The 142,511-nt window shown below is 38.5% G+C and overlaps 1 protein-coding gene, 1 non-coding gene and 1 pseudogene across 4 annotated transcripts; 1 reads left to right on the plus strand and 2 right to left on the minus strand.

Annotated features, from left to right (window-relative positions):
• Positions 1-26,978: 26,978 nt before the first annotated feature.
• On the minus strand, positions 26,979-85,028 carry CLINT1 (clathrin interactor 1). 3 transcript variants are annotated; one of them, XM_032403626.1, is made up of 12 exons: positions 84,813-85,028; positions 55,089-55,193; positions 54,453-54,549; positions 52,918-53,026; positions 51,806-51,970; positions 48,799-48,976; positions 44,839-45,085; positions 42,781-42,850; positions 35,341-35,415; positions 31,714-32,006; positions 29,906-30,110; positions 26,979-28,727 (listed from the first exon to the last, which is right to left on the minus strand). In XM_032403626.1, the coding sequence occupies exons 1-12, from the start codon at positions 84,851-84,853 to the stop codon at positions 28,381-28,383; spliced, it is 1,932 nt and encodes a 643-aa protein (XP_032259517.1). In that variant the 5' UTR covers positions 84,854-85,028; the 3' UTR covers positions 26,979-28,380. The 3 variants fall into 3 exon arrangements, with proteins under 3 accessions (XP_032259517.1, XP_032259518.1, XP_032259516.1); XM_032403627.1 differs by lacking the exon at positions 84,813-85,028 and having other exon boundaries at positions 29,906-30,056; positions 55,089-56,033; XM_032403625.1 differs by lacking the exon at positions 84,813-85,028 and having other exon boundaries at positions 55,089-56,033.
• Positions 48,269-48,375, plus strand: LOC116632551. Its single transcript, XR_004299466.1, has one exon. It is a non-coding gene; the product is annotated as a U6 spliceosomal RNA (small nuclear RNA).
• Positions 85,029-129,489: 44,461 nt separating the features above from the next.
• Positions 129,490-142,511, minus strand: part of LOC116631982 — a 40,968-nt pseudogene continuing 27,946 nt past the window's right edge.

The raw sequence follows: 142,511 nt of genomic DNA on the forward strand, positions 1-142,511 counted from the left end.
GTCGGTCCCTTGCTCTCTGTGCATGGTGCATATCAAGTCAGAAAGCCGAGAAACCATTCACATTAAAGTCTAGATGCATGAGAATCCTTGCTCTGAGTTGTTAGTGGGTCAGGAGGGGCTCCATCTCTCCTCGTGGTAAAATTATCCAGCAGTACCTTTAGAGATTGTCAAGGCATGAACTATGAGCTGCCTTTAATCTTCAGAAGCTGTGTACAGAAGTCTAGGTATACCACTTACCCCTTGAGAGAAAAATAGAACCCTAACTTGATGCTGAGGGGTTTTGTATTTCTATTTGCACTACCCCCATAGCCACTGACATGGGCAAATTCATGAAATGGAATTGATTCTGTACATTTTCTCTTAATTTTTGCCTTTAGGAAAAATTAAAATTCTTCAAAGACAGCTAGCTGTCACTGGTGCTGCCCCAAAGCTTTCCCATTTGTATGTATTTTTTATGAATGAAATGGTCGCTACAGGAAGGCCAAGGTTCACCTAAGAGGATCATGGTATAAATATAATGGTTTAGCAACTGTTTTAATTTTTCTTTTCCTGTGCCAGATACAGACTACAGTCAACCCCTTTTCAGTAGCTTCTGTTCATCAGCCTATGTCTTCCTGGGCAGTAACTCCCAGATGCTTTTCTTAGTGATTATAAAGCAAGAAAATCTTATCTGGGCCTATGTTGCAAAGGTGGGTGGTCTACTTTCTGGCAAATTGAGTTGATGGATTTTAGATAAGCCTTTGGGGTTCCTGTCACAGGTTCCTGGGCTCTGAGGAAGGGTTGCACCTCTTTTACTCTGAGTGTTTTGAGTATTTTTCAAGTGTTTGTAAGTTCTCTTACACTCCTCTAATAAAAATGAAAGCTATCTGTCAAGGAATGGCTTTGGATGGTTCAGAGATCTGGGGGAAAAGAAGTAAGTACACCTGAGACATTCAGTTGGTCTTTTATTTATTTAGAATGAAAAGTATTTTGGTAAGCTCCCAGACTTAGTACTGCTTTAAAAACACTCTGAAAAGATGGCAACTGTCCCTCAGGAAAGCCATAAAAGCTACTCCCAATACATCGCAATTGCTTTTGATTTTTAGTCCTTTGGAGCAAATGTCTGATGTTATGTCTGATGTTATGTTTTTAGAGCTGTGGGGGGAAACGTCTAAACAGTTTTAGGGGGTAGTATTGAAATTATTATCTGGCTGAATTACGTGTGAGCTAGATTCTAGGGCAGCTGTCCAGGTCTTTTTCTGTTGTCCTGACAGTAACGCAGGTAGTGAGCCGTGTCTTGAAAAGTGATCTGCTTATTTCCTACTGACATCTAAAGACATTAGCCTTCTGTTTGGCAACCCTGGGGGTACCCCTCTGCACCGTGACTTATTAATGTTTTTTTAGACAAGGCTAACCTGGACGACTCTCTGTATTTCTAGTTTCAGTATTCATATACCAGCTGCTAAAAGAAAAACCATAACTTATAATCTTTTCTTGAAATTACTCCTAATTGTGAAGTTCACCTAAATTCTTCATGTTTCGGGAGGATTGCTGCTAGTAACGTCAGTTTGCAGTGTTCTACTTTAGGTGTGTGTCACATGGGAGTCTGGAATCTGTAATAAATATGATTGTATTAATGTACTGACTGCTTTGTCTCTGCTGATTTTGAGGGGTGATGGAGGGGAGGAGGCGTGGGAGTCTATGACCAAGTGAAGACACACCTAGAAAGTTAATGCGTTTCAAGCCTTCTGCCATCTCATTGTTGTAACCTTGTACCTTTTCTTTACCAAAGCACACATATCTACATCAACTCTCTTTGTGTGGCTTTGTTCTTCCATGTTTATTAGAAGCTCATGCTTAGAAAAGGAACTTGGCCCACATTGTGAATTATCTCTTCTAAACTCCAAGCAATGGTAATTGCCCTGTGAATTTATTCTACCTAATAGCTCACTGGCATTAACCTCCTCTCTTCGTGATCTGCTAAGATCACCCTTCACTCTGCTCCCTCTGAGGGTTTGACCACATGACTAATTGATCCTCACATGGCTCCAGAAATATTTGAATTTGTCACCAGCTTCCCTCTGTGCATGTACAAGGAAGTTGAACTGCCCCAAGATTTGCCACATGGATTACTTGATCTCCTCTATGTGCTTCCAGAACTGAGTGACCTGGGTAAGGTAGACAAAAATCACACTGATACTTAGAGAGGGAAAACTCAAGTTAACCGTCAAGACCCAGTTCCCCACTTTCATTTTTTTTTTAAATTTTTTATTGTTATGTTAATCCCCATACATTACATCATTAGTTTTAGATATAGTGTTCCATGCTTCATTGTTTGTGCATAACACCCAGTGCTCCATGCAGAACGTGCCCTCCTCAATACCCATCACCAGGCTAACCCATCCTCCCACCCCCCTCCCCTCTAGAACCCTCAGTTTGTTTTTCAGAGTCCATCGTCTCTCATGGTTCTTCTCCCCCTCCGATTTCCCCCCCTTCATTCTTCCCCTCCTGCTACATTCTTCTTCTTCTTTTTTTCTTTCTTAACATATATTGCATTATTTGTTTCAGAGGTACAGATCTGAGATTCAACAGTCTTGCACAATTCACAGCGCTTACCAGAACACATACCCTCCCCAGTGTCCATCACCCAGTCACCCCATCCCTCCCACCCCACCCCCCCAGTTCCCCACTTTCAAAGAATATATTAAGCTGGGCTTAGCCGACATACAAGAAATGTCTAATCACTACAGTGGAGGGAAGGGAGGCAAGACCCACATGCTCTAATTCTTCCCCCTTGCTTGTTTTGTATCTCAAAGACTTCTGATTAAATGAGAATGTCCTCATTAATCAAAAAAAGGCAGGACCATCAGCTAGCTTGACATTTAAAATGTACAGTGACAGTTAAATATTGGCAGGGGGATGGAAGCCAGTGGAATGAGAGATATCTATTCTCTTTCCCTAAGCTTCCGGGATTCCAGTGGCAAGTTTATTGCCCCACCACATTCTTTCCTGAATAGAAGTGGAGCGCTCCTCAGTCTGCTCAGCTGCCACTAGGTGGCAGTGGGTTAAAGAGAACTGCTAAACCGGAGGCCCCAGAAGGACTTGAGTCTCCTGGATCTCCAGTCATGGCTACAATTCATTGTTAAAAGCCCACCAGTCTGAACCGAGATAATCAAGGAGAAACAAGCTATAATCAACCCAAGTGGCAATATAAACGTTTCTTCCCAATATTGGATTTGCCTAATTTGAAGCCTAGGAAACCTGACTGATGGCAATCAGCCAGTGGATGTGCTTGAAGAAGAATGGTCAACAGCGAGCTTGCCCAGCATCCCGTGTTTCAGGGGGCTGTCACCGGTCTCAGGTCATGGGGTTCCTTGTTTCTTCGCATCTGGTCAGCTCCACCCAGCCTCTTCCCAGCTGCTGGCTAAGGAGTACCCCGGGCAAACGGTCTCAATGCCCCTGTTTCTTAGCAGTTTTCTCACTTTTGGAAACAAGTCAGTTTCACCCAATGTTGATGCCCGGGAGCCTGCTTGTAAGAAAGGTTTCATCTGTCTTAAGGTTCCATGATCAGAATGGAGTCTCCACTCTGAGACCAAGCAAATATGCTCCTGAGTCAAAGGAAAACTTAGAGTAGACACAGAAAAGTCTATTGTTTTAGGCTGGACTCTGGGGGCAGAAGGGGTGGGTGGGCAGTGGTAGTAAGTCTCCTATAGCACTTAACGTCAAGGCCCTCAAAAGACCTTGTCCCCTCTACCTCAAGAAATAATTTCTCAGAAGCCTATAGTAAAGAGGAATACAGAATGTGAAATAATAAATAGGTAAAGTCTCCAAATGAGTAACTAAAGATAAGATTATAATTAAAAACTATCTCATGGCTTTTTGGACCATGGCAACTTGCACCACGTTTCACTCAAATCATGCTATGTGAAGGGGCAGAGGACAGATCAGGCAATAAGAAATACTGTCATTTTTGAGCATTTCAGCCCTGTGCCAAGCATATTATATGTATTACCTTATTTAAATGCAACCACCAAGAGAAAGATTTTATCCCTCTTACATATGTGAGGCAACTAAAACAAAGTAACTTGGGACGCCTAGGTGGCTCAATTGGTTAAGCATCTGCCTTCAGCTCAGGTCATGATCTTGAGGTCCTGGGATCACCCTGCTTTGGGCTTCCCTGCTCAGTGGGGAGTCTGCCTCACCCTTTTCCCTGCTTGTGCTCTCTCTCAAATAAAATCTTAAACACACACACACACACACACACACACACAGAAAGTAACTTGCCAGCATCTCTTTGCTAATCAATGGCAAATTTGGGATACTCTCTAGGTCTATCTGACTCTTGAGTTTATTTTAGCCAGCTGTAACTTAAAAATACCAAATTTCTCAGGCATTGACCAGGAAACTGACAAAGCTGAGTCATCCCCTCCAATTAATCAGAAACCAGAGGGTTGAGTTAAAACATGGTTTGGTGATCTGCTTCAAGTTTCTCTAGTCCCTTCTGATTCATACTGTTATTTAGGTGGAAGTGAACATACACACAGGGCTTCATGGCTTCCAAAGAGGATGAGGGTGGTGGGCACCCCCCGGGCAGCAGGCCCACTGTGGCTCTGGGAATAGTGGCTGCCAAGTGAGCACCAGGAGGTATTTCATCCACCAGTAAGTTTGGCCCTGGAAGGGGTATCGATCCAATAGCCTTGTTAAAAAGCAGATGAGATGGGGTGACGTAGTGGTCTTTCCCAGCTCTTCAATATGCATTAGAAAGTCTGCTGTCCCTTTCCTTCCAGTGTTCTCCAACACTTGGAAAGAATGCGTTCTCTTGGCCTTGACTATATATTCATCTTATTAAGGAAACTCTTGTCAAGGCTAAACTATGGCTGTGCTAAAGCTACAGAAAAATAAAGATTACTTGAAGGCTTACAGTCTTTCTCCTGAGACCTAAAAGGGGGCACAGGCAGAAATGTTTGGCAAGCTCTCTGTCCACCTTGTAGAATTTCCTTTCAACTTGATAATTTGTTAATTTCTAGAATACAGCAATCCTGGGAGGAGCTTGCTATCATAGCCTCTTGCACTAATTACTTCGGAGCCTCAATTTCCTGATCTCTAAAGTAGGGATTATCCTATATCAACCCTACCTCACAAGGTGGGTGTCAGAAAGTGCTTGGTCCAGACAGCAAGCACTTAATGTCATTTATACTGTGATGAGCTTGCTGTGAGATGCTTAGCATTCTTTACTTCTCTGTGCTTGCATTCTGTGTCCTGAGACCTGGCCTGGCAAACAGATGGACAGAGCAGAATGCTGTTGTCATCCTTTTTTCTAGCACAGAGGTGTTTGAAAGATTGTTCTCTGGCTTCTTGAGTTCTCTGTGCTTTCTTATTTGGCTTTCCCTGGGTTAAAACTTCAGAATATCATCAACTTCTCCACTGCTGGGAGAGCAGTGTGCTCCCCCAGGAATGACTTTAGGCTCCACGGGACATTCATTAGTTGGGGTTACGAGAGGACCACAGGGCACTGGAATGGTAATTTCCTACATGGGACCCCAGTGACCCAGAGCGAGCTAGCTCAGCTGGTCTGAGCATGTGGCTAATGAGGGAAGGGTCATGGTTTCACTCCTGTGTGGGCCAATTAGTGTCACGTGGAAAAGCACGCTCCTGGGGCATCAGGCAGCAGCCTTACATGTGTGTGGCACTGGTCTCCAGGATGGCTCAGTGTGGCCATCATCACTGTCAGAAACTCAACCCAAAGCCTACACCTTCTTTCTTTTTATTACATAGCCCATTGTTTCCAAAACATGGGTCATTTGCAGAGCACTCTCACAATTTTTGCTTTATCCTGCAGACTACCGCTTATTTATTTGGTATTTTTCTATAAATTGACCCCCTTCTAGCTTACACTTAAAAGGAAGCTGTGCATCATTCTACCATCAATGGCAAGTTGGAAAATTTGCCCTAAATCGAAAGCACACATTAAAAGAAACTTACAACCATTGAAATTAAAATGTTTGTCTTCATACTATCTGCGACACCTCCTGAGCCACAAGTGATCCGTGTACTGCGTGTTAGGAAATGTTGCATCATGTAAGCTTCATGTGTTTTATAATACACACACTGTTCCATAATAAAATGGTCACATCAGCAAAAACAGTATTATGAAGCAACTGCTTCAGTGGGAAGAGTTGGGATCAGTGAATGGGGAGTTTCACACTTGAAGCGATGAAATTATTCTTGCAGGAATTTCAACACCAAAGGTCTTTCTAAATGCCGTAAATGTATAGCTATAAAACCTCAACTCTGAACAAATCCGGAGTTTAATTTACATCTAGCTTTTGCTCAGAAGTCATGGTTTTTGTTCGCACTCTCTACTCATACTATCATTAACATTGTGCTTCTTACACGTCCTTATCATTATCAGCTGTTTTATGATAAACAAAGCACAAATATGCAAAGCAGATGTGTTGAGCGCACAACATCTTTGTTCCCCTCCAGTCATGAGCCAGTTCACGCTAATCTGCCTAGTTGGCCAGTTCCTTATAGAGATCAAATTATAACCAATAGTGGTGTTGGTAATAAAAATGTATTCCCTAATTAATTGAGCATGTTACATCCAATCCAGTTATGAAAATGTGCACTGGAGGACAAATACACATAAAAAGATACACACACGCCTCTTCAAGGTTGAGAGAAGGCCCAGCCACTTCCATTATTGGAGGCTCCCAATACACTAAAAAAAATGAAGAAAGGTCAAAGCCAAGTTGCAAACTTCGTGGTATATTTTAAAAATTCAAGTTGAATGATAGCTTTCCATCCTCTTTGTGTACCTGTGAGTAGGTGTGTAGCCTCATTTAGAAAGAGCCCCAAGTCTGTATGTGAGGCCTTTGTGAATGTGAAGTCCAGAAGGTCCTCCCTTCCTGCCCTCGTTAGGTTCAAATATACCATAAGGCAGAGCATAACATTTTAGCAACGTAGAAACACAGAGTCATCCAGGGTGTATTTCCTTCTCCTGTCTCCTCCTTTACCTTGTGGACTCTTGCTAAAACCACTCCTGTTATTTTGGTGCTGCTTGGGTTTCACATGTTTACAGTTTTCTCATCATCCTTGGAAAGCCACTGATTGGTAGCAGGAGGGCCAGGCCATTTTATAAGTGCCAGAACACTTACTTAGATCAGAAAATCAGAATATTAAGAAGCAGGGATGCAGTTATAGTTTTCTTCCACTGCACGTAGACCTGATGAGTGCTTTCACCACAAGAACTGCTTAATGGCCGCACACTCGTGCACGTGTGAACACACACCCACACACAGTACAGAGCAAGGAAAGGACTCCATGCCGTTAACATCTACTAAGTTCTCAGTGCACGATTCTTGCTGAAACAGTATAACTGTGTAATGGGGAGTGTTGTGTATGTATTTATGTAAAATAGTATAAAATAGTATTTACTTAAGGATATCTGTTGGGATTCTGTTTGTATGACCTTGTTCTAAGATTGATGCATACTTGTGATCTTTGCCTCTCAGGGCAGAAAGCAATTAGTTCATTTGGTATTCTGTGTGAGAAATCTTAGGCCTGTGTACGGCCTCTTCCCTACCCTTGCCAGGCCCAATTATGCCTCAGCTGAGTCCTCTTCCCCCCCCCTTCTCCCCGGTCCCCAGAGTTCATCTGAGCACATCTGTTGCTCCATGAAAAGTGTTTTGGCAGAAACTTCCCTCCCCTGTGCTGGGAGTATCTGTCCTCACTGGCTTGGAACTGTTTTTGCTTATTTTATTAAAAAAAAAAAAAAATATATATATATATATATAATATACACACACATGTATATACACATAGACACATTTATATATCCTTATATATTAATATATATGTGTCATTTTATTTTCTTTTTTAAAGATTTTATTTATTTATTTGACAGAGAGAGACACAGCAAGAGAGGGAACACAAGCAGGGGGAGTGGGAGAGGGAGAAGCAGGCTTCCCGCCGAGCAGGGAGCCTGATGTGGGGCTCGATCCCAGGACCCTGGGATCATGACCTGAGCTGAAGGCAGACACTTAATGGACTGAGCCACCCAGGCGCCCCTATATGTGTCATTTTAATAGAGAGACCAACATTATGTATGACATCAAACCAAAAGTAGTATCGATTCCAATTCCAAAATGGTTAGGAGAAACTGCTTTAAACCCTCACATGCCAGAGGAGGAGCCTGGAAGGATTCAGAATGTTTCCTTCCAGCTCTCCCTTCCACTTCGGTCCTTCCTACATATAACACTCAGTGATCATAACTTAAATCTACATTCTCTTACACTGAGTGGGTATTCAAAATTTAATACTAACTCTTCATATTGAAAAATATTGGCCAGGACCTGGTAGACCTATTTCAGGTACAGAGATCTTCTTACCAGAACGTAACATGCCTAGGAAGCCATCCCACACCGGACTGCCCAAACGGTATGCCATGGCCTCTTGAGTGATGTAATTGATGCCTCGGTTCTCGGGCAGCTAGAACCTCTGGACCAGTCACCTCCAGCTGGAAGCATCGGCAGCTTCATCAGGGTCCCTGGAGGGTGGCTGAGTGGAACAAGGTGGGAAGGTGTAGCCCGTAGTCATGTGAACATTGAACCTGGTGAGCCTGATGATATCCAGATTGTTACGCTCCATGTCAAGGGGCCAAACACAGACGCTAAGAAGTTGCCTCACAGCTCAGCAGCCAGCGGTGACACATGCCATTGCCCATTGTGGGCAAAGGCACCGTCTGCCTGCTCCCGGAGGGGTTTGTGTTCCAGGTGCCCCAGATGCCAACACCAGCTACGTAACTTGCAGGGCCCAGTGGAAAGTGAAAATGCAGGGCTACTTGGCCAAAAATCATTTCAAGATGCCAACAACAGAGCCTGAAACCAAGAATGGGGTCCTTTGGAGGGTGGGGTCCCGTATGGCTGTCTAGGTCGCACACCCATGAAGCTGGCCCTGCAAGAAGCAGAGCTCCAGGCCAAAGTACAGCCAGTCGCAATTTCCACCGGGGGGGGGGGGGGGGGGGGGGGGGGCAGTGAGGTTCTTGGTGGGTACAGCACTGAATCTGTCTTCACACATATTGGATTCTTCCCTCCGTGACTGGCGTGCCCTTTCAGAGGTGTCCAAGTCGGCTGTGCTTGGTAACTATGTGTGAGTGGTCTATGAATTAAAGCATTTTTATTATTTTGAAATAATTTGGTTTGAAAAAGTTCCCAAAGATTTGAAATCCAGTCACACAATCTCAAGGAATTTCAATAGGACCATTGTCAGTGAAAGAAAAAGTACTGTTAGATTCTTTAAGTATGACTCAAATATTATTAAATTTGAAATGGCTTCAAAAAATGTTTTACTTTGTGGGTATTACTAACCTGTATGAACAAAGTTTATTGTTAGTGATGACTATCAAGAATTTGAAGAGACTATGATTAAAGAGTCTTGACTATTACAAAAGTCTTCATCAGGAATTGCTATTTGAAGCATAAAATCTGCTGTAAAAAGCTATATTCATAAAAAGCAAATGCTAATTTCTCATTAAAAATTAAAGACATTATTTTTTGGGAAGTTTATACAAGTTCAGTATTTAATATCTTCCTTATATTTTGAATTTTATTTTCTTATAATTATATAATATAAAGAGAAAGAATGATGAAGGCTTTTGCCAAGCCCCATACAGATGCCCTAAGTCCCCTTCAGTTTACCCTAGTGTGTACCTTAAAATATTGTCATTTTCTCTGTGTGTTAGGAAGTAAAAAATGTTGGAAGCAGCAATATAGCCAGCAGCTCTCTCAAGGGGTCAGAAGCAGCTCATCTGCTTTCAGCTACTAGTGATGGCAGAGGCTATTGGACTGCAACTTGGCAAATCAAGGCATGACTGAAACAGAATTCAACCATGGCGACAATTCATAGTATTTTATAGAACTGTTGAAATGATTATATGAGTACTACATGTAAAGTGCTTAGAACAATGCCTGGAACACGGGAAATGCTCAATTATTGACAATTACTATTACCTGGCACCGAGGATAACTAGTAAGTTGACAAATTCTGTTGAATCGTGTCCACAATGCCTCAGCTCTGTTCTCGACCTCACTTTCCATTTCTCCTGTTCCGTCCCACCATAGTTCAGTGCGTATCACTGCTCAACTGGACAGTTATATTAGCCTCTTAATTTGTCTTTCAGCTTTCAGTGTCTTCATTTTTGACCCATCTGGTTCAGTCAAGATGCTTTAGGTGGCAAGTAACAGAATATCCAACTGAAACTTATTCTTTCATATAGTAGGACATCCAAAGTTTCCAGAGTTGGTTCAGCTACTCAACAGTATCAGAGCTCTCAGGTTTAGGGAGTCTGTGTGTGTGTGTGTGTGCGCGCACGCGCACGCGCATACTGTTTTGTTTGTTTTGCCTTCCCCCCCCTCATGGTCTCAATATGGCCACTATAGCACCAAGTATTACCTTCATTAATGATGATATACAAAAGCATGGAGGGAAAGTGTGTACTTGTGTGTCTCTTTTTATCAGGAAGGAAAATTCTTCCAAAAATCCTCTTAGAGTTCCTCAGAACACATCCACCATAAACTAATCCACAGGCAAAGGGCAGTGGAATTACAATAATAAATTTAGACTTTTCATCATTTATCCCTGGGCCTACATTCCCTAAGCATAGTACTAGTCCTGTAGCCAAACAGAACTGGGATTGTGATAGCCAGGAAAGAACAAAGGGTCTTGAGTAAACAACCAACAGTTTCAGCCAGTCCTTCCTACACACTACTGGTAGATTCATCAAGCATTTCTTGCTTGAACAAGACTTCTCAGCCTGCTGGGTGAAGTCCCTGTCTCTTCACCTGGAAGTAAGTGTTTGGGCCCTAATTTAGCAGAGGAGTTCAGATTTCACCAGCAAAATCCTCTTGCAGTATCCTATACTTTTCCTTCATAGCCTGTTATCACCTTTTGTAATTTACATGAATTTAGAGAAGTGCATGACTAGTATCTCTAGTCCCTAAATTCCATTAGGACTGTGTCTGTTTGGCTCACCATACTCAACACTTAACACAGTTCTTGGATGCAGTGGGTATCATAAATATTTGTTGAGTGAATGGATGTCTATACTTGTCAAAGGGATCAAGCAGCAATTTCAACAGTTAGATATTTAATCTGGCAAAAGCAGGTTTCTATGTAGCTATCAAAAGAGCTTGAAAGAATTTGGTACCTCAACACCACCAACATTTTGTTAAAGGACTAATTGCCATGCCCTATGTGCACGTGGGACCATTAGTAATTCTGTAGCTATGCAAATTAAAACAGTGATGTATGATTTATAGCTTTAATAACATTCTGAAGGCTCTTAAATTTTAATCACTTGCAACATCCTTTTTAATATTCAATTACTTTATTAACTAATTAGGTCACTTGCTGAAAAAGCACATAAGGCTGGTGCTATTTTAATATCAGCTGAGCCTCACAAAATACCTTTGAAATGGTGCAAATGGTTTATTTATTTTAAACAGATCATTAAGATGCTATAATTAATAAACCAATTATGAAAAAAAGGCCCGATAATGATAGATGCACAAGTACAATAGCAGTGTCCGATGGATTAGTCATTTTCATACACATATATCAAGGGGCAAAACTTAAATGAAAACCCACTATAAAAAGTGCTTTCCTAAATAATTAATTTGCGCAATGACTGATAACCCTATCACGGCAAACCTAACTTGAGGCTTGTTCATTACGCAAACCTGTAATGTGTACTTTCGTTTCATCTAATGACACTCAGGATGGAAAATCCACGGCACGCTAAACTTGGTGTTCCTTGATTACTTACAAGGCCTTAATTTGCAGATGGAGCTGGGCACTTCATGACTTATCCGTGCATTGGAGTGAGCCAAGCCTCCCAGAGGAGAATCAGAAGGAGACCTATGTAGGGTCGGGAGAATCCCTGCTTATTGATTTCTCAGCACCGCGTTGAGGTCTTCAAAGCAAACAATGTGAACAAAGAAAGCTGAGGCCAAGCCTGTGGGGATTTTTCACCCACTATTCTCAAAGGAGACTGTGCATCGTAGCACTAAGCCTGCATTGCTGAAACACAGATATGTTAGGAGTGTGGCTGGGGGTGCAGTTCTCAGGCTCAGAGTAGAATTTTATTTCTAGGATCAGGGAGAAGCAAGAAGAACCAAAACATTTTGCTGGGCTGGGAAAGAACACTGTCAAATCCTAGAGGCCAGGTAATTTTTTGGGGGGGGCTACCAACAACTTAGTCATAAAAACATAATAACCACCATTTACTAAGTGCTTACTGTCTACTGACTAGACATGTACTGAACGCCTGTATCGTCTTCCTGGATACTTCCGGGAATTTGTTTAGTGGACATTTATTTCCTGAGCACCTTCTGGGACCAGGCACCTTCTAGGCACCGGAGACACTGGGACAAAGGGGACAGACAAGTTTCCTGTTCTTAGGGTGTTTACATTCTATTGGGGAAGTGAGACCAAAGCCATACATCCCCAGGAAACAAGGTAGAAACAACTTCAGACAAGGTAGAGTGCCATGGGAGTATCAAGCCGGAGAGCGGGAGGCTGGACGGAGGGTGACTGAGGGTCAGGGAAAGCCTCTCGGAGGAAAGCAACATTTGCAAAGGCACAGGAGGGTCTGGAGCAACTGAAGAGTTTGTTCTTCTGGCAATGTCCCCAGTTGTTTTCTGCTTAGCGTCCTTTTCAAGCTAGTGCAGGTGGATGGGGAAGGCAATTAGGGGAGGGGGCGGCAGGCTGGAGGTGAGAGTGGCCGGTAGGAGAGACTGAAGGAGAGCGGGCGATGGCCCGATTCTGTTGCCATCAGTATCCTGATCACTCTTTTCCAAGGGCAGGCACTCGTGCGCAGTCAGCCTCCAGCAGGAACTCGCGCGCATCTCGTCGTTAGTGTGTGTGCTGGGAGGCGAAAAGCTGCAGAGAGAGCGGTTTCTCATCCCTTACTTCTCCCTGCCACTGTCATGCTCCGAAAGTGGTTACAGCTCTGCTTTATGTTATCACCAGTCTGTTCTAGCACCTTCGTGATGTGTTGATGGGACTCTAAAATATTCATAGATTTCCACATTGTCCCATGGACGTTCAGTTCTTTGGGAAGAGCAACCTCGCCCAAACAATGAATCTGATGTGGGTGCTGCTCAAATATGTGGGGAGAAATATCCTTCCGCCTGGGTCCCTAAGGGAAAACATCAGAAAAGGCCCCCATAATCTCTGTCAACTGTGGACTAAACAACATTCCAGCAAGGTGTGCCCTTCCCTTATCTAGTGGGCCACTGGGACTTTTTATTACACCCACAGGGACTGATATATAGCCAATTCCCAGCACAAGCTGAATGATCTCTGAGCGGTATGTTAAAAACCTTCTTTTTGAAGGACACAAGAAAAGGTTAATTATAAGCAGACCACTATATAACGAAGACCTGCTTTGGTCGATGAAGTTCTTTCCCCTCTTCACCGACCCAAAATAGACCCTACCCATGAATGTAAGCAAAAAGAGTGTACTAGTGATACTTTAGTATTGAAGAGAAGAGCTGTGAGTTTTGCAGTGAACCTGGACAAGAAGAAGCTAGTTCTGTGCATCTTTCATGTCCTAGAAGCAGACTAGGGGACCTTTTCAAAGTGTTCACAAAAGTCTCCATTTCTCATTCTTGTGGCTTTCCGTGTGGTTCAACATAAACTATTCTTACCCACTTTTTGTTCCATTTAATCACTAGCATTGTAACAGCATTATAATCTGTAAATTCTCTTTGCAACTATTTCTGCCACACTGAGTATTAAATAAATCTCTTCTAAGAAAATGAATTACTATAAACCATTTTTACAGAAAAATAAATTCTGAGTTATAAATGCATAGTAAGAAAATTTGGGAACATAGTCCATTTGTGGCCTGGGATGTCTTTCCTTTTTTTAAATTTGGAACTCAAATAAGATGGTTGAGTTTTGAGATTTCCAAAGGTCTGTAAAAAGACAGCATATGATTCCTCACGTATGAGGGAGACCTCTTGGACACCGTTCTTTTCTTCAAGAGTGGAGTCTTCAGAGTCTTCTGCCTTCCCTCCGGAACAGAGTGAGAGAGAGCAACAGACCGCAAACCCACCAAAAGTGCACCACCTGGGTCTATCGACTTTTTCTCATATATGGTAGTAACCGAACTTTTTAACTAAACATCTGATTCATAAAATGGTGTTTACTGTCCAACCCCCAAATGTACATACTTATAAAATAGATATCTGTCCTGTCAGTGTGCTTATTAATCATTAGTAAAATTTATTTTTCTATATTTTAGATAAATTAAATACAAATAGATATCTCATCCTTGTCATGCCACGATGGATCCTCTGGCATTCTCCCAGGGCCTGTGTGAACCTACCTTTGATGATCACCACTCTGAGCAGTTGAGGTAACTTAAGATAGACATGGTTTCTTGCAGAAATATGTCCCATGTTGATGGGGAACAGATCTACTGTTAGGAGCATCTTAAGAGCGTTTTGGACATTTCTTACATATGAATCTAGATGGAAAATGCATTAAACAAAAGCTTCTGGCTTTTACCTTTCCCTGGAGCTTCTCTGGGGATCACTGGTCAAAACAATTAAAGAGAAGTGCCATCATGTCACATACCAGTGTTTCCCCAAGTTCTGCCCTGCTCATATCACCATCACATTTTTGCCTCATCAGTACCATGGTATCGTTATTTTAGAAATACTTTGCTTCAAATTTTCTCATTTGCACTTAAATTAATATATTCAAAAATATCCTTTATATCACGACCATAAATGGAATGCCAACCTCATAAAGTGAAAGAAATAAAAAAAAATTAAGTGTGTAATTATTTTAAAAAACCACAATGAGACACCACTTCACACCTGTTAGAATGGCTGTCATCAGACAGACAAGAGATGAGCTTGAGGGGTCTTGAAGTGACAGTGACCACAACCGTGACTCTAGCAGGAGGAGGAGATGGACAAGGGGAAGGCCAGGTGAGGTCGATCTTCATCTGAAATTGTCATAGAAGGGTAAAGGAGAAAGCCTTCATCTTCTGAGTTACATAAGATAACAAAATGTTAAATGCAAAACCAGAGGATGTTCGTGTTCAGTCACCACTGTCCAAACTCAGAAGGGATCTCCCTTTGCAGGGGGTAAATAAAAACGAATTGCTTGTAAGTAAAAACAAAACAAAACAGAAGACAAGAGATAAGGGTTGGTGAGGAGTTGGTGTAAAGAGAAACCTTGGGCACTGGTGGTGGGAATATAAACTGGTGCAGTCACTGTGGAAAACAGTGTGGAGATTCCTCAAAAAATTAAAAATAGAAAGTATATGATCCCACAATTCCACTTGTGAGTATACATCCAAAAGAAATGAAAACAAGATATTGAAAAGATATCTGCACTCCCAGGTTCATTGCATCATTATTCACAATGGCCAAGATATGGAAACAACCCACATGTCTGTCAATGGATGAACGGATAAAGAAGATGTGGTGTACGGATAACCTGTGGAATAATATCCAGCCATGAAAAAGACATTTGTGACAACATGAATGGACCTTGAGAGCATTATGCTAAGTGAAATAAGGCAGACAGAGGAAGACAAATACAGCATGGTATCACCTATATGTGGAATTACAAAAAAAGTTACACAAAAACAAAGAGTAGAAAAGTGGCTGCCAGATGGTGGGGGTGAGGGAAAAGGGAAAGGTTAGTAAAAGAATACAAACTTCCAGCTATAAGATGAATACAGAGTGAGGATCTAATGTAAAACATGGTGACTATAGTTGATAACACTGAATTGTATAAGTGAAAGTTGCCAGGAGAGTAGAACGTAAATGGTCTTGCAAAAAAAAAAAAAGAAAGAAAGAAAAGATAAATATGTGTGGGGATGGGTGTGTTATTGAACTAGACGGGGGATCTTTCACAATGTATATGAATATATCAAATCACCACGATGTACACTTTAAATATCTTACAATTTTATTTGTCAAATATACCTCAATAAAACTGATATTTTAAAAAAGCCTTTAAAAATGTCCTCCCCTACACACAAAAAAAGTTCTTCCATCTGCTCCCCAAAATGACCAAACCAACCCAAACAAGCAAAAAAACCAAAGCACCACACATTGGGAAATATTGCCTTAAGTTATTTAAAAACTAATACAGTACTTGCTAGATCTTCCTGTCACTGTTTTTGCTGTCTTGACACCTGTAATCAAGCAACAGATTATATCTTCAGCTCCGCCATGTGCCTTCCTTTTCCATTTGGAGGCCATATGATTGGCGGGCTGTCGCCCTCTCTGCCAGGGCTCCTGGGCTTGGGCCTCGCTCTGCCACTGATTCTGATGGCTGCATTGTGCAGAGCAGGGCTCCAGTCCCCCCACCTTCCAGGGATCTGAATCCCTGAGAAGTCAGCTTTACTCTCAGTTCTGCCAAACGCCAGTGGTTCGCTTCCCACAACATACATTTCTGTTTTGTATTAAGAAAAATGACCTAATCTGGTGTTAGTGGCAATAAATATTTGAGAATTTACTTTTATATTCCTGGAAATATTGAGTCCCAGTTTTTGTCCTGGCTCTCTCCGCAAAGTTATAGGACCTCAGTTTCTCCTTTTTGGAATAGGAAGCTAACACACTAATTATTTCCCTTCCTCCCTCCCTCCCTCTCCCCTCCCCCTCCCTCCCTCCCTCTCCCCTCCCCCTCCCTCCCTCCCTCTCCCCTCCCCCTCCCTCCCTCCCTTCCTTCCGAAGAACACCGTGTGCTGCCAGACCAAAGAGGGCCGGATCTGTGCGGCGCCCAGACAGGCCGACTCCTGGCGGCGCGGCCCTCCGGCGCACTCGGCCGCTGTGCCCCCGCGCACGGTGGTCGGCCGGGTCCGCGGGGCCTGTAGCCCCCCGAGTGTGCTGTGGGGATTCCTGCACAATTCTGGGGAGCGTGTGGGGAGCGCCGTGGCAGCGCCGCTGGAAGGGGCCGCCCTCCACGCCGTCAGCAGGTCGGTCGGCAGCAGGGAGTTAGAGGGACCCGATGCAATTGCGGGGGCCGCCGGGACCTCGAGCCCGTTCCTTCCCCCGCGCCGAGCCCCGGTTTGCTCCTACACGGTGGATTGCTGTGTCATTTCAGTAGCGGCTGAAAATCATGTAGGCGCTGCTGTGGCCCCTTCTTCATTTTCATCTGGCCCCGAGCAGATGATGGGGGGCCCGAGTCTGCGGTTTCCTCCAGCGGTTCAGTTCCATCAGCGTCTCACAATGTGACCTTGGCGCGCGTCCCAGTGTTTACATCCTCAGTGCCACACGGTTATACTGCACGCAGATCTATTTTATTGTATGTTGTGCATAACGCTGTGTGTTTATACATATATATTGTTGCGTAGGTTTCTGTACATAACACCTTGTGCAATTTAGAAGATTTTCAAGAGCAATTCTGACCTTACCCAGTATCTGCCATCTTCCTGCTTCTACAATCAAACCCCCAGGGAAGCTGTAACTTCACTGTAATATCAGCTCACAGGCCATCATGAGAATACACCGGGAGCATGGATGCAAACCTCTCAGCCTAGTGCCGGGTGAGGTGCCGATAATGAAAGTTAACATAACTATGATCATTAGGTTCCTATTGTTTTCCATCCAGGGAGGGAACTATCAGCTATAAGCACCTAGTCTATGGTTATTATGAATATAATCATCCAAGGAAAGAGACAGAGGGAGATCACTCTCCCAGCGTTGCTCACTCTTCTAGAGAAGAATGGGTATGTCCGCGGCCAGACCCTGGGTGCGGGTGAAGGCCTCCAGGGTCCTGGGGCTGGGACTGGCCTGGACCAGAGTCAGGGGAGGAGAAACAGGCACATGGGAGAGGAGCCAGGCATGAAAGTCTGAAAAGGTGGCCTGTGGGTAGACCGCCCCGGATGTCTGCACTTGATTGGACTGGGAATGGGGAGCCATCCGTGGTGTAAGAGCCGAGGAGACACGAACAAGACACTGGAAGTAAAGGAGGGGCTAGAAACAGAAACCAAGGAGGAGGCTGTTACATTTGTGAGAAGTCATTCTGAGCTTAAGAGTGGTGGCCAGGGAATGGAAAAGATACTAGCTGATTTAGAGCAATGTTAATCGTGTGTATTTTTGGAGCAGATCTCAGATACTTTTTTGCTCTTTTTTGCTATAAAGAGTTATTTATTCCATCTTCTTAAAGGTTTTTACCTTTTCAAGTATAAAATATGGAATTCTGAGGCTACAACTTATGGATTTGAATAAAGACTGAACATTATTGAAGGATTTTATGAACCACAGCATTGATGGCTGAGTCCTGAGAATGCTACTGTTATGGGAAGCCCATGGAAAAATCCCCAGTGTGGGGTCTGGGACCCACCTACACATGTTTTAGAACAATAAAAATATAACATACAACCTTGCAGAGAAAAATACCAGCACCCCAGTCCCAACTGAAAGGAACTGAACCTATCATCTGCTCCAAATAGCTTTGAAATGTGGTGCGGTAAAGGGAAAGAAGAAGAACTGAATAATAAAAGGAAGTTGTCTTGCAAATAAGTCATGAGGGGTGAATAAATAATATTATTTACATCTCCTGAGTTTAAGCCATTTATTGGCTGGCATCTAAGATAGGCACGTCTATGTATGTACAGGACGCACCACGAGGTTTTAAAGGAATTTTTTTTTCTTAAAAAAGAAAAATTTATTTCTTCATCATACTTGGACCGAAAATGATACAGTATTGTATCTGCCTGAGTATGGCACTGGGATTCCTTCAAATGTCTCCCCACCTGCTCGGGGGTAGAGACTATTACTGCATATCCAGAAATGACTTCCTACTGGATTGTGGTAGAGAATATTGTCCTATTTACATGAACAGTACAAACTGTCCTTCCCTACCAAACCACTTTCCTGTCACTGAGGAACCCATCATGTGAAGTTGGGGATGTTTGGCTTTGCACTTGTAATATGAGCATATTAGATGAGTGGTAGTTGTGGTAACTTTTATATAGGTTTTGGGGGAAATGGATCTTACATCCCCATGAATAAGGTGATCATCTCTGGGTAGGAATTCAAGATGATGCTTTGTTTGATAAAGGAGCCACTCCCACAACTGAGAGATGACACGGGTTTACATATGTATTTGATGCTATGGGGTTTTTCAAAAACAATCATAATTCTCAGCTTTTAATAGAACATCAGTCTGTGGTGTTGTAGGGAGTGGGTGGGCCTTAATTCCCCCCTGCCCCTTATTAAAAAACTTATTCCCCATGGTGTGCATTTTCGTTTAGTTTCCAGGCATGAAATTAGAAAATAAATAAATAAATAAACTCTGAGGTTGTATTGGGTTTTTCCTCAAAGCGACCAAGGAGGAGAAAATGAAATCTGATCAAAGGCCCTATGTCAAGGAAAAAACTGAAATCCAAAATGAGCCAAATGACACTTCTCAAAAATTAAACATAGGATTACCTCACGATCCAGCAATGCCACTTCCAGATATATGCCCCAAAGAATTGAAAGCAGGGATTTGAATTCATAACAGCATTATACATAATGACCAAAAGGCAGAAACAATGTAGGCGTCCAACAGATGAGTGGATAAACCAAATGTGGTATGGACATACAATGGAATATTTTTCAGCCTTAAAAGGAATGAAATTCTGATGTATTCTATGATATGAATGAACCTTGAAACATACTAACTGGAAAAAGCCAGACACAAAAGGACAAATACCGTGTGATTGCACTTTATGAGGTATTGAGAGTAATCAAACTCATGGACAGAAGAAGAATTGTTGCAGCCAGGGGCTGAGGGGAGTGGGGGTTGGGGGGTTAGTGCTTCCTGGGTCCCAGAGGTTCAGATGGGGAAGATGAAAAGTTCTAGAAATAGGTGGTGGTGATGGTTGCACAACAATGTGAAGGTACCTAATACCACTGAACAATACACTTAAAAATGGTTAAAATGGTAAATTTTATGTTATTTACCACAATTGTACACATAAATTTACATTATACACATAAAATAGGTATATTTTACCACAACTTAAAGAGATCATCAAAATGAAATAGAAAAGCTAGTTGAACTTACAAGAAACGTCCAGCTTTCCTCCTTGCCCTTAATATTCCCCCAAAACATATTATCTGAGCACTTGGATGAGACTAGAGTGATGGGTACATTTTAGCTAAGTAAATGTAAGCTCTTCTAGGTATAATCTTTGTTTAACCAGGATAATAATCTCAAGCAAGGCTTCTATGAATATGGCCCTCAAGAAGTCTCAGCCAATAAACGGGGCAGGGGTCGTCCTAATCACACAACTATTAGGTGGGGTCTCACTGAGACCAGTTATCAAGGTCTGAATTGCTGCCTGCACAAGGGGTGAGGGCTTCCCTTAGGAGGACCCGGCAGTTCCCAGGTTACCTGCAGACACATAGAAGTTTTGTTCTAAATATTTTCCAATTCACCGGAAGCCCATCTCGTACCAATTTGATCCTGATATTTCCTGCCTTTCTGATCCGGAGATGACTTCTTTGTTTTAAAGTGTCTTGGCAAATGTGTGGTTTAGTGGAACAAAATGGAAGGGATTTTTGAAACACAGACGTCATAAGCCTCAAATCAGGCAATCAGGAGCAAGAAGTCGTACATCAGAAACGTGGCCACCAGTTTGGGAAGGGTGTTAGCGCAAGCATAGAGCTACAAAGACACGATTGTTAACCTCCCAAACTCGATTCAATGTGACAGTGACACTTCACAGCACATTGCATCCAATCTCATTTGAAGCTGACAAAGATTGTTTCTGCTTTACATCTATTGGTTTATTAATGGTCTACAGCCTCTTAAGCAGATGCATATTCATTAGGTAGCCAGCTGTTAGGAGGTTCCCAGATGTCGAATGTAACTCTGTCTTGGAACACTTTTTTTTTTCCTTATCATGAAACAAAGTAATTGAGGACTTATTAAAGAACCAGTTAATTACTAAAGCGGTACCTTATGGCACCCTTTTTATCATTCAAATCTGAGAACTCTTGGGACATCTAAAAAATTTGGTGAAGAGACAGCATTTAAGAGCCAACCTTTATTATATATTTATATAGAGAGACAGATACTGTTATGTGTGGAGACTTACACACACACACTTCCATGTTGGAGGGATTAAAAAGTACGTGAAAAGTTCTTAACGACTGAAAAATTTTCAGCTACAGTATCTTTTCCTTGGTTCATTATAGGCATTAGGTCCAAAAGACAACACTGATAAAGCTAGTATATTAACTAAGATTAAAGGTACTTTAACATTTCTTTTACTTAATCTTATCACTTTCCTGTAAAAGATGACTTGAAAAATGGTTTTTCAACCATTCAATCATCTCAACTTTGTGCACCTTATGTCTCACACTTCATTTGATATTTTCCATTAAAGTTAGTATTATTTCTATATAAAAAATAATTCAACTATCGGCAATCAAACTAGTTTCCAAATTGCCACACATTTCTAAATGCCTTAAAAAAATGTCACGTTTCTAAATGCCCTTTAAAACATATTAAAAACAAATAAATAAAAACTTACTCTAAAGATGTCAATTCAAATATTCCCTTAAGAACACCTTAAATCTAGAAATCCCATTTCTACTTTCATTTGGTAGCTGGGCATCTCAATTCTATTTCTCAAATGCAAGAATCACAGGAGCAAATAAAAAATTGCCAGGAGCACACAATCTTTAAAAAACATTGCTGTGCACTTTTTGAAATGGATTCCTTAAACAAGCAATCCAAGGCCATCCACCTTTCCTGCAGCTTGCCCTTAACATATCGTCTGATCCCTCGAGGGACCTTTGTGTTATACCACTCCAAACCTGCTGGAATTTTCTGCGCCTGATTTGGCTAATGTCTTATGCTAAGTTATATCACCATTTCTACAAAACAAACAAAAGGTTTACTCTTCAGAGGAGATCAGTTTTTATTTGCTCTGTGGCTCATCTCCTGCTGGTGACCTTTAGAAAATGCAAATAGATTTCATAAACATTCAGTGCTTACTTAAAAAAACGTATTATTTAACAACCATTTCCTGGCTGTCTACCCTGGTGGAGCTTTACATGGCACCTGGGACAACATAGTCAGAGATCCTGACAATCTGAATGGCAGGTACAATCTTTAAATTAAGAGGTCTGATATATTAATAGAGGAGTAAAAATAAGGATAGTGGAATAAAACTGGATTTGGATTCCAAAGACGTGTCCTAGGAGACCTGGCTTCACTAACTACTCTGCTTTCCTGGGGCCAGTTTCCTCAACAACACGGGGCTAATGACCATCTTACCTTCTTAGCTTAGGGTGATTGTGAAAATCAGGGAGGAAATGAGTGTGACTCCACTCTGTAAACTATAATATGCAAATGCATGTCATTACTACTTGAAATAGTCAATTCGTATTTATAAATGGCCCCTTTGTATCGTTCACATATATATCAACCATTGATGTATTTCAGGTTGGACAGTAAACATCAAACTATTGCCATACAGTTTTCCACTCGGGTTTTTCAAAGTGAGCCCTGTGACAACCATGGATATGAAAGCACATGGGGCCTTCAGAATATACCATCTTTGATGGGCATGATCCCCTCTGAGGAACTCTTGAGGAGCGTGACGTAATTACTTACCTCAGCATCCTAAACATCGACGATTCCCATGTCCTTGCCTATATCCTCAAGTTTTCTTTCACGTCGACCTCCAGCCACGCCCACTAGGCTTCTGATGGTTCTTTTTCCTCTCGGAGTCTTCACACGTGCGGTTCAAGCTCTGCTGATCTCTGTGTAAAAGCTCCCTTCTCAGAGAGGCCTTCCTGAGCCACCCTCCCTAAGTTAGGCCTATTTTTGAGTAAGAGCCACTAGAGGGTCTCACAGGACGCTCACACGTGCACACGCTTCTGTGATGACCTGATGGCAGGTTTCCGTAGCGGAGAACTTGAGGCAGGGCCGGCAGCAGGCGCCTGGGGGGTATGAGCCGGGGCGCCGGGGGCGCTCAGTCAGTTGAGCGTCTGACTTTTGGTTTCGGCCCAGGTCCCGATCTCAGGGACCCAGTCTACTGCCTAATATTTTAGAAAACAGTTTAATAAAACCGGTTTATGACTCACCAGACACAAAAGATCACATTTTCAACACTTCATTAACGGAAGTTGATTCTGTGCCCATTTTATACTAATCTCCAAAATGAAGCTCTTCCAAGAGGGAGTTCTGCCTAGGATTTCCTTCCTCTTTGTGTGACAAAAACTCTGCCAAACCTACTGAAGGCTGACTTTGCTGATCAGTTACTGAAAACTGACAGTCTCCATTTTGGGGACCCTGCATAACAATCTTTTCAAAGCTACTTTTGACTAGTTCTGGACATCCCTGTTCTGTATCGATCAGAGGGAGGTCATTGTTCTCTAGGTTATGAGAGTGAAGGGAGTTGATGTATACAAGGCGAAGGTAACCAGTACAGAGCTGCTCTTACCATTGCATGAATGGATGAAAACCTCGCTAGATGCCTTCAGTTTGGGGGATCAGATTTATCTAGGTTCATAAGGAACACTGTCACTGTCGATGCGCTATTTGTTATAGTCTTATGCTTGTGTGAAATATTTGGCAGAGAACACAGTATACAAAGTTGCCAGGTCCCCTTGCAAACAAGCCAGAGGTCTTCAGGTTTGACCCATCTTACTCCCTCTTCTCAAAGGACAGAAAGGGAAACGTGAAAGGTTTACAACTCACCAAGCACTCAACACCCAGTCGCTCAGTCTAAGCTTTTCTAAAAAACCCAAAATGTGTAAGAAACTTACTTCTTCATATTATAAAGACTAGGAAATATGCACTGTGTATAAGAAGAAATAATCTTGAAAACTGAGCAGATGTCACAAAGTTCTAGTATTCAGTATCCAGAGAGCAATTTCATGTGACAGTCATTCTGCCTGTGACTGAAGTGAAAAGCAAAACTGAATTCTTTGTACCTCAAGCAGATCACCTTAGAATAAATCAAGCAAATGGATAGTTACTATGAAATAATCTTACCTATTAATTCTCAATAGATAGCAATGTGGTCTGAGGACCACTGGGGAGCCCTGAGCAAGTTCCCACCCTTTCCAACCTCATATCCCTGAGGCCAGACTTCTTTCATGTATTTCCACCAAAACAACTTAGCACAGTGGACTGAATGCAGAAGCAGATAAGAGAATTCAGCTGTATTCTATTAAGCCAGGTAATAAAAAGATTTTCAAAAATGTAAAAAAAAAAAAAAAAGCCACTCTTCTCACAAATTTTTATTTTGGGAGTTTTTTATAAAATTATAATTTGACAGGGCTCCCTGGGTGGCTCAGTCTTAGGTTAAGCATCTCTTGATTTCAACTCAGGTCATGATCTCAGGGTCATGGCACCCAGCCCTGCATAGGCGTGCTGCCCTTGGGGCCTGCTCCAGATTCTCTCTCAGTCTCCCTCAACGCGCCCCCCTCACCACCCCTGCTCATACTCTCTTAAAAAAAATTATAATTTGACGGGTAATGGGGTTACTGTAAAATCAATATTTTTAAAGTTGCTCAGTTTTTATTTCAAATACAGTAAATATCGATATGACCCACATAAACATAAAACTTCTTTGGGGCTATCAATTTTTAAGGTGTAAAGGGGGTTCTGAGACCAAACTGCTACATATACCAACTCCAAGCACTCATAATAAAATGGCAGAGTGGGTTTGGAGCACTTAAAGAACACAGCTCCAAGATGTATAGTTAAAAAAAATCAAATGGAAAAAAAAAATGCAGGGTTTTACAGTCCAGGACTCAGTTATTTTAAGTAATGACATTTATTTTAAAGAGTAACAAATAAAACCCATGTTTGCCCATCAGGACTTTCAAATCCCTCCAAAATCCCTGGGAAGCTAAGCATCTGAACTGGCTGGATGCTGATTCCTCACCCGTTGGGCTAAGCAAGTGCAGTGTGAAGGGGGGCCGGGGCCTACTTACTATGCCTGCGAGGAACAATGCATTAGCAAGGCTGCCGTTATTAAGCAGACACACACATACACACACCCACACACAAAAGAAGACACGCAAGAATTAAAGTCATAATGAGTAAAAGTAAAAAACCAACGAACACTCTTTCATGGATAGATTTTTTTTTTTTCTCCAGTCTTTATATCTGATTGCTTATCTGGATATAAGAATAGGAAGATCTTAGTCAACAAAACTCTAGAAGTCAATAGAAAAATTGAGATCTCTACTGCTTCTAAAAGCTGGGAACATTCTAATGAGGGTTATTTGTGTGGCAAATCCCATACCACTTCATAGTTTTCTGCCTCATATCTGCACTAATGTGGTTAAGTAGAAGTGAGTCAATACATTCACAAAATAGCTCATTTACAATTTCCTTGTGTTACAAGAAATTGAAATTAAACTCCGGCAGATAGAAAATCCTCAGAAATCAACTTAGTATCAGTCTCTAAGGCTTTCTTAACTACACACTGCTTTTGAGAATACAACCGGAATGTGAGCTGTTGGGTTTGTTGCATAAATGGCGTGCATGTGACGTGTTGAGCAGTGACTGATGCTGAGTCTTGATATGTAAGCACGTTTACAAAAAATAAAAATGGGAGGCAGAGAAATAGTGTGCTATGTCCATGCCAGTAGATCTGACACATCATTATGTATCCACTACTTCCAGATTTTAAGTTCATTTTAGAAAAGATGTATTCGGGCCCAGAGAAGTCAGGTAAATTGATCAGTGTCACATAGTGTGCATGGTTGAAATGGGCGTAGATCTGCTTCCAAGTCCATGCTCTTTCCACTATGCAATGCTGTCTCCCAGGAAAGTTGAAACAAAAAGCCAATTTACTTCATAAACATACTTACTGGTTGTGCTCTGTGCTTAGGACAGTTAGCTTTATTTTACTAATGTGCTTCATAAATATTTGAGAAAGTAACTATAGGTCTCAACTTATTGACTACCCCAAACCCAACATAATGGCTATCATTCAATTTATTATAAACAAAAAAGGGAAACACCCAAAGTCCCATGTGAGAACATTTGTGGTTCCTGAAGATTTTATCAGAGAGGTTAAAAAAAAAAATACAGTAGGCAGAAGCCGGTGAAAAGGTGAAGGGGTACAGGACCGGCAGAAGGGAGCCCAGCAGACTATTTAGAGTATTTCTTGCCAACTCCAAAATATTTGGGGGTATTTAGACCTTTCTTTGAAGTATCACTTAGTAACCCTTTCAGAAATAAATCATTACATTGGATGGATTCCTTAATGAGGCAATTCTTTCCTTTCAGGGGCTCTGAAACAAAAATACTGACAAGATAGCAAACTGTATGTTGAGGTGCCATCATACATGAGCTGGGGCTGGCTCCCTTCTGCCTTCAGAGACATAATATAGGAAGGAGGCATAGTATGGAAAATGCTTTACAGATAAATCTTATTAGAAAAGAATTTTTAAACACCAAAGTTTAGAAAGAAAATATTTATTTCCTCTGAGAATCGTATGTATTTGAAAAGGTGATGCTATACCTCTCAGTTTAATGAAAAAATTCACTTAAGATTATGCGTTTCAAGTATCAGTGAAGATATTCTCCATGCTGCCACCGGAGCCTGGCTTGATTGCTCTGAAGTAACAACACTTGAAAGCTCCTATTCTTTGAAACTAATTTAAACACATTGAATTGTTGAAAGATTAAAAACCACAGTCAGCTAATTACACTCTCTCTCATCTCTTATTCAGCAAATGAATCACTTTTCATTACCACTTAGCTGAAGTACATGAATTTCTGCCTAATTAGAAATGTTGTAGATGGAACATTAGCAAGAATGGAGCGGGTCAGGATATCTTTGCTGCTTCATTTTTAATTCCTAATAGTAGAGTCTGAGAGGAAAGAATAGAGAAGTCATTAAATAATTTTAAATTATTTATAAAAATTACTTTGCCCAAATTATAATTATTTTTTCCCCAAACGATCTCAAATGTCTAACAGAATGAAAGAAAAAGCAGTTCAACATTGATTTTAATGAACATTTTAATGTTATGTATAACAGAACATTATGAATACAATGGAAACAAAGTTTTGTCAATTTAATAAAAAAAATTTCAACACAAAGTGGGGAAGTAATAATTTGATACCTATATTATAGTATTTATTTTTAAAAATATTCCCAGCTTGAGGGTGAAACAATTAATTTTGCATTCCAAACTCTAGAATCATGATTTTCATGTGAGCTTAATGCAGAATTACAGCAGGAAAACGAAAACATTTTAATTAATTTCCTTTATTTGCCATTAAATCAATAAAATCTTTGACTGCTACAGGTCTCCTTTAATAATATATATTTAACTCCTCTCTATTGGAACCATATTGCTAATGCCATATTATATACACTCAAAACCAAAACAAAACGAATACTGTATAAAATCTAAAAGCCAACATTGTTGAGTTCTAACATTTATATTTAACTTAAAATTTTAATGAATTTTTACCTTTTCAATTTTTTGAAAAGACACCAAAAAAATAAAAATAAATATTTTTCTCTTTTGACTGTTCCTGACTGGTAAGTGGTAGCCACAGGGATAAACACGGAAGGAAGCCTTGCCAAGTTAACCACTGCAAATTGTAAATAATGACTGCTAAAAACAAACAAAAATACTGGAGGGTTTTTTTTTTCTTTTAAAGGAAACCATAGAGCAGTCCTGAAAAAAAATATTTTTCCTAGTTCTGCAAAGGATAATTATAGCAGAAGATATGGGAAAAGTACCATAGCTATCACCAATTGCTTGAAGAGGTTTCGTTACAATAAAAATTTGGATAGTATAATAGTAATAGCAGTGTTGCTGGAACATTAGCAAAAGTATATACATTCCAGTTACCTTTGATTTAGCCATAATCACATATGTATGCCTTTTTTGGACAAAAATATATATTTTTATAAAAAACTGATCATCCAACTTTAATGATTTCATTTATGGACTCAAGAGTGGTAGTAAAAGGAACAGACCCAATTATGACAAGGCGATTCAGGGACAGAAAAATCAAGTTCCTCAGGAAAAGAAAAGTATAAAATTAGAGATTCAAACACATTTATTCAGCCCTATTCCAGTCTTCCCACAAATCATGATGTTAAAATGGGCTCTTCAATTTATAAAGGCTTTCAAGGTCTCACTACCCCACTTGTGGTCTATTCTCACTGGGAAAAATGATTTTGACTGCCTCATCTGAAGTGCCCTTGCCTGGCCATCTGAAATACTAGATACTTCACTTTTATAAAACAGCCTTTTTGGTTCTTTATGTAGGTTTATTTTAATTAATTGATAAAAGGGGAGTTGATTAGCATTTTCCATCCCAACATCACCTATCTTCAACATTAAAAATCCTTCATTCAATCTGCTCCTTTACAATCTCTCATTTGCTAAAGTTGGCGAAATTTGCAAAGGCATCTTGCTTGGGTTGCACAGTTCCAGAAGTCATGGCTAAGTTAGGCATGCCCATTCCCATTGTGCCTGTGAGGCCCATCCCAGCAGTGGACATCCCCATGTTCATGTTCATGCCCATCATGCTCTGGTTCATCATTGGAGTATTTCCAAGAGGGGCCATTCCCATGGTGCCAGTCATCACACTGGGCATGCTCATAGGCATGGGTCCCCCCATCAAAGGGTTAGTTTGGGGCCGGACAGGAATTATATTTGATGGAGAACTGAGGTTCACAGCTCCAAAACTTTGGGTCATCACATTCATAGGCTGTTGCATACCTACCAGAAGAGACAAACAACTTTACATTAGATTCAACAAGCAGAATAATAATACAATCTTTCTGACCATCAACACTTGTAAGCCCTAATAAAATTCTTTACAGTGGTTTTACAAGAAAAGTCGATTAACTCGCATTATTTGCTCTAGAAAAATACTCTGTGGTTGTTAACTCTGGTTTCCCAAAGATGTAGAAACAGTTAAGAGTGGGCTGGGGGAAAACATGAGGCACTTTACTTCATTTTTTTTTAAGATTTTATTTATTCATTTGAGAGAGACTGAGAGAGTGAGCGAGAGCATGAGCAGGGGAGGGGTCAGAGGGAGAGGGAGAAGCAGACTCCCTGCTGTGCATGGTGACCAACGTGGGGCTCCATCCCAGGACCCCGGGATCATGACCTGAGCCGAAGTCAGATGCTTAACTGACTGAGCCACCCAGGCACTCATTTTTTTTTTTCATGAGGCACTTCAAAATCATTCTGATGAACTTTATTGTTGAATTCAACCTAACGAGTTGTCAGGAGCTACTATGTATCAAAAGCCTTGAAAAACTTTATACCCTTTGATTCAATCTATTTTTAGAACATTACATTAAGGAAAAAAATCGCAAGTACAAATATTTATATAAAATCATGGAGTTATTTATAATAGCAAAGAGCTGGAAACAACGGATATAACCAACAATAAACTGTACACTGATATAATGGATAACTATAAATATCTAAAAAATCATTTTTTCCCTAAGAATATTAAATACAGGAAAAATGCTAATTTAATGCAGAATGACAACTGCAAGAAACAAAACAATATAAACAGAATAATGTCAAGTATTAAAAACATGGTTAGAAAAGACAGAAAGAAATATTAATGGTGATTATCCCTGGATTATGGAGTTAAGATGATCCTTGTTTCCTGGTCATATTTACCTAGATATAAAACATTTTCTACAACAAATATTTTCATTTTAATGATTAGATTCCCCAAACTCACCAAAATACAATGTTATCACGCCAAGAGCAGAATGAATACAAAGTAACCCAACAGGAAAAAACTCCTAAGCAATCACACGGTTGCCTTCAGTACGGTCGCATCATGTGTTCTTACTTCATGGCTTGAACTAGTCCTGGCATCAGGGTAAAGATTACAAGTGACCAAAGAAGCAAGATGTCTTGCGGCAACTTACTCTGCTGTTGAATCATTGTATTGAGCGATGGCTGCTGGGGTTTGGAAGGCTGCATTCCAGGTAGTAAGTTGTCTAGGCTGATGTTTACACTGGGGTCAGACCAAGTAGAGGGCAGGGTTTTGCTGACTGGTTTCTGGACCATATCTGCATTCTGATTATAGAGAGGATTAGGCTTCTGCAGCACTGTGCTAACATTTTGCAAAGGCTGGAAAATAGAAAAATGCTCTAAAAATTAAGCATTTGCTCTATAAAGGTTATCAAATGGCAATTTAATCACAATAACTCCAGATATACACTAGACTTAGTAACAAACTCCTGAAACCAAAAAGAACCACAAAAGTTCTAGGCTAAGTTCTTTAAGCTGAATCACTAGCTTCCCCAAAAGGTTCCTCTGAATCCCAAATCATGTTTGGGGTTAAAAAAAAAAAACAACCCAACATATTTATATGACCAATTACCCTCCCATCACCCAAAGTCTAGAAGCCACCATCCCACGGCAACTACCAACTGCAGGTTAGGATAGCTTTAAGGAAATATACAAGCGGAAATTTATTATTACAAGATGGGTTGTATTCGGGATATGATTTCTCATGTTATAAAAAGCAAAACTATCAAAGCAACAAATTATACTGCACAAATTCTGACATTTTCCTGCTCTATGTACACTTCTATTGCCTAAAGTGAGCAGCAACATTAGTGGAACTTGATATATGTGGACCAATTCAGGAGATAGGAGAAATTCAGGAGAAAGAAGCAGGGATGCCTCATAGTTACTAAGGATAACTATGAAAAGGACAGAAAAAAGGAAAAGGAATAGAAACAGGAAAAGTAATTAAAAATGTACCAATGTAAATAATTACAACATAGCTGCAATTAAGACTGCAAATAAGTAGACTGGCTTTATGTTTAGACCACATGAAAGAAACTCAAAAGAATAAAGTGGTTTGGGCTTGTTTAGTGGTGCACAGTTCAATTTAATGGTACTGGTGTGCCTTTCATGTCCTTTTTCTTAATGTTAGGTCCAACTTCTGTTATATAGAACATCACCTTTCTGCTTCTTTCTTCTCTTCCTCCATCCTAATACCCAAAAGAGGAGAATCTACATATTAAAATGAGTAATTAGCATCATAAAAAATATTCTGAATTGCTTGAATCGAAAACAGCAAGTTCCTGGTACAACTCAGACAGATATACTCTAACTCTGTGCTTGTGTGAAATTTTTTTTTTTTTAGCTTGTGTGAATTCTTAGTATTAGGTAATTTAGATTTAACTGTAAAAAAGTGAACTCAAAAACTCCCATTTAGTTGTTTTTCTTTATGAAAATGAGAGTTGACAAAAGAGCCTATATAAAAATTACATAATGTAGAACAGGCCTAAAATAGGGAAGAGTATTCATCATTTTAGAGAATGATTTTCTATATTGGTAACGACTCCTTGCAACCAATGACATTTTTTTGAGGATCAGAGATTTTACTAAGTGAATATAGGCCAGGGTGAAGCAATTATCTCTATTCCTTATTAAAAATAGATTTTTTAAACTACTAAATACCAAATTGTTTATGAATTCAATAAATTTTTAGCAAGTGCCTCCTCTGTGCAAGGCATCATGCTTGGCTTTGCATGGACTACAAGATGGGTGAGAAGGCCTTGCTCTCTAGAACCCACCAGGGGAAAGAGTCTAAGATAAATGCAATGTGCAAAAACTATGTATGGCTTTTTTTTTCCGTCTCACGATAGTCTACCATTACATTAGTTACAGAATCTCAAAGACTAGGAATCGAAGTTTCCAAGGGAGGCAGACAACTTACCTGTGATCTTGACATAGGCAACCCCAGGCCTACAGTATTAGTGCTCATCATAGAGAAATTCATACTCTGGGAAGATGTCATGGTTGCCTGGGACGAGCCCATAAGATCAAATAGGTCCGAAGAATTTGAGGCAGCTGGAGGTGGGCCTAACGCTGGCTGTGAGCCACTGCCAAGTTCTACAGACGGCTGTGAGGCCCCGCCAAAGAGCTCACCGCCGGAGGCACCGGGGCCTGACGGCGCTTGGTTGAAGGCACTCCAGTCACCAAAGTCTCCATTCCCACTTGTTGCTGTAACTAAGAAGGAACAGTGAGGGTAAGAAACTTCCTGAAATGTGCAGAACAAAATAACAATGTATGAAATGAAACAAAGTAGAGCTGATCTGTGTCCATCCAGATTAACATCTGCAGGTACCATCTCCATCTGGACATTATTTTTCTCATGAATATTCCACAAATGTTAACAAGGTGGCAAAGGAAAAAAAATTCACATATAAAGTAAAATCCACCTCTTGGCAGGTCTGAGGTGATACACAGAAATTACAATCAAAACTTTCCTTCATCCTAAGTTTGCATATCATCAAATATACTGCCAGCTAAACAAATATGAATTAGCCTAAGACCCTGAAGAGCAAGAAAACTTAACTGGTTAAACTTTTTGTTGGGAGATCGAGAATCCTCAAGTGAGGAGACACTCAATAAAATCAGAAAATTCAATTCATTTCACCCATTCATTATTTGGAAAGGTTTAAAGAGAAATCAAACTATGATTTATATGGTCTCATGTAAATAAAATCCCAAATTCATGAGATAAAATTCATAAAGAAAACAGAAAAGCATGGAAAAGAAAAATTCAGTAAAATTAAGAGTAGGCTTAGTAAATTTCTGAAGAAGTTCTTACCCTTTTGGCCATGCTTTCATTGACAACACAAGGGCTGTAGATAGCCATGGTATATATAACCTTAGTATAGTGCTTGCTTCAAATTGGACTGTTCAATTTTTTTATTTAAATAAAAAGCGGGGTATAGAAGGGAACTCAATGCTAATATTAAAAAAAGGGGGGGAACTCTTATCATTACATTCAAAGATAATTATAACAAGTTAAAGATTTAATGCATTATATAAAAATTGATAATAGGTTAATTAATGGACTATAGTGTTTAAGAGCATGGTTTTTGTACCTTACTAGATGAGTGACCCTGGGAAAACTACATAACCCTCTCTGTGTCTCACTTTTTAAAAAATCTAAGTTGTGAAGGTTAAATATTTTTTTGTGTGAGGATTAATTTAATATGTAAGTGCATTTAGGGTTTATTCTTGTTACTATGGATTAATTGTGAAAACGCAGGGAAGGACCAAACACACCACATTCTCTTTCCTTTAGGTAGGCCATAAAACAATGTAGGTCAAGCTTCTAAAATTCTGTATACATACTATTTGGAACACAATAAATATAAAGGCAATTGATAATAAAAAAATTATTTAAATAGATTATGCATGACTCTAAGTAAATAAACCTTTCTCTGAGAAAGGGACAAATAGATAAATATGAATTAATGAAAGTTGAAAAAGCAAAGGTGAAGAAAGAGCTACACATAAACTGTCATCTGAAAGAGAACAGTACATATTTCCAAGTTAATTAACACCATCTCTTTGTACTCCATGTTCACTTACAACTTGGAAATACATTTTGTCTAGCCTAAAAGGTAACCAACCACTCCAATACTATGTCTCATTATGCTAAATATTTAAAGGAACAATAACATTAAGTCTTTAAAATTATATTTCTCTATTACCATATTAAAACGTGAGCCTCTTCAAAAGAAAATAATTCACTTAGAAAACCCACGCTCTACCAACAATTTAATACAAGAACTGGGCTAATATTTATTACCTCAGGGTTTTACTAAAATACGTCTTTTATCTTTACAAAAAAGACTGATTTAAGAGTTTTACAATTAGTTCTATATATTAAACAATTTAAACTAATTTAAGAAAGACCTGAAGGATAAAGGTAAACTTTATGCTGATTTCCTATATGCTTGATCTATAAAACAGAGTAAGAATGGAAACTGGGGCAATATGTGTTGCCCCATCTGAAAACTTTATCTGAGATGATTAATCATAGGAGGAAGAGATTTCTAGTGGGGCATATATTGTTCAGAAATGATTAATCATAGTTGCAACAGTTTCAGCCCCTTGCGTAATGGTGATCAGGTTATATTAATCACACGCAAACAGATGAAGAGATGTATCACTTAGCAACATTAAGATATTCGAATTATTTGCATAGTAGGCAACTTTATATACATAAAAACTCAGAATTACACAGGCAGTCTGTAAAATTAGGGCAATGTTTATCTGCCACTTGATCTGCCTAAAGTAAGGTATTAACCCTTAGAAGACATAACCACACTTCTAAGATGAAGCTAATCACTCCACAATTTTGGTTTCTGAGAAATACTCAGAATTTATACAAGCAGGTTATCAAAATAACCCCACATAATTAAAGCCTATGTATCTTTCTTCCTAAATCCTCACAAAACTAAATCAGACATTACTAAATATAAATTTTAATTCAATTAGTCTAATGGCAATAATTCTACTTGAAATGAGTAAGACTAATTCAGCTAAATTACACCTTTTCTCCCTGCCTCACCTCATGTTTGAAATTTGTAACTAAATTTTCATATTATCTCTCAAACTTCAGAGTGACAAGATTTATACCAAAAAATACTACAGCCAACTCCTTTACAACTTAAAGGACACTTAATAACAAACTTAGTCCCTATTCTATACACTTCTATAGACATTACTTTATATCCTTATAAAGAACATGTCAAATGGTGTTCCTGATTTTAGAAAGTTGGAGGTCACCAGCTTTCCCAAAGTTAAACAGCTACCATACTAGATGGCAGAGGCAGTAAGGTAAAAATATTCATAAAGAAAGGGAAAAAAAGACAAATGCTTCACCTCAATCCTTGATGTTTAAACCTATATTGTTAGTTCCAAGTACATAACATAAAGATTTGGTATCTGTAATATACTACAAAATGATCACCATAATAAATCGAGGGCATTTTAAAATTTCTAATCTAACATGGAGGCAAGTTTTGCCTGAAGTTCAACTGCTCACTATTTAAGGATGTGTCAAAATGAAGTTCAGTAATCTTTTATAGAAATGCTCTTAATATATATCTAAATTACAAAGAAATGAGTTTTATTAAGATAGTCTGCCCAATCCCAATGTCCTTGGGATCATATCATATAAGCTAAACATAAACCATAATATTCTTCCTGCTAAATTGAAGTTATACTTATTCATACTACCCACCATGCTGTTCCCCCTTCCCCCCCCCAAAAAAGCTAAACAAGAGTCACTTATAAAAAGGGCAATTTTATTTAGGTGTGCCTGCCTGAGTAGTTTGCAACTAAATTAATTTATTTGGCATATTTAAGACACCGACCCAATAAAATACCTTTGTGAATAAATTCTTTAGGATTTAGGAATTATAAATACTACAAGGAGTAAAACACCAAAAAGAAGCTTATTTGGTAGAGAAGGGAATTGTCTGGTCTTGATAACCTTTACACTGCCCCTAGATTTCTGGCCAATCAAATTGTATCATACCTTGGGAAGGGAAATTGCCTGATGCAGCAGCTGAGCCAAAGTCAGCAAATCCTCCAAATAAATCAGCTGATCCTCCTAGAAATTAAGCATGAAGAAAAGTTAAACCATTAAAGCCACAGAACAACAGATAGCAATTTCAGGAAGCCATTTTAGCACCACACTTAAAAATTACCTAATATCAGAGACTCCAGACCCATCATAGAAGCTAGTTTGTTGATCTAGGTTTTCACGTCCCATGTTCCTTTTAAGCTACCACAAACTCTTACATTCCTCAGTGCTTTATCTTGTAAGTAATTGACACTACACTTGTGGTTAAGTTATCCCTCACACTGCCTGAACACAGTGTGGACCTGTGGTTTTTATCCAGTCGATTATGCTCTTTATAAGAATCTTCGGTGGATGCTAAAACCTGGGTAAAATGTTGCTAGGGAGTAAGATATTCACATAATCACCAAACATCACCCCACAGATTACTTAGTAAATACAAAGGAATGAAGCTACTTTTACAATGGAGAAACTGAATGGATATCAACCTGAACAACTGATCAAATTTAATGCCACTAATAATCAGACAAAACAGTATTCGTGGGCCCTTTAATGGCAAGGGACTGAAAAGGAAATCATCACCCGTGTTAAGAATTCCAGCCAAAAATATTTAACCTGAATGTAATCATGAGGAATGAATCAGACAAATTACAAATTGAGGGACATTTTGCAAAACAACTCTCAAGACTCTTCAGAAAATGTCAACATCATAAAAGACAAAGAAGACTGGAACTGCTACAGATGAAAGGAGCCTAAAGAAACATGACAAGTAAATGAAATGCATGATCCTTGATTGGATTCTGGATTTTTTTAAAAAGTGCTATTCTGAAATGACATAATTGAGACATCAGTATTAGACAATACTGTTTAAATGTTAAATATACCAGGTATGATAATTATATTGTGATTATAAAGGAGAATGTCCCTGTTTTAAGAAGATATATGCTTAAGTATTTTGGGGGCAAAATGTCCTGGTATTTCCAATTTTCTCTCAAATGGTACACAATAAACAAATGGTACACAGTAAACGAACAACAAAAACGATCTAGAGAGAGAGAGATGAAGAAAATGTGGCAAATTTTCTGGGGTGCCTGGGTGGCTGTCGTTAAGCGTCTGCCTTCGGCTCAGGTCATGATCACAGGGTCCTGGGATCGAGCCCCACATCGGGCTCCCTGCTCTGTGGGAAGCCTGCTTCTCCCTCTCCCACTACCTCTGCTTGTGTTCCCCTCTCTCGCTATGTCTCTGTCAAATAAATAAATAAAATCTTTAAAAAAAAATTTATAAAAAAAAATGTGGCAAATTTTCTATAGGTTTGAAGTTTTTTTTAAATAAAAGGGAAAAATTTTTGAGGTTGATTTGCATAAACATCAGTTTTAATAGCTACATAGGGAAAAAATGAATGCAATGATTTTGGTGGACTATTTGTTTTCTATTGTCTACTCCATGAACAGGCAGATACTTCCATTTTTAATACATGAAAAAATAACAGGTTTTTGCTACTTCTAGATTGGTGTTTTTAAAGGGGTGAGATCCAGAGGCTGCAAATCAATCTGTGTGTGCGTAACAGCACATTCTCATACAAATTTTTATTTGTAAACACTACATGGATAAGAATTACCTACAATTTGAACAATATTATACTTTAAATTTTAATATTCCATTTCTGTCCAATTCAGTTATCAACAAAATAGCAATAGCCAAAGGATCTAAAACCTTAAATAGCTGTCCTTATTTTTCTTTGTCCTTAAAGATTTCACCTCTTAAGAGTCACAACCTTAGAAGTTTAGAGCAGCAGTTCAATTATGGTGCTTTTAGTGTTATGCGAACATTATATAGGTTACATCACAGCTGCTTAGCCTGCAGTGCTTAGAAACTAGCCAGGTGGGACTGGAACATCTGGGTTGCACTCAAATACCACCAGGGACAGATTCCAACATCTGGTGCCATTTCTGAATTGTCTTATCGCTGCAAGACATTCTGCCCCATCTGCTACACTCAACTGGGTTAATTAAACTAGAACCATCTTCCCTTCTTAATAAATGGCCAGCAGTAATAAAAGGAACAAATCAGTTTCTGATACATGTGTACTTGGTATTTCTTTTTAATGCACATTTACTGTAGTCAACTATCAGCAAGCATAACAAATTTCTCATTTCTTTACCTCATTACAGATGCACATATTCACATCTATCCTCACTCACCATGAACTAACTCCCACCAAGGCCAAGGTTCTCAATTCCTACCAACACTACAGTTCATCTGGCTACTTTCACTTTATCCAAAGAATAACATCACAGTGATTTATTTTTCTCTTCTTTAAAGATACAAAATCATGAAAAAATGTGGTGAGGGGCATAAGAGATCAATGAGCTATATTTTTAAACTATATAAAAAAGCACATACATTAATAAAAACTAGGAGGGACATGAATGTTGCAAACAGTTGCTGCTTTATATTCATAAATTTGTCTTCTGTATTGTTCCTTCATGTTAAAAATATTGATCAAAGTATACTGTTAGGTAACAGAATGACAGTTAATCATTTGCTAGAACACTAAGGGATTTGAAAATTGGGGATTATTTTAATTTGCTTCATCCAGCAGTGAATAGACATCAATATGTAATTTATTATGCTAAACAAGTTAGGGATTTTCAAATCTTATCCAGTCTGGGCTACAAAGAAAGTGCATGATGTAGAAAAAGGCACTTGAATACTACAGGATCATAACTTCAAACAGGATAAGATATTTTACTTTTGTCATATCCTGATTTAGTATTTCAGATAATTACCTACTTTGTTACTCCATTGCTTTACCTTCTCACATCTGAACTGAAGTTATATTGTATTCATAACTTATCTACAGCAAATATTATACCTCTCCACCCATACTATAGGGAGTTTGATTTCAACATAACCAATTTAAGAATACTGCAAGTAAAGAATGGAAACACACATAATATTTTATAAATAGAAGCCACCTTTTCTTGAAAAGGACTTAAGTTTTCTCTAATCTTTTGAGGTGCCACAGATTATGCTTCTCCTTGGGTTTTACACAATATGATCTTTGAAAACGGTCTCAAACTATCTCAGTAATTTAAAATCTCTTTATTTCTTTTAGGAAAAGTTTCTCTCTCCTAGGAGGAGAGACATATGTGTGATGTTACTCATACCAATGCCTTAAATTCAACAGAAATTTTCTATACTGAAGCATTTTCCCAGATAACTTCAATCTAAGGGAATTTAAATAAAAGAGTGTACCAAAAATTGCTGCATGTGGAAGATTGCTAAATTTCACAAGAGCTATCCTTCAAGATTCCCACATGAGAACTGTCATTATAAATGAACCATTTCCATCTGCCTTTTCAGGATAGCAAGGAGGTTATTTACAATCACCAGCTGGGAACATGTATTTTCCAAAGCAATACTGTGAACAGGAAAAATATAGCTGAACTGACAGTGCTTAAACTTCAAATGAAAATTTTCTTCAACAAAGAATTTAATCTAGATTACCTTATAAAAAACTTGTGCAATAATTCTAGTAAATATAAAAGAACTGACAATGCAAAAAAAATAAACGTATGACAAAGATTAATATATAATACATATATACGTGAAGTTTATATATAAAACACTAAGGATAAAAACCCCCACTAAAAGAAATGGACAAAGGAACATGAAAAGATAAGTTACAATTGGCCTATAAGAACAGCAAAAGTATTCAAACTCAGGCATCAAACGAATGCAAAATAAAATGAAATACTATTTTCTCCTTACCAAACTGGATGGTTTTGAAAGATGCTACTCCACTACTGTAATAGAGAAAAATTCGGGAAAAACAAAACAAAACCTAATACCCAAAAAATAAGAGACTATTTGGTTAAATAAATTACAGCATATCCATACAATGTTAAGATATAAAGCAATTACAAGTCTGTAAAAGAATACCAACGATCATAGGGAAACGGTCATGAGAACTTGGGTGAAAAGCAGTTCACAGAAAAATAAAAGCCTTATCAAAAGCCTGAAAAAGATCTGCCATGTAATAAATGCTTAATATATTGACTGAATATATAGAAAGTGTACTTAAAAAAAGAGTATTCACTCAAATTATTATGCATCCAAGTCATGGTGAATCACTTGTTTTCTGTCAAATTTCTAAAATGAGCATGCATGACTTTAATTAGTGAAGAGAATATGTTAAAAAATTTTATTTTTAGTAAACTTGGCTTAAATTAGAGACAACCCCATGGAAATTCTAACATATAAGTCAGTATACTGAATATGTAAGAATGTGGTTCATATTCATGGTAAATATCCTCAACTAATTTTTGTGATTACTGGGTACAAGGCAACAGGTTCAAATACAAATGTAATCAACATTTTGGATTTGACATACCTTAATCTTTAAAACAATTTTTAAACTAAAAAAAAAAAAAAGAATTCAAAACATATTGCAAGTCATGTAATGGCCCTCTATTTGTACTGACTAAAGTGTATTTTCTCTTCAACCTCATTTATTGTACTAGAGATGACTTATGGAATAGTATGTCAGTCAAGACCTAAATTCCTTAATTAGAAAGGGACAAAGGAGACAATGTGGCCTTTTACAAAGGTGAGATACAGTAAAAAAATGAAATGGGATGTTTTTGGCATTCTAGTTTTAACTGGCCTATTTTCTAAATACTGTAAAATTAATTCATTTTTAAGAATATTTACTTAGAAATGTACTATATGTAAAAGCCACCAAAATATCCTTATAGTGCAGATTTTAAAAGAACATCACCATAGTGGTGATGGATTCTTGATGAATGGGTTTCACATGTATATTTTAAAACTGGGTAGATATTCTCCAATGATTTTGCCACACATACTTTTGAAGATGTTAACAAAAGGATGTTGTAACATATTAAAAAAAAAAAAGAAAATCTGAGCATATTCTCAGAGGAGGTATTTATCTGGTGAGAGGTACAGAGGCCGCCTTATCTGCTTAGGTTTACAGTTCATGCCCATATTACTTGCATGATGGTGATATTTTAAGTATAGGCACATCTGGTAAATGACACCCAAACGGTATGCCAAATAGCAATGCTTAATATGGTAAATTCTTAGACTTTTTCATGTGTAGATGCTGGAGATTTAATATCCAATAGTTTTTCCACTGCTCAAGTCAATTTAAAATACCTTACTAAAGTATTTAAATAGAGATTTGGGGTAACAAATTTATGTCATGACTGGAGGGGATTTTACACAAACTGGGTAAGCATACTGTTTCAAACATAAGAGAACTTTAAAAAATAATTCTGATGTAGACCCATATTCAGTTTGTTTTTAGAGAATATTATGATAAAACAAACATTAAGGCAAGAAACTTCTCAGATTTCATTCAGACTTTGTCTCAATTACTGTATTAATATTAATTGCTATTTCTATTTAATTAGTCAATCTAACTGTCTGCACTGAAGAAAAAGCACTCAACAGTTTCTTGCCAAGCGAAGGAAGCATGTTGGTTATTTAATAATTCTCTCTGTTCAAAGCAATCTTGGTATCACTGAAGAAAAAAGTTACATCACTCATCTGACCTTCCTAGTTAATTCTTCTCTGATTGCTCCATTAAAACTTTTCCACAGATGCATGAAAGGGGCTCCTTAATATTTCATGCCAGGAAGTCCAAAATAGTTGAAATTCTGTGACACTATGTCTGTATTATATGACTACACACTAACTGTTAATACTACAGTTAAGATTTTATTTTTATTTATTTATTTTTTAAAGATTTATTTGACAGAGAGAGAGAGCACAACCAGGGGGAGCAGCAGTAGAGGGAGAGGGAGAAGCGGGCTCCCTGCTCCGCAGGGATTGATGTGGGGCTTAATCCCAGGACCCATAGAGCATGACCTGAGCCGAAGGCAGACGCTTAACCACCGACTGGGCCACCCAGATGCCTCTACAGCTAAGATTTTATTTTATTTATTTTTATTTTTTTATTTTTAAAAGATTTTATTTATTTATTTGACAGAGAGAGACAATGAGAGAGGGAACACAAGCAGGGGGAGTGGGAGAGGGAGAAGCAGGCTTCCCACGGAGCAGGGAGCCTGATGCGGGGCTCGATCCCTGGACCCTGGGATCATGACCTGAGCCGAAGGCAGACGCTTAACGACTGAGCCACCCAAGCGCCCCTACAGCTAAGATTTTAAACATACAAAAAGACACCAACATAAATTGTTAAACTAATGTAGTTGTTTGTAACCTTGGGCATGACAGTTCAACAGAGTTTACAGAATAATTTTAGGAACAGTTAAGAGTTATAGAAAAAAGGGAACAGGAACTGAAGAAGCTCAGAAACTGGTTGAACCAGATGCCCCATGAAGTTCAATCCCAGTCCAAGAATTTTATGATAGTGGGCAAGGAGAAGAAGAAAATAACAGAAGACTTTCTATTAATTACATGTACTAAACTATCAATGAAAATCACAGGCTTCCATTTAAGCACTAATATAAATTTTAAAACAATTCACTTTTGAAAAATCACTATACACATTGAGGAACAATAGATTTACTTTGTACATTACTCATACACCACTCTTACCATCTACGTTTTAATGTGAAATAAACTTTAAACAGGTTGGGAAAGATCATCTTTAAATAGAAGTTGTATTTCTTAAGCTGTTTTGACTTGTAGCACAGGACTTTATTAGAACTCCATAATCATCAAATGCAACCTAAAATGCCAATTTTCTTGAAAACAATATATAGGGAATTACTCAAATCAAATCTGGCATATACTGAAAATCTAACTGAAGAAGTAATTAATCCTATCTCTATGAAAATCTTGGTAAAGAGACTACTGTTTTGCTATGGCCTCCTTAAAATATGTCAGGTAGGTGGTTACGTACTTTCATATGTGACTCTTTGATTAAAGATTACTTCTTCCACCTGACCTTCCCATGAGGGCAAGAACTTTGTTTCACTAAGCATTATACCTCAAGCACGCAGACCAGTGTCTGGTTCAATAAATACTTGTTAAATAACTGAGTAAAAAGCTTAAATGAATTCTACTATAGCTGATGTTGAGAGCCAGAATTGAGATTTAAGGAAAGACAGTAAAATGGGCAGAGCAGTACATTTTGTTTATAGAGAAAGCAAGGGACCCCATTCAGCACTAAGAAATTAAGGAGAGACAGAGATACTACTGAATTATTGGTCAAATATTTAAGCACTCCTCTTTACTTTAGGCAATTAAACAATTTTTCCCAAATAATGCTCAAGGGTCACTAATTTCACATTAAAAATAAATCCAATGCAAAAAAATTTTTCATTCTATCCTTTATTTGGCATTTTGAAAAATTACTCTGAAATCAAGGTTACTGAAAAGAAAAAAGCCAATGTGGAAGCTTACCTGTCGATTGGCTGGTGCCATCAAACAGATCAACAAGGTCACCAGATGACTTGCTGCTAGGCACTGAAGTCTGAAAACACACACAGAACCTTAAATAAGCTTAGAAAACAAATTTCTACTGTTTTCTTAAACCTGCTCTAGTCATCTCTGATTCTCAACTTAGACACAAATACCCGTAACATCTTAATAAGGGTACATTTAGTTTTCTGAAAAAAGAGAAGTGACCTTGAAGTCTTATGCAGAGATTGTTATTTTTAAGTAATTCTATCCCTAGCACTGTAAAAACCCTAACATCATCTACACTGTTTTCCCTAACTCATTTCTTTTCCTACTGCATTTCACTCTGGAAAACATACCTTCCAGTTCCCACTCAAATCTTAATGCTATATATCAGAATCATTTGAGAAGAACTAAAAAATACTCATGCCCCAGCCCATCACAACACTGAGTCACACCTGCCCGGGGTGGGATCTTGGCCTCTACAGGCTGACAAAGCTCCCTTGAGAATTCCAAAGCATAAGAAGGTCTGAGATCCATTGGATTAGAGACCAAGATCCTAACCAGCTCTAAAACTCTATGATTTTATGATTCTAGGATTCTTTGATTACTATTTGTATACCACACAAGTCATTCTATGTTGTATGACATAACTTCACATCTAATCGCTTCACATTTAGTTCCCAAACTAAAATGTGGGCTGGAGTTTATGATTTTTCTCTCCCCTATAGTCCTAAGTACCTTGATGCAAATGTCCTATATGTTCAATACATATATGATAATTAGAACGAATTGCTAGGCAACAGGGAAACACTGTAAGTTCCTAGGCATGTTAATTTGAGCCCTGAAGATTAAAATACTATATGCTGGTTCAAAAAGGCTTTGTGATTGAAAGAGATCCAAGCAGTTGAGTAACTTTCCAAAAACTCTGGCCTTCTAGACATTATTTTTGTAGTTTTAAAAAAAAAAAATCACAAAGCTTACACTATCAATGTAAAATATTTATGGCAGAGTGACATGTATTTAGGCTGTATTTCAAACTGCTATTTAAAATCTTTTAACATACAAAAATTTTAACTTATTGTTAAAAAAAGTTACACAGTTTGGATGATTTTCCTTGTGCAACCTGACACGAATTCTCCTTTTAACAGCCATATGTATTCAGGTTTTAATTATGACTATCTACCAGATCCTGCACAGCCGTCAGTAAGCTAACTATATGTATAGCAGGGGAAATCTAAGACCACAAAGAACTAACAAAGCCATTTCCCCTCTTTAACTACAATTAAAGTTGAGTTTTAATTGAGGTTTTCATCAAAACTAACAAGATGGGTGCAATTATACACAGAAGATATTTGGCAAAACTTGACAGAGAACCTGTTCTTGCCACTAAGTATGACTAGCTTTATTTTTAGAGTTAACTACAATCTGCAGGATACATTAGAAAAATGTTTTCCCTAGCTTTTTGCTACTTCTGATGCAAAGACACAAGCTGGGTAAACACTAGTAGGGGAGACTGACAAAACACTAGCTTGTGGCCAGGTATCTAGTAGGTGGATTTCATTTCTGTGGGTGAATAAAAAACAAATGAAGAAGGCAGTGCTGCTACCGATCAGCAGTGAGGCAAATAAGCCTCCCTTCATAGGCAACATCTCTATATAAAAATGAGACTATTTCCCCTATATATCTAGTTGGTCCTCTTCTGTCATTTCTTACAACTTCTAAATAATCTTGTTTTCCTTAGTGAATCTCATTGTGTTTGACAACCAGTGATGGTGTGCAGAAAGAAACAAATGCACTACATTCTGATTCGCCACTGTTCCTAAACGAACCCAAAGTGTCATTTCTACTTTCATAGAAAGTGCATACACAATCATGCAGCAATTGGACAGGTTTCCTCCCCCAAAGAGATTTCTTATTATTAATGACTCTGAGTAATACAGGTCAGACGATCTATAATTAATATGATTGCCTAGGAATGCCCAAGCCTACTGCAGTAATTCTAGAAGTAATCTGTAAGAATAAAACTGTGTATAGTGTGTAAACTCATGCCTTTCCCACCTTAAGTGAAGACTGAGGTGTATGAGTTGAAGCATTCTGATCTGGACTTGCTTTGTCCCCTGTGTAATGTGCTGCTGCTCCAAGATCAATGGTTTTAGAAGGATTTGCTGTGCGCTTGTGTCTGGTTGTGGTGGTCTCTGTGGCCTGTGTGATATGGATATGCTTTGTCGTCACAGTCTCCTCTTCATCTTTGAATTCACCTTTGGGAGATCTGCCTCTTCTTGCTTTCTTTTCCTCATCACTGTCGCTAAAAGATATTAAAAATGAAGCAAAACAATAAGACTAGGGGTTATTTTAAAATGGAGCCCTCAGTGATTTGAGCTAAAGAATTTCAAATGCAGTAACTCCAAAATTCCATACTCCAACTATTTGACAGGGATCAACAGAATGTTATCTAAGCTATCTGAATAATGATATGTATGTGTTGGGGAGGGGAAATGGGAACCTGCTCAATTCCCTAGGTAAGTCTAAAACACTGCTACAAAAACATATTCACATAAATGTGTACAAATAAAAAAAGTCTGAAGTAATTCAAGTGTTTATGTATTATAGATTTAAAGCTTAATTAAAAAATAAAATATCAGAATCAACTGATGAGATCCCGTGAGCTCAAACATCTGCATTTGATGACCATTTTCTTGAAATGGACTGTGTGCAAACTATAGTCCCATTTAAATAACAATTCTGTCACTGACTCATATACTCATACAAATACATAATAAAATATTACAATTTCAGTGGACACTGAAATTTCAACACTATCCTAACTAAATTCAAATGACTAAATGCTCACCTGTAAATGCAAAAAAATATGAAGTATTGCACTTTACAACAACAGTGCTCTATTTTACTATAGTATAAGGAGATCAAACTTATACCTTACTAATTGCTTTACAGGAAAAAGCATATTTAAAATAATTCCTTTTTCAGCATACTCAAAATTTTTTCCCTTTTTTAACAGGGCAAAAGAAAAACATACATAATAATAATAAAACTGGATTTTTCATATGCCATGAATTTAAAACATCAGCACTAATTTGTTCTTCAGTAATAAAGCATTGAGGTTTTTTTCTGGTGCAAGCAGGACAGAGAGAAATTACCTGAAATATGCTCCATTGCTTGTATTACTTAATTTTAGAGTAGATGGTTTAATTTATAAATATTCTGCAATAAAACAATTAAAATTCTCCTTAAAACTATACTAATTTATCCCAGACAAATCTACAGCAATTTCTACTTAAATATAAATCAATTTGGAACCTCTATTAATCAAGGATCAAGAAGAGCGTCTCACATAGAGCAAAAGGGTTAAATGTATTTTTATCTATAAGCATTTTAGGGAATCTACAAGTTCCGATTAAGTGTTCAGAAGCCCTTGTCTCTTACCAATTTCTCAGCAACAGATGACCTAAAGATTCCCACCATCAGCCCTATAAGTAAAACTAAAATTTCTTACCTTTCTGATGTCCAATTTGATTTCAGTGCAAGGTAATTTCTTTATACGCTGAGAATATAAAACTGACTAGCATACAACAAAATGGAAGCTTCATATCTGATCAGTGTTCAAGAATTCCTGAATCTAACAATGAACTAATAATAAGTCTGACAGTTTGGTAAGATGCCAGAGGTCACATGCAACTTTGTCTAAAAGTCTACTCTTTTTTCACAAATACTCAAAGACGTAAATTCCCTGGTGTGTTCTTCAGTTACTATGATGAATAATACACACTATATTTTTACTCTTTTATTTATTTATTTTTTTTTTTAAAGATTTTATTTATTTATTTGACAGAGAAAGACACAGCGAGAGAGGGAACACAAACAGGGGGAGTGGGAGAGGGAGAAGCAGGCTTCCCGCCGAGCAGGGAGCCTGATGTGGGACTCGTTCCAGGGACTCCAGGATCATGACCTGAGCTGAAGGCAGTCGCTTAACCAACTGAGCCACCCAGGTGCCCCTATTTTTACTCTTTTAAACCCAAATACTCTATATAAAAGATTTAGGAACTCTAGCAGAACCTGTTGTAGAGGTAACATTAAAAAAAAAAACCAAAAAAAACAGAAAAACAAGGGAGAAATGGGAAAAAAAAAAAGACAAAGCAAAGAAAGAAAAACTGAGGGTGGTAGGGCAAAGGAACAACACAAGAATGTATATAGATCTCTAACCAGCCTACCTAACTGATCTCCAAATCTCTTCAGGAAATAGCAACAGATTATATGGCCACTATGTTTTCTAAACCAAACTAAAAACATAAATACACAGGCCACGAGAACAATAATGAAAGAAAAAATAGAATATTCACAGAATATTTGAGTAGGCACAGTTTCCCAGTTTAGTGTTTATTATTATAACATACATACTTTTTAGTATAAAAGAGCTAAAAATGTAGTAAAATATCTATTTTACAACTACATTTTTAGCTCTTTTATACTAAAGAATGAAAAGTAAATTCTGGTTCTTCAAAGATCATATTCCAGAAAGTCTTGAAAAAGACAGGCATTTGAGAAATTTAATAAATACAGAAACATACCGAAGACACTAAACAAGTATTTTAAAATTGTTTCAAAATTATATTTTTATTTTTACTTCTTTTTAGTGACCCCTAAATCTGAACTATTAAGACTTTTTAAGGAAAAAAAAAAAGAGAGAGATGGTACTTATTACAAGAACTCACTTGAAGGAACAGCTCCATCACTATTACTTTAGGAAAGTTCCACATAGCCTGATTAGGCATCAGGTTTTACTTCTAAAAGTAAGGGTAAAATCCTTGATCTAGCCTATCTAAGAGAAATACTCTGAGGCACAAATGACAAAGAACTTGTAAAACTTGCCTTGCAAATGAAGTGCCATATATATGTATGTGTGTGTGTGTATATATATATATATATATATACACATATAAATACCCTTTTAACTTTTTATAGTTTATAGCTATATTGGTAGATAAGAACAAAAAGTGAATGCTGAGAAGTTCTAAGTATTGTTCTACATAAAACAAAACGCAATGCCCTAACATTAGAAAATACAATTTATGAAAACATAGATCTACACTTGAAAACATTTTAGCTTAAAAATTCATTTGGATTATTTTTTCCTGTTAACACTGGCATGAAATCATAATAAAATGTCATAGAAAGAGTTAAATTTCAAACCCTTTAACTTTTGTTTAAACTTATTTAATTAAGTTTATTATTAATAAAGTTCATTATCCCTCAGCAATAACTCAGATGGCTGGGTGATCTGATGCCCAAATGCAAAATGAGCCATGAAAGTTCTTACTGGAAAAAAAATTTTTTTTCAATAAATAGCCTGAATAAAAACATATAGAAAATGTGATCAACTTTAGAAATAAATGGACATAGACAACATGGAAAGTGTATCAATACTAATTACAAATAATGTTTGACCTAGCATCTTAAAAACAGCTGCAGAGTGCTCACATCAGCAGCAAATGCACTAAAGCTGGAACAATACAGAGAAGATTAGCATGGTCCCTGTGCAGGGATGACATGCAAATTCATGAATCATTCCATATTTTTATACAGGGCATTTTTAGGGCAGTGCAACTATCCTGTATGGTTCTATAATGGCGGATATTATGCATTTCTCAACTGCACAACACAGTGAACCCTAATGCAAACAACAGATTTTAGTGAAGAACAGCATATCAATATTGGCTTTCAATTGTTAATAAATGTACTACACTAATGCAAGATGTTAGTAACAGGAGAAATTGTGTGTGTGTGTGTGTGTCTGTGTATGTGCGCACACGCCCATGCACAAATTGGGGAGTTAACAGGGCAACTCTGTTACTTTATGTACGATTTTTCTGTGAACCTAAAACTGCTCTATTAAAGAAAATCTATTAAGAAAAAAGAAAAGCTGAACTTCAGATAAACAAAAGCCCAGCTGCATAAATTTAGCACCCTTTCCAAGACACCCAGGAGACAAAGTGTTAATACCTGCATCTTTCTGGAGAGTCTTCTCTATCTTTCCTCCGGAACTTGCTGATGGTGTCATCAATTGTGCTTCCAATTTTATCACTCAGTTCACCTAATTTATCACTGAATGGAAAAGCACTCTTGTTTTTATCCCACTCTTCATCCCATTTTGATTTGGGTTCAGGATCATATCTTTCACCTATATAAAGCATTAAAAAGAAAAGCAACTCTAAGGACATTAAATTCAAAAGGTGTCTACAGTCCTTATTTCTGAAGCTTTTCCTCATAATAAAATAGTTTTCAAAGGAAAACAGAAAGCTCCCACAGTGCTGAATCAACACAATTACAGCAAGGCACAGCATGTAGTGCCAGTCATTAAGTGGCAGGAATGCAGATTCAAAAGCTTTTGTTTATGAAAACTTACACAACCTTAATGCACAGTACAGCATATAAGGAAGTTCTTAAAAGAGTAGAGGAAAACACAAAAACCAACACAGGCTATATAAGCCAAAGAGAAATGGAAATCTTTTTGTTTTTACAAAAGTCACATAATGTATTATATTTCATTCCTATCTCTTAATGGTTCTTCAATTATTAGAGAAGTATTGGGATAGCAATAGTCTCTTTAAAAACACCTACTAAAGGAGACAGCACTCTGAATGCTACATGTCCCGATATGCTGTAAATATGCTGAAAATAACTGTCATTCTTTAAGTGTCAAACTAGAAAAATAACTCAATGGATTTCACGGCATGGGAAAGCATCCTTTAATTATTATAAAAAGAGAAGAATATTCTTATCACCCGACACACCAAACTACACAGACTAGAATCATGAAATATGCTCAAGCAGTTCAGAATAGTGATGATCTACTCAAACACCAAGTCTAAACATATGCTGGGATGGCAAAACCTAGGGAGACTCTGTGTGAATCTGAGAATGAAAAGAATAGATCATGGCAGTAAACAAAACCCCCAAAATGTCAAAATTTGTTTTAGACCTTGACCTTGGCGGCCTAAAGGAGAGAGAGGCATTCTAAGCACTAAACAGAACCTCTCCATTTCCACATCCAAACTCAATCAAAAAGACAAGAGTAGAAGGTACAGAGAGAAATCAGATGAGATTAAAAAGAAGAAAACAATGAAAACTAAGGCAGGCTGGAGAGAAAAGGGAAAGTGCAATGAGAAATAACAAAATAATCAAAAGGTGGCTGAGCCTGTGTGATGAACTTTTGTGAACAAGTTCTGCTGGCTAACAAGCCCTCTGGAGATCGGATAAAACCATTTTGCAGAACTGCCTGCTAAAACTGCAAAGCCAAAATTTTTGTAAGAGGATTTTAAAATATGTCCACTAGATCTGAAAGTGACCATCAACTTAAAGAGAATATGACAAAATTTTAACCAGATGGTTTTATAAAGATGAGTGGTTTTCCAATAATATGAATGTACATTTCAATGAAAATGTGATAAACTAGACTTTGAAAAGACAAATTTATAGGAAAAATGAAAGCAGATGAAAACAAAACTGATTAGTGTGATGGATATCCTACTAAATGAGTGTCAAAGATACTGGATTACTGGCAAGACACCATCTAAGGTCAAAATGAAAAGACATAAAATAGCTAAAGTTGATTAGTTAAACCTTTGAACAATATATATAACATCACAAATAATTTAAAAGAATGTGATGCAAATACATAAGATGTTCAACTCTCCCTCTAAGGCAGATGTAATTAGTTCACAGTGACTGAGTCTGAGAACTTACTCATTTTATAAATTTATCTAATTACATATTGTGCTGGTAAAAAGAGGGTTACAAGCAAGTAGAATGAGGAAATGAGTTGCAAATAGCAATTTCTCCTCAAAACACATTAAACTGCTCTACTTTGAAAAAGCTAAAGAATAAAATAACTACTTAGGCAAATAATCCAAAAACTTGTTACTCCCCTAAACAAATAAAAACTCCAAAACATATTTACATGATTTAAGAGAAATATTTTTGCCCAATTCAAGAATTGACTTTTTGTGATGCTTAGTCATAAAAGAAAGGAATTTTCCTGTTAAAAACATCTTTTAATAATTAAGTACAGTATTTTTTCTTTGAGAGCAAAGAAGCAAAGGAGCAAAGATATTATTTTGTAGATAATCACAAGATAAGAAATAGAAAATTTTTACGCGGTTCCAGTGCAGGAGTTCTGAGATCCCAGTGTAATCTAAATATAAAAAAACTCAGATATGGGTGTGGGGAGCTGGGAAGTCCCAATCTGTGGCTAAGTATACACAGCACTAGCCTGTCTATGGATACACAAAATGACCAGGGGATGGTCAGAGCTTACAGAAGACAGAATGAGTCCAAAGGGACATGCTGTTAACAGCGAGTTCTTATTTTCTGTGCCTGTTCCAAGTACCTAGTGATCTATTTTGGGGAAACTATATTAGTACATTAAAAATAAACATAGCGATCAATGTTCTAGCTGCTCTTAAATGTGTTAGGAACAATAAAGTGATAGGCCTAGGTGAAAAACTGATGATACTCTCACCTTTTTCTATGTCAAATTAAAGTATTGCTTAATTAAGGGAAGAGAGGCAGAACTAACTTGTAGGAAGCTTAACTATTTTTGGCTCAAAATAGAGCTAATTTGTTTCAAATGGGGAAGATGAAGCTCTTCAAACTTTATATTTTTATGCTCTAAATGGTGAGGTAGAGAAATCCTTTTTTCTTTTTAAAAATGGTAATTCCAAGAGGGAAGGGTATATATCTGTTTAATTCTCTGTGTCAATTTAAAGTTTAGAGTCATTTAATTAACGACCAATGGTTAAAATCATATTCTTGAACCCACAAAAGTAAAAAATAGAAAAGAAGATTCCTAATATCCATATAATAGGAGCCAAAATGAGTACTTCATATCCTTTAGTATTCTATTTCGGGGAGGGGGGAGGTATTTTGGTCTTTCGTATTTCAGTGATTCTTAAAATACACCCAGGAAGCTAAATGAATGCTTAGGTGTCAGTTTGTCTTTGATACTCACTATATCTGAATCCTCCAACACTGTCTGAGGAAACCCCAACATATTTGTCTTTGTTCTTCTTTGCTTTCTTTCGCTCCTCACGAAGCCTGTCGTCATCCTGGGCAAATTCAACCAATTCTTTCACCTTCTGGCGAATGTTTATACCTTGATCCTTGCCATGCTCATCTGTGAGGATGGTAAGGGAGAAACAAAACCTTAAATACTCAATTAATAAGTATCAAACCCTTTAACACAAAAAACAGACATGAAAATTTCAACATTAAAAAACCAACTTCAATAATTAAAATTAACAAAAAGAGGCAAATAGTGCTATTGAATTTTGTCATTTTCTCATCAGCAAATTCTAAGTCTTGGGATGCAATTCTGGCTTGTAAGATGAATTAACAAGGACTACAGATATTGGTGCTATGCAAGATCAATGAAGGATCTCCTAAAAAGCATTACTAATGATGACCATAGGAAAAAGACTTATATCCATAAATGTTTTCTTTTCCTACATTATTTTAACAACAACAACAAAAGATCCACTTTAACATTTTAATGACTAAAATATACTCAAATGCTTTGGTTTCCCCAATACAAGTTTGGAAATACTAATTACCAGAATTTAGTGTAGCTGAAAAACTGAATTTTTAAAGTGCTTTCAACTGGGGTACACTACAAAATGAAATGTGGTTTATTCTGTATCCTCGTTCACATTCAAAACACACTCTGGCCTTGCTGCCTTTGCACAGTAAATATTATTTGGTGGGAGGAAAAAAAAAAACCCAGCTTCAAACAGATGTGTGTGTTTTGGAGCTCTAACCTTTTCTTCCCATATGATTAAAGCTATTCCTTTATGGACACCACAGGGGACCAGTCTCCAGTGCATATTTTAATATAAACCCGAACACTCATGTTGTGTTGGTTCTGTTGTTATTAGCCAGTCTTTTCTGCAAGTTCTTGTCTTCACTAATTAATACTCTAGGGCCCCACGTCTTGGATTCTGCACTCGTCACACAACCAGCAATAGTCACATTCTAATTAGAGTGGAGAAGCTTCTAAGCTGGTTCAGGTGACTGACAACTCCAACTACTGTTTTAATTTGCTTATAAGGTTTTTCTATTGCTCACCTACAAAGTGGTAATTTTCCAGGGATCGCAAATCATAAATGTGTTCTCTGGCACTTGTAACAACACGCTCTGATCCATTCCTTATGAGGTAAGCTAGAAGCAGCAATGACTGTAAAAATACAAAGCACCAATGATTTAACAAAATAAATTCTGGTAGAGCTTTGGTAAATGGCTTAAAAAATAATTCCAACATTAGCAAATAATCTTTCTGGGGGTAAGTGAGAGGCAGGGAGAGTTTCTTTCCTGACACTGGACTTTAAATACATGGTCTAAAACTTGTATTATCAATTTGAAATTCCTCTTCTAACCACAGTAAATAATTATAAGCTGTCCACTGGACACCATGTGTCAAAGGATTAAAAAAAATAGCTCTCTAATGTTAAGAAATACCTGAATGTATGATACAAATGAACACTAAGCTTTTAGAAAGTGGCTCAATTTTTACTTTTCATCTGGGCAATACAGAACTGTGAAGTGAATTGTTCAAAATATCAGTTTAAAGAGAACAATTATTTGGTAATTTTATGATCCCATAGCATTTTCCCCAGATCAAATTAAATCTGGAAGTTAATGATGTAACTTTTGTTTCAAAAACTGGCTGCCAACAAATAAAGAGAAAAAAATTTTATGGGGTTTCTTTTTGGGATGAAAATATTCTGGTATTAGGTAGTAGTAACTGCTGCGCAACTTTGTGGATACACTAAAAACCACTGAATTATGCATTGTGACCTTAACTTTGCTTGGAATAAACCTCACATAAAGAAGTATCAACTATTTCATCACAAATATACAAGCTAAGGGAATGACCGTGAATGTTTTCAGAAACAAGTAACATCAAAAACATGGAACTAAATAAAGCACTGCTCTTCAATCCTGAAAGCCAAAATATTGCTTTCAAAGTTTCAAATATAAATATTATATGCCATTTTGAAAACACAGAGAAACTTATTCTGAGTAGCAAGAAAATATGGTGGGTTTGGAAAACATGATGATCTTTAGAATTCCACATTATACGATGAAATCAGAACTAAATGAAAGGAATCCAATAAAAAGTACCCATTTGGAAATTTAAAATGTTAGAATTTTAATATGTTTTAGGATTTCTAATTATATTTTAAACTAACATATTTCTGGTGCAGAATACTGTGTTAATATTATTATAAATTAGGCAAATTTTTATATAGAGATGAGAAACCATATTAGACTGTGGTTTTCATCTTAATTGCTCATCCACTTATATACATCCATCTGTAGATTCATTACTTTTGATACGCACAAATATATTTCCAGTAGGAAAAAGTTTAATAAAATGAAAATATTTCCAAATATTATTAATTTTAAACATTTTACTTTCAGAACAGTTGTTTATGGTGACTAGAAAACAACACACGTAGCAAAGCTACTTCTTTTACCTGTTTAAGAATATTCTGTTCTAGGATTTAATGTCCTTCATAATCACTTATGTATGTATACCTTAAAATTTCAAGCATTTGTTTTCAACATGTCAAATAATAAAAACAAACTGATGTCCATACCTTGTAAACTCTTCTCCAATTTTTTTTGTTGTCTTTTAACATTCGTGACCAAAGCATGTTCATAAGTTCTGGAAATTGTTCATACATAAATGTAGCCCTGAAAAAGAATTTTCCTCAAGACTTTGCAATATATTAATTTTGACAGTAGATGGCAGGCTTGTTCTAAGTTACTGTGTTTTCCCAAAGCTTAAAAAATTTAATAAGCAATTTAATTTAAAAAATTTAGATATGCTTCCATAAAAATATTTTTCTCATAGTTTGTAAAATATGTAGCACACGTATAAACCCCACTAATATCTTTTACAAACCCTTTACTTACCAGGATAGTGGTCAAGATGCTCATCAAAAAAAAAAAATATTCCTAACTTTATTTCAAGTTATTTTATATACATTTATCAAAATTTTATGAAAAGCTACAGTAAGTCTCTAAACCTCATTGAAAAATTTTGTTTTACTTTTTTGAGCTCATTTTTAAGGGGAAATGGACTCTGCATAAAACTTCCTCCATTAGTATCTGAATGATTATGCAAAATTTATATCTGGCAGCTAAACTGTTTAAAACTGAAAGCAAATTTCATATTTCTATGTAAAGATAGTTGGATTCTTTCTGCACTGCTGAGTCAAATTATCACTTACTTGGCAATCTCTCCCATGAGTTGCCCAGAAGGTCCCCAAGGATCGTCATTCGTTGCTTCTCGAACCTTAGACTCGATCTCTGAATAATTCATAACCACATTGGTGCTGCAGAGAAAAAAATGCACGCACATACACACAAAGATTAGCATCAAAACTGAGAAACACATGAAAACTTAATAATGACACTACTGGGTGTCCTAATGAGATACCTCTACATGGTGGGAAAGAAAACATCTTTTGTGCATAAGCTACTTCGAGGACATTATATAACACATTTAAGTTATATTTAAGAAAATCTGACTATTCCATTAGCCTTCCAGAATACAGATAAGAGATTACATTAGAGCTGGCATAAGTCCAGCAAAAAATGGCTTTGGGTCAAATTAAAAAGGAAATTGAACATGCTAGAGTCTATTATAAAACTAAGTTGTCAGTTTTCTGACCAGATCTGGTTTATATGCACTCTTGTTTCCTTACAGAATTTCTGTAAATTAATTAGCAAAATTATATAAGAGCAGAACCTTATTTATATTGCATTAAAAAAAAAGCAATGACAAACCAAAGATAACACTAAAAATATTTAGAATTGCTATGAATATTTAACTGTAATCCCTTGGTCTTTTTTCACTTGTATGTTTTCTATGTCACTAGCCACCATAAGCCTCACTTTTGATGGCTACATAATATTCCATCAGGAAATTGTATGACAACTTATTTAACTTTCACTTAAGACTTCAGCAGTGTCAAGAACACGGGTTCTAGGAGTCAGAAAGATCTGACTCCAATTACTTTGTGACTTTTGGCAAAATTATTATAATTGTCTTAATTTCAGTTTCCTCAAGTGCAAAATAGGAGTAAGTAAGAAGAACACTACCTCAAAGGGTAGCATCTCAAATGGTATCTATTAGCACAGTGTCTGACACACAGAAATTGCTCAATACAGGTTAGCTGCTATTATTATCATCACAGATAATAATCACCTAGTAAGAGGATTTAAAAATATTAAGTAATATTTTTATAAGAAAGAATTAACTTTGGGTGCCTGGGTGGCTCAGTTGGTTAAGCAACTGCCTTCGGCTCAGGTCATGATCCTGGAGTCCCAGGATCGAGTCCCGCATCGGGCTCCCTGCTCAGCAGGGAGTCTGCTTCTCCCTCTGACCCTCCACCCTCTCATGCTCTCTCTCTATCATTCTCTTTCTCTCAATAAATAAATAAAAATCTTTAAAAAAAAAAAAAAAGAAAGAATTAACTTTGAAAAGAGTACCTTAAAATTAAGATACAAGATGGCAGAAAGTTCAGTTATTAAAACAGAATTTCCATACTCAAATGGATTTAAGAATTCAGACATTCTGAGAAATAAAATACTGTGAAACTGTGACTTGTAGTAGTATCCATTTGACATCTAAAGCTCCAATTATTATTGAGCACTTGTTCTTTTTTTTTTTTTTTTTTTTAAAGATTTTATTTATTTGAGACAGAGAGAATGAGAGAGAGAGAGAGAGCACATGAGAGGGGGGAGGGTCAGAGGGAGAAGCAGACTCCCTGCCGAGCAGGGAGCCCGATGCGGGACTCGATCCAGGGACTCCAGGATCATGACCTGAGCCGAAGGCAGTCGCTTAACCAACTGAGCCACCCAGGCGCCCTATTGAGCACTTGTTCTAATAGATGCCTATGGATACGGTCATTCAAATCTTCCACTTAAAATTAAGCCTTAGAAACAGTCGGGATTTGTTAATTACTACTTCCATATACCCCACTCTTGCTGTATGGTTTTTCAGTTATCAAAAGGTTCTGTTTTTTCAAGTAAGGAAGATTTGACTATAAGTGATATTCAAACTGTTTCCCAAATATAAAGAAATATAAATTTTAAATTCATTGTGAACATTTCTCTTTCTTTACCTTTTTTAAAGAAAGAGACTAATAAATGGTTTTGGGTCAAATTTGAAAGGAGCCATTACACATATAAATATGACTTGCCAAATCACAGAATAAATCTAGCTTCTAGATTTACATTCAGAAGACTGTTCTACTAAGGAAGAAAAGTGAAATCCTATTACCTTCTTTCAAATTTTGGAGAAAGCTGCCCCTAAAATATCAACTAGTTTGAGAACATAAATAGAAATCGTTTCCCTATGACATAATTTCCACTGCCTTCTTTAAAAATTAAGGCTATTAATGAATGAATTTCATAAAAACCCAGTAATGATTCTATTGACAATAATTTTATGTATAAATACAAAGGAGTAACATTTTTTTCTAATTTCTTCAACAATGGAAACAAAATAAAATCAAGGCAGCCAATGACAGATTTGCAATTTAAGATGCCACAAAATGATGGATTTCAAAATGCTTTTGTTTATCCTAGTGGCTGAAGAATGCGTGGCTTAGGCAGTTATAAGTGTCAACATGCAGCTGTGGGAATGAACAATAGCAATTAGGATTATAATTCACCCAAGCATTTCATTACCAAGAATGCACTTAAAATCTGTTTGCATTGTTTAATTTGCTAGAGAACAAGATGAAAGGAGTTAATCTCTAGTCCATGCACATGAAATATTTTTACTAGAGCCTTCATAAATGCTGTAGCTTTCAGAACACTACTTTCCTTGTTCAAGCTACAAAAGCCCATGGGTCAAATGAGAAAGGTCCTGTTTCTCTAACCCTTCACAAGATTCTTAGCTGAAGGCCTGTGTGTTTGAGTGCTGTGTGTTTACAGGGAGAGGTGGCAGAGAGCCAATGATTTAAGAATCGCCTGATTTCCTTGGTTGAAAAACAATGGGAACTATGTAAAATGACAACTTAGCATTAGAACACCTACAATGTAGTTACAAAGTATATCCACAAAAAGATATGGCAATGATAATAACAAAAAGTAACAAAGTCACACAACTTCCATGAAGAAAACCAGGCTCTATTTTAAAGCCATTTTCTAGTGAAACTGCTGCTTTCAGAAACTGCAAAGAACTCTAAGATGAGATCTGATGGCCATAGAGAATTCCAAAACAAAGTATTTTTAAGCTGCACCTAATTCAGAAACAAATGTAAACTAAAACAAAACAAAACATGACACTGTATAGTTTGGCCTTATTCCAGCTCACTTAAAAATAACTATTTCTAAAAAGGTAAAAATGGCATTTTGATCCTTCCTTTCCCATGTCTTCCACTGCCCTTAATCCACACCCTACCCATAATTCCAGTGACCTTTTTAAAAAAGGAAAATAACCCCTTCCCTCCCCCCAAAAAAGAAATTATGTCCAGATGTGAAAGGAAAAATAGCTAGTTTAATTCCTAAAACTTTTTTGAGTGACAAAAATGTTTTAAAAATGGATACTTCAGACACTAGAGGAGGCTCTCCCAACAGTTTTTTAACACACACACAAAACTCAAAGGTCTAGGATGTGTTCTGCAAACAAAATCATAGGAAATTACCAGGAAATAACCAAAGACTGAAGAATATAAGAAACTGCTCATGTTCTGAAGATTTTACCTTAAAGCAATACTGAACCACTGCTTTTTACTAGGATAAAATCCACAATTAAAATCCTTATTGTTTGTATTGGTAAGACTTCTATAGTGCTTTTCCATTTGCTCCTCACAACACCCCAATAGGTCGGACAGGACTAAGGGAGTCCCCAGTGAGAGTACTTAACCCTGAACAACCCAGCACCACTCATTCACTGGATCTTTAATGCCAAATGCTGAAAGTTACTGCCCGCAAATTCTGCACCCATGCTTCTATGGCTGTGTCCACATAGCCAATGTTCAATTATTCAAGGGTTGATTATTCACTTTGTAAATTATTAGTGTTCATTTTGGCTCTCCTCTTTATTCCTCATTTTCTCTTTATTTCACCACTCACTACCGATAAAATACCAAGGTTATTTTATTTAGTAAGTTTGGGTCGTTTTAGAGACAAGACTGGTTGAAAGTAAAAGCTAAAATGGGGCTTTTACTTATAGATGGTCAATGCTGCTTCTAATCTGCATTAATGATTGACAAGAAAAAAATTTGAATAATCCTTATTGATAATTTTTTCCTGTCAAAAAGTTCAAGAATATGCTTTCCTTTTTTTTTTTTTAAAAGATTTTATTTATTTATTTGACAGAGAGAGACAGCGAGAGAGGGAACACAAGCAGGAGGAGTGGGAGAGGAAGAAGCAGGCTTCCTGCTGAGCAGAGAGCCCGATGCGGGGCTCAATCCCAAAACCCTGGGATCATGACCTGAACGGAAGGCAGAATCCTGTGTTAACAGGATTGATCTGTGTTAACAGCTGAGCCACCTAGGCGCCCCGAACATGCTTTGTTAAAACAAAACCATACACCAAGAGAAAAGGTAAAGCTTAGGTATAATTCAGTTCTACCTGTTAACAAAGGAATAAGGAAACTGAAACAGACTGATGTAGTAAGAAGTATTTTTCCCAGCTTGCCTTAATTTTACTTCCTTTTTTTAAAAAAAAAGTTATATTTTTAATGTTTTCTTCTTTTCGTTTTAAACTTATTATAAAGACTTCATTCACTCTGAGATCAGGAAAATATTTAGCAGTATTTTCTTTTAGATCTTTAAATCTGTGTTTTATTGGTTGCATGCATATTTACATCCACACTTACAGACACAGAGTCCAAGTAACAGGAAAACAGGCAACAAGAGACAGAGACACAGCTTTCAAAGTAATGGTTTTAAATAGTATTTTTTTCTTTATACTTTCCTGTATTTTCTGAATTTCCTCCTATGAATTTTATACTGTAACCAAGGGAAAAGTATTAAATGCCATTAAAAATAGAAAGTACTATATCATCAGTACATGTAACATCATTAGCAACATTTTAACTCTTTTTAGGCAAATAAGCATCATGGTAGACCATGTTAAGTATTATTTGTACTTCCAAAGTCTTGTTTTATCAGGCTAGTAAGTGCAGCGAACTAGTAACTAAAGTATATGTATATACACTACAGTATGTATACCAAGTGCTATGATGTGTAAAACTACAGGGAACAATTTAAGTACCTAGTATTAAAATTAACATGTTTTTAAGAAACTCTTTTAGGAAGGAATGATTCCTGAACTTACACTTAAAAGTTACCTCTTTTTCTCAATGCCACAAAGATTTCAGAAGATACTTTTACGATACAGGGAAACTATTACATGCTCCCTGTAAAGTTTCAATCTTTTAATAACTTAAAAATAATAAAACATCCATAAAATGAACACCAAAAAAAAAGTTTTCTCAGGTAACAAGTTCCTTTTTTTTATGCTTGTTCCCCACCCCCACCCCCTTTTTTTAAAAGCTTCTGGCCAAAACATCAGGACAATAGTTTTAAGAATACTTGCTCTACCATGAGAGACTATGGATTCTGAAAAACAAACTGAGGGTTCTAGAGGGGAGGGGGGTGGGGGGAATGGGTTAGCCTGGTGATGGGTATTAAAGAGGGCACAGTCTGCATGGAACACTGGGTGTTATACGCAACACTACATCAAAAACTAATGATGTAATGTATGGTGATTAACATAACATAATAAAAAAAAAGAATACTTGCTCTAAAAGTTTGATAACAGACCATGTGATATTCATTTTTCATCAGGGGATGGCCTTTACCACATTACCCTTATTTGCAAGCTGAACATTTTATAGGTTCAATACTCATATTTTAAAATCAAGTAACATGTTATTACAGTCCTGTGAACAGAATCAAATTTGTGATCAAGAACCAAGAAGTCTAGTACTCCTAAATTCAACAAATCCATAACTTTCATTGTTAGCAAAAATCTGAGGTTGCATAGAAATGGTGTAGGGAGGTGGAAAAGTCTTTCTTGATCTGAAAATAAAACACAAAGCAATGAAAAATGTCTTAACACAAGCAATGGTTCAGTAGAATTCATGTTGCTTAACCAAATATTATCATATCTGATTATATAGTATTTTAGATACAAAATAGCTAAAGTGCTAACACAAGGAATAAACTACAGTGCTCCCTCCACACCAGAAGAAAACTAATAAAATAAATATTGGAAAGTACAGAAGAAAAAATATAACAAACCTAGTGCTGGCCAGTTTCTCTCTAGTGCTGCCAAGCTGTCGTTACCAGCAGCAGCCCCTTCTACCAAATAGAAAAAAATGAGTGAACTGAGAGGAAAAATATATTTAATAGCAACTCCCTGGTAGAGAAGTTAAATAAACTCACTCAGTATCACATAATTAGTAAACAATGGATGTTCAAACTCTGTTAGGTTTTCTAATTCCAAAGCCCATGTTCTATTATGCCTCAATGTCCTAACAATTTGAGAATTAGTAATATCATATAACCTAAAAGAAAAAGCTTGCTAGTTAATATATTAAGATGACATCTGGGCATCTGAGTGACTCAGTTGGTTGAGAGTCCAACTCTTTTTTTTTTTTAAGATTTTATTTATTTGCGAGAGAGAGAATGAGAGACAGAGAGCATGAGAGGGAGGAGGATCAGAGGGAGAAGCAGACTCCCTGCTGAGCAGGAAGCCTGATGTGGGACTCGATCCTGGGACTCCAGGATCATGACCTGAGCCGAAGGCAGTAGCTTAACCAACTGAGCCACCCAGGCGCCCGAGAGTCCAACTCTTGATTTCAGCTCAGGTCATGATCTCAGGGTGGTGGAATGGAGCCCTACATCAGGCTCCATGCTGAAGAACTAAATGCTGAATTAATCTTTAAAGAAATGTATTCTCAGTCATGGAAGTTACATTTTCTTTGGTTTTACTAAGTCTTAAATACAAAGTAACCAACTGGAAAGGAGGAAACCAATGTGCCCCAACCCAAACACAAATACTCTTAAAAGCAAGGTAAAAAAAAAAAAAAGTTTGAATAGGGAAAAACTGAAATTGAAGACATCAAAAATCTGAGGCTCTCCTATCCATCCTTCTGCAGTAACAAGATTTCAGGAGAGTAACCTGGTTACTTAAAAAACATATGCCCTATTTCAATCCACTTACATCATAAATATGTGGGATGCTCATGTGCATATTACTTATGACTTCATCTATTTAAAATACACAGAGGACTATGCTGGATTATGCACCTTCTGTTTTCCTCTTTACTTTTCAAGAGGGAACATTAAAATACTAAATGCTGAAACATAAAACTCTGCTTTTTAAAATAACCATGAAGAATTTGCACTGAAATACTACACCTCATCCTTTAGCCAGCATAGTAAAAAAAATTAACACCAAATAAATATTAAAGAACAGTTTACTGACAGGTTTTAATGAGTAGAGGAGTCCCATAGTTCTTTTTAAAGCTTCAACTTTTTAAAGTTCTTTTTAAGGTAATTCTGGATACTCAAAGATCAAGTTAGATACTATAACTGGACACCTAAAACATTTTAAAAACATAGTACAGACAGAAAAACTGCTTAAATCCAAACTCAAGCTGCCTGCCTAAGACATGAAAACCACAGAAAATGTATTAATGTTCAAAAACACCATTTCAAGTGTTTCTTCCTCACATGATATGACAATAGAAAAGTACCTCTAGCTGATGTAATTCTAACTGAAATTCTAATTGTTTTAAGTTGTAAGAAAATTAAGGGCTATACATACTCTTTTCTAAGCCAAATGCTATTCTTCCATCATTCTACTACCAAATTCTTTGATCCATTCTGACTGATGTTGGCCTTCAATTTCAGTAATAGTTCAGTTCAGTACTATCATGGAGATGGGGAACTGGGAGTACAAAATTTAATGTTTTAAATTGATGTTTTCCTATTACTGAACATTGTTGATTGATATGGCTCAATATTCTTGTAATCTTAACTCAAATTTTTAGACTGTTTGTACTATTTACAGATAAAGCAGAAAGATAAATCCTATAAAAATATATTTTCAGTTTTTTGTGTGGGGACAATGGGGAGCAAATTAAACACTAAACATACTCTGCAGGTAGAAAAGACTAAGAACAAACATGAAACATGAAACTTTGTGAACGATTAACTGAAGACCTTTGTTTACCATCAAAAGTACGTGTTTGTACAGATTCCTGACAGTCTTCCAGATTTGATCAAGAGTCTGAAGTATTCTGTACATTCCCTATACTTCCCCAACACAAGGTAACCAATAGATTCATCAAGAGTTCTTCCTTAGGTAGGAAGCTTATGCATGGCAGAATACTTTTTATAATTTTTTTTATTGTTTCCATATAGATTTGTCATCAATCCAAGGTACTATCAAACCCAATGTGTTCCTCTCTAAATACACTTTGTAATGCTACTATTTTCTGTCTGTTAATCATCATTTTCTTAGGCCCTGCCACATTCACTACCAGTACTGGAGGCTGGCTTTCTTGACTGGTTTTTCACAAAGAAATTAAGTTACAACAGCCCCAGAGCTGTAGCATAACAAAACCGAGCTGCCCTGTGGATGCCAGTGACTGGCTTAGCTAAGTGACTTGTTCCCACAGATGTAAATCAGATTTGGATCATAACAAAATTATACATCATTTCCTGTTAACAAGTCTAAATCTATTTTAAAAAGTCAAAACTCAACAGAGAAATCAAGAATCTGCTACATTTTAAGGGTGCCTGGGTGGCTCGGTCAATTGGGCATCTGACTCTTGGTTTTGGCTCAGGTCACAGTCTTGGGGTCCTGGGATTGAGTCCCCCGTCAGCTCTGTGCTCAGTTCAAGTCTGCTGGAGATTCTCTCTGTCCTCTTCCCCCCTGCCCCCAACCGTCGCTCTCATGCACTAAAATAAATCTTAAAAAAAAAAAAAAAGAAAAAAAAGAATCCACTACATTTTAGAAAGGAGAGCAGTTACACAGTAGGAAATGTAATGCAAAAAATATTAAAGAAATTTTATCAGTAACTGACATTAGGTGACTTATGACATATTTGCTCTTCTAATCTGTAAATATACCCATTACAGATCATTAGTACTCCAAATGAGATCTTTATCTAAAGATTTCAAGCTTAAAAACTAGCATTCCAAATCCATACAATTTCAAATTGTACATTAAGTAAATACTTGGTCCCTTGCTCACGGAAGTTTACCTAACATTCCAGGAGAATTTCCAGTATTGATTCAGTATCAGTTTACATAAGCCAAAACTACCACTTAATCTAAAGTTTCTGAGATTTTAACAATTGATATGTTCATCACTTAAGTGTAAAGCTGTCCTAAAATGAAACTAGCAGAACTAATGTCTTATGAACTTTTCCCCAAAAAACACCACAGAAAATCATTATTTTATGGTTTACGTAGAATTCAAGGTCAGGAAAGGTTACATAAAATGAGTAAGTCTTAAAGAGGTCAATACTCACATGGCAAACTATGTACCAGATTAGAATGTATACATAAATTAATCACTTGAAGATAAAAACTTACGGAAGCAGTGACTAAAATACCTTTTTATGTTAAAAAGTCATTAATTGTTTATAGTTCAACATAAAGTCTTTTGGGAAATACTAGAAGCCACACATAATTATTCCAATGTCTCAAAGAATTCAGGAACTGATCCAAAACAAAAAATACTTAAACCAGGATGGTAGCTGGATTTCTGCCCCTCAATGTCTGTCATTTAATTCTCTTTTCCAACAGTTACCGACCTCTTGATCACTATTAAGTGTGACTTAAACTGGCAATTTTTCAAGGAAATAGTTTAGTAATTTATGTAACAGATGTGCAAGAAAAACTACATGAATGAGATAAGCCAAGAAAAACATCCTGATGTCCACAACTGAATTATGACCTGTGGGAGGAAGAAACTATAAAACTATTTCCCTTTCCTTACAACTTCAGTGGTTAGCAATACCAAATAAAATAACCCGTTTGATAGCAACCCATTTTCAAACATTAAAATGGGCCCTGATTCCAGGAACTGTTCCAAAACACAAGGCCACCCTAAAGGAAAATACTGCATATTTATGTATTCTCATAATCTGCTTCATCTTTTATGGTTATTTTGTAGAAAAGCAAAATAATATGTACATTAACTGACCAATAATTTATTAGAAGTTAATAGGGCCTGAATTCTGTCTCGGATCCCTGGACAAACCAACCACTTTGTGTCTCAAGGTTCCTCATCTCAGAGATAGTTCCTAGGTACAAAAGAGATGAAATGAAATGGTAAGTGTACCTACCATTCAGCACACGTGGTTATTTTTCTGCCAGTATGTATTATTTTTAGTTTGAAGATATTCTTTAAATGGCCCCTTAGAGTAAACTAGCATAAGTCTATTACTTACCCACATCTCATTCACTGTTGCAGAACTTTATAGTCATGGTAACTAGCAGCCTATCTGACCCACAGTGCAGCATTGAAAGGAAGATTTTAAGGACATAAGTATATAGCAAGGCAAAAACAATTCTATTATTAATAAGTGGCCAAAGACCTGGAAATGAGTATGACTAAGAGACAAGACAAGTATCTATTAATACAAGCCCCAGCACAGAACTGCTTATTTTACACTCAAGAGAATTTATATTTTGAAGTTCACTCTCCTTATTAATCTTGGCATACCACCAACTGTGAGCTATGGTTTTATTTTACATAAAGCAGCAATTTCTCCTTTAGTGGTAATCTGACATCAGCTGATAAAATAAAGTCTCTAACTTTCTGGGGGTTCACTAAACTCTTTCATATCTACTACTGGAGTTGCATATCCCAAAGTAAATTATACCAAAAACAAAGACTTTTAAGCTATTATAATAAGAGAAATTATCTAGCATGAGGTTTTATGTCTACAATTCAGTAATATCAGAAATTGCAGAATTCTGAGCTTTCAAAATGCCAAAAATAAGGTTGTATAATTCGCTCCATGAGGTGGCTGGCTGAACAAAGCATTTAAGGGCCACAATACCTGGTTTCTATATCCTGTTTCTTCTGCAAGAACACAAATCATTAAACTAGGAAATGTCTGGATGTTCATGGGTCTTGATGACTTATACAGAAGCCCTTCTACTCTCCCTCTAGCACAGGTGCTGCTGCTACCATGAGTTGGGCAGCAGATGACAGGCTTACAAAAAAGCTGTCCCAACCGTTTGCTAGTCAGTCCCATGATGTTCAAGAGTTATTTTCCAGAGAGGCACTCTGGTGGCAGTAAGATTTGGGGAGGGGATGTTCTATGGCTGGCAGAAGAAAAGAAGGCTTTAAGTGGTTCAGGAAAGCAGGATAAAAAGTTGCTTCCAAAATGTGGCAGCAATGGTGCTTGGAACAATATAGCAATGGAACAGGCAGAGGCTGCCATACTAGAAAATACTTTTCCTTTCACTGCCGTAGAAAGAGAGCTCTCACAACACTAAACTGATGGAACACGAACCATATCAACTATATAAGAACAAATATGCATGTGGAAAAAACCTAGAAGAAAAAAACCCCATGAAAAACAGTGTGTGAAGGGACACATTTGTTTAAAATTTACATAGTGAAAAAATTATAATCTCTTTTAAGGAAAAGAAAAACAGCATTTGTATATAAAACCTCTCTTCACTTGCTAGGGCAGTGTCCCATGGCTGAGCTGATTTAATTCTGCTGAGGATCAGTTTCCACTCCTCTGGCTCAGCAGCCTGTATGTTATATCAGTGCCCTGTCTGCACAGATAAAAGCTTTGTGAAGACAGCTTTGGATGGAGGACCAGAAGGTAAGGGTGTCATGTTGCTGTCTTTTGGCTAGCTGCAGAACAGGGCTGGAGACTATTCCCTAAGAATGCCAGCCCCAACCCAAATCTATTTTCTAATTCCAGCTGATTTTTTTTTTTTTTATTTAAAGTCTATCTCTGTAACTTTTAAGATTTCCATTTTTATTTTCTTCTAAAATAGTACTCTAGTATCTTGTAAAACATGGTAAGGTTTGGGAGATATTATGTAAAACAAAGGCAATTTTATTACTACAGCACTTCTCAGAGACTATATTCTAAACTGCACTGAGAGTCTCCAAAAGGGGACTCTATTAAACATTTCTAAAACTTTGGGTATAACATACCTTCTCCCTGGAACATTTTCTAAGTATCCCAAAAAACCCACTTTGGCATGCACTATTTTTAAAAACTGCCTTTTATGTTAGACTTCCAAAATCATCTATACCTTTCCTCTTACCACTCATTTTTAGTATCTGTTATTTCTTATTTTTTCTTAATGGATAGCTTTTCCTTTAACCTTTTATTTTTATGTTCTTAAATTCTTATCTGATGGCTGACTTTCAGCCTTTTATCTTGCTTTACATATCACTTATTTTTATCATATTAAAAAAACCTCTTGACTGATCTTTACTGTTGATTTCAGTTTCTTATCTTTGTTTAAGTCTCATCAGTTTTACTTTTTGTGCCCTTTTTTACCACTGGGTTTTAAAAAACTTTTAAACTTTATTCCAATCCCTTCAAAGTTCTCCATTTTTAGCTTTAAGTGTTAATTTCTTAATACTCTTTTAATAACCCTGTATTAAACATCTTTCCTTTTTTCCTGCATGTTTGGCTTATTTTATAATATTTTATAATGCACTGTTGAACGAACACAAACAGGGCAAAGAGCTAAAGAAAAGAGAGGGACCGTCTCCTCTCACAGCCCCTTACCCTCACACTGATTGCTGCTTTTCTGGGCCCCCTGATGCAGGAGTAACATTTTTCACAAGGACTGATAAAATACATATATGAGGTACTCAAAAAGAAATTAGCTTTATCAAGTCCCATGGGGGAAAAATTATTCTTCTTAGGATTAGAACTGCTTTTTAACAATAAAATATTAGTTTCCATGTATTTGAGAAGGAGCAACATGAAGGCAGCTTCATTATTTCTCATCCTGAAAAATGATCTGGGGGCACATCATAAAGCTGGGTAGGCTCCATGCAGTTGTTGGGATGTTTGGAGTCATCTTTGGGAGGCTTTTCCCTCAATGCTTACTTCCCATTAATTTCCAAGACCTGCTTGACCTGCATTAAAAATACAGGCAATCAGGGGGCACTACAGGGCTCAGTCGGTTAAGCATCTGCCTTCGGCTCAGGTCATGATCTTGGGGTTCTGGGATCGAGCCTTACGTCAGGCTCCCTGCTCAGCAGGGGAATCTGCTTCTCCCTCTCCCCCACACTGCTTGTGTGCATGCTGTTTCTCTCTCTCTCAAATAAAAAAAAAAAAAAAAAAAAAAAAAATACAGGCATTCATCTCTAGCCTAGACTTTGACAAGAGCCATTTCACAATCTCCCCATTTTGGGTATATTTTCTCTTTATTCATCCTTCAAACCGTGACCAGATTCAGTTTCCTAATATTCAGTGTTGGTCATGTTGGTCCACCACTAATTCATTACCACCTTCCCCCAAAATTTTCCTTTTCATGTATCAGTGGACAGTACCATCCACAGTTACGGCTTCAACATTATAATTGATTACTTCCCTCCCCTCTTCCCATCCAGCAGCAAATCCATTCCCTGGCCTTTTCTCCTGTAGGTTGTAAGTATCTCTAATATGTCCATCTACTTCTCCCTACCTACACTGCCACTACCTGAGACCAAGGCCACGACCACTTCTCACCCAGATTACTGCCAACAATCTTCTAACTAATGTCTCTGCTTCTCCTCTATCTCCCCCCAGGCTAGGGCCAAAGCGAACTCTTCCTGAAATACCAATCCTATCTGAGCCCCCATTTAAAATCCTACAAAGTCTTCCTTATTACCTTCAAGATGAAGTCCAAATTCCTTAACGTGACCAAAAAAGGTCCCTCGTGTGAGGTATCAGTTTACTTTCTTAGTTCCATCACTGTCATTCTTAGCTCTAGGCCTTTGTACAAGCTGTTCCCTCTGTCTGAAGTCCTCTGCCTACCCATCTCTGCCCCTGGCCTCACTTCACCTCACCATCAGGTTTTAGTTTAAATGTCACTTCCTCCAAGAAATCTTCCTTTAACTCTGGGGATCTACCTATATGCACTTTATAGCACCCTGTTCTTTATCTTGACCTAAAACTAAAATTAGTGTACTGTAAGAGACATGTTTGTTTTCTTATCTTTCTCCCACTCTGGACTGAAAACATCCAGAGGACACAAACTGTCTTTCTCACTTAAAGATCCCCAGTGCCTGTAAAAGGCTTGGTGATAGCAGATGTTCAATAAATACTGAGTAATTGAACAAATAGCTTAAATAGCTTCTTTCCTCTGACTAAAAAAGTCCTGGTGATCAGGACCTGCTTGATCTGGCCTCAAACTACCTGTCTAGCTTTTCCTCCCATTACTTCTGTTTCATTTCCTTTATGGAATAATTATACTGTATTACCAACTGAAATTTAAACATGCCCTTTCTTACCTCAGTAACTGTTCCCTGCTGAAATCATCTTTCAGTTGAATTCGAACCTAGTTTTTAACAAAGATACAAAAATGAAGCTTACCTGATTCCTTCTAACCCATAACCTCCCCTTCCTCTGATGAAATAAACATTACATTTATAACTCTTATGAATGATAGTGCCCTGTACAATAGCTACGTATGAACTTAATCTTAATTCCCCCTTAAAACATTGTTAAAATTTTTAGAAACAAGTACAGTTGATCCTTATTTGAGGATTCTGTATTTGAGTTTGCTCACTAAAATGTTTTTGTTAACACTAAAATCAATATTCACAGCACTTTCATGGTCATTTGTGAACACGAGCAGAGCAGTGAAAAATTTGAGTCATCTGTTGTGCACATTTCCAGGTGAGGTCAAAAAGGTTATGCTCTGCCTTGTTTTAGTTCTCATACTGTAAACAAGTATCCTTTTCCCGGTCTATGCAATGACATGATTTTTCACATCTTTGTGCTTTTTGTTGGTGATTTCACTGTTTAAATGATCTTCAAGCCTGGTGCTAAGGTGCTGTCTATAGAGTTCCTAAACGTAAGAAGGCTGTAATGTGCCTTACAGAGAAAATACCTGTGTCAGGTAAGCTTTGTTCAGGCATGAGGTATAGCGTGCTTGGCCCTGAGCTCAGCGTCACTAAATCAACAATATATGTAATAAATGTGTTCATATAGAAATAGACACAAAACATGGTTATGCATTGATTGGATGATGAAAATGTGAACAGAGGCGCACAGGAGCCTAACCCAGGAACAATGGTTCAGTATTTGCTAATTCAGTGTTTGTGGTGACTCTGTAGAACCTGTGCACCTCAAATAACAAGAAATGACGGTACCGTATATTATGCATTTTTATTTCCCTCTCAGTATCTAACCATGAATGCCTCACGTAAAATGGGTATTTAATAACTGACCAGTGAATATATAAATGGAATCCATAATCTCTTGGTAACAGAGAGGGGGATGTAAGACAAACTGAGATTAAGATATAAATAGAGGGGGCTAAAATAAATATCGCCTGACCAACAAATATACAGAGAATGACATGGGAAATATTACCTTCATGAAATTTTTTAAAAAAGGCTATTATGGCAGGGGGCGGGGGGTAAACCTGGCTGGCTCAGTCAGTAGAACATGTGACTCTTGATCTCAGATTCTTGAGTTCAAGCCCCACATTGGGCATGGAGCCTACTTAAAATAAAAGGGGAAAAAAGGCTCTCCTGTTTCAATCTGAGGTCTTTTGAAGGCACGGCCAGAAAGACTTGTTAATTTGCTATATCCCCTAAAATTAGCTTACTGACCCCTAACAAAAACTTAAAAAGTTAAGACACACGTTGGCACAAGAATTCTATGTCCACAGAAACATATGAAGAGTTAAAACACCGAAATCTAAGGTTAAAAAATACTTCAAAAACTTTAAACCCCCTACCCGTGCTCAGTGTCAACTATGGATTAGGGAGCCATCAAAGGTTTCCCCTCTACAGATGCTGTTAATTCTTATACAAGCAGCCCTGCTTGCATGGCACCTTGTTAACCGAAACTTGTACATACTAGTACCATGCCTTCACTTTGCACAATCTGTTACCGCAGAAGAGCTGTGCAGACGACTCTGCACAGCAGTAATTCTCGTGTATTCTTTCCCAAGTAGGCAAACAGAACAAACTGAGCATATTTTATTGCCCACTTCACATTTTATTCCATAAGATGGCCTTATTTATTGGGTTTTAAACACTTAACTTACCTAACTCTATGGGCCAGGCAATGTTCTAAGCCCTTTACAAACAATTCATCTAATCAACTTTATGAGGCAAGTACTACTATTATTCCCATTTTACAGATGAGGAAACTGAGGCACAAAGAGGTTAAATATCTTGCTCAAGGCCATACAACTATTAAGAGGTATGCTTAGGATTTCAACTTAGGTAGTCTGAATCCAGAGATAAAGGTTCAGGGCTTTTGCTCCTAACCACTTATGTTATAATCACAATTTTAACCACTGCCCCTTTCTACTTGTCCCCTCTCTGATCCATTATCCAACTGAGCACCAAGAATAGCTACATCAGTGGAATCATTTCACTCCCTTGCTTACTGAAATTCCTCACCAGCTTCTTATTACACTTACAATAAATCCAAACTCCATGCAGTGGCCAAACATTCCCTGAGACTACCTTCTTCCATGTTCTTTCCATACTGTTCTCTGACTTTCTCACCAGCTCTTTCACCACTTTGCTTATTCCATAATTATCTTCTCTCTGGAAACCTCTTTCCTCTACTCTCTTTAAAAATCTTTTAAGTCTTAACATAAATACCATGTCCTCAGAAAGGCTTTTTTCTCCCATTCTATTTAAAATAGTCCCATTCATCATTCTCTACTTCAGCCCCTTTTCTTCGTAACACACTTAAAAATATGATTATTTTATTTACCTCTCCCCACCAAAACTTATTTACAACTACACTTCAAGTATCTGAAAGAGTTCTAAACGATCAATAAATATTAATGAAATGAATAAACCAGGTCATCCTGTGGGTTTCTGCAATCCTTAGTACAACATTTCATTCTCTGTCATATGGGTATCTGACATGAGAAGCATACCTATAAGTTTAGCCTCATCAGAGATTATATAAGCATTAAGAATATACTTTAATTCATTCACTAAAAGACGATTATCATCATATATCCTAAAAAGCTCCATCTGAAAAATGTTATCAGTCTAAAAGGAATGTGAATGTGTTATTTTCAAATTACTCCTTATAAATCCCAACATGACCAAAGGGATATTATCTGTGTCAAAATCAAACAGCAGTGTTGTATCTCCATCAAATTTCTCAAACTCTTCTACTCTTAATGTGCAACTTACTTATATTTGTTTTATTTAAAATTGTGTAATTTTGCTACTTTTTAATACCCACATATGATTATTTTTTTAACTGTTGGAAAAATGCCACTCTCAACATATAGCCAATTTTTTCCCAATTTAAGTCAAAAGGATTTCATATTCCAAATGAATTATGTAGTTGGTTTGCAAATAAAGTAAGCATAAGTCTACACTTAAGATATACATCCAAAGATTATCTACAGAAAATTAATCCTCAATACTTATTTCTACAAATGTCCCAGAGATATTTTACACTTGTTTGCTAAATGAAGTGCCAGCATCCAGCGTTCTAATTAGAATAGCGCTGCCATAATTGAGACTTAAATTACTCAGTAATCAGTTGCTAGCATAAACAATTCAAAAACCAAACAAGAGTTATATTATGACAGAAGTATATGAGTTACAGGTAGGTGGCTGTAACAGGAAATACCACTGGAAGAATACCTTCTATGGAAGCATTTTATTGACATAATTAGGTTATCTACAATACATACACTTGTAAAGCACGATTTGATTTTTGGTTTTTTATACTAAACTGATTTGTGGAAAGCAAATTACATTGTTGGAAGTGGGAAAAGCAAGGAGAGAAGAGCAATGCAGCATCCTTCACATAGCTTATTCTCTTAAAGTTTAAAAATACAAAAAACCCCCCGTAATTATCCAAAAGAAAACCACCACACTTCAAAAAAGCTCTTTGTCCCATGTGCCAACTCTTTGTACTTACTGTAGGTGTTTCTACATACTAAGAAATTCTAACAACATCTTAATTATGACAAACATCTTTATCTAATCTACCCTATCATCTTTATTTTAAAAATCTGCCTCACCACTAAAAGTAACCAAAACCAGGGGTCCTTGGAGAAATGGCTGACTCCAGGGCTGAAGTAGTGAAAGTACAAGATAAGCCTGAAACATCCAGAAAGTGAGAAAGTGCTCAAAAAACAAAAACAAACAATACACACATCAAAAAGACATAGGCCTGCTTTACAAGGCTCCCAATGGCCAAATCTGTGACAATTTGAGTACTGAAATAAATAAGGGCAGTATGGATTACAATCCATTGAATTAAATGAAAATCCACAAAGGAGGGATATAGGGAAGGAGGGGGAATAATGAAAGCTCTTTTGTACAGTAAACTGATAAATACGTACAAGGATGGAATGTGGGGGAAGGTAATAGAAGGGGGAAGAGTCACCAATTGTAATCATCATTCTAAAGACCAGTTAAAGCAAGAAGCACCAGTAGATGCTAAATCTAGGGGGGAGTTTGATGAGAAGAGATCTTAGAATAGCTCCCCCAGACTGCTTATTTCTTATTACAATGGGAAAAACAGTTAACTACATGGTGGAGAAACCAGACAACACCTTGACTTAGTGCTCAAAATTAACAGCATACAGACCTTGTGTTCCTCCTGAAAAGGACATGTTATTACTTAATGTAATATCCCAGCTCAGAATACATACCTGAGAAAACATCAGCTAACCTTAAATTGAGGAATAACCTTAGCACAGAAATAAAATAACTGGCCTATAATCTTCAAAAATGCCGAAGTTATGAAAGACAAAGAAAGGTTAAGGAACACTTCATTAAAGGAGACTAAAGAGTCATTACAATTAAATACATGATCCTGGACAGAAGCCTGCACTGGAATGAGATGACTAACACAACTGGAATACGGACTACAGAGAGATAAAATTATTGTTTCAATGTTAAATTTCCTGAATCTGATACCCATATTATGGTCATATAGGAGAATAATCTCTGTTCTTAGGAAATGTACACTGAAGTTTTGAGGCAAAGGTGGTATGTAACCTACTTTTAAACATACCAGAAAAGTATGTGAGAGTGTGTGTGTATGTAGACAAAGTGGAAGAGGAAGAAAAGAGAATGTAAAGCAAATACGGCAAAATCTTAAAAATTGGTCAATCAGGATAAAGGATATACAGGTGTTTCCCTTACTATTCTTAGAATTTTAATTTCAGAATAAAAAGTTATTTAAAAATTTGCCTAACTGCACAATATTGTGAATGTTATTAAATGCCACTGAATTCAGCACTTTAAAATGGTTAATGTTATATGATTCTTACCTCAATATATATATTGTTTAATTTATCTCTCTAGGTAACATACATAACTTGGAACAAAGTTAAACTTCATGAAAATGGTTGGGTTTATTACCTTTTCATTTTGAGCTATCATTTTCTTGATTCTACAATTTGGAGAACAATTTATTTCAGTCCTGACCGAGGCAATGACTAGCTTTTTCAAGTGCAATCATTCTTCCATTAAAGCACTGAAGAGTTTAGATGCAGAGTGAACATTATGCTTTCAGATACAGAATGCGTAAGTTAAATGTTAAAGTTTATCAGAGTTAAAACACATAATGAAACAGGTTAACCTGATTTTTATAATTAATGTCATTTTATATTTAACTTATAGTAAAAGGAAAAATTAGTAATATAAAGTATGCATATTTTATCCTTTTGGTACACCACATCTCCTTTTCCAAACCATGTTAGCATGTCAAGCAGTCTTAAGTACTTATACGAGTGAAAAATCCTAACGGTTAAACATTTTACTCAACTAATAAACAGGCCAAAAACACCCTCAATGAAGCTCTTTGGACTGTTCTAGTTCCAAAGTTTCCATGTAACACTGTAACCTATTACCATATTTAATGACAATAAAAGCTAGCAAAATGTTATATTTAGATACAATAGTGATAGACTATTCATGACTCTAAATAACTAGGACACCCATTCCCACTTGCTAGAAAAACTTTTCGTAAAATATTTAGCATAAAATATTTATTTGAAAGTTGTTTTGGAAATACCAGTCATTACAAATTCAACTGTATATCCTGTGGTACACATCATCAATTCAAGTACAAGTTCTTCAAGTGCAATTTCTAATAAATTTTAAAAGCCTAAGCTCCCAAGGTAATAAATTTTAAGTCTAGGCATTCAAAGTGCTGTTTTTTTTTTTTTTTTAAGTATGGAATATTATTCCTATTCAACAACCAAAACCACTCCTACTCTGTACTTAAAGCAGCTTTAGACAACCTTTCGCTACTGATGGCAGTTGTTTAAGGCTTCTTGCACAGGATAGTTAGTAAATCAAATTTTTGTTTCATAAAGAAAGGACAGTGTGATGTTTTTCTTGTCAGGAGGTATCATATGCTAAACTGGTTTCACAAAAAGATCAAATATCCATGGTATTAAAAAAATAAGTATAGTGTTAATTTTATTTGCACTACAGATCCCAATTCTAGTTTGTACAGGTATGGATAAAATAGCCACTAAAATAATTTTAATAGTAAAAATTTTACTGTTAAGGGGGTTTAAAAGTTTATTTAAAAATTTCTGCCAACTTTTAAATTTCTATTAATTAGAACTAATCTAAGGAATAAAAGTCTTTGTTCATCTCTATCTTTTAATTTTGGGTTACTGCTTCTTAAAGCTGTCTCACAATGACGAAACTAAATAAACAAAACAAAAGCAATGAAGAAGAATTTATTGAGAACATGGTGATAACATTTCCATAATATATTAACTCATTTAATTCTCTTAACAGTCCTGGAAGGTAGACTTTATCCCATTTTATACAGCAAAAGTGGACAAAATCTTAATTTATCAAGTCTCCCTTCTAATTACCCCTTCCACCTCTCATTTAAAGATTTTATTTGAGAGAGGGAAAGAGAGAATCTCAAGCAGACTCCCCACTGAGCGTGGAGCTCAAAGGAGAGGCGTTCTCAGGTGCCCTACCACCCTCATTTAAAAATAAAATTGAAATCCAAAGAAATTTGCTCAGCTTGAGCATTCTCATGACCAGTACCTTTTTAAATATGTGGTACCCTATTTAAAATACCCTATTAAGGTAATTTTATTAAATGTATTACCTGACTCCTTCAGGAAAAAATCTAAAAGGAAGTTCTGAAATTAGTTAACCTTAGAAAAATAGTTTCATACTCTTCTAAGAGAAGAATAAACTGATGAAAAATTCTGCACTGGGACATGTGAAAATTACATCTTTATAGACACAAATGCTTGATATTGTACAGTGTGATTACAAGACTGATTCTTTTCATATCTGATTAAGTTCAGAAACATTACTAAATATCAAACACTAACCAAAGTATGTAACTAAAAATCCTATCAACAAAGCTAAAACGAGAAATTCTGCACCTACTTCAATAGTGATAAGTTTGTAAAACTACCTCTATATGAAGTCGAATATTTGATATTTTGTTTAAAGTTTTTCATTTTTCACCCTTGATTGATTAAACTTAGATTTATCCAAATGTATTTCCAAATCCTAAAAACTAGACTCAACTTTTCTGACATATAAGAAATTACTTCCAGAACCCCACCACCAAAATTTTCAAACCTCTATAATTATTTCCCCTCAAAGCTATAAAAAAACCCAAATATCTATACTTCAAGTTATTTAATTTGTACTATTTGATTGGAGTAGGAAGGACACTTCCTTTTGCAATGGAACATCTTCTCAGACAGTATTCACTGATGTCATCCTATGCTTGGAACCATCTGGGAGCAGGTTCTTATCAGTGAGTCTATATTGTTATTTGACCGGTTTCAGATTTTGCACTTCATGTTTGATACCTTATTCAGCCTCATCTTCCTTTCAGGCAAATATACTTAAAAAAAATATATATATATCTCAGGATGTATCTCTTTCATGAAGTTTTTGCTATCTTGTTCTTTTTATTCTCTAAATTCCAACAGTATTTATACATCCTGTATCCCAAATTCAGATATCATACCATCTTGTATTATTCTCTATTTCTTTTTCATATGCTTTTCATGTACATCTGCTTGATAGATCATATGCTGCCACTGGAACCATAAGGTCTCTCTCTCATCTTATAGTACTCCACAGGGCTCTTGGCAGATATTTAATGACCACTCAGTGAAGGACCTTTATAAAGGATGGCCAAATTAATAAGGGTATCAGTAATGTATTTTCAGTTACTGCATAACATTTAAATACAACCTATGCCAAAAACATAGTACTTGGATAAGTATATAATGGACTACGGAATATATTCCTAAACGCTCAATCTAAAGAAAAATTGTGAAAAGGTAGGCATAAATCACAGATTAATACAACATAGTACTACAGACACAGCAAAGACCACAATCTAAAGATCAAAGGATTATGTGAAACTTATTAAAGTTGTGGAAGCTGGTTAGAAGACTACTAATTCTGAAGTGCATAATATAGTTCATAAATGTTAACACTTTCTAGGATTAAGTAGTGAGCACCTTCACTACAATAGCTAAGATTTTCTTTTGCACCTACACTAACATCTGTTTGCTTCCCTTCTGTTGAGGGGCATCCAACTTACAGACATTATTCAAAGGATTCCAAGAGTCCAGAAAGTTTTTCTTTTATGACAGGTACATGGGAAAAAACTCACTGAATTTGGTTCAGAAACTTAAGAATTATATATTTCTTTCAAAGTAATTTTTAATTAGTATAAGGTATACACTGGTAACTCACCCTTATTATAGTAAAATAAAGCATTTTTTAAAAATAATGTCTTGTAAAAGTTAGCAAAAACTGTTAAATATATGTCCTGAAAACAGACATCTAGATTTAAATCTAGACTCTATTTTCTAGATGTGTTTCTTTGGGCAAGCGCCTGGACTTCTCTGTGGCCCATTTCCTCAGCAATAAATTGAAGATGATAATAATGTTGTTACAATTGTTCTTGGCATATGGCAAATGTTAAATAACTATCAGCTTTTATTAAAAATATCTGGACTTAGAAGATTTCCTCAGTAATATTTACTGGCTTATTAAATTTAATATATTCAAAAATATTTATTGAGCACCTACTCTATGTCATACACTGTTCTAAGAGTTAGTAATACAGCAGTCCCTCCCTTTAAGGAGTTTAATCCCAGAGGTAGCAGAAGAATACATGTAAATAAAGGAAGTAGAGGGGAAAAGAGATGTAGGTGAATGCATGCTATTTTATATAGGAAGGAAACAGTGGTGGAAGATGAGGTCATAGAGGGCAGCAGAGAGGCAGATCAAGTTCAGGCTGGGAGCCAGTGAGATGAGAAGTGACTGAGGAGAGCTCTGAGCCAGATCTGATTTAGTATTTTTAAAGAATCACTAGGGCTATGTGGAAAGCAGGGTATAGGGTTAAAATTTTTATTTGGCTTCACAGGAAGTGAGCCACACTTCAAAAGCCCATTCAATACCGAACTTATAAATATAAGCCAAACACATTAAACTAAGTATTATTTAACCATTGTGGTTTAATTACAAATAAAAACAGTTTTAATCATACAACCTTAAGATGAATATGAGAAAAATCAATAGAAAAAAACCCTCAGCATATTTATTTGCACTGTTCTTTAATGATTTGCTAAAAATACATGAAAACAAATAGCAAGACAAACAAGAAATTGAATTTTCAGTGCATGTATTTTTTCTATTTAAAAAATTTAAGGCTATCTAGATGAGAATTTTTTTTTTAAAGATTTTTATTCATTTGAGAGAGAGAGTGCACACGCATGAGCCAGGGGAGGGTAGAGGGAGAGGGAGAAGCAGACTCCCCACTGAGCAGGGAGGCCAACGAAGCTTGATCCCAGGACCCTGAGATCATTACCTGAGCTGAAGGCAGACACATAACCGGAATAAGCCACCCAGGCGCACCTAGATGAGAATTTTTGAGTGAAACATTTCAAAAGCATACATACACATTTACCATATAGTGGTGAATTTATGTGGAAGTTAAAATTATTTACATTTGAATTACGTAGAACCTATTCTCCTAAGAATTTAGAAACTAAACAAAATTCACATGTCAAAAGACATTCTAATTGGCAAACTGTACTTTCCTTAAGTACAAATCATGCCTCTTGTTGCACATTAACAAAATTACTCATATCTAATAGTTCATTAGCTAAATCTATCCATGAGTTATAAATAGCTATAAATTGGTTCAACATGGGAATACATTATGTTCTTTTACCTGTATTTAATTTTCAGGCTAAAGAGCTCTGGTAAGCCAAAAAAATTTCTTGCCAACTTGGGAGAATGGGTTGAATAATTGGAAAGCCCTTTCTGCGATGTGCTTTCCTTGTATATATTGCTCATCTATTGTCAGAGATCACAAATTTGATATATTTTAGAGGTTTCTTTTTCTTGATACTGTTCGGTTTCTTTAAGAATAAACCATCAACTTCAATTTCCCTTCAAAAAATAAATCATTTTACATTTTAGGAGGAAAGTTTACATTAGCCCTATCTTTAAAACCTTGAGAAAATACAAAACAAACTGAAGAAAAACTAGCAGATGGAAATTACAATATGTCTTCCCAAAGACTCTCTTCCCCAACATGTCTTTTTAAAGAATTACTTCTGTAATATGCTTCACAATATTAAAATAAAAGCATTTATAACTTGGTGCAAACAACACATGGCACATGTAGTACAGATACTTATATGAGTTTTCCTTTATGTAGGTTAAGCTGTCTGTTCAGATGAAGAGCTTTATGAAAGAGTGCCCACTGAAAATAATGATTCATGGATTAAGACACAGTTCTTACATACTTGTAAATAATGTAGTCTGATAACAATATTTTCTTTATCTTTTAAACACTATATTCTTTTGATTTTTTCTGTTATAAATTATTTTCTGTATTAAAGACTACATAATAACAATAGGCATTTCAAGAGTTTATTTTATGTCAGATAATACGCTAAGTGTTTCACATTAATTTAATCCTCACAAGAACCCTGTAAAATAAATATCATCTCCACTTCCTAGGTAGAAAAATGTAGAGATACTGTTCCAATGCCCAAGACCACTGCTTCTTAGTAGTGTACCCAGGATTTTAATCCAGTTCTGATCTCTAAACCAAACTGCTTCACAGATCCATTAAATATCACCTGGAGGTATAGTAGGATAATGTGTTTTGCTAGCAAATTACTATAAAAACGGATGGACAAACACACATAAGTAGACGAAACAAGGAAAGCTTATGAAATGACACCTTAAAAAAGCATAAAAGAATAAACAGTTAAATATGTTGTCCCAGAATATTAAGTAATGTGTTAGTAATATTTAGTAGCTGAGACTAAAAGGAGTTAACTCATTGTATATAAGAGCTATTACAAATGCTAAAAAAAAAGGTACTTTTTAATAGCTAGATATATCTTAATATGAAAGATAAAACAGTAAAATTTCTTTAAGATTAAGATGTTATTTAAGCTGCCTATACTCTTTCTTTCTTCTTAAAAGAAATATTAAGTAAACATTAGAAATAAGTAAGAAAATAATACAAGAGCATAGAAAAAGTTTCAACTGTGGAGCCATACTGTAAGAACTAGGAGTACTAGTAAGTAGTATTTAAAATTTTAAAAAAGCCAAGTACTTTTAGTGGATATATCAGTAAACAGATGAAAACCTACTTGTAAACTAACACCAGGGCACAGAAAGACGTAAGAGGCAACTAAGTGATTTTTAAAAGCATTCTGACACTAGTACTAAATAGGCTAATTTAAACTACAGAAATGCTGGCAGAAGATAAATAAAACTCTTCTTTGTTTGGAATTAAATTCTTAATATCTTCTTATAACAACTTACTAGAAGAGAAGGAGGATAATTAATTATTTCAGCAATAACAATTATCTGTAACTGGTTCCCAAAAAGTTGATATGGGAAGACTAAAAAGCTGACAATCATGTTTGCTTTCAAATTCTAAGAAGCACGTGGAACAGAGATTTATTGGTAGGATAGGGAAAATAAGAGGGAAACCATCTGCAGACTAAAAGGCAAAACTGATGGTAAGTTCAAATTGTAGCATATTTGTAATGTCAAGTTTCTTGAAGGCAGGTATACTTTTCAAATTCAGAAAATACAGTACTACACCAAAAAAATAATAAATGTATTATCTGTTGAAGTAACAGAATGAACTATTTTCTATAAAAGCCAAAAGTTCTCCCTCTGGGGTCAAGACTAGAACAGTAGTTTCTGTAGCTCTATTACATGAGCTAAACATGTAGGAGCTAAAAATGCATGTAACACCAACAAAAATTAACTTATGGGGGAAAATGCAAGCTATGCTTTAAGAAAATAACCTAAAATGGACTATCTACAGCAGTTACCTTTCTATAGGAGTTAGCCAGCACTATTTGAATCACTATCATAAAAAGAGTAAGGACCACTAATGAAATAAGATTTACCATTAATATTACTCCCTGAGATCAAAGAGAAGGATTAGCTGGGCTTGAATAATAAGCAGCAGTTGCGATCTACTACTATCATGTCACTTTCACTACATTTCCAAAATTTGGAGGAAAAAAAAGACCAGAACTACAGCAACTTTCAATTTATACCATGTATGGGATGACAAAATATAAAAGAACCCAATTTTATTACAAGAAGACAGGTCACACAATAGTGGTCAAGCTAGTCCTAGTTGGTAAGAGTGGTGCCACTTATCCTTTCCTGCCACCGCTGTCTTTTATGCAACTTGAGCACAAGTGGGAGGAAACTGGTCCTCTAAGCTCTGGCTGGCCTATGACTTTATCTGCTTTTCCTCAGTGTTCTGCAAAACAAGCCATTTAATACTACCAGGAGGTGCAACAACTGTGGAAAATATCTCCTCACTCTCCGGGTCTTCAAACTCTCAAAAGCCAATATTTGAAATACATCATTATACTTCAGAATTGCCACCATACTTGATCTAACTGTACCTCCAGGGAACACATTCTGAAAAAGTACATTTTTCTTTCTGAAGTAAACCTCATTGGGTAGGGATATATGCTAAAAAAAGTCCTAGTTCTCCTAAGTCATAGGCTGCACTTATTTACTGCATAAAGCATTTAAATATAACATTTATTGATTACCACTTAAAAAAAAATTCCCTTTTCAGCCGAAACTGTCTCTGGAGGACAATGACGTTCCAAAATTTATCTGCTATTGTGAAATACTAGTTCCATTTCTTTCCCGCTGATGGAAATTCATGTCTCCAAAGAGCCAGTGAAGTTGGAAACAGTCTTTCTCTACCCCAGCCCCTCATTTTACAGATAAGTAATCTATAATCTGGACATTTATATGATTCTCTCTAAAATTAGACATATGGCTAGCTTAAAAGGCAGTATCAGAATCTGAACCCAGGTCTCCAAAACCCCTAACTAGCGCACTTAATCCAAATTCTCTGAGGAATCCTTAATCACTTTGTCATTTCTTCAAGTTCCCTCAATACCTTATCCCCCTAATAATCAAAGTGTCCATTCTATGGATCTGTTTTTCCTCCATTACGGCATTTTAAGGTGAAGAGTCTAACTGAACACAGTGATACAGGTACTGGTTCTTATATTTTGAGGGAAGAATTTCTTCTCTCCTGCCAGTGAAAGATGAAAATTAAATCCTGAGTATTCATCAGTAAAATAACCTCACATCTTAATATCATGTGTCAGACACCCACAAAAGCTTTAAAAATCCTTGGTGGCAACATTCTTACATGTTCTTGAATAACTTGGTTCAAGTCTGCATTCTAAAGTGGGTAGTAAAAAGGAAGACAGAAGTTCTTTTTCAACAACGGTTGTTCCATCATGACTTGATAACTACTTCCGTGGCAAATTTAACCTGAACACTTGAAGATTAGAAACATAGGTGATAAAGGCAAACAATATGAACTGTACAAGAGCAGGAACATTGTCTTGATTTCCATCTCCTGAAAAATGTATACAGCCGCTGCAAATTTGTATCACAAACTTAGTCCTCTAAGATAACAAGATGTTTCTTAGTGGTTTTCTCCTGCTGTTCTCTGACTTAGAAATAGTTTTGTAGAGACTTTTAGACTTTTAAAAACTATTTAAGCTGGTATCTAAGTCTTTGTATCATATATTAACAAAAACAACCAATGATCCAGTAGGGCATGCATGACACCCACGGAAAAAAAAATAAAAAAATAAAAAACAACTAATGAACCTGGATCTGGAAAAGAATGATGATTTTATCTTCAAAAAGCAAAGGCCGTATAAATAGCAAAATAAGCCCAAAATAAATGTCTGAGGGCTTAATCATCAAATGAATAGTTGATAAAGGAAAATTATTAAAGCAAATCACTTTTCAAACATGGTGCTTCTCTTTTAATGTTTATCTCACAATGCAGAACATCTGCTACAGTTATCAAAAGTATACTGATCTAAACATATCGTGTTAAGGGCTTCATATGTAAAGCCTTTAGCCCTTAATCCTTACAACACTGTAAGGTAGGTATCTATTATTATTTTCACACTGCACTAAGAAAACTAGGGCACTTAAAGATTAAGTAATTTGCCAAGGTTAAACAGCTCGAACCCAGCTCTGCAGGTTCTGAAACCTATGTTTTTTAGACACTCTACTCCTTGGTAGCACAGAAAATTTGAAAATATGGTCAAACTCTTAAGTTCTATCTGATGCATTATCCAAGCCACTATAAATTGTGTGTGTGGTGTGTTTGTTTTTTTTTTTTTTTTTTGGTGTCAAGAAAGACTCAATAGTTTGCCATCTACACTTCCTGATTTTAGGTTCGGTTGTTGTCACAAACGTTTTTGTTCACCACATATATTGCCTAATCACTAGAACCCAAAAGGAGTAAGACTGGTTAAATTCTTAAACTTTATTTCCTGCTGGCCTAGAAGAACTTACTTAACCACTGTTATGTCTGTTAAGTATTAAGGTTTTCTTAGTGTAGTGAAACACTAAAGTTATCACTTAAGTCTTAAAGGGAATCATCTATGTTATTAGTCATTTTACCTGTCAGTGAAGTTAAGAGCAGATCAACAGGATATAAACCTGGGTTGTTTCCTTCTTTAGGGGAAATTTCTTAATGACTTGTTAATTAAACCAAATGGAACAACTGGCCCTCCCAAAATGAAGTGTAGTGGAAAAGGAAACAGAGGAAAAGAAGAATCACAGTAAGTTACGTGGTGATCTACTTTCACCAGTGTTGGGAAAGCAAAGGATGAATCTCTTCTTGAGTAACTTCAGTCTGACCACAATGGCCACTTGTTACACCTACCACCCACTCCAACACTTCAGGTTCATTAGGAATTAAAAGAAACCCAGTAAAGTACACAAGCCGACCAGGCCTAAGGTCTCCGTACCACACCCTCAGGAACACAGAGGGTCAGTGCATTGCGTCCCTCACCCCCAAGTCTTCGCTGCTACCCTGGAAGCAAAGCCCACAGCCTGGGGCCAAGACAGTCCTTCGGCCAGGGCACTGACCCAGCTCCACACAACCCCGCCCCCTCCCCTGACCAAAGGGTCTATGCCTAGAGGAATGGAGGTAGGGGTAAGGTGAGAAAGGCCTGTATAGGAGAGGAAGGGGCTAACAGGATGTTCTGAAACGAGGAAGGGTCCCTTCTCAGCCTCGCCGGGCTGGACGAGCTCCGGGCCGGGGAGAGAGCCGGCCGCCGCCATGATGGGGTTGGCCGAGCCGGGGGGGGGGCGTGACGCGGGCGGCCCTGGGCGCGGGGCCAGCTCCCCTTCCCCCTTCCTCCCCTCCCTGCGTGGGCCTCGGCCACAACTGACCCCCCGATACTCACGCTTTGTCCACCAGCTCCCGCACCTTCCACATGTTCAACATCGTGCCCCGCGCGGGCCGAGACGCCGCCTCCCTCCCCTGTTCCCCACGGACCCCGGGACACTTCCGCGCCGGGGCAGATCCAGGCCGGGATCGCCGCCGCAGCCCGCCGCCACGAACTCCCCCAGTTAGGTCCTTCTCTGGCCACAGCCGAGGCGCCGCCGGTGACACGTCGAGACGCGGGGGCAGAGGCGCTGCGTGGAGCGGAAGTGCCCCACTTTCCGCCCGCTGCGCGCGCGGGGCACACCGGGACTTGTAGTTCTTTGCGCGCCTAGCGGACCAGTTAAACTGAGAGAGTTGGTGTGGTAAGTTTGGTACTATTTCTGTCAGACTTTCCCAGTTCTACGCACGCTTCCCCATGCCTCTGACCTTCGGCACCAGAAACTCTGGGTGATGGGGCCCAGCAATCTGTGCTTTAACGAATCCTCCGTGCTCAAGTGTCAGAAGTACTAGTATAGGAGCTGGCTTCACTCAGACAAACTTTTCGAACGTAAAGTATTGCTTCTCCCCAGAAACAGTCCACAGCGTGCTAGGATTTTGAACCTTCAAATTGAAAGGATTTTCTTGTAAAATAAGTCTTGTTGAAGTATTACCTGAGAAAGTACAGAATAAATCATGTGGGAACAGTCCAGTAAAAAAGAGAAATATAAAGTATTGCTGTTATTAATAATGATTATACAGAAATGTTATTGCTATATGTGTTTGTATTCCACATTGACAGAAGCATCACTGCGTTTGGTTCCAAATGTACTTCCTTCTTAGGGCCTGAATTTTCATACTGTAAATTGAAGAGGTTGTATTCTAAAACTTATTCCACTCTTATTCTATGATACAGTGGTTTTATATTTAGACAGCTATCTAATATCCTCCTTAGATACTTCATCGTAAAGCTCAGAAACTTAGTTCACACTCTATAGGAAACTAGAAAGACAACACTAGGACATGTCCAAGAACTTGGCAGGTTTATATTCTTAAGCATAGATATACACACACTGCATTCAGTGTTTTATTGTAATGTCTGCTGTCACTTCATTTTTCACTTATCCATTTTTAAGTTTGTTCATGTTAAAGCTGCAAGAAACCTTAAAATTCATTTGATCCAACTGCTTAAATTTTACAGTGCTTTTCATTCTATAACTACTTATTGAGAATTTTCTGTGTGCCAGGAGTAGGGAATACAGCTGGGAAAAAGAACGACATGGCCTCAGCTCTCTAGGATCTTAAAGGTCTTTGGAGCAAATATAATAGTCAAGGAAACATTTAAGATAATTGCAGATAGATAGTGGTTGAAGAAAACAGAAGATAATGTTATAGAGAATGATGTTAGAGGAAAATAACATTAGAGAGTATTTAGGGCCTCTTTGAGGACACTATATTTAAGTTAAATCTTGAATGATGAAAAGGAGATGGCCATAAAAAAAAAAAGATCTGCAAGAAAAGAATATCTGGTGAAGAGGAAGACTCTGATTCACAAGGGAGAAGTGAGATTGATTGCTGCTAGTTGTGATGCCTGTTAACAATGATCCTAAATCAAGAACCCAGAACTTCTGACCCCCTAATTCCTCAGGTCAAGTCACCTTCACATTGCATCCACTTAATTACTGGAAGCATTTTTGAAAGTGTTTCAATACAGCTTTGGGATTAAGGCCTGAGAGAAGCAAGTTGAAAGAATTGCCAGAGAGAAAAGTATAAAAAGCAGAAATCGGGACAAAGCTCTCTCAAAGCTTTGTCAAGATAGGAGTGCTTGGGCAGACATAAAGTGAATTGGATTGGTGGGTGGGGAGAGGCAGGGAAAGATGAGAAGAGATAGGTAGAGAAATGGGGCTTTCAACTGAGAAGTTTGTTTCCTGTAGAAAGGACTGTCCAGCCCGAGATTCAAAGGATGGACTGTGGCCAGAGGAGTTAAGAAAGAGAAACTACCTTGCATAAATAATAGCTCAGCAAGTTAACTTTCAAACAAGCAAGTCCAGGGTACACCTCAGAATGGGCCTGGCATAAAAATAACCACCTTCCCTGCCCTGGGCCTGTCTGTACATTCATAGCAATTCACAATCAGCATCAGCAGAATTACCTAGAGAGTACAATGTCACTATCTACTTTGCTTGTTTCAACACCAAGTTTGGAAGTGTCTAGACTTATTCCCGTGTTGTCACGCTGGGGCCTTCTAGAATGTAACAGCAAAACACCTGCCCGTCTACCTTTGATTCAAGAGAGTCCCTAATGGACTCAGAAGAACCAGACAAGGAGAGTTTGTTAAAAAGTGGTCTCCAAAGACTAACCATTTGCATGTCAACAAAGTGTTCCATTTTTACCTTTTATCTTGCAAGTTTGGGAGGAGTTTCCATAGTAACTTCTTTGTGGCAATTTAAATGTGTCCATTGTAGAAAAATAAATGAGAAAATGTCCCAATCACCCCTCTTCAGGAAAACACATTTTTCACTAAATGAGCTGACACTTTGAGTAAGGCCAAACCAACACAAGGTTTGAAAGCAAATGTACTCAGATGTGTGAGGCGCCGTTGTAGACTCTGGCTGCATATCTTCTGTGGTTGGTTCCCTGATGTTTCCTTCGGAGGATTTAATTCATGGTACACAGGTGTGGCAACCATGGGGAGGCACAGCCCAAATCTCTCTTTAAGAGAACCAGTTGCAAGGAATGTGAATGGCTGACAGCTTCCAGTAGCCACTCCTCAGGGATCCACCACAGCATTGACATCAAGTCCACGCTCTCACTCCTAGGCAGTGAGTGAGCATGTTGGAGCCAGGCCATTTCTCCTCAGTGCAAGACTTCTGTACTGGGCAAGCATTGCCCTGGGCTCCCCATCTGCCTCTCCCAGAACTCCTCTGAGTTTCCTTGCAATCAGGGTGTCTTCCTACCCAATCTTCCTCCCTTCCCTCTCCCTTAACAGGTGTCAGAACTTCCTTGGAGTCTGAGGCTGTCCCCACTTACTCTTGTTCCCTCTTCCCTTTATTCTTCATAGGTGTTTCCCCCAGTTAATCTCTTACACTTCTAATTCCATCTTGGCTTCTGCTTCCTGCAGTAACCAAATTGACAGGACAGGCAAACAGTTCTACCTTGGTTTCAGTATTTGGTCCAATGAGTCCTGTTTCTGATCACACCTGACTGTTCCTCTCTAGAAGTTGAGATACTTTTCTAATCATATTATAAGAGTTGCCACAAAAGCCATACAGATTATATATTGCACAACCCCAGGGGCACCATTTCTATGGACTACCATGAACTGCCAGATAATTAGCCACAGAAAGGAAGTATAAAGTAGTGGTTAAAAAGAATAGATTCTGGAGACAAACCTAGGCTCAAACTCTGCATCTGCTGTTCAGTGGCTTGGGCATTTGGGATAAGTTAGTTAAACCAGTATAACACAGTGATTATGAACTGGACTCCAGAGCCAGATTGCCTAGGTTTGAATCTTAATTTTACCACTTACTAGCTGTGTGACCTTGGGGGAATTATTTGACACCTCTGTGATTCAGTTTTCTCATCATAATGGGGAATAATAGAAACCTATCATAAAGGCTTTTTCAGACAATTAAAAAAAGGTAATGTTTAAAAAAATCTAGAACAGTACCGTATGCAATTGTCAACAAGTATTTAGTAAAATCCTACTATGTCCCGGGCATTGTGCTAGGTGGTGGATATACAATTGTAGATAAAATCAGCAGAGTATACAGCAAATAGATGTAGTAGACATAATAAACTCAAAGCAAAATGCTGAGGAACAAATGAAATAACATATACAACTTACTTTACACTGCGTCCTACATGTAGGAAGTCCTCACTAAATTCTACCTCATTATTATCAACTCGCTTTTCTTATGTGGATCTCAGCTTTTTCCTTATAAACTGAAGGGTTGTTCTATCAGAGTACCCTAAACCTAGCCATACATCAGAAATTCCCAGACATCTTTAAAAACTTCAGGGTTTTTTCGTCCTGCCCCAGGAGTTCCTGATTCACTGTTGTATTATTTTCTATATTTTTGGTCACAAGTGACAGAAACTCAAAACTAGCTTAAGCAGGACACAGGAAACTGGGGAGTTCAGAGATAAAATTTGCCTCAGGAACTTAGCAAATACTGTCAGAACTCTCTTTCTGATGCTCATTTTCCTTTATTGCAAATAGGTTTCTCCTAGTTGGCAGGAAATAGGGCTACCACTCTGTGGAGAATGGGTTCCATTTTTTCAATTAGGCAACCAAGGGGGAAGAGACACTTTTGTCTTTCATCCACCGAGTCTAATAACACAGGGAAGGACTCTGACTGGCCCAGTTTGGATCACGTACCTATCATGGGACCAATCCTCTAGAGAGGTGTATATTACAGAATTGGTAGACCTAGGAGAACCACATGGAGTGGGGGAAAAAAAGAGTGCTCTGAAGAAAGCCATGCCTTGGCAGACAAAAACAACAGTTATTTACAACCATAGGTCTAAGACATCTTTATTTTTAAAAAATTTCTTAAATGATTTTGCCAGGGTTTGAGATGCCCCAAGTTAGATGACACCACGTTGTTTCTAAGTCTGACACCTTTTTTTTCTCTTTTTTTTAATGTCTAAATTACACAAAGTTGAGTTGGGGAACAGCAAAAGAGAAAAAAATACCACGGGCAATAATAGGAGAAAGAAGCAATGAAGAAAGAAGGGGTTAAGCGGATTGCAGCACTGTGTATCAGGTAAGCTGGTAGCAGGGCACACCCTTGCTAACTCTCTGTTCTGCTCATAGTTGGGCTCTTCTTGCCTGAAATTCTGTCTCCTTTCAGGGCTGTCAGCAGGGCTCAGGTAGGCCTATTCAGAAAGCCTGGTAGGTGCTCCAAAGGGCTAACATATTTGCAGTCTTTCTGCAAGAACGTGCAGGTACTGGCGGGAGGTGAGATGGAGGTAGAGTGCTCTTGGAATCACTTCCCTCCCCCCTGGGATTCTCTGTCTCTCTCTGTCTCTTGACCAGAGGTGAGCCCAGAATGGATGTGCTGCTCCTAGTGTCTAGGTCTCTGAAAACTCTATGCACAGGAAGCCAAGGTATAGTCATTGAAGCAATGAAGCAGCTTGCGACTGTGGGAACTGATCCTGCATTGTCAAGTCACATTCAGGCGTGAGCGGTGTGGATATCAGAAAGGTTGTGCTGGCGGGTTTCTGAGGCAGGGTCTTTCTGGATAAGGTCAAGTGTCTTGGGAAGGCCCACAGGTGTCCAGAATTCACACAGAGGCTCTGCTGGTCCTTGAACTTCATCAGTTCATCAAAAGAATTGTGCTCTAGGGCGCCTGGGTGGCTCAGTTGGTTAAGCGACTGCCTTCAGCTCAGGTCATGATCCCAGGGTCCTGGGATCGAGCCCCACATCGGGCTCCCTGCTCTGCGGGGAGCCTGCTTCTCCCTCTCCCACTCCCCCTGCTTGTGTTCCCTCTCTCGCTGTGTCTCTCTCTGTCAAATAAATAAATAAAATCTTTAAAAAAAAAAAAAGAATTGTGCTCTAGAGGAAGAGCTCACTGCAATAGACATCAAAGGAGTATGATGGACAGACCACTGCTTTTTTTTTTAAGATTTTATTTATTTATTTATTTGTTTATTTATTTATTTATTTGAGAGAGGGAGAGGGAGCACACATGCATGCGAGCACAAGTGGGGGAGGGGCAGGAAGGGAGGGAGAAGGACAAGGAAACTTCACTCTGAGCGTGGAGCCCTACATGGGGCTCAACCCCAGGGCCCCGCGATCATGACCTGAGCCAAAAACAGGAGTTGAACACTCAACTGACTGAGCCATCCAGGAGCCCTGACCACTGCTTTTTAATAAGCAAAATGAATGTGGCTATAAACTTGGGGGATCTGTTAGAACAAGGCATGTTTTCCTGGTGAGAAAGAGTCAGCATTCAACATTTGTTGGCCACCTGAGATGTGCAGTGGGGTTAAACAGATGACTAAAACCTGTTGTTACCCATACACCGTCTAGTCTAACATGGAAGATAGACATGTAAACAAACAAAAACCATAGCAAGATATTTAAGGAGGCAGTATAATGTGGGGTAGAGGTCAGAGCACTGTCTGTGATACCAGCAGGATCTTGGTTCACATCATGTAGCTCTGGGACCTTGGCTAAATTACTTGACTTCTCAGGTCTTGGCTCCCTCATTGGGAAAATGGGGCTGATATGAGCCCCTGACTCATAGCATTGTCGTGAGGAATGTATGAGATGACACACTAAATTGCTTGACATGTAACAAGGACTCATTAAATAAGATCTGTTATCATTGTTAAACTGTTTATATCCACAGATCATGGGTGATGTGGCAGAGGGTGTTAGAACAGGTTCATTGAATCTTTCAATAAACTTATATTTGGACACTTGCCCCATTGCCAAGAATTATACTGTGATAAACAGATACAATCCTATTCTCGCGAATTTTGCAGTCTGAGGGAGGAGATGGCTATAGAGCAAATAAACCTTCTCCAAATCTATCATTTCAAACTATGATGAAAGCTACAAGAAGAAAAGAATGGGCTACTATGAGCAATGTGGCAGTGGTATTTCATTCATATTTCATTCCCAAGAAAGTCCTCTCTGGGAAAGTGACATTTAAGGTGAAGGTGGAAAGATAATTCTGAGTTAATGAGGTAGAGAGAGGAAGAGTATTCCAGATAGAAAGAACAGTGTGCACCAAGGCCCAAGGGAGGATAGAGCTTGGTATGTTCCAGGACATGAAAGAAGGCCCAGTGAGACTGGACGGTGATGGGAAGAATGATCAGAGATGAGCGGGGGAGGTGAGCAAGGACATGCTACTTCTTTGCCTGCTCAATCCATTCTCCATCCTGCTCTGCCTTGTTGTGTGCCTCCTGACTTACCTCTGTGGACTCCATTACCTACATTCTCATGGCTTCTGGCTTCCAGTTGGGTTCCACCAGTGTTGTGAGGGTGGATCAGAAAATGGTGGAGAGATTGGTCCTGATACTTCTTTCTTTTTCCTTCTTGCTTCAGCAGCATGGTTCTGGGTGTAGCCTAGTCCCTCTTTGGCCACTGTAGGTGTCACTGGGAGACTTGTATGTCAGGTTAAGGACCTGGTCTTTTATATTTTTATTTGAAGTGCAGTGAGAAGCTACAAACATGCTATAGTTACTTTCTCATCACATCATTCTCGTACAGTTACAACCCATTTCTCATCTCCTCTTAACAGGAAGGCTGTCTTCTTCACAAACACACTCCTCTTCATTACTTCTCAAGCCACAGTTGACCAATTCTTCCTTCTCAAAAATCCCTGCTCTCTTAGCTTTCAAGATCCCACAGTCTTCTTGTCTTTTCTATATTTCAGGCTCATTAGAAATCTTTTGTTCCTCTCCCCAGCTTGTAGATGGTGAGGGGCTCTCTAGAACTTCTCTCTTTCTCCACTGCCAATGTCAGCCATAATTATCTCTCATATGAACTAAATGTTTCCTAATTTGTTCCTCCATGATCTTTTCAAATCATAAATTGAATGTTTATGTTACTATTTGCACAAAATACTTCAATGGCTTTTCATGGCATTTAGAATCTAAACTTAACCTATCAGAGGTTCATCCCTGGTCCAAACTGCTATTATCCTGGAGGAAGTCTGATACTTTCACCCTCATGTGGGTTACAACTCAAGGTCAGTTCTGGGAAAAAAGGGTGGTGGTGGCCATGGGCCCAGCAAGTACCCCTAAAGTCTGTCATTGGCAGCGTGGCAGTACTTTTTTTTTAACATTTAAAAATATATGTATATTCTAGCCAATGCTTCCCAAGGATAGGTCTTTGTGGTATTGAGTGGATTATTATAGCATCTTGGACTTTCCGTTTAGATCTGGAAGTTACTATGGTTTGGTTCACAGTTTGTTTATAAACCCTTCCTTGCGGTGAGGTTACCTCTACTACTCTCATTCTTGATGTGTTGATTTGACTAGTTTCAGAACATACTCTTTTCTTTTTCTTCTTTTTAATGCTAAAAATATCTATTCTGCTGACACCTCATTATAGAAAAGAAGTGTCATGAGTGGTCTCCAACTGTGGAAGCTGATTTCCTGTGTGTTAGCAGTTTTTATGGTTTATGGTGAGTGGTATCTAAACACAGTTCTTGTTGGGCAGGTATAACATTAGAATTTCCCCATCTTTGATAATGCACCCTGAAGAGTGGTGGAGCACTGACCTGGCCTGGGAAGCCTAAGACCTGACAGACCCAAACACCTACTGTGAGGGGAGGGAGTGGAAAAAAGATAGCAAGTATTATTATCTTTTTAAGATACAGAATCACTGGGGCGCCTGGGTGGCTCATTTGGTTAAACATCTGCCTTCAGCTCAGGTCATGATCCCAGGGTCCTGGGATCAAGTCGGACCCTGGGATCAAGTCCTCTGTCGTCCACCCTGCTCAGTGTGGAGTTGGCTTCTCCCTCTGTCTCCTCCCCCACCCCCCCGGCTTGTGCTCTCTTCTCTCACTCACTCTCTCTCTCTAATAAATACATAAAATCTTTAAAAAAAAAAAAGGATACAGATTCATTCTCTTTCTTCCAATTTTTTTCTTTGAAATTTTTTATTAGTTTTTTTAAAATACAAAAGTAAAATATGTTCATACATCCTCATGTATCTATCCCTGAACCTAGCAATTCAACTCCTAAGTAATTATCCAAGAGAAATGGAAATTATGTCAAAATTCTCATATAGAAATGTTCATAGCTGCTTTATTCACAATAACCAAACTCTAGAAACAACCCAAGTGCCCATCGATAGGATATGGACAAACAAGTTGTGATGCATCATTTGAATGGAACATAATTTAGTGACAGAAGGGAATGAACTGTGAATGTATACAGCAACCTGGACAAATCTCACAGACATGATAGCAAATGAAAGAAGCCAGACACAAAAAGTTATGACTCCATTTATATAAAATTCTAGAACAGGAAGAATTAATCAAAGGTGAAATAAATGAGAGCTATTGTTGTGTGAGGTGGAAGGAGGGGTGGGAACAGGAGAATTAAAAATAAAATTATAAGCACTCATTTCAACAAGTGAAACAATCCAAAAATGTATAAGGAAAAGTTAATCCTTTCCCATTTAGTTTCACCCCACGATGCTAATCCGGTTAAAAGCTTGATACGTACTTTTTCACACTCTTTCCATGTTTATAAATACAAACAGAAATACATGTGCACGTGCAGGTTTTGCTTTAGGATCATGCTATACGCGGTGCTTGCTTTTTAAAATACCTACTTGAGGGGCGCCTGAGTGGCTCAGTAAGTTGGGCATCCAACTCCTGGTTTCCGCTCAGGTCATGATCTTGGGGTCATGGGATTGAGCCCCATGTCGGGCTCTGCACTCGGCAGAGTGATGGAGAGTCTGCTTGAGATTCTCTCTCCCCCTCCGCCCCTCTCCCTGCTCTCTCTCTCTCAAATAAATAAATAAATCTTTAAAAAAATAAAGTAAAATAAAATACTTGCTTGATAATACATCATAGATATCCCTCCAGCTCAATAAATATAGATGTAACTCATTCTTTTAAATACCGGTGTAATTCCTTAATATGAAGGCACCCTAATTTATTGAGTCATTTGCTTAGTGATGCATAGTTACGTTGTTTCTATTTTTTGTTTTTGCCACTGTAAACAATGTTATAATAAAATATATCTTTGTACATCTATCTTTACATATGGTGTTTAGATCTCAAAAATGGGAACAGGGAAGGATAAGTGTTTTTTATTTAATTGGATATTGGCAGATTGTATACCAAAGAGATTACAGCAGTTCTCACTCTCACTAAGCAACATATTGAAAAGCCTATTTTGTCACGTCCTCACTAGCACTAGATGTTATTGTTTGAATTTTTGCCAATTGGATTGATAAAAATATGTTGCCTCTGTTGCCTTAATTTCAAAGTAGTTCTAACCAAGGTAAACCTATGCTTTCATACCTTGTATAAAAGAGTCTTTTAACATCTCTCCCATTTTTCAGTCCTGTTCTTGGTTAGTATGGTTCACATACCTCAAAATGGCACTTTCAAGTATATTGGGAGATAGAAGGCAGGCTTGGCCAAGAGGGAGCTAGTCCCATTGTTAGTTTGTTTTTCAACTTAAAATATTCAGCCTAATGGGAAGAATTTCCTTATTCTGTCATCCTTTGTCAGAGCATCCTGCTTATTTTCATCCTGGTACCAACAAGAATCTGTGATTGTCTATTTATTTATTCTCTTGTATTAGGCAGGGTCACAGAACTTAGAACAGAAAACAGAACTCAACTCAAAAGGGTTTAATTGAAGAGAGTGAAGCAAACAGACTATTTATGGATGCAAGGTCAGGGTTAGGGGTATTAATAAGGATGTCGAAGCACTTGGAAGTAGCACTGTGAGGAGCCATTACCATCAGTTTCAATTATTTATTGCTGTGTAACAAACTGCCCCACAACTTAGTGTCTAAAAAAACAACCACCATTTGTTTGCTCACAATTCTTCAGTTTGAGCAGGGCTTGGTGGAAACGGCTTATCCATAACCACTCTGCACTTGGTGGAGTTCTCTAGAGCAACTCAACTGGTGCTGGGTGAGGATCCAGGATGGGTTTACTTACATATCTGGTGCCACTGCTGGGGTGGTTGGAATGGCAAGGGGAGAGCTAGGCTTGTCTCTCTTTCCATGTGGTCTCTCATTTAATAAGTTAGCCTGAGCTGTTAATAGGTGGCTGGATCCCAAGAAAGTCAAAGTGGAAGCTGCCAGGCCTTTTAAACACTTGTCACAGAACAGACCAAGCATTCCATTTACCACATTCTACTGGTCAAAGCAAGTCATAAGGCAAATCCAGCTTCAAGGGGAGGTGAAATAGATATTACCTTTTAAGGGGAGGAGCATCATGTTCATATAGAGTTGAGATGAATCTTTAGTAGCCATCTTTTTTTAAAAAAAAGATTTATTTATTTATTTATTTGACAGAGAGAGAGGGAGAGCTTGTATTCATGAACGGGGGGGGGGGGGGGGCAGAGGAGAGAGGGAGAGAGAGAATCCCAAGCATTATCCCTCACCACCCTGAGATCATGACCTGAGATGAAATCAAGAATTGGATGCTTAACCAACTGAGCCACCCGGGCGTCCCTTTAGCCATCTTTGCAGATAATCTACTGCATATGCTTCAGTACAAAAAGACAAAAGGAAATATAGAGTTTCCAATGAGATCTGGCACTGTGGAGGAAGGTCTGTCCTACAAGAGATGTAGTGATTGAAATCTATTGCCAGAACTGTGGGGCTGAGGCAGAGGGAGAAGGGCAGAAGCAGTACCCTGATCTTTTTCTTCCTGCTTCTGATTTCCTTCCAGTATAAGGCAGCCTGGTTGATATAATTCAGGGGTCAACCCCACCTCTCCAGAAAGCAAAGCAGCTCAGATAAGGCCACTGAATGGATTGGGAATGGATTGGGAATGGATTGGGAATGGATGGGGCCATTGAAGAAGAACAAGCATATTTTTTTATTATCTGTTTCTCACATTAGAATTTAAGTTTCATCAAGGGAGGGGAGCATCCATCCTGATCATAGTTGATTCCCTGGAGCTAACAAGTATCTGTCACTTCCTAGATACTCAATGAAATGTTTTGAAATGACTTGAGTTTAGTTATCTGAGGAGGAGTCATAAACTTGACCTTCCTTCTTTCTGATACTGCAGAAGAAACACCTAAATGATGGCAAGATGGAGATTAAATGACAAATGAGAGCAGCTTGATCCTAAGGCCACAGTTTCACACTGGGGCTAGCCATGGTATAAAATGTGAATGCCAGTTCCCTAAAGTCTGACATGGAGTGCTACTAGAGTATATTTAGAGTTATAACACCCAATCTGATCTCCCTGGTGACTGTCTGAGCATTGTGCTTTTCTCCTTTGGCTCCCCGATGATGGACTTAAGTGCCCTAAACTAAGTGATTTGTTTTCTTTAATGTAGTACTATGAGAAGCCACAGTTATGCTTTTAAAAAAATTGACATGTAATTCACATACTATGCATCCATTCTTTTAAAATGTGAATTCAAATTCAGTGATTTTTCATATATTCACAAGGTATGCAACCATTCCACTTATCTAATTTCAGAATGTTATCATCAGTGCCATCCCCCCCACCCCAAACTCATATTCATTAGCACTCACTTACCTTCCCCCCTTCCTTCCAGCCCCTGGCAACCACTAATGTACTTTTTGTCTCATTATGTATCCATAATGTATGGATTTGCCTATGGTGGACATTTAATATAAATGGAATTATACGATATGTGATCTTTCATTTCTGGCTTCTTATGCTAAGCATAATGTTTTCAAGGTTCATCCATTTGTAGCATATATCAGTCCTTCATTTCCCTCTCTCTATTTTTTAAGATTTATTTATTTATTTTAGAGAGAGAGTGTGTGTTCAGGGGAGGGGCAGAGAGAGAAGGAGAGAATTTCAAGCAGACTCCCTGCTGAGTGTGGAGCTGGCTGCAGGGCTTAATCTCATGATCCAGAGATCATAACCTGAGCCGAAACCAAGAGTTGGATGCTTAACCGACTGAGCCACCTAGGCTCCTCCATTTCTCTTTTATGGCTGAATATTATTCCATTGTATGGATATACCATATTTTGTTTACCCATGCATCAATTGATGTACTTTCTTTCTACCTCTTGGCTACTTTGAGTAATGTTGCTATGAACATTTGTGTACAAACTTCTGTGTGGACATATGTTTTTAATTCTCTTGAGTATATACTTAGGAGTGGAATTATGGGGTCATATGGTAAGTCTATGTTTAACTTTTAGAGGAACTGCCAGAGTGCTTTCCAAAGTGGTTGCACCATTTTACATTCCTCCCAGCAATGTATGAGGGTTCAGATTTCTTCATATCCTTGTTAGCACTTGATTACAGCCATTCTAGTATGTGTGTAGTAGTATCTCATTGTGGTTTTGATTTGTGTTTCCCTGATGGCTACTGATGTTGAGCATCTTTTTATGTGCTTATATGCCATTTGTGTATCTTCTTTGGAGAATTATCTGTTGAGGTCATTTGTCCATATTTTAACTGAATTGTCTTTTTATTGTTGAGTTGTAAGAGTTCTTTATATATTCTGGATATAAGTCCCTTATCAGGTAAGTGATTTCCAAGTACTTTCTCCTATTCTGTGGGTTATCTTTCACTTTTTTGATAGTGTCCTTTGAAGCACAGAAAATTTTTAATTTGATGCAGTCCAATTTATCAATTTTTTCTTCAGTTACTTGTGGTTTTGGTGTTATATCTAAGTTAATAATAATGACTAGAATTATTGCTGCCTCCTGGCTTACATGAAGCACTTTTGTCTCCTTCTGTTTGAGCACTTTTGTTTCAGAGATCATTCCAGGATCTCAAACTTGTATTCTTGATTAACAGAACACTGAGCCCACCAAGTGAGGTGGCAGAGGGAGGGTGATGGTGTAAATCCCAGTTTAAGAGTTCAAGTCCAAAGGCCTGAAATCCTTGAGTACAGATGGCCAAGGGCAGGATAAAACAGATATCGCAACTCACAAGGAGATTAAATTTGCTCTTCCTCTACCTTTTTATTTTTTGGGGCCCTCAATGGATTGGATAGTGCCCACCCACATTGAGAAGGGCCATCTGTTTTACTTAGTTCACCAATTCAAATGCTAATCTCTCCTAGAAACACCCTCACAGACATACCCAAAAATAGTGTTTTACCGGCTATCTGGGCATCCCTTAGCCCAGTCTGGTTGACACATAAAATTAACTATCACAGGGATTAAATGAGTTTAAAAAGATGCCTATAAAAATGTACGTTAGGGGGAATAACTGTAAAACACAGATAAAAAGAAGGCAAACGTCAATGCTTTGGCAAGAGTTGGATGAGGTTGTCAGAAAACAAGCTTTGCTCTGTGATTAGCTGGGTGACCTTGCTCAATCACTTAAACTTACAAGTCTCAATTTCCTGGTATATTGAATGTAGGTAATCTTGCCAAATCTAAAGACCTTTCTGTGTTATTATGAGATTGAAATGATGTAGTAGGTATAAAAGTGCTTTGGAGAACTTAACTTGTTATTCTGGGCATTGGGAATAATTCATAGAGACTTGCTTGCTTTCATTCTAAAAACTGACTTTGAATTGTTTATAGTACCGATTTATCCCTTTGCTTGGGGCCAGCCTCAAGTAATGTTTACCAAAATGAAACATTAACATGAGATTTCTCACCACTTAACTGGGTGAGGGCCAGGCCCTGGTACTTGGCTCAAAGAAAGTAGTTATATACAGTGCTTAATAAGAGCCAGACCCTCAGGGAACTCTGTGAATGCTTTTGGTGCTAGGGTGAAATGTGACCAAAGACTATCAACCACCGTCTTTTATTGGTTACTTAGAATGTAGAGGAATTGTGTTAAAAAAAAAAATTAAAAAAAATAAAAAAGACAACCTTATTGACATTGTGGTGGAGCTGGAAGACCTAAGCTTTTGGACCCTCACCCGCTCACCTCCCATCTATCTCAGGCATTTATGCAGAGGAAGTTGGTTTGCCCAGAGGTGTCCAATTTGAAGGGAGGGGACAGTGAAACAAACAAACCACAGTAACGTAAAGCACTGACTTCATTGTTGAGAAAGACACATTTACAAATTACGAAGTATTTAGGGATGATATTATCTATCCCTATGGGTTGTTTTAGACTTAATTGCTTCTGACAGTTAATCTTTGGAAGATACAAGTGGATACAACAGTTATTGACAGGTTAAGATAGAATAAGATCTTTAATTGTCACCTATTATGTCAGAGAGACACCAAAGAGGACAAGACACCTGGAATACCAACAATTCCCTCCTCCACCACCCCACCCCTGACAAATTTCTGAGTGTTATTCTAGACTGACTGAGTAATTCAGACTTTGAGATATTTCACCTCTGGTGAACACATCACCTGGTTGGGGAAGAGGGATGGCCCTGGGGCAGGAGCAGTCCCTATGAAGAAAGGTGAAAGTTTCCAGAGTGAGGTAGAGAGGAAGGGGATGGTCCCATATGAGAATATGAAAATCCAGAAACAAGATTAGGATCTGGGGGCTTCCAAAAAGTAATCTCTCTTTATGAAGGGTTTAACCTCTTAGGTGCTTTTTCCTTTAACTACAAAAAGTCATACTTAGTATCTATAGTTTTATACAATTTCTCTCATACTCTCTAATTTCCTTTTGCTTCTTCTAACCCTTTAGTAAAGTTTGATACACAGCTATGTATCAACTGTGCCTCAATTTTCTTTCTTTCTTTTTTTTAAAGATTTTATTTATTCATTTGAGAGAGAAAGAGTGAGTGAGAGAGCACGAGTGGTGGGGGGGTGGGGGGCAGGGGAAGAGGGAGAGGGAGAAGCAGGCTCCCCATTGAGCAGGGAACCCAAAGCGAGGCTCAATCCCAGGACCCCGGGATCATGATCTGAGCTGAAGGCAGACGCTTAACCAACTGAACCACCCAGGAGTCCCTCAATTTTCTTATTGTAAAATAATCCTCACCACATAAGTGAGGATTAAATGAATCAGTACATGTTAATTAATGTGCTAATTAATGTGAGTTAGATTAGGACACCTGGCAGTGCCCAGTGCATAAAAGTGCTCAGTATATGTTCACTGTTGTTGTGACTGTTATTACCACACCTTCTCCTCCTCTTCCTCTTCTCAAGGCCTTTCAAACATCAAGGGGGGCCAGGGCCACTTTCATTTTTTGAGGCAACTAGTAAATTACAAAATATGATTGCAAAATATTGTGGTATGCTTTAAACATTTACATATAACAAATTAATGCTTTGCAACACACACAAAAATACAAGCAATAAAACTATGCCCTTCACGGGGTAATTACATAGTACATAAATTGCACACTCTGAACACTACACTATAGCTCAGGAATTAGGACGCAAGCCTCAAGCTGCAAGGCGAGCGTCAATATCTTCCAGTCCTGCCAGCCTATCTTCCTATCTTTATATATAACCTCATTTGGAAATAACTTTAAAGGCAAATTTTAGTCCCTTCCTGAATGGGAAACCAGACCAAAAGGCCCTTTTCATCCCTCTATCCCAATCCTCTGGGCTCTAGGTAGATTCATAAAGGGAAGTAAGGGCCCCTCTCCCCAGACCTCATCCCACCACCTTTGCGGAGAGAGGAGTGGCCAGGGAACAAACGGCTTGAAGGAGCAGTGTCAAGAAGGTGATTCCAAAAGGGACAAATCATTATTGCCTACCTCAGCTCTTTTACTAATATTCAGAGGGAGGTAAAAGTCTCGGGGGAGAGAGAAGCTGACATTCCAGTGCCCGAGTAATACCTGGTAGTATACTATGGCAGGCAAGCCAGGCTTCAGCTTCATGTGCTGAGCCTTTTTTTAGTTTTTATTTAAATTCTAGTTAGTTAGCATATAATGTAGTATTAGTTTCGGTGTACAATAGAGTGATTCAGCACTTCCATACATCACCTGGTGCTCATCACAACAAGTGCTCTCCTTAATCCCCATTAGCCTATTTTACCCCCCACCTCCCATTTTATTTTTATTTATTTATTATTTTTTAAAAGATTTTATTTATTTATTGGACAGAGAGAGACATAGTGAGAGCAGGAACACAAGCGGGGGGAGTGGTAGAGGGAGAAGCAGGCTTCCCGCGGAGCAGGGAGCCCGATGTGGGACTCGATCCTAGGACCCTGGCACCATGACCTCAGTCAAAGGCAGATGCTTAACAACTGAGCCACCCAGGTGCCCCGACCCCACCTCCCATTTTAATCAGTCACTATAGTTACTATTCTTTTTGATGTTCAGATTATCCCAACTTTGGCCAGGCGGAGCTTTTTCCGCTATGGTTCCTGAGTCCATTTGACTTCATACTAGGCTTTTTTTTTTTTTGTGCTGCTTCCTTGCTTTTTATTATGACAAGATATCCAGGCTGCCTTTTATATTTCCTGCCCCAACCTAGAGGCAGCCATTTCTCCAAGGAAATGATATTTAGAGGCCACAATCTGAAGATGAGAAGTGCTCATTACTATTGGGTTTATTGTTTCTAGGCCTTTGTAATGGAAAGAGCTTGGAAATACTTTTTGTTTATTTTAAAGAAAAAAGATATTATGAGTTCATAATAATTCAAAATTTATTACTACAGGGTATTACTTCTTTGTTTTTTTTTTTTAAGATTTTATTTATTTATTTATTTGAGAGAGGGAGAGAGAGAGAGAGAAAGCACAGTAGGGGGAACAGCTGAGGGAGAGGAAGAAGCAGACTCCCCGCCGAGCAGGGAGCCCTAAGTGGGGCTCAATCCCAGGACCCTGAGATCATGACCTGAGCTGAAAGCAGACACTTAACTGACTGAGCCACCCAGGCGCCCCTAACTCCTTTGGTTTATATATTTGATTTTCTTTTCTCCTATTCTGAAAATCTTGGTTCCTATCAACATTAACAGTTACATATTTGCTTTATTCTACCATGACTATAATAGTTTCAGGATAATAATTGCAATAATATTGCTAAAGAATATGATTACTAAAAATAGTTTAAGGTATTTTTTTGTAGTTCTTTTTCCCTACTAGGTATATATAGTCAAATTACTCTGTTTTAAAGTCATGTGAAATAATTTCTTTCAAAATACTGTTAGCTTTTGTTTTATTTTGTTTCCATTTCTTTGGGAGTATTTTATTTTTGTTAGTTAATCATTTGAATATTCATGTGGTTGAAAGTCAAATCTACAAAACAAATTATGTTCAGAGGTCTAATTTCTCACTTTATCCCCTCTACCCTGTTCTTCCCTCCCAATAGGTAACAATCTGTTTGAAATGTATATAAGCATTCCATATAGATATCATTTATGTGTAAGTGTGTATGTGTTTAAACAGGAGTTTACTAAAATAACTTTTCTCTGCTCTCTTACTTGTTGTTATACCTTGGAGATCACTTCATAGCGTTTTCACAGCTTAGAGAACTCCACTGCAGGCACGTACCAGTATTTATGCAGCCAGATCCTTACTGCTGAACATTCAGGTTGTTTCCAGTTTTTTGCTATTCCAAATAATGCCAGTTTATACTTGGCAAAGTATGGATACAACTTTTCGTATTTCGTATGTGTTATTTTGAGATAGATACTTGAAAGTGGGATTTCTGGGTCAAAAAGAAAATGAAAACTTTCACGATGTTGCTGATTCTCCTCCGTACAGATTGTACCATTTTGCCTTCCCATTATCGAGGAATGAAAGGATCTGTTTCCCCAAAGTATCATTACAGAATACGTAGTCAATCTTTTGGATTATTTTTGCCAAATAGGTGGCAAAAGGTGAGAAACTGTATCTCAGCATTGTTTTAATTCACATTTCTCTCACTCTCAGCAAGATGGAACATCTTTTTGTAATGTTTGAGTCATCTGCGTTCTTTTTTTAATAAAAGGACAGTTCTTTCTGGCTCCTCCCTTTCCATGATCTCCAGTCCTTTCCGGGTCCCCGGTGCTTCCTGGTTCGGTCTTCAGGCCTTTAGGTACAACACTCAGCGCTGGACTTCCTGCAGCTGCACCCACGTCAGGGGCCATGTAGTGGGAGGACAGTGAGAGAAAAAGGAAGCGATAGGTGTTCTCCCCACTTCCTTGGGACCACAGCCCCTCTGATCAGAGAGGAAGGCTCCCCTCCTCAGAATGTTAGGCCTCTGCAGGCCCTGGCTGCTTTTACTGTCACGGTTGTTTTTGTTGTTGACACCATGGGATGACCTGGGGGCTGGCGCAGGAGAGGACAGAGAAGAGAACAACTCCAGACAATTTTTCCATCTCCTTTCGCCTTAGGAGCTCCCCTTCCCTCTCCTGAGGCCAGAGCTACAGGGCTTCTTCTGGACCTCTATTTTTCTGTGCCTAGTGCCCAGCTCCAGATAGCACAATGTCTTGAAACCAGGTTGGGACACCAGGAAAGAAAAAAGGAAATTCACAGCTGGCTTGGTGGTACCTCACCTTCTGGTCTTCTTCAATTCGGCTTCTGTTTAAATTAAGAAAACACCGTGCTTTCTAGCCACGTTGAGTGGGAGGGTGAGATAGGATGGAATGCACTTACTCCATCTTACCTGAAACTGGAACCCCCGCCTCAGGGATTTTGCACTTATTTCCTTCTCCGCATGACATGCCGTTCATCTAGATCTTTAGTTGACTAACACCTACTTGTATTTCAGGTTATACCACGAATGTCACCTGCTCAGAGAAGCCTTTCCTGACCACTCTCTCTCATGTAGCCTCTACCAATCCCAGACACTCTTTGCCACATTAATCTATTATATCATCTTCATAACATTTATTACAACCTGAAATTATCTTCCTTATATGTTTATTTGCTTCTTGTCTGTTTCTTTCCTTACTCTGGGAATGCTTGACCTATCTTGCTAATTTCTCACGTGCCTTTAGGACAATGACATGTAGAAAATACTCAAATAGGTGTTGAACAAAGGAATGCAAAGGAATTAAACAGCATTTGGGTAAAATGATATTTGTTGGCTGATGGTCTGAAGGAAGTAATATCATTAGGCTAAGACCACAGACATGGGGCAATGGCCATGTGGTGTAGGAGTGGGAATCAGGATCGTGGCCCTCGTCCTGGCTCTGCTATGGACTTGCTCTGCCATTCTGGAAAGGTCACTTCATCCCTTTAGGCCTTAATTTTCTCATCTGAGAAATATTAGGATGAGATCTGTTGAACACAAAAGTCCTTCCAACTTTAGCATTTAAGGATTCTCATTTACGTCAACAGTATGCCTTTAAAGTTACATGATCAGGGTACCTGTGTGGCTCAGTTGGTTGGGCATCTGCCTTCAGCTCAGGTCATGATCACAGGGTCTTGGGATTGAACCCCGTATCCTGCTTCCTGCTCAGCGGGGAGTCTGCTTCTTCCTCTACCCCTCCCCCCTGCTCATGATCTCTCTCTCTCTCTCTCTAATAAATACATTTTTAAAAATCTTAAAAAAAATAAAGTTACATGATCAAATAAATAAAGTTACATGATCCAAGAGGATCAGTTATACTGGAAGAACCCATCTCTCTGCAATACAAACTCTTCCTTTGGCAGGAAAGTGAATGAGATAATTATAGGGAAAAAAGTCTCCTTAAGTTCTGACACTGTAATGACCTGCTTGCTTCTGGCAGTATATATCTCTTTTAACAATGGCTTTTTTTCAGGTGCCTGGGTAGCTCAGTCACTGGGAGTCTGCCTTCGGCTCAGGTCATGATCCCAGGGTCCTGGGATCGAGCCCCACATAGGGCTGCCTGCTCTGCGGGAAGCCTGCTTCTCCCTCTCCTACCCACCCTGCTTGTGTTCCCTCTCTCACTGCATCTTTCTCTGTCAAAAAATAAATAAAATCTTTTTTTAAAAAAAAAAAAAGATGGCTTTTTTCCCTATAATTTCATGTATAATACCTAGTCTTTTTTTTATTAAAGATTTTATTTATTTATTAGAGAGAGAGAGAGAATGAGAATGAGTGGGGGGGGGGAAGGGGCAGAGGGAAAGGGAGAAGCAGACTCCCTACTGAGCAGGGAGCCCAATTCGGGACTGGATCCTAGGACCCTGGGATCATGACCTGAGTGAAAGACATGACCCAACTGAAGGCAGATGCTTAACTGACTGAACCACCCAGGTGCCCTCATGTATCATATCTATTCTTAATAGAGGCCCCACTCCTGTACTACAGTGTCATTTTGATTTTGGGATTGCTGGGTGTTTCATTATCCAGATTCCTACCCTCCTCCCACTCCCTCTCCACACAGCAGACAAAAAAAGAGGGGGTTTCCTGAAACTTTTGGCACTATCAACTTGTCTCCTCCCTAAACATTTCCCCAGCACTGACCCTCAAGTCTGGAGAATCATGTTAAATCTTAGTAGAATCATGCCTCTCCCTCCTACTGTAATAAGTGTGGACACAGAGATTGTATTATTTTTAGCTTTCAGCAGACATCATGGGCCTTTCCAATTTGGCTTAAGTATTTTGGTTTTCCTCAAGTTCCTTGGGAGAAGGGCTTTGAGAGACCTCAGGCCAGACCCAAACATGCTGAGGCCCTAGAAGTCCGTACCAGGAATGTGGTTGTATGTAAACGACATGCTTTGCTTTTTATATTTCTCTGTAGTGTTGGTTTGTGAATCATATTCAAGTTATCTGCCACAATGGAATGGATAGCTTTTTCAGAGAAGTCAGGAAAGAGGGTTTATGTTCTCCCCATCTCTAGTTTCCCTTATGTTTTCATCTGTTTACCAGGCCTTAATATTCATGCAGCTACAAAACATTTGCTATGTTCTAGATACTATCTTACCCATAGGATGAATCTACATGCAAGGAGAGATTTTATTTTCCTTCACAAATATTTTGACCTTTGACTTCTATTCAGTTCTTCCATCACTGCATCTCTGAATCTCTGATGACCTGTGGTTTCCTTAACATAAAGCTAATGAAATTGTCATTCATAGTATTTTTAAATGACCTGTATAATTATCAGATAGTCTAGTTGCTGGACTGTGGGGTGTAATTCAATTTTGCTGTTATAAAGTTTTAAAGTGAGAACATTTATGGACTGTATGTACTGTTTGGAGAGAGTTATTTTTCATTATTTGTGTGAGCCCACATTGGAGAGTTATGCAGAAATTCAAAACTGAAGTGCATAATCATTACATTTTTAAGTTCAGAGATGTTCATTACTGTGTTATGTATCATACAAAACATTGGATACGATTTTTTTGTCCGCCACTAGAGAGTTGATTACATAAAGTAGAAGAGAATTAAGTGCAGCATTACAATTGTTTTAGAATTGTAATAATATTGGAATGTGTTTATGATATATTATTAAATAAAGTAATTAGGTTATAGCAGCATGTGACCTGATTTTATTTTTTAAATTGTAATACTTATATAAAAAGTACAAAAAATATGTTGAAAATGTAAAAACTATGTTAAAATTATTTACATGTAAATAAATTGTAAGTAAATATATTTACCAATATAGTATATATACATGTATGTATGCACAAATGTGTATATAAATATGTATATATATATACACACATACACACATACACACATATATTTACTAAGCTGAAGGAAAATACTAAATTCTACATAATTATTAATAATTAGTGATGATCTCTCAATTATGGGTGATTTATAATATAGCATAGTGGTTAATATCATGGACCCTGGAGCTGGTCTTCATGAATACAAATCCTGGATCTACCAGCCATGTGACCTTTGGCAAGTTGTATAACCTCTACATTATGTTTCAATTTCCTCTCTATAAAATGGGGATGATAAAAACTGTACCTGTCTCATGAGATTGTTTTGAGTAATAAGATAGTTAAGATAGGAAAAGTGTTTGGAATAGTGCCTGGTACATAGTAAGCTCTATATAAGTGTCACTACAATTTTCAGTTTTATCCTTATTATTAGCAATGATTATGTAGTCTTCTATACTTAGAAAACAATTCAGTAAATGTTATTTTTAACCAAAAATGTATTGCATTATTGATGTAATCTTTCCAGAAATGTTTCCCCCTTGTATCATAAGTGTGTCAAGTTAGTAGGAAATGACAATGAAAGTAATGTGCATTAGGTTTCTAGAATAAATTATTTAAAAGCTATAAATAAATTCACCTTTTTCTGTCCACTTATTCTCAAACATAGGCAGATAATGAAGAGTTTCTCCTCCAGCAATGGTTGTCAAACTTTGGCATGCATCAGAACCACCTGGAGGTCTTGTTCAAACCCAGATTGCTGGGCCCCACCCCCAGAGTTTCTGATTCAGCAAGTCTGAGATGGAGCCTGAGAATTTGCATTTCTCAGAAGTTTCCAAATGATGCTGATGCTGCTGATTCTCAGGACCACACTTTGAAAACCACTGACCTACATCACCCAATGCCATGATCAAGTGGAAAAACTTATGACTAGAGAATCAGCACTCTGGAGCTTTCAGTCACTCTAGTTGTATGATATTCCTCCTTTCCTCTTTCCCTTTCTTCCTTCCAGGAACATTCATGGAGCACCTACCATAGGCGAGGCACTGTGATAGATGCTGGGGATAAAAAAACCAAAAACACAAAAAACTTTTGCTGTCAGTGAGCTTGCAGTCTAGGGAGAATCTTAGGCAAGTTACTTAATCTAATTTCTGATATCTCAACCAGGAAATGAAGAGTTTTTTTTTTTTTTTTTTTTAAGATTTTATTTATTTGTTTGACAGAGAGAGACACAGCAAGAGAGAGAACACAAGCAGAGGGAGTGGGAGAGGGAGAAGCAGGCTTCCCTCTGAGCAGGGAGCCCGATGCGGGGCTTGATCCCAGGACCCTGGGATCATGACCTCAGCTGAAGGCAGATGCTTAACAACTGAGCCACCCAGGCGCCTCCAGGAAATGAAGAGTTTAAGTATTAATTCATTTTAATGGCAATTATTGAACATTTACTATGCCCCAGATTCTGTGAAAGACAAAAACAAAACAAAAACATTTGATTATATGTTTTTAGTAAGCAAAGTGTATCCATAAATATTATTTCAATTGATCCTCATATCAACGATTTGTGCCTGATAAGATATTCCACAGATAAGCCAACCAAAATGTAGATAGGTCGCAAGTTTGTCTGAGCTGGAAAGTAGCTAAGAGAGACTTGAACTCAGTTCCTTGCTCCCCATTTCAGTCTTCCTTTTATATACCATTTGGAGGTCCAAGGTCCCTTCATGTTCTTTTAGTAAGTGATTTTGTGATAAATATTGGTTGAATTAGAAGGTGATCATTTTTAACCTATTGTTCTAAAGCTGTGGGTAATGCTTTTAGGTAAGCATTGGAAACACACTGAACATTGTTGGTAGTGGAACTCAGCAAATGTTTATTGAGTATCTGATACACAATAGAGAATATATTAAGTGTTGGAGATTAAAAATATGTATAAAGAATCAATATATAAAATATATGTAAACATTTTATATATAATAGGATATATAATAATAAGCATATATGATATATAACAGGATATATATGTGTGTATGTATGTGTGTGTGTATATGTATATTTATATATCTTCTATTTTTAAAGGGACTTAAAGTCTAGTAGGACAGATGAACAGGAAATATAATACTACAGTCCAGTGTGGGAAGGACAGTGACAGAAGAATGCCTAGGGTGCTAGGGGACAGCAGAGTGAGGATACAAACTCAGCCTGGGGTAAGGATTGGGGAAGTTTTCTAGGGACCTTGTGTCTCAGCTGATTTTTGTGAGATGAATGATCAAAAGGGGTGAGAAGCAAGTGATCCTAGCAGAGGGACCCAGATGAACTAAGGCTCCAGTGTGTAAAACAGCAGGGTGTGTTCAGGGAGTTGTGTGTTCTTTAATGGACCTGAAATGTGATGTGTGGCTGTGCATGTCTGGAAAGGTAGACAGGAGCTTCCTGAGTCACTCTTGGACATATCCTGTATGTGGTAGGAAGACTACATATCATAGAGGTTCAAAGCTTGGGCTCTCAAGTCAGACCATGTGTCCTTGACCCTAGTTCTTATATGTATTAGCTAGTGATCATGGGCAATGTAATCTTCCTGAGCTTTAATTTTCACAGCTGAAAAATGGGAATAATAAGCCTACTTCTATGGTTTGTTCTGAGGATAAAATGAGTTAATGCATGTATGGCTCTTGGTGTAGTGTTTATCACAAAATAAGCTCTCCCAATAAATGGTAATATCTGACAATAATGATGATGACGATTATTATTAGAAGGCTTCATCATAAATAACTGCCTAGTTGTGCCTCATGTTGTAATTATATTGAAAAGTAAACATTTGGTGATGACTCCCAGGGAATTTACTGTCTTAGAGACCATGCTAGCTTGGACAAAGAAAACATGAGCGAGTTGTGTAAGCACCTTTTCATTTCTGGGCTTATCAATAAAAGTTTACTATTATTTACCCAAAGTGGGAGGATAGAGCAATTACCCTGGTTTGGCATCAGGCAAGCTGTCATTAATAATTATTTAACTTATGCTTTGTTTTATTCATTGTGGTAAACTCAGAGGCAAAGAATGAGAGGGTAAATTTTCCATTCACATCTGAGGAGGGGCAGGCAGCCTTGAATTTTGGGTTCCCTGATCCAAAGGTGCATTGACTACCTTCTTCATTTTCCAGCTGAGAGGGCTGTGCTCATGTTCTGTCCTGGAGATTGGGAGGGATAGGGATCGTAAACTTCTGTATAGGGCATCTGAATTCTAGGCTGCCCCTTGTACAAAGCCCTTTAAAAATTGCAGGCCTTTGGCCAGCAGGTGATTGTGGGGATGCTGTGCTCTTGGGAAGTGTCTCAGCCCCTGTGGCCTGGGGACCTAGGGAGAGGAAGAATGAAGGAATAGGCAGAGCAGCTAGCACCAACCAATGGAGGGAGCAGCTCTCAACCATGTGCATACCTTAGAGGGCTTAATGGTGATAATAGTGACTGATGGGGACTGAACCAGAGCTCTTACCTCCGTTTGTCCCCATACTCTGATACGGACCAAGGCAGAGAGGGGAAGCCACAAAAATGACAGATACCAGTCTTCTCACTGACCTCATTGCATAGGTCAGGAAGGTGGATTTTGTGTGGTTTAGAAAAATAAAAACATATGACATTGCTGAAAAATGGAGTATTGAGTCACAGTTTCTCCTCATTAAAATAACTTTCATACAGACTTCAATTCATTGCAAGTATTGGCAAGCATCAACTCACATGCCAAAGAAAACTGGCATAAATGTAGCCTTCCCCACCCTACCGCCCCAACAAACACCTCATTGTGGGAGTTATTGATCGTCTCACTTCCCTCCTTCTCCACGATCAGTCCCTGGTGCCCACAGTACCCTATGTACTGGGAGCAGCATGCATCAGAGAGCTGGGTGGGTGCTTTGGAAGACTGCTGACCCTGGTTTTATTATATTTCCTGATGGTGGTCAGGATGTTTTAGTAGGCACTGTATCTTTTTCTCTTCACGGCTTTCCAGTTTTCAGACTGTTATCAGCCCTGCTGCTGCCCTCACACACACAGGTCTTGGCAAGAAACTGTCAGACCACCCTCTCCACTGCCCCCATCCACTTACCACACCCCTTTCTCCTTGTAAACCTCAGAGGACTCCAAGGAAGGAGCAAGTAGCCACCCTGCTGCACTGCCCTCCACCAGTTTGACTGGTTTTTCCTGCTACAGCGGCTCAGTCTCTCTGCTTCTGAGGCCTTTGTGACCCATGGAGACCTACATGGTTAGCAGCCATAGGACAAAAAACTCAGGTTTGGCAGGCAAACAGTAAAATTGGTCTTTTCAAGTGATTCTGAGAACCTGAAGAGTGACTTTGTTGTAAAGCCTGTGATTTTCCTTTCTGCTTCCAATGAGTTGGATTTTTGAACTATACTTAGTATTCAGAACTCAAAGTACTCTTTGTCCTCATTGCTTGAGAACATATTACAAAGTGAACCCTTTCTCTCAGTAAGGGGCAAAGGGTTTTTGAAGAGCCCTGCTGCTGTCCTTCAGATGGTAATCATATTTGACATACCAACTGGCCATCATCACACCAGGTCCTTGGTACATTTCTGAGCAAGGAAGAGAGAAAAACTATTCTCCTACTCTTAAAAAAGAAAGGTGTAAAAATTACTAATTTAATTCAAGTCTTACCTGGATAGAAACTGATTACTATAGAAAATGAGGTGAGAAACTCACATCTACTGTAACACCGAGGATGTGCTAGGGACTCAGTACGTATACTCTTGTTTAATCGCCTAGCAAGCTAGCTTGGCCGGCTATCTGGCAGGCTCTCATTAATTAACATGGCACCAGCTCCAAGAGAGCCACACCAGAAGCTGCAAGGCCTGTTGAGTTGCCCACTGTTGCATATGCCATTCTGTTGGTTCAGGGAAGTGATGAAGCCAAACCAGATTCAAGAGGTGGGGACAGAGACTGCAACTTTTGGTGGGAATTGCTGCAAAAGGGTGTGCAATCTAAGGGATGGGCAGGAGTATTGAGGCCATCTTGGCTGCACTCAGCTATTACACTGGACCTGGGGTGGAGAAAAGGAGTAATGACGGCTGACTTGAACCTAACTCCAAAAATGTACTATTAAATGAAACAACATTCACAAAATGTTTTGAGCCCCTTGGCAGAAAAGTACAGTGTACAGTCCAAGCAGAGGGGCAAGTATCCCTTATAAATAGAAGTAGTTTCTGTTATCACTGTGACCTGTAAAGTCAATCAGATAGACTTAAATCAGATTTGGAGGGTATGTTTGCAATGATTAGACAAAATATAGGCAATATGTATTTGGCATACATGTGATTCACTGAGGAGCTCTGGAGAAGTCATTCACTAGTGCAGTTGACATTAAACTGAGGCCTGCAGACTGCTGGCTGGCAGAGACATGCCAAAGGATTAAGATGGTGTAGGCAGAGAAAACAAACTGGTTTCAAATATGAGCCCTACATTGAAAGTCAAAAGGGTAGATGCATGGCAGGTGTTGGTTTGCAACTGAGCTGTTTCTCACATAAGCAACTCTGAGAAGCATGCTTCTGGGTAAGCAACAGCCATGATTTATTTATCTAAGGATGGTTAATGATTCTCTAAGCCACACCCCGTAGACAGGCTAGTTATTAGGGTCTGTTGTTATTTCCCTATCTCTAAAAGCTTTCTGTTACTGACAGTTAGTGCGATAAGCAGGGCTTCACATCTCAATGAGGTTTACTTCTTAGAACGGCCTTGGTGTGCCTGTGTTCTGGAGATTAATTCAGAAAGAAGCCAAGGAATCACTGTACCTGGTAGGGGAGTGATGGAAAATTCTCTGAACTTGGAATATTGTACCTAGGGGAAGAAGGGCACTAACGTCAGATTGGGATGTAGACGACCTGGCTTTAATTTTAGCTCTGCCACTCACCAGCTATGTAACTTTAGATGCTTCTCTTTTTTTAACCCCCACAACAGGTTAGTATCTATAGTCATCTCTTGAATCTAACCACTACGCAGTACATCTTTCCTGCCATGATCTAGTCCTTCCTCAACTATCTTTTGGACTAAAGCAACCCTTTTCTAGAGTTTGTATCTGATCATGTCTATTGTCTCTCTAAGCACCTGAGTTTGGAAAACAAGTCTTTTTATGTTCTTTGCAGGTTTATTTCTTGCGACTGTTCTCCCTCTGTGGTGGATTGATTTTAAGAAATGGCCTAAATTCTTTCTCCCTGTATCTTTATGCTTTGCAAAAAGACTGTGTAGCGTCTCCCATCAAGAGGTAGAGTCTGATTCCTCACCTCTTGATTTGCTTTGGCTTACCGAGTGCACTGGAAGTGGCGCTGAGTCAATTCTGAGCCTGGCCATCAGAGGCTTAGAGTGCTTCTGCCCTTTCTTGTGGAACCTTGCCATTGCCATGTGGACAAGGCCAGGCTAGCCTGCTGGGAGATGAGAGACTACTTGGAGGAGAGCCCAGCTGTGACAGCCAGGGCTACTGGAAACCAGGCTACAGCTAGCTAATGCCCAGACATTAGCTGAATAAGCCTAGCTGAGACTAGAAGAACTGCTCAGCTGACCCATAGACTCATGAGCAATAATAATGCTGTTATTATTGTAAGTCACTGAGTTTTGGGGTGGTTTGTTACACAGCAATGATTAATGGATACACTCTTAATTCCTTCTCTCTGCGCTGTGGACTCCAGTAAGGATAAATTTCTTTCAGGCAGGATAAATGCCATCTTCATTTTTACCTTTTGGTCTTTTGCACAGGCTGGTTCTTATCCTTCAGCTTTGCCCTGTGCTTGCGTAAAGTCTGTTCCTTTTTCGTGACTAGCATAGATGGCTCTTCCTCCAGCAGGATTCCCCTAAACCTCATCAAGAGTAGGTTAGTTGTCACTGCCCTGTTCTCCCATAGCATCCTGCCCTTACCTTCTTCATGGCACTTGTCATACTGTATTATAATTACCCATCTTCTCATCTGACTTCCCACTCTCCTGTAAGTTCCTGAAGGCAGGCCTGCGTCTTGTTTGAAGGAATATTGTCTATGCTTAGCATAATGTCTAGTATATAGTAGGGACAAAACATAATTTTGTCAATGAATAAATGAAGTCATTCTGCTTTCCTGTGTTTTAGTTTCCTTGTTTATAAAATGTGAGGGTGGAAAGAATCAGGGATGAAAATAGGTTTTGTTTTGTATGTCAACTCTGATACCTTGGTCTTGAACATCTGCAGCTCTAAACGGAGAAAGATTGTGTGGCTGTGACTGGAGTTATAGGAAAGAAAGTCATGATTAATTAGCCTCGTCTGCCATGGTCAGGAAATAGGAAGTGACAGCAAACCTGCCAAAGATGTGCCCATCTAGGGAAAGATGATTTGTTTCTCTGATTCAGCTACTGCAACTTTGAATCTTCCTCAGCCCAGTCATATCTGCATTATATATTGTGTTAACGAAATGTTAAACTGACTAGATGCTAAAATTAGTGTCCACTTGCTATGGTAGAGACTAAGGACTCACCAGTCCATGTTATCTTCTGCCTGGGCACATACTAGACTGTTTCTCCAGCCCCTTGCATTAAGTCTGGGACGTATGACTGGTTCCCACAAATGTGATATAAGCTGAAATGATATAAGTTGCCTCTGGGTTGAGTTGGGTAAGGACAAGGAAGCCTTCTTTGTGCTCTCTCCTTCTCCCATCTTGACCCACTCCAAAGAGAGAATCCACTGGAAGGATCTGGGGATCCTCTGCATCCCACATTGGACTGTGATGGGAATGAGAAATAAAACTTTATCTGTCAAATCGCTGAGATTTTGTGGGGAGAGTTGTTATCCTAATACATCTGCCTGTTTTTTTTTTCCTCTGTAAATTTTTATTTTCTTATTTTTAGGTATGTAGACATGAAAGAATTAGATGCCAAATGTTAATGGCATCTATGCAAGTTAATAAAAATTACATTTGATACTTCAGGGGCTCCAGGTAACCCAAAGTAACAACTTTATAAATTGAGATACTTTAGAACTCTGTGTTGTTCTGGTCTGCATTTTTTACTGCTCTTTCTACCCTTAGATCCTTTTCTCATATCAAGTAACCCACCACAGGGACATGATAAAAGCCCACATGGAGCACCCTTCCCCTCCTTCCCCTGCTGCTCCCCTTTTTTTTTGATATCCTGCAGGTGAAAATGTTTATTGCTCTTAAAGCTCAAAAAGGTAATGATCTCTCCCCTCAAACTTCCTGCCTTCCACAATGTGATTGCAAAAGTTTCCACACTCATGACAGAAACAGAAAATGTAGATTTAAGATATTTGTGTCTTTCTGTCTGCAGCAACGTGGGGCCGTGAATATGCATACCCAGCCAGACCGCGTTGCCTTCTGGTTCAGGGAGACAGGACGCAGCTACAAAAAGCCAAGTGGGAGAAGGTGACCTTTCCTCTATCTCTGCCCTACAGTCTTGGGCACCTACCCTCTAAGTTCCTGGATATCAAAGCCTTATTTTTCCCCTGGTAATTATGGTCCCCAGAGCTGCCTGCTTTTCTTGCAGTAAAATGTTTTCTCCCTAAGATTCTGTCAAAACTTCCTCATCCTGTGGGCCAGCTCTCACCCTGGCTCTCTTTTCAGCACATTAGTCTGCTCAATTCTTGTGAACCAAGGTGTTACTGAGTACCTAGTTAGGGAAGTGGCTTTCTCCTCATGTGATAAATGAACATCTCTGCAGTAGTCCATGGCTTGGCATTGCCGAAACTGGAGGTTTCACACTGGACATTTTGGGCCAGTGAGGACAAAAGGAAGGCTCTGCAGCGGATGAGTTCGGGGAGGCTCTCGGGCAAGCATGGCCTCCTGGCACTCCTCAGGTCACCCCTTGAAGGTAGCGGTTTGATTTGCCAGTGCACAAGCCGCACCGGGGGGTATGCTGTGATAGGGGAGACCAGAGCGTCGGAGACAGTGGGAGCTTTGATGTCACGGACAGCAGGATTTTAACGTGTGCCAGCGCGTGTGTGAGAGGGCCGTCTGTGTAAAGGTCAGTGCGTGGTGGAGCTTTCTGGTAAAAACAGGGCAGGAGGAGGGCACTGGGATGGGTTGGGGCTGGAGAGAGGTTTTAGAATGCAACAGGCAAACAAAAAAATGGAACTTGGAGTTTTTTTTCTCCCCCTTCATGATTCATTCTTTCTTTCTGTTTTTCTTTTCTTCCATTTCTGTGGGTGTTATAGAGTGGGCCTGAAGGCTTGAATTTGCCCATGCTTTTGATTGACTGGGGAAGCCCAAACTACCACCACCACTTCCACCACGGCCAGCAGATAAGGTCGTATTTATTGAGCCCTTACCAAGTGCCGGTGGTTCATTTTTGGCTTCCTACAGCTCTTTGCAATCTCAGTATCGTTATCCTACATTTACAGATGAGAAAAATGTAGTTAAAAAATAACTGGTGTAAGATTACAAAGCTAGTAAAATGCGAAGCACTGTTCTTAAGCATGACACCTCATGTTACAAGCACCCATGAGAGGTAAAGAGGGGAGAAACCTTTGTAGGACCAGGCCTCCTGTTATCAGCCCTACCTTTTTCATGAAAGGTTAGTGGAAAGCCAAAAGGCTGAGGAGGCCAATGCTAAGATGTTCAGTCAGGAGTCAGTCTTGCCAGCAAGGACTGCACCAGCATCTTTGGCTGGCCACATTCTCCCTGGGCACAACTTTGCAGCCAGTGTCCTTTGGCCAATTTGAGAAAGTGGGCTGCCAGCTTACATAAGGTGAAGCCTCATCAGTGCCAGAGGCAGAGAAACATCAAGGTGAAAGCCCTAGAGAATCTGGGGTTGTCATATACCTTGTCAGTCAGTCAGGGTTGCCCAGTGGAAGATTCCCCAGCCATTAAGTGGCCCTGGAGGAAGCTGACATGTTGCCCTTGAGAGGCCAAGGTGATAACAAAAAGACATGCAGGCATAACTGTATATTTGTGAGCAGAAAATCCATCGTGACAACAGGCTGCATGTAAGTCACCAAATGGATGCGGCCACCTGGCTGGATCTTGACTGCCACAGCACGTCTGGAGAAGTCAGCCGTGGCTCCAGCCCTGGCCGCCAGGGTGAGGGAAGTGGTTCAGTAATCAGATCTTTCAAAATCAATTTAGCTCATGCTCCAAAGTCCTGGCTGTAATTGACAACAACTTCCTCCCTGGTTTCGTTAACTATCAGATAAAAATGTTGAACTGTTTTAAACCTTTTTGTGGCCAGGACTCACCTTCAAGTGGCACTTTAAGAGACATCTGCAAAGAGATTTGACTTAATTTCAGGCCTTTCCTTTCCTCGACTGTGAATAATTAGCTAAGCAATCCCAGTACCCAGAGTTTATGTACAGTGATCGAAGTGGGAAATATTAAAGAAGCCTGTGTCTAGTGGTGGTGGAGTAAAAAGATTTCTATCCACCTTCTGTGTTCTATGAAATGGGGATAACAGTAATGAACTCTGCTGGGTGGATGCGGGCCAATTAGTCCAAGTTTGTGAAGCTCAGAGTCTTATTACAGCTTTACTGCTCCTGGAGAGTAACCAGGACCTTCCTGTGACTTTGCATGTGAAACTAATTGCCCTGGAAATGTCGGGAATTTGATCTTCCATCAAATCCTCCAGCCCTTCAGATCCCTTGACATTTTTTGGCTATTTGCATCTCAAGGTTAAGGGAAGCTATTGCTTTCTGGATGCTAATCAGTTGTGAAAACTTTTGATCTCCTCTTGAAAACTAAAGCCCTTTGCAATTGCCCTATTCTGAACATGGTGAGAGCTGAGGAGAGGTGCAGATAGGCTGGCTTTATTTCGATGAGCAATGTGTTTAGCAGTTTTGAGTTTTAATTCTATTTTTCCTTGGGCTCTCTGGGATCCTGGAAAATCACTTATTGTTTCTGAGTACTTTTTCCCCCAAATGTGATCTGAATTTTGTCATATCTCCCTGGGGAGAAATTACCATTATGAAGCTCTAGGTTATCATAGCTTGTAGATTTAAAAGAAAGAAGCTTTGCAAATAGTTTTTCTGCGAGGAAAAGAATATATGCTTATACATACACATATGTACTGTTTTCCTACTGCGCTATTTTAGCCATACTAGGTACTTTTTAGAGATAAAAATTATCCAAGACTTCTCAACAGTAGTGCTATTGACATTTTGGACCACATCATTCTTTGCAGTGGGGGATCCCATCGCGGGTTGTCCTGGGTATTACAGAATGTTTATAGAATGTTTAGCAGCATCCTTGGCCTCTACCCTACTAGATGCCAGTAGCACCCTGTTAAATTGATTAAACAAGGAGGCCATTAGACTGAAGTGGTACTAAAACCTTAGCAGACTTAAGTAAAGCCTAAACCTATAAATGCCTCAAGGGGAAGAAATCAAAACCTAAGGACAACCAATCACAGACATCCAACTAGGTTTTCCCAAATAAGGCAATGGCTCAAGCTATAGCCAATCAATCCTTGCACTGCCTCCACGTATTCTCTATAAAAGTCTTGTTGGAGGAATGCTTCTAGCTACTTATGATTTGGTGCTGCCGATTTGAGTAGATTTTTGCTCAAATAAACTCTTAAAAATTTTAATATATCTCAGTTTATCTTTTAACAACCCCCAAGTCATGACAATCAAAAATGCCTCTAGACATTGCTACATGTCCCCTGGGATAGGATTGCTAGATTTAGCAAATAAAAATACAGGATGCTCAGTTAAATTTGAATTTCAGAGAAACAATGAGTAAATTTTAGAATGTGTAAATTTAACTGGGTGTACTATATTTAATCTGGCACCTACCTGGGGGACAGAGTTTCCCTCAAGTTAAGAACCAGTGTTCTAGATAAGATTTGCATTTATCGGCAAACTCACATTATCCTCATCCTTCTCTTATTCCTGTCCCACTTTTCTTTCTTCCCCACCTTTCTCTCTAATTCTGGCCTGCATGATAGAGGATAAAATAAATTACATTGTGGGCCTCACCACAAATTGTTGCTAGCCTTGGGCATGAGAGCAAATAGAAACAAATTGCTACTGGGATGCGTGGGTAGCTCAGTTGGTTAAGCGTCTGCCTTTGGCTCAGGTCATGATCCCAGGGTCCTGGGATGGAGTTCCACATCGCATTGGGCTCCTTGCTCAGTGGGGAGCCTGCTTCTCCCTCTGCTTGCTCCTCCCCCTGCTTGTGCTCTCACTCTCTCTCTGACAGATAAATAAAATCTTAGAAAAAAAGAAACAAATTGCTACTCTATGTGTAATACTATGATAAAATAAGTCAGTCACAAAAAAAAAAAAAAAGAAAGAAAGAAGACAAGAAACAGTTTAGGGAAATTAAAATCATGCTTCTCCAAGCAGAATCCTTGCATGACTGGCACAGGACCCAGTCAGATAGGCCTTTGAGGAGAAGAAACTCCGTATGCTACCAAGATCTCCATGGACCTTTTGAAAGTCAAGTCCAGAAGTGAATATGAGTTTTTGTTTTTTGCCATTTAATCACCAGATACTTTTTGAGCAATGGCAGCATCAACTAGGTGCTATATGGCCTACATATAAGGAAAAGGCACAGTTCGTTCCTGGTGGAGAAGAAGTTTGTCCTTCCATAGAGAGATACTTGCTAATAACAGGTGGTATATTTGCCTAATTAAGATGCAGATGATACTCAAAAGGAGAAACTGGTAACCATGGGCAGTGTGGAAGTTAGGGAAGCCTTTGTAGAGCAGGTAAGAAGGAAGGATGGGTAGAGTTAGGGGTTGATGGGGTGGGGGGAGGATGAGGAACAAAGCTGGCTTTAGACATATGACTGCACCCTGAGGATCAATGATTTGGTGCTCAGAGCAGACCAAAAATATAGTGATCCCTTAGATTGATAGTCAGATATTTGCTCAATATTAGTGTAGAGGAGCATGCCTGGGGGAAGTACCGAGAAGGCAGCTAGCTTTTGTCAGTCTTTATTCTTCTCTTTATCGTCCCCAAGGATTTGTTATTGCTCCACTCTGCAAAATAAAAGTTAATCAGACCAGCGGCTTAGAGACCATCTAAGTATCCAAGTATCTAAGTACCAAGTATCTGTTGGTACTGAGACTGCTCCTTGAGGGGACCCTTGCCCCCCACTCCCACCACAAACAACTTATTTGATACTTCATCCAATTCCATAAAAAGTCTTAACTGAGACAAATTCTCCACTTTCTTACATTTGCAACTGTTTTTCAGTGCCCCTTAATAGATTGTTGATTGCCCAAGTAGTCCCCCTCTTAATCCAGCTCTGAGCGTATCAGGACATTATTGACACAGATGTTGTGATCAAACCATTTATATGTATTATTTATGTAAAAGGGTCTTCACCAGATGCTCCATGGTGGTGGCAGAAGAGGCAGGATGCAATGGTGCTTTGGAAGGAGCATTCGGCTGGGAGGCAGAAAGCTGGTTTTGAGTTCTGGCTTTGCAACTAACTTGCTGAATGTTTTTGTGGATGTCACATCCCCATCCTGGGTCTTTTTTTCTTTTTCTAAAAATAGAAGGTTGGACTGGAACCAGAGTGGCAAAACAAGTTTTATCATAAACACCAGTTCTGATTGATTGGTAGAAGCCTTCTGGAATGCTGCATAGAGAAAGCCTTTTAAATTTTATTTTATTTTAAAGATTTTATTTTATTTTATTTTATTTTTAAAAGATTTTATTTATTTATTTGAGAGAGAGAGAGAGTGAGAGAGAGCATGAGAGGAGAGAGGGTCAGAAGGAGAAGCAGACTCCCCGCTGAGCAGGGAGCCCGGTGCGAGACTCCATCCAGGGACTCCGGGATCATGACCTGAGCTGAAGGCAGTCACTTAACCAACTGAGCCACCCAGGTGCCCTAAAGATTTTATTTTTAAGTAATTTCTATACCCAACATGGGGCTCGAACTCTCAACCCCAAGATCGAGAGTCACATGTTCTACCGACTGAGCCAGCCAGGTGCTCCTAGAGAACACTTTTGGTACCACATCTGGGCTCTGGAAGAAAAGAGTGGTCAATTAGCAATGTCTACCGTGAGTGCAAAAAGGGGATGGTGGTGATGATAGCGGGGTGCCTCAGTGTTAGTATTCCATGGTTGAATGGGCTCTGAGAAATTCCAAGCAGAGTTCTGAGACAGCGTGAATATTGGTTAAACATTCAGAGAGAGTTTCTGTATTCAGAATTAGAATTCTGTGGATTTCCCCAAAACTGTAGTTAGGTCATTCAGAGCAGAATGGCTATATAGTTGACCCTTGAATAACATTGTTTGAATAGGGTTTGAACTGTGTGGATTCACTTATATACAGTTTTTTTTTTTTTTTATATATAAATACAATACGGTGCTGTAAATGTATTTTCCTTATCATTTTCTTAATAACATTTTCTTTTCTCTAGCTTACTTTACCATAAGGGTACAGTATATAATATATAGAATACATATACAAAATACATGTTAATCAACTGTTTATGTTATTGGTAAGGCTTTAGGTCAACAGTACGCTATTAGTAGTTAAGTGGGGAGTCCAAAGTTACATGTGGATTTTTGACTGCATGGGGGGGGTTGCTTTCCCTAACCCTGTGTTTTTCAAGGGTCAAGTGTAATTCTTTTTAGGACAGCTTTGATTCTGACTTACCACCAATAGAACCTATACATCTGTGGTTTTTCTAGGAGTGGGGACTCCTTATACTTATAGAGCCACATTTAAATGAAATGACTTAGTCCTTTAGCACATATTGAGTTTTTTTAAATTATAAAATAAATTGACGTGACCCTAACCAAAACAATATAAAGCAAAAGCCAAACCCTATAAGCTAAATTATAAAGTAAACCACAGGCTGAATGAAAATACTTGCAAATATTTACCTAAAATGTACTTAAAAGATAGAGAACAGCAAGAAAACAGGAAAATGACAATTCTATTAAAAAAAAAAACAACAGAGAATATAAACAGGCAACTCAAAGAAGAAGTATAAGCCTATTAGACATATGAAATATGAAAGATTCAATCATTTTTAATAATCTAAGCAATGCAAAATGAAGCAGGATGCTATTTTCCTCTACCATATTGCTAAGTAATATCCCAGTGTTGACAAGGAAGCAAGGCAGAAAAGGGTGTAAATTGGCACAATCATTTTGGAGGGCAATTTGGACTTATCTATAAATACTTTAAGTGCACGTATCCTTTCTTTCTTTTTTTTTAAAGATTTTATTTATTTATTTGAGAGAGAGAGAATAAGAGAGAGAGAAAGCACATGAGAGGGGCGAGGGTCAGAGGGAGAAGCAGACTCCCTGACAAGCAGGGAGCCTGATGCGGGACTCGATCCAGGGACTCCAAGATCATGACCTGAGCCGAAGGCAGTCACTTAATCAACTGAGCCACCCAGGCGCCCCATGTATCCTTTCACCTAGCAATTTTACTTCTAGGAATTTATCTTACAAAAAATACTGATACAAAGATATATATACTCAAGGGCATTCATTGTAGCAATTTTATTTTATTTTTTTAAAGTTAGTTTATGTATGCATGTATGTTTGTATGTATGTATGTATGTATGTACGTAAGTAAGTAAGTAATCTCTACACCCAATGTGAGGCTGGAACTCACGACCCTGAGATCAACAGCTGCATGCTCTTCCTACTGAGCCAGCCAGGTGCCCTCGTAGCAATTTTAAACAGCAAAAACATAGAATCAACTTAAATACATACAATTAATAAAGGGATCAAGAAATAAAGCATGATATACTATATTATATGTGTTAGATTATGCTGGGTCAGCTTGGTTCAGCTGGGAACTGTTTCCCAGAGTTCCCTTCTCTATATGAGTGTGTTAAAGTTGGCCAAAAGAGGAGCTTTTGTGAGATTGGGAAGGTTGAAGTGAAAAGTGGCCATTACTCACTACCACCATCAAATCCCACTCCCAAATTAGCACACACACACACACAACAATTTTTTTCAGTTTATTCGTGGAAAAAGGCCTGGAAAGCCCCACACCAAATTGTTAGTTGTGGTTAATTTGGATTTGGGATTTGATAGTGGTAGTGAGTGTAATGAGTAGATTTTCCCTTTTAAGCTTCTTTGTTGTTTAACTTTGTTAAAAGGAGCAAATATAAAGGTATGTTTGAGAAAAAATAAAAACACTTAAAAATAAATACTACAATTTTGGAAAATACAAATAGAGCAAAGGAAATTTATATAAAATATATGACATCTATACTTCAATGATCAAATATAATTTCTTAAACATTTTAGTATATTTAAATTTCTAGTCTTTTCTCATGCTTAAAAAAACTGCTTTGTTCAATATAAATGCCATAAAAATTAACTGCACATATGTACAGCATTCAATTTGATGAGTTTACACATAGGTCTATACTTGTGAACCATCACCAAAATCAATGTAGTGAACACATTCATACCTCTCAAAAGTTTCTTTATGTTCCCTTATAATCCCTTCTCTCCCATACCATATTCCCCAGCAGCCACTGATCCGTTTTCTTTTACTATAGAATATTTTTGCATTTTCTGGAATTACATATAAATGGAACCGAACATGTATACAGTCTTTTATGTTTAATTTCTTTATTCAATGTAATTATTTTGAGGTTCGTCCATGTTGTGTGTATTAGCAGTTTGTTCATCTCTATAGTTGAGTAGTATTCCATTTATGGATTTCTGATTTGTTTATCCAAGGACCTACTGATGGACGATTGAGTTGTTTCCAGTTTGGGGCTGTTACAAATAAACTGCTATGAACATTCACATACAAGTCTTTGTATGCGTATATCTTTTTTTTCCTTTGGGTATATACCTAGGAGAGGGATACCTGAATGGTATGGTAGGCGGATATTTGAGTTTTAAGAAATTGCCAAATTGTTCGAAGTGGTTGTACCATTATGTATTTCCACTAGCAGCGTATGGAAGTTTCAGTTATGTGTTTATCAACACTTGATATAGACAGTCTTTTTATTTAACCATTTTAAGGATTATAATGATATCTCATTGTGGTTTAATTTGCATTTCCCTAATTACTTTTTGTGTGCTTATTTGCCATCTGTATTTTTTTTTTTTGTCAAGTGATGGTTCAGATATTTTGTCTAGGTTATAATTGGTTTTCTTATTAATAATACTGAGCTGTGGAGTGCCTGGGTGGCACAGTCGGTTAAGTGTCAACTCTCGGTTTTGGCTCAGGTCGTGATCTTAGAGGGGTGAGATTGAGCCCCACGTCGGGCTCTGCATTTAGGACGGAGTCTGCTTGAGATTCTCTCTCCCTCTTCCTCTGCCCTTCCTGCTTGTGCTCTCTCTCTCCCTCTCTCTAAAATAAAGAAATAAATCTTTAAAAAAATAATTACTGAGTTGTAAATGTTCTTAATATATGTGTATAGTCTTTCATCAGGTATCTATTTTGCTCATATTTTCTCCTAGTCTTGGGCTTGCTTGGTTTTTAGTTTTCTTTTTTTTTAAAGATTTTATTTATTTATTTGACAGAGACAGTGAGAGAGGGACCACAAGCAGGGGGAGTGGGAGGGGGAGGAGGAGCAGGCTTCCCGCTGAGCAGGGAGCTCGATGTGGGGCTCAATCCCAGGACTCTGGGACCATGACTTGAGCCAAAGGCAGGTGCTTAACGACTGAGCCACCCAGGTGCCCCAGTTTTTAATTTTCTTAATAGTGGTTTTTGTAGAGCAAAAATTTTTAATTTTGATGAAGTCCAACTTATTGAATTAATGTGTCTGATTTAAGAATGTTTGCCTCCTCCAAAGTTTTATTGTTTTGGTTCTTACATTTAGCCCTGTGATGCATTTTGAGTTGTTTTTGTGTTTGTAGTATAAAGTAAGGGTGAGGTTTATTTTGGTGCACCATTTGTTGAAAAGATTATCCTCTCTCATTTAACTGCCTTGACGTCTTTGTTATGGGCCCTCTATTTTGTTCCACTGATCTATAAATATGTCTTTTCACCAATATCAAATTTTTTGGTTTATGATAACTTTATAATAACTCCTGAAATCAGGCAGTGTGAGTTCTCTTACTTTGTTCCTTAAAAAAAATTATTTGGCCTGTTCTTTGCATTTTTGTACAAATTTTAAAGTCAGCTTGTCAATTTCTATAATTGAATAGAAATTTAGATTATAATTTCTTTTACCGGATTTTAGATTGGGATAATATTGAATCTATAGATTAACTTGGGGGGAGTTGACATCTTAATATCGACAGTGCATTTCATTTTGATTTGTTTTTTACATAACTGAATAAAATATATTTATAAGTTAATCTATGACTTTTTCAAGTGACGAAATCAGGAATTGCTCAAGAGAGCAAAGTTAACTAGCCCACAGAGACTGAACCCATGGCTTTGTCCTGAGCAATATGGAATGTTAGCAGCTGTTCCTTAGCTTGATTCAAATAAAATGTATTTGGTCGAATTAAATCCACATTTTTACGTAGTACAAAAATAAAATGTTGATGTTTGTTGACTGTGATTAGTAGAATAAATCTAAAAATTGCCTGACCATTTGGGATGGCATATATGTGGGATAATCCTGTCACTCCTCATCATGGCCGAAGTCATTCATCAATCATGACGTTCTTTCTCCAAGAATGTGTATGCAGATGCTATTTATTTATTATTTATTAGCAGTGGTCCTATTTATTTAATACTATTTATTAGCAGTGGTCCTCAATGGACTCAGTTTATCTTTTCTGCAATAGAGGGAATTCCTCCAGCAGTGATCAAGGGGTTGAGTTGACTAGCAAGGATTTTTCTTATGCTAAAGTCTGTCCATTTCTCATTCCTTATACCTGAATCTGCTAGGCCAAGGATTTTCCATTTGTTTTGTAACTCAAATTCCAGGACCACTTTTGAATTTGTTGTACTAGAAAAGTTTATTTGCTTAAAAATTTTCCCTGTTGACTCTAGCCCATCCCTGAATGGGGGTTAAAGTGGAATCAGTGTAATAGGGGCTTTAAGTAGTGTATCATGATTTAATTGCAAGGATTTTAACATTCTTGTAAGATCCCCTATTCCTAATTCCTACCTTGAAGCCTAAGACCTTTGCTGATCCTATGGTACAGCTGAGAATGTGTCTATTGTACTTACAGCCCTGATTTCTAGTCCATTCTACCCCTCTCCCAATCTGTATGTCACCTGGTGAGGCCAGTTCTCTTGCTACTAGTTTGCTATTTTAGCCATTTCAGACCACTGGACTGACCCAGTGCATTAAGGATACTCCTCCTTAATACTGAACCATAGAAAACTTATTTATTTATTTTTTGGTTGTCATGACATTTGGAGAGGTAGAGGACAGGGTTCGAGACCTGGTAGGGAGCAGATGCTTCTATTGTTTATTATAAACCTAATTGGAGCTAAAAATTATTGGGTCTCTTTGGTTTCTCCCTTGTGACCTCTCTGAGGGAATAGATGCCAGGAATTCAGGCTAATTTGGTAAGACAGGGTACCGGATGGATTCCATTTGAATTGAGAAGAGGTGATGATGGGATGTTTTGGTAGAACAGAGATGCAGATTTGGAGTTTAGGAGAAAGGTTTGCATTGGAGAATATTGATTTAGAAGGCATTTGCATATAGGTGACTACTTAAGAGGCAATCGTAGATTGAAGTCGCCATTTCAGGTGGGAATGTACACAGAAAGAAGCCTACAGCTGGACCTTGGGATACTCACATTTGAGAGACTGAGGAAAACTGGGGACCAGTGAGTGGAAAAAGTTGAAAACAAATGATGAGGAGAAAAACAGCATTGTTGTATTAGGCCTCTTCCCAATTTCTGCTTGGCCAGAACTTTGCACCCTCAGCTCTTACAATAGTGATTGGCATGTAGTCAGTGCTTAACAAACTTTTGTTAAATGACTGACTGAATGGAATCCAAAAGAGATTTTCTAGGAGGAACCCAGGGTCAACAGTCTCCAGTGTGGAAACAAGGCTGGAATGAATGAGGAAAGGTTTCTTTAAGAAAAGGGTTTTGGATCTGGGGGATTAGGAAATCACTAGTGAATTTACAATATGCAGATTATAAACACTTATCACATCATGCTTAGATTATTAAAACATGTAAAATGCAGATGTAAGACTTGATTCCTTGGATGAATGTGATGATTCAGAGATAATAACTTGTAAATGGTGTTAAGTACTTAGTCCAGCCTCTGGTTCATTCATTAAAATAATAGTAAACTATGGGCTGGGTGTGGTTACAGTATCTGCAGATAGAACAGTGAATAAAATAGGTAAGGTTTGTGCATTCATGGACTTTATAGTCAACCTGGATATTGACAGGTAATAACAAAGACATCTGAGAGTGACAGATGGTGTGCAGAAATCAAAGGATGATTGTCTGATAGCGTGATGGGAAGGCTACGTTAGGTAGATTGGACCGATAAGGCCTCTCTGAGGAAGTCATAGAAGCTAAGAGCTGAATGAAAAAAAGAGCCAATATTAACTATTACTATTCTTCCCTTCTTCCTCTTTTTATTTCTGGTTCTTCCTCTTTCCTCTTCAACTGTCCCTCTGCCTTACACACCGGCTCATTTCATCATATGACTTTTCTGTTCAAAACCCTTCCATGCCTCCGTGAGTGACTTTGCAAGTTGTTATACGGACTCAGCCCTCAGAGGAAAGTGCTGCTCTGGTCTTACCAGCTGGCTGTCAGCTGTAGAAAAGGCATCCTTGCCCCAGGCAAAGGCATTTATACCTTCCAGGGAAACGTATGATTAGAGACAGCTGAGGGGCAGAGGTGGTGCAGAGGCAGACACAGAGGAGGGGTTGGACAGAAAGCTAACAGGGACTTAATCTATTAGAAGAGGAAAGGCCTTTGAAAAGTGAATTAATGATATTCATAGCTGCATCAGCTAAGGAGCTGGCCAGAGTTCACTGATAATGAGGCCAGGGTTGAATTCCCATATGGACCAGAGAGCTTCACGTGGAGAAACTACGCTGTGTACTCCCTGGCTGTGAGACTTAGGCAAACACATACCTCTCTCAACCTCCGTTTCCGTCTGAAATGGGGACATGTACCCCACCTGCCTGCCCATATCATAAGGAACAAACGAAAATGGATAGTAATGTGCTTTTTTAAATTATAATTTTTAAATATGATCTTTTACTGTACAGTAATCTTATTACTGATTACATTATTATTTTCATGGTCTAGGCACCTTCCTTCCCTACTTGTTCTGCAGTGTATATCAGCTGACTATCTCTCCAGTGGATATTCAACCACACTGTGAATGTTCCTTATAAATCAATCAGTAGCCCTTCAATAGGCCCATTAGACTGACCCTGAGTTAGGAAGATTATTTTCATAAAATGAATACAACCTACATTCTCAAGTGCTGGTGCTTGGGCTTATTCTACTCATTCCTGGCTAAATCTTTGTCTTACTTATTTTAATGTTTGTTATACTTGATTGCAGTGCTTCTAACCACTAACTACTAGTGTGGATCTCTGTCTCCTCCTCATGAGTGAGTCCTAGGCTGAGTCCCCTCTGACCTTTGTCCTTTTGCCTGATCTCTAGGGAACTAGAAATCAGGTCATTTGGTGTTCACTACCCAGTGATGACAACTAGAGGTCACGTGTGCCTCCCCCCCAAACTCCTGCTCATCATGGACACTGCTAATTGATTATTGCACTACCTCCTATTGATGTGGTTTAACAGCTCTGACTAATATGGGTAATCACTGGCTACATGTGGCTATAGAGCAGAACAATGAATCATGGAACACTACATCAAAAACTAATGATGTAATGTATGGTGATTAACATAACAATAAAAAAATAAAAAAAAATTGAATGTTGTACAAGTAAAATACATGCAAGATCATGAAGACCTCACAAAAGAAAAAAATGTAAAATAGCTCAATAATTTTTACATCTATTACAAGTTGAAATGGATAATATTTTGCATATATTGGGTTCAATAAAATATGCTATTAAACTTAATTTTACCTGTTTCTTTTAACTTTTTTTTAAAGATTTTATTTATTTATTTTAGAGAGAGAGAGTGAGAGAGAGAACACAGGTGGGGAGAGAGTCAGAGGGAGAAGCAGACTCCCCACTGAGCAGGGAGCCCGATGTGGGGCTCGATCCCAGGACCCCGGGATCATGACCCGAGCCGAAGGCAGAAACAACCAACTGAGCCACCCAGGCGCCCCTCTTTTAACTTTTTTTTTAAGTGGCTACTAGAAAATGTAAAATTAAAATGTGGCTCATATTTGTGGCTCATGTTCTATTTCTGCTGTATTTCTGCCTTCAAATCATAAGACAGTTCTCTAAGCATTTGATGAACAATAAACCAGAAATAAAAGGAGTTATATTTTATGGGAGCAGGAGAGAGGTTGACACATTTCGAGTTTACATCTCAGAAGGAAAAAAAAAAAGAACCTTGAATTTATTTAATTTAGTGGCTCCCCAAAATGTCTCTGTATTAGAAAGTCCTGGGCTTAAATTGGCAAGTTATAGATTTCCAGGTTACACCCCTGGAGATTCTGGGAGATTAATAGGTCTAGGATGGGGCCCTGGATTGTGTGTTTTCTTCTCCTCCTTCTTCTTTTTTTTGGTTTAGTTCTTATTTTATATGATGAACTTAACTCTGCAATCCCACTAGAGTTGGAGGGGGATAAGCAAAATATGAAACCCACAGAACTGCAATGAGAACACAAAGATTATAGAATATCTTGAGCAGGTGAGGGTGAAGAAGTGCTCATCTAAGCTACAGAAGGAATGGTCTGATGGTTAAAACACAAATCAGATTTATTAGATTTGTTCATGGTCAGCAATGGTGACCTTGCTGGTCTTGCTGTTCCTAGACCCGAAGTGCTCCATGGCTTCCACAATATTCATGCCTTTTTTTATCTTGACAAAGACCAGGCTTGCCATCCAAGCACTCCATCTTGGCAGTGCAGAGGAAAAACTGGGAACCATTTGTGTTGGGTCCAGCATTTGCCATGGACAAGATGGAAGGACCCATATGCTTTAGGATGAAATTCTCGTCATTAAATTTCTCCGTATAGATGGACTTGCCACCAGTGCCAATATGGCATGCGAAGTCGCCATCCTGGCACAGAAATCCCAGAATAATCCTGTGAAAGCAGGAACCTTTAGAGCCAAATCCTTTTTCCCAGTGCTCAGAGCATGAAAGTTTTCTGCTGTCTTTAGAACTTTGTTTGCAAACAGCATGAAGGAGATGCGGCCCAAGGGCTCGCCTTGCATGGCCATGTCTAAGAACACAGTGGGGTTGACCGTGGCTGGGCCGTGCTGGTATCTGCCTGGATTGTGTATGTTCAGTAAACGGCCTGGGAGATTCTGATGTGCAGCCAGGTTTGAGAACCCCTGAGCTAGGACTTTTTTACATTTCTATGAAGGGACTTTCCTGGGGTGACAGGTTGTTACTGGCAGAGCGAGGACCAGAGCACATATTCCTCACGGATTATATTTTGTACCACTGATTCCAAGAGTATTTTGTACTACTGTGACCAAAGAGGCTTCCCAGAACTCAGGATGGAATGAGGAACTCAGGCTGCATCTCAGCAGGCAGGCATGCTTCTCTTCTTTATTTGGAGAAAGCCCAGTTTGGCTTGGCAGCCCCCTCTGTTGTCAAAAATCCCCAGCACAGCCTGGCACAGCTGCTGGCTTTGGGGAAGGGAGCAGGGGGAGGGAACACAGGAAGATGAGGCATGAAGGATAGTCTATGGCGGAAGCTACTTGCAGCCTAAGCCCCTTGGAGCCAGAAGGGCCTGTGGAGGTTGTTTACCTGACTGCCTCTTGGTCTGGAGGAGGAAATTTGGATAAATCATTTCACTTCTCTGTGCCTCAGTTTCCACATCTGAACAAGGGGGATCATGACATGCTCTGTACCCCTCCCTCATTAGAGACTATCGTAATAGTCATAGCATAATGCGAATTTTTTTTTTTTTTTTTTTTACCAGTATCTTAGTCCGAAGACACAGCTAATTAGAGATAGAGGCCAGACTTTGAACTCTGGTCTCCAAGTTGAGGCATCCCATGTAATTTCAGCTAACAAAGAGAGATGTATTCAGCTGCTTCCAGAGGGACAGGGCCAGGAAAAGCTTACAAGGGAAGTTGAGCCTGCCCTCATGCCTAGGTGAATTAAAGTCAGGTAGCTGCCCTCTTATTTATACATTCATTCATCACCAATTTATTCGGCTTATATTTATTGAGTACCTCTTATAGAATTGAAACTGCAAGATGTGGTGATACTAAGTCAAATTAGATGGGTTTTTTGTCATATCTATGGTTTTTGCTGTGTCTCCCTGAATATTTCTTTTGTCAGAAATATTCTCAATTAGCTGTCACTGTGCACAAATAACATGACTGGGTGAAATAATAATAGCTGTCATTTATTTAGCATTAGTTATGTGCCAGGCACAGTGCTAGGCACTTTCCAGAATACTACCTTGGAGCACAGAAGAAGAAACAGCTCTAGGGAGACTTAGTACATTTCCTAAGGAGACAGGTTAGTAGTGGTGGAGCCAGATGTATTTCCACCCTTTAAACCACAGTGTTGTATTGCTTTGAAAAGTATTTCCTTTTGGTAACAGTGTTAGGTAGCTACAACGCCCTAGGCAAAATATCTATTTACTTGTGCATGTTCATCAAACTTATTTATAGCAGTGAAAAATAACCTAAAATATCCAAAATAAATTTAAATAAATTATAATACAATATTTTTGAAGAATAGTTGGGAAAGTGCCGTTCATAAAATGCTACTTCATAATAGGAAGATTTATACCTGTTTGGTACTAATTTTGTAAAACACCTACCCATACCCATAAATATTAAAAAAAGGATGGAAAGCAATTCACTGTTGTTTTCAATATTGTTGTTGGGTATTAGTGCTTTGGAAGAGTCTTATTTTCTTTGAACATCTTGAGTTTCCCACACTTTCTACTTTTTTTCCCTACGTTCCCCCCTGTATTATGACAATTCTCAAACATACAGAAAATATGAAAGAATTTTATAGTGAATACCCATATATCCACCATCTAGATTCTACAATGAACATTTTACTACACTCCATCACTTAACTACCCATTTCTCTATTTATCCATTTTATTTTTTGATACATTTCAAAATAAGTTGTTGGCCTCAATGTACCTGTGCCCAAATACTTCATTATGCTTATTGTTAAAATTCAGTATTTGTTGTGTACCTTTTTTTTCTTATAAGGTAAGATTTACTTGCGATGGAGTGCACAAATTCTATGTACCATTCAGTGGGTTCTGACAAATGCATCCACCTGACAAATCCTTAGCAAGATACAGAACATTGTCATCACCTTGGAAACTTCCTTCATTCCCGGTCAGTCCCTTTCCACAAAGCAACTTCTGTGCTCATTTTTTTCCAGGACGGGTTAGTTTTGCCTGTCACAGAAGTTCATGTAAATGGAATCATATAGTATGTAGGCTTTTATATAAAGTTATTTTATTCAACAATGTTTTTTAAAAAATTTTTAAAAAAAGATTTTATTTATTTATTTGACAGAGAGAGACACTGCGAGGGAGGGAACACAAGCAGAGGGAGAGGGAGAAGCAGGCTTCCTGCAGAGCAGGGAGCCCTATGTGGGGCTTGATCCCAAGACCCCAGGATCATGACCTGAGCAGAAGGCAGATGCTCAATGACTGAGCCACCCAGGTACCCCTTTTTAAAAAATTTTTTTAAAGATTTTATCTGTTCATTTGAGAGAGAGAGAGAGCACAAGCAGGGGGAGAGGCAGAGGGAGAGGGAGAAGCAGACTCCCCGCTGAGCTGGGAAGCCGACATGGGGCTTGATCCCCGGACCTGGAGATCATGACCTGAGCCGAAGGCAGATGCTTAACCATCTGAGCCACCCAGGTACCCCTTCAACATAATGTTTTTGAGATTTGACCATGCAGAGTTCCTCTCTGGACCATGAGGTCCAGACCATGCAGGAACCAACAGAGTTCCTCTCTGTTGCTGGGGTGGGACAAATGTACCACTGTTGGTATTTCCATTCTCCTATTGATGGACATCTAAGCTATTTCCAGTTTTTGGCTATTATAAATAAAGCTGTTATGAACATTCTTATACATTTTTTTTGTGGACATATGTTTTTCTCTTGGGTAAATACCTGGGTGTAGTTCTGGGTCATAGAGTAAGTATATATTTTGTTTTGTAAGAAACCGCCAAGCCCATTCCCAAAGTGGTTGAGCCATTTTATACTCTTGCCAACAATGTAAGCAAGTTCTGGTTGCTCCATATCCTTGCCAGTATTTGATGGTGTGAATCTTTTAAATTTTAGTCATTCTGATGGGTGTGCAGTGGTATCTCTTTGTAGACCACATGTTATTTTTATAATCAGAAAAAAAGTTTTATAAAAAAAAAACTGAAATGATGCCAAGGAAAAGAAAGAGAAAGAAAAAAGTACTGGAAATAAATTTGGTAAAATTAATAGTGTTCTTCTTTGAGTGATTTACGAATGGATTTCTTTCTTGTCCTACTTTGCTTTAGTTTCCAAATAGTCAAAAATAAACATGTATTCCTTTTATTATGGAAGAGGATGTATCTTATTTGTAAAAAATATTACCAAGAGAATTAATTCATTAATCAGAGATAATTCAGTGATATTTTAGCAGTCATGACTGTGTGACAGCTTAAAGCTTAAAAAAGCCTAAAATGTGATAGCTGGGTTTGATGGGTTATATTTGGGTCTTATGTGTAAATACTCTGTATGAGCAAAATGTTTCCTGTCTGGGCTTCAGTTTCTTCCTCTTCTTTTTTTTTCTAGAGAGAGAGAGAGAGCGTGCGTGTGTGAGCAGGGGACAGGCAGAGGGAGAGGGAGAGAGAGAATCTTAAGCAGGCCCCATACTCAGTGTGGAAGCCGATGCAGGGCTGAATCTCACAACCCTGAGATCATGACCTGAGCCAAAACCAGGAGTAGGATACTTTATGGACTGAGCCGCCAAGGTGCCCCTCTTCCTCTTTTTTATAAATGGGTTAGAATAGGTTATTAGAATAGGTTATCCTCTCCCAGTTATAAAGAAAATGTGTGCAAAACTGATAGGCATTTGAGGAAATCAGAGATAGGACAAATAGGCTTTGATGGGGAACAGAGGTTTGTTCCTTAGGAGTTTCAAGCTGAGAGAAAAAGAGCCATTTGCCCTGGGACTCATAGGAAAGGTCCAGAGCCACAGAGAGAGACTGTAAGATATAGCAAGGAGAATGTGAACTTCAGAGTTAGATGGTCCTGGATTCAAATTCTGATATAACACTCTTCTTGAACTTTGATCTTGGGCAAATGCTTTAATCTCTCTGAGTCTCAGCTTTTGCATCTGCAAAATGAAGATCATAAAACGTTTATCCTTTTGGCTGTGTGTGTGTGTGTGTGTATTTTGAATCAAATAACATTTACAGACATTAACATGGGTCAGTCTTCTGCCTTGAAATGTAGTAGGCAAGTGACAAAACTGGGAGAGAAGGACTTGGAATAGAGGGAAATAAAAGGGGCCAGAGATGAATTTAGAAATCTAGATTGTGAAGGCCTAAAGGAATGCTAGAGACAATCTAATCAAAACGCTCATTTTGCAGAAGAGATTAAAAATAAGGTCTAGCATTGATTCCGCATGGAGATGGCGGCCAGGCCAGTATGGGAACCCAGGTGTTTTATTTTCCAGTTATATCACGAGGCTTCTGCTAACTTCACAATTTAACTCTAACTTAATGTCAGTCAGATGAAGTGGAATTTTCCTTGCACATTCCACTAGGACCACTTTGCTTGGGGTTCTCAAATGCCATAACCAGCAAGAGAACAGAAAGCTCTCCAGGAGACTTGTCAGTGGAAGATTTAATTCTTCTCTTCAACTCTTTAAATTTTACAAGTTCAAGTGATAGGCATAAAAACCATGTTGTTGGTCAGCTTAGCTCTGTCCCAGAACTGTCTGTTGCATTTGACTCTGATTCTTCCTAAGCTCAGGCGCAAACTTCCCTGGAAAGTACCTGCTGCCCACTGAGGGATTTTCTGTGTATTAATTTCATCCATGAGAAGTTTCCTGCATTGTCCTGGCTTGCAGGCTAGACACTTACTGTCTGACAATTGTATGATTTTCCGGCACTTTCAAAGGGGACCAAATATCCCTGCCACACTGATTTGTCCTGATTAGTTTCTGTCAAAGTTGTTTACCACTGGTTTGGTGGTGTTAGCTTGCTTCTGTGCTTAATTTCAGAGAAAAAGATTTCTTTTCACAAAGCCAAAAAGTAAGTGCTTAGAATCCCTCCTTTCAAACCTTCAGTTTTTTTTGGTCTGTAGAAGCAATTTCTTGGGTGGTTTCATTGGCTTAGTAAGAGAAAAGAAAAGAAAAGAAAGAAAAGAAAAGAGAAAAGAAGAGAAAAGAAGAGAAAATAAGAGAAAAGAAAAATCAAGATCCAGCTTGAATATTCTCTTGCTCCAAATCTCTATGAAAAGTCTTTTTTCCTTGCATACCACACCCCTTACCGACTTTGCAAAGGGGTGCTCAAGGGTGAGCACTCTCAGCCCTGGAGATCTTGAGACAGGAAATAACATTAAGCTATCCAAGGGGTAGCACCCCCCCCCTCCGTTTCACAGGGGGATTTTTACTCCAGCCTGATTCAAAGAATAATGAACCTCTTGTGAGAAAATCTCTTAGGAAACGTCTGATCTAGTTTTCTGAGATGTTCGTCAGAGGAGCAAGAGGACTTTGGGACTATGAAGACTGACTCTGGATCCATCTTATCTTATTTATCTACTAGAATCAGGGTTAGCTTCCTGCTGGAAGGAACAATTTCTGCCACGCTCCTTCAACCCAAGACAGAAAACACAGAAGAAATATTGATACATTCTTGTGCTTTCCAACACAAATGTATTTCATAGAGTCCTTGCTGCTATAAAGAAATTCTTTGAGAGCAAAATGTAAGAGAGCTTTGTTCGTAGAAAAGTCCTTTCTTCCCTTGGCTAAGGGCTTCTTGTTCTTTTGCCATCTCTACTCTCTCCCTTGCCTGCTTTGTTTATATGACAAAGTCAATATTGTACTCCACTTACTGACATTCACTGTGGTTAGGAAGATGGAGTTGTATGTTTTGGCCCTAAGGGCAATGTGGTGGAATAGAAAGGCCTGGAACTCGGTCTGGTGTCATAAATTCAGGCTCTGGTTTTGCTGGTGATTTCTCAGACCTCAGCGTCACCAATCATATCTAAGAATAAGACTTTACAAAATATTTTTCATAACACATGTGAGACATTTAACACAGGTCCAGGAACAGAGTAAGCACACAGTTAGTTCTAGCTGTAGTTGACTTAAAAGTTCGTTTCACCAACTGCTTTATTCCTTAACGGGTGTGTGTGGCAGGGGACTGGACTCCTGTAAGAGTATGAGAAGGAGGGCTGCTGAAAGGGGGCCAGGATAGGAAGAACTGAATAATATTTGTGGAGGGCACACATTGGCTTGTTCTTTTTCTGAGGGCTGACTCTTCAGTAGTGGGTTAGTGTGTGATGTAGTAGAAATGTAATAGACTTTGAGTAAGACAGATTTGGGCCCCAGGTTCTGTTCTACTGACTTTAGTTGTGCAATGTTGTGTAAGTTCCTTAAAATACCTCTTATAGGTTGAGTAGAGTGACCCAAGTTTTCTGTGCTCTTCCCTGCCTTCCACACCTGAAGCTGAGAGAACTAGGCTAGAGCACTGGAAATGACTCCATTCTCTGTGTGAAACCAGCCCTGAAGAAGCAATTAAGGCAGCCTAAAGGTGTTGGCAGAAGCCTAATAAACCTTATGGGCATGTTATTTGGGGTTGCTAACCTTTCTCACAATTGGACACTTCTATTCACAGATTAGCACCAATAATAAGCCCCATTGAAGAGAATGGCTCTAATTGGTTCCTAGTTGTTGCTCTGGGATAAAAGTTGACCATCTATTCTGAGAATGGTCTTTCCGAGGCTGTGTCTGCAGTTTGCTCAAATGAACTGATAAATCAATGAAAAATTCACTTCACAGAGTTGTTGGGTCTGAGCAAAGCTCTGACTTCTTGTGCAGGTTTGTGCGTGAGTGTGTAGGTGTGTTAGAGAGAGGGAGTGTGTGTATGTGTATGAGTTTAAAATCATGATGTAGACAAATGAAAATACTTAGAAAAATAAACTAACCAAAGGCCCAAATAAAAATCCGCTTGCTTGACTCATCTCTCCTACATTAGTGTAACTCAAAAAGCAAAAGGAAAACATTTTTTCATAGTGAACATGACCTGTCACAAATTCTAATGCTTTAGGAGAAAAACAAAATGATGAGAAGAAGATTCAGCCCCAGGATTGAGGATTTTCCACACCTTTCTCTCCAGGAAATTATTCTAGGAGGGATATCCAGGTCAGGTATTGTTTTGGTAAAGGCCCATTGTATAATTTTTTTCTTGACTTGACTTCTTCATATTCTTTTATTGTGGTAAAATATACATAACATTGACCATTTTAGCCATTTTAAAGTGTACAGTTCAGTGGCATTAAATACATTCATCCTGTTGTGCAACCTTCACCAACATTAGTCTCCAAAACTTTTTCTTTCATCTTCCCAAACTGACACTCAGTACCCATTCAGTCCTTCAGATTTTTAAGAGACAGCAAATTACAGATTTTGGAACCATCTATTCCTTATTCACAAGAGGAGTTAGTGCAGGAAATAGCACATCATTTATCTTTCCTTATTTATTTATTCAGTTACTCAGCTGGTGTATGCTGATTACTGATGATGAGCCAGGTACTGTGTTGGGGATGATGTTGAACAAACCCGACAGAATCTTGCCCTCTCCGACTTTACAGATTCTTCTCTTCTTGTTGTGGTGGGCAGAATGATGGCCCTCCAAAGATATCCATGTCCTAACCCCTGGAACCTGTGACAGTGTCGCTTTACATGGCAGAAGGGATGGTGAGATATGATTAAATTAAGGATTTCCCTGCCTTTTTACATTTATATTGAGGTAAAAGAAAAAAAGAAGAAGAACATTATAGATGTAGGGTAAGGATCCTGAAACAGGGAAATTATCCTGGATTATCTGGGTGGGCCCAGTGTAATTACAAGGATTCTTTTTTTTTTTAAAATAAAGATTTATTTATTTATTTGAGAGAGATGAAGAGGGAGAGAGAACATGAGTGGGAGGGGCAGAGGGAGAGGGAGAGAGGAAGAATCCCAAGTGGACTCCTCACTGAGCACGGAGCCTGATGTGGGGCTCCATCTAACAACCGTGAGATCATGACCTGAGCTGACACCAAGAGTTGGGTGTTTAACCAACTGCACCACCCAGAAACCCCTGTAAGGAATCTTATAAGGGAGAGATGGAAGGTCAGAAAAGGAGATGAGACAACAGGACTGAGTGATGGGAAGGGGTCCATGAGCCGAGGAATTGGGAAAGCCTCTAGAAACAGGAAAAGGAGAGGAATGGATCTTCTAAAACCTCCAGAAGGAACACAGCTTTCTTGACACCTTGGCTTTGGCCCGTAAGACTCATTTTAGACTTCTAATCTCTAGAACTGTAAATATAAGGTAATTTGTGTTGTTTTAAGCCACTAATTTGTGGTAGTTTATTATAGCAGCAATAGAGAACTAATACTAATACTTGTCTTTTTGCTTAGTGTTAAGGGGTTTCTTTATTATGAGTTTTCCCTGGTTGGTTCAGGAAACAGGCGAGTGTAAAGATTTTGCTCTTGAAGCCCTGCCTGCCCCATGTCATAAGCCTATGTCTGGATTTTCGATGGACTATGACTTGTATTTAATTCATCTCTTATTTTTCTCACTCCCTAGTACCATGCTAGGTGCGTTAAATGTCTAGCACTCAATCTAGGAAGCATCCTACACTTGAGTAAGGCGCTTTCTGCAAAGAGGTCAACAACATTCAGGGGAGGAGGTCATTCCATTACTTGGTAAATTTACAGATGTGTAATCACTTTGCCTGTAGTAAAAATGGTTGCTACCAAGTGCTGGTAGTGTATTCACATGTGCTGTATAGTAAACTAGTAAACTACAAGATACGTGATTTTTCCGAGACCCACATAAAAGGAATAAATGTTCTGTGCAGGAGTCTTTCTCATGCTAAAAATAAAATCTTTGACAATTCTAAACTCTCAATATTTACTTAGTCTTGTGCTTTTCTGAAACAGTAATCCTTATCCTTTTTGCTGCATGATTCCCTCTTAAGAACAAAAAATGATATTTTCCAAGCTTTTAGACTTCATTCTGTGGCCTCCCTCTCCAATCTGCTGGGCAGAGAGAGGTCAGGGCTGAGTGCAAAAAGGAATAAACTGCTACCGGTCTTGGGAAGACAAAAATGTGAGCATGAGAATGGCAACTCCATGTTCTCTGCTGTCGTGACCTAAGGCCAGAGAAGAACTGATTCTTCCATTTACCTGATTTTTAGAGATCCTCATAAAATTGAATATCTTTCTAAAGAACAAATCTGAGGTGCTAGCTAAACTCCTCTTTTTCATGTTAGAAATGAAATCTAAGGCACAGAAAGTCGAACCTCTTTAAAATGGCTTACAAGGTCCTTCATGACCCAGCTGGCCTTCTCCCTATCTGTCCAGCCTCTTCTCACACTATTTTGCCTCCTCATCTTCCAACCATTCTGAAATTTTTTTTAGTTCCTCTAACAATTTGAGTCTTTCTAGTGTCCTAGCTTGTACCTGACTCAGCCTGAACCAGGCTTTCTTCTCCCCTCTCCCCCACACCTTGGCCTAGCTGACTCCTACACAGCCTTCAGCTTAGAGGCTGCTTCTTCAGGGTAGCGTCCCGTCATCCCACGCCACGCTGAATTGCTTCTTTGCAACACAGCTCTTACACACTGTCTTAGTGATGCCATTTACTGGTCTTTCTCCCCGACTAGACTGTAAGCTCCAAGAGGGTATGTTGCATGGGGGCCTGTGTGTCTTTTGTGTTCGTTGTTTTCCCTACTGTGCTTGGCACTTCCTTCTAACAGACCGGCTCTCTGCCCACTGGCCAAATCTACCTCAGTCAGCCTTTTATGTGCCACCATTTGTTTTAATTGCACAGTTGTACATGACCGAGCAAACGGCGGATAGGTACCTGTAATCAAACAGTCGGAAGATTTTAAGCACTTTTGTTCATTCCTGGAACAGTCACTGAGCCTTGGCAATAGGCAATTTAAATTCTGGACAACGAGTTTTCAAGCCGCTTCAATAGCTACATTTTGAGAATAGCGGAAAAACTCCAACCCTTTGATAATTAGACTGAATCAGTTTTCATAATTCTACTTTATGCCCTAGAATGGTTAGCAAACTTCATTATCAGTGGCCTGATGAGAAAGCTTTTAGCTTCTAATATAGACCTTGTATGTAATTTCGATTTGCAACCAACCTATGGCCACTCTGCACAGCAGTGTTTCTTAGACAAGATGATCTTACAGTTTCATCATTATAAATAATTTCAAAGTAGGCTCAGGAAAGAGCATACAATTAGCATCTTGTTTATGTATGTTTGATTCAGAGGAAGGACAGCTGACTGCCACAGTTGAAAGCAGCTACCATACACCTCTATAACACAGGTAGCCTGCATTTGCTGAAGTTGTAAATTGCCATCTTTTCTTTTGCTCTGTATATCCAGAACATTGCCAGATTCTAAAGGACTCTTACTAGTTAAGAGGAACACATCTTTAAGAAATTTCTAGAAAAGACATATGACTTACTATCTGACAGAGCATCCCAGGCTTCCCCTTTTGTAACACTCATAAATTACTCCTTCAATGTCTCTTTAATCCACAGTAATCTAAAGCATGAGACTCCATCAAGGCAGAGATCATTCTGTCTTTGCCACTGAATCCGCAGCACACAGACAGTTCATATATATTTGTTGGATGGATAGATGAGTGACACAGATGAATGAACTTCCATAGCGATGTGTTGGTATATAGGCAGTTTTATCTTTGGTAGCTCTACTTTACTCTAAGTTAGAACTCTATAGCTTATTTGGAAAATTGCTTTGCATCCTGTTTCAGTATGGCTCCATAATAAACCACCCCAAAACTTATGACTTTTGTCATAACATTTCTTTTGCTCACACAACTGCATTTTGAAGAGCGCTCAGTGGAGACCTCATTTCTGCTCTCCTTGGTGTGGGCGGGGGCAGCTTGGCAGCTGGAGAGGGGAGTCATTTGAAAACTGCTCCTTGCCTAGGCTGGGAATCTTGAACAGCTGAGGGCTGGATCAACCAGGGCTCCTCCAACATCTCTCTCTATCTCTGCAAGGTCTATGTAATCTCTCTAGCATGGCGGCTTCAGGGTAATTGGAATTCCTACATGATAGCTCAGGGTTCCAGAGGCACATGTTCTAAAGAGAGAGAAAAAGCCAAGTAGAAGTTGTATTGCTTTTTGCCATCTAACCTCCTAGGTCTCGTGGCATCTCTTGTGCTGCATTCTATCCCTTTGAAGAAGGCACTGTGCTCAGCCTGTAATCAAGGGGAGGTTGAATTACATCCCACCTTTTGTGGGAGAACTCGAAAACATGTTTCAAAACCATCACTTACCCATTCACTGTTCTGGAAGTTTTGTAAAATCAATAAAGTCACAATCAACTAAGTTGAGACTTGAAGGCTTATTCTGCTTGAGACAAGAACTCCTGCAGAGAAGTAAAACTAGAATACCATTGTCACTTCTTACGTACAGGCATGAAAATGAGGCGGTTGAATGAGGACCCTTTTCTCTCCAGTGTAAGCCAAAACATCATAACTCCTCCAAAAGGTAGAATTTGGGGGTTCATTTCTGTTCTTTGAATGGGTGCAAGTGGGACTCTTACAAAGGGAGAAGAGATATAACAGGCAATGTCGACGTTGGCATTAGTAGGCATATGCTTTACAGTACCCTCATTGCTTCCGACCATTCTGGCTCATCCCCCCAGCGTAGGCTCCAGGAATGCTGGTTAGTGACTTTTCTGATCCTCCAGTTGCCCTTTTCAGACCATTTCTTCCCCAGCAACTCCCACAGTTCATTTCTATCCTAAATACATTTTCTATTTTATAATGCTGAGAGGGTTCTGTTATCTGATAGAGAAGAAACCGACATCATATTATTCTATTAAAAAATTCTTATTTTTGACTAAATACAGCTTGAATAGCTTTTATTTGCAATCTTCATATAGATGGCAGCTATAAACCATGTATACGGACCTTTTAAAAATCTAATGGAGTTCCCCAGAACATTGTGCATTGATTTCTATTAAAGCATTACCCAAAGATGGGTAAAGATGGATTGCTGCTGAGGTTCTTGAGGCCATGCCTCATAGGCCCGAGGTGTGAGGAGGGTCAACTCTTATTCCCCCACCCACTGGCCTGAGGAATCTTACCTTAGATTACCCTCAAAGCACCAAAGGACCGAGTGACTGACCACTCCTCTCCACTCTGGAATAACCTAGTTAGGTGCAGATTAGTTGCTCCTAGAATGCCTTGCCCAAATCCCCTCTGGGCTGCTGGCTGAGTATTTACAGCCCTATTAGAAAGAGCCCATCTCTCCTGACCCTGGACAAAGCCTTCAGGACTTACAAGTGTGATTTGGGGTTGTAATCAGAGCCCTCCTATTTCTACCCCTGTCAAGCAGCTTTCCTTTTTGGCCCTGGAACAAAGGCCCTTTGGGGAGGGGTAAATACCATTCATTTTTTTTCCGATAGACAAGAAATGGACACAGAGAAATATCTCAGTAGATTATCATTCTGCAGTAAATCTCAATAAACCATCATGCTACATAGGTAAAATACCTTTTGCTATTAAAAGAAGCTTATGAACATCAGATGAAACAGTGTAT

Source organism: Phoca vitulina, unplaced genomic scaffold (assembly GCF_004348235.1).
Source record: "Phoca vitulina isolate PV1807 unplaced genomic scaffold, GSC_HSeal_1.0 scaffold6, whole genome shotgun sequence".
NCBI classification, from domain to species: Eukaryota; Metazoa; Chordata; class Mammalia; order Carnivora; family Phocidae; genus Phoca; species Phoca vitulina.

Excerpts from the sequence above, each read along its gene's own strand:
- CLINT1 (XM_032403625.1), bottom strand. The coding sequence starts at position 55,255 with ATGTGTTTCTCAGTTTTGATGCTAATCTTTGTGTGTATGTGCGTGCAT. Across the intron at positions 42,851-44,838 it reads CACCTCAGTCTTCACTTAAG|ACTTCAGTGCCTAGCAGCAA; the intron begins GTGGGAAAGGCA and ends GTGTGTTTTCAG. Across the intron at positions 35,416-42,780 it reads TGGCACCAGCCAATCGACAG|GAGGATCAGCTGATTTATTT; the intron begins GTAAGCTTCCAC and ends CTTAATTTCTAG.